This window comes from Dendropsophus ebraccatus, chromosome 2 (assembly GCF_027789765.1).
Source record: "Dendropsophus ebraccatus isolate aDenEbr1 chromosome 2, aDenEbr1.pat, whole genome shotgun sequence".
NCBI classification, from domain to species: domain Eukaryota; kingdom Metazoa; phylum Chordata; class Amphibia; order Anura; family Hylidae; genus Dendropsophus; species Dendropsophus ebraccatus.
Genome location: NC_091455.1, coordinates 46,462,272 through 46,606,450, shown reverse-complemented (window position 1 = coordinate 46,606,450; position 144,179 = coordinate 46,462,272). Strand labels below are relative to the sequence as shown.

At 44.7% G+C, this 144,179-nt stretch overlaps 1 protein-coding gene across 1 annotated transcript; it reads right to left on the bottom strand.

The window, feature by feature from the left end:
- Positions 1 to 29,606: 29,606 nt before the first annotated feature.
- On the bottom strand, positions 29,607 to 131,272 carry JPH1 (junctophilin 1). The gene is made up of 6 exons (XM_069957462.1): positions 130,732 to 131,272; positions 110,451 to 111,204; positions 57,595 to 57,713; positions 43,239 to 43,876; positions 35,500 to 35,596; positions 29,607 to 34,382 (listed from the first exon to the last, which is right to left on the bottom strand). The coding sequence occupies exons 1-5, from the start codon at positions 131,108 to 131,110 to the stop codon at positions 35,516 to 35,518; spliced, it is 1,971 nt and encodes a 656-aa protein (XP_069813563.1). The 5' UTR covers positions 131,111 to 131,272; the 3' UTR covers positions 29,607 to 34,382; positions 35,500 to 35,515.
- Between the last annotated feature and the right edge of the window lie 12,907 nt (positions 131,273 to 144,179).

The window sequence follows — 144,179 nt, the reverse complement described above, 5'->3', positions numbered from 1 at the left end:
GGCCTATTCCACGGCCCCGATGATCGTGAAACAAGAGCTGCAGGGACATCGTTACCGATGTCCTTGCAGCCCTTGCTTCATACATTACCTGTCCGGGCCGCAGGTCTTCTTCTCCCGGTCCTGCAAGCCACAGCAGCTTTGGAGCTTGACTGTTTGAACAGACAGACCGCTGAGCCAATCACTGGCCGTGGCCGTCCTGGCCCAGTGATTGGCTTAGCGGGCTGTCGGTTCAGACAGCCCCGCTCCGAAGCCGATGCTGCCGCGCGGGACCGGGAGAAGAAGACCTGCGGCCCGGACAGGTAATGTATGGTTGTGCTAAAATCATCGGTCGCCGCCGCACACCGTTATTCATCCGTAGCAATGCCTTGGTGGCGAACAACCTGGTCTAAACCTAAATGAACGATCAGCCGATGACACGATCATCGGCTGATCGTTCTCTCTATTCCACGGAGCGTAAATCGGCCGAATCGGGCCGAATGGGACCAATTCGGCCTATTACCGCTCGTGTGGAATAGGCCCCTAAGTTACAAAACCTCACCCAACCTGGAAACAAGAGTGGGCTTTTTTCTTGAAGAAAGTGGCCATGTTTTTGTAGCGCTGGATAACCCCTTTAAGGTGTCCAGATTTTTTTTTTTTTTTTTTAGCAATTTCTTCTACAGTAGTGCTTCTGGGGTGGGTCTACATGAGCTAGGTTACTCTACTGGGCTTGTGTGCCATGACGCTGGCACTAGTTCAGCAGTTGTCCTTCAATGGACTAGTTTAGGTAGGCACTAATAACTGCATACAGCAGGAATACCCTCATCCAGCTGTTTTGGAGATCTGTCCTAGTCACACAGAAGACTGATGGCAGAAAAAGCCCGCCTGGTCCATCTAGTCTGCCTTTTCAGTATTTCCATTCTTATTATCTTAGGATAGATAAATGTTTATCCGAGGCATGTTTAAAGGGGTACTCCGGCGGGGGGGGCTATTATGGGATCTGGCTGGGGAGGAGGTGAGTAGACGTTGTTTCCCTCAGCCACCTCCTCCCCGGCCTCAGTAACAGAGGCGGGATCTGAGCGGACTTGAAACGGATCCCGCCTCTGTCACTGACTGGCTGAGTGTACTTGAGACGTCACGTCTCAAGCCTGCGTCAGACACCAGGAAATGGCCGGGCACTGGGGACCGAAGCGCCACGATACGGGACCCGCCGCTGGAAACGGGGAGGTGAGTATACGTCGTTTCCCTCAGCCACCTCCTTCCCGGCCAGATCCCAAAATAGCCCCCCCGCCGGAGTACCCCTTTAAATTCTGTTATTGTAGATTTACCAACCAAATCTGCTGGAAGTTTGTTCCAAGCATCTACTAATCTTTCAGGTTTTTTTGTGTTGCATCTGACTTTTCCCCAACTAATCTCAGATTATGCCCCTTGTTATGGTGCTCAGTTTTTCCCTCCTGAACCTTATTTAGTCCTTTATCATATTTAAAGCATTTGATCATGACCTTCCTTTGCCTTCTTTATTTTATCAATATCCTTTTGTAGGTGAGGTCTCCAGAACTGTACACAGGGGAGATTTATCAAACATGGTGTGAAGTGAAACTGGCCCCTAGCAACCAATCAGATTCCACCTTTCATTTTCCAACGAGTCTGTGAGGAATGAAAAGTGGAATCTGATTGGTTGCTAGGGGCAACTGGGCCAGTTTCACTTTACACCATGTTTGATACATTTCCCCCAGTATTCCAGATCTGGCCTCACCAGAGCTCTATATAGCGGGATCACAATCTCCCTCTTCCTACTGGTTATACCTCTAGCTATACACCCCAGCATACCATTAGCTTTCCCTACTGCCCATTGACTCATTTTAAGGCTGTCAGAAATCACTACCCCTATATCCTTCTTTTCTGAAGTCTTTACTAGTACAGAATTGCCAATATGATACTCAGATAGAGAATTACCCCCCCCCCCCCACCCAAGTCCACTATTTTACATTTACAAACATAATTCTAGTCATCACAATGTGGCACATGTCAAAGTTGCCTTATACATGCCCAGATTTCCTTTTTTTTCATATTTCCCCGTATTTCTTTCACTTGCAGCTAAATATACCCCACCCATTGAAAGGCGCCATTGTCACTTTTACTCAAACAAGTATCTTTTCCATTTTCATTTCAATGTTGGACGACCCAGAACACATTAAGAAACAATTATTCTTTACAGCCCTTTGTGACCCAAAGCTGATGTGCACTTGTTCAGCAGAAGGAAATCTGTCACTTCAAAGTTCAGCCTCCGGCCATTCTGAGCCTCGTTTATGGAGACATTGTGAAGGCTCCTTATATCACTGCTCGGATGAACCTTGTTGACGTCTTTATGGCATAACAGCTACAGTCCTCAGCACAGTGCCCCTTTGGCCTTGAGCTTGATTTCTATGCCATTGACCCCTTTGTTACACACTAGCCCCCTCCGTGAATCTTCACATGGCACATTACATGCTACAAATACATAACAAGCAGTAATCGTTTCTGTGCATATTATTGCGCATTACAGAATTTATAATAACCACCATTAAACATGTGATCAGCTTGGAAAACCACATCTGGAGCTTCCATAATCCGGCAAAGAAGGTCATTGAGGATATTAACAGTATCCTCCCTTAATGTCCCCAGCCGAACTGTACTGCCTGGGACTGAGAAGTATATCATGATAGCGCTACACATAATAAATTCTGCTTCCCATCACCCTAGGCTAGCCTGAACTCCATCTCCACTTATTTTCCATCTTAAAGGGTTTTTTCCATAATGACAATTTCTACAGGATAGATGATTTTTGTGCATAATGAACGGGACAACTTTTGGCCTCCCCGACCAGGACTATGTGAATGGGTTGACAGGCAAGTACACACACTGACCCTCCATTCAGTCTCTATGGGACTGCTGCTGATACTTGAGGACAATGCTAGGCTAGCTTTGTTATATATATATATATATATATATATATATATATATATATATATATAGTATAGGTCTACTTCACCTTGATTCCATTCAAGCAGGGGACCCCTGTACTTGTAATTGTGGGGGTCCCAGTGGTCACCCATCCTTTAAAGGGGTACGTTTTTGTTTGCTTTCTTCAAATAACTGCTTTCAGCTATACAGATTTGTAAATCACTTTTATTTTAAAATCTCAAGTCTTCCAGTTCTTATCAGCTGCTGTATGTCCTGCAGGAAGTGGTGTATTCTTTCCAGTGCTCTCTGCTACCGTCACCGTCAGGGAACTATCCAGAGCAGGAGAGGTTTTCAATAGGCATTTGCTACTGCTCTGGACAGTTCTTGTCATAGACAGAGGTGGCAGCAGGCAGCACTGTGTCAGACTGGAAAGAATACACCACTTCCTGTAGGACATACAATAGATGATAAGTACTGGAAGTAAATTACAAATCTGGATAATATTTTTTTCCCCCGGATTATCCCTTTGATAATTTCCTACCTAAATATTAAACTATTACTACTCTCTAAATCAATGCAAAGCATCACCTTAGCTGCTTCCACTGACAGCCACCTCTTTTTTTGTCACCATAGTAAACAACTGCGTGCATTACTGAAGAGAAAACACTATGCCTTCCTAGAAATACTTTAAGGGAAAGTTTCTCTATTCCAGTGCTCAAGAACACCCAACCATTCCTGAATCCTGGGTGTATTTACATGTGGTTGACTTTGTTGCAGACATTTCTGCAGTTGTTTCATTCACCTAAATGGAATTTGCAGAAAACCATGTCCTGCTTCCCAAATAACCCAGCCACTGATTTCAGATGTAGAAATTTCTGCAACAAAATCTGCCATGTCTGAATCCACCCTCATAGAGAGAAACTGAAAACTTACTTATAGGTGATTCCTGAGAAATAGAATTAAAGGGGTAGTTCACCAATTTTTTTTTCTTTCAAATCAACTGGTGCCAGGGATTTGTAATTTACTTCTCTTAACAAATCTCAAGTCTTCCAGTACTTATCAGCTGCTGAATGTCCTGCAGGAAGTGGTGTATTCTTTCCACTCTGGAAACCAAGCAAGGTTTTCTATGGGGATTTGCTGCTGCTCTGGACAGTTCCGGACATGGACAGAGGTGGCAGTAGAGAGTACAGTGTAAGACTGGAGAGAATATACCACTTCCTGCAGGACATACAGGAGCTGATAAGTATTGGAAGACTTGAGATTTTTTTTTGTAGAAATATATTACAAATGTCACGATACGGGGATGGGTAAGTATAAATTCTTTATTATGTTCCCTCACCCCCTGCCCGAAGTGGATTTTTAGTTTTTGCTGGGCTTCTCTTTTAACCCCTTAACGACACAGGGCGTATATTTGCGCCCTGTGGTTGCCTCGGGGACTTCAGAGGGGGGGCCATTGTCCCGGAGGAGCGATCCACACATCCTCTGCTGACCGGGGTCTGTGCCGTAATGGCACTGATCCCGGCTCAGCACTCGGTTGTTTTCGGCTGCAGCAATCGAGTGCCGATCTCATTGATCTATGCTGTATCACTATATACTGCATAGATCAATGAGAGATCAGTGTACTTATACTAGAAGTCCCCCAGGGGGGCTTCTAGTATATGAAATAAATAAATAAAGTGTTATTATTGATAAAAAGCCCCCTCCCCTAATAAAAGTTTGAATCACCCCCTTTTCCCATGTAATAAGTAAAAATAAATAAATAAATAAACATGTTTGCTATCGCCGAGTGCGTAATCGCCCGAACTATTTATTAATCACATTCCTGATCTCGCACGGTAAACGGTGTAAGCGTAAAAAATCCCAAAGTGGAAAATTGTGCATTTTTGGTTGCGTCAAATCCAGAAAAATTGTAATAAAAAGTGATCAAAAAGTCGTATATGCGCAATCAAGGTACCGATAGAAAGAACACGTCATCGCGCAAAAAATAACACCTCACACAGCCCCATAGACCAAAGGATAAAAGCGTTATAAGCCTGGGAATAGAGCGATTTTAAGGAACATAGTTATGTTAACAATGGTTTGAATTTTTTACAAGCCATCAGATAAAATAAAAGTTATACATGTTATATACCGTTGTAATCGTAACGACTTGAGGAACATGCATAACAAGTCAGTTTAATCCCAGGGCGAATGGCGTAAAAACAAATACCCCCCAAATAAACAAAATGCGTTTTTTTTTCCAATTTCACTACACATTTATTTTTCTTCTGGTTTTGCAGTGTTTTTTATGAACAAATTCAGCCTGTCACTGCAAAGTACAGTTAGTGGTGCAAAAAATAAGGGCTTATGTGGGTTTCTAGGTGAACGAATGCAAGTGCTATGGCCTTTTAAGCACAAGGAGGAAAAAAAACGGAAGTGCAAAAATCGACATTGGCCCGGTCCTTAAGGGGTTAAAGCAATGAATTGTGCAACCTATGAGAGCTGGCAGTATAGCTGTGCGACGTATGTTTGTTTTATGCTCCATCTGACACAGAGCTTTTATTTTATAAAGAAATGATTGTGCAATGACCATGGCACCTGTTGTTGAAGGCTGAGAGGACACGATTGTGCCAAAGCTTTATCAGTATAAACACAGGCAGGTCACTCAGCGATCTGCAGGTTCCGTTCTACGTCCTATTTTTAAATGCAAACAAAACAAAATCACAAATGTGAAGATCTTGAGGAATGTCCTTGAATACACAAGTGTCCCATATAAATGAATGTCATCAGTGACTTCAGGAAATACAACATCAATAGGGGTCAGAGTGTGGAGATGAAGCAATGAAACTCTAGACAGCAGAATGTTAATTGTTGTTACAGACAGACAAAGGGGGTGCAGCGGAGCAGCTGGCCACCAAAAATACAACCTACATAATAATTACACATACAATATATGTATTCTGCAATCTTTGTTCAACTGTCCACATTTACGTCTGATGCAAAGTGTCTGCTATGTTGTCTTTATTAATCAGACTTTCTTTCTAGTGTATAAGAAGGCTTCCTGCTTCTGCTGTACATACTAGCTGGGGATTCAGCCAACTCCTTTTTCCTTTCACTACACCTTCTTCACTACAACTCTGCCCACTACACCCACAACAGCCCTCACATAATGAGATAGACAGAGTTGGCTGAATTCCTGGCTAGAGTGTACAGCATTAATGAAAAGGAAGAGTTGTAAAATAACTTTATTTTCCACTATCGCAGTGGAAAATAGGTCCCATGTTCTGAATCTCATAAATGTTGACCAACACTGAAATGTTTAACGGATACCAAATTTATTTATATGGCGGCAGCCTGACTCTTAAAGCCTGCCAAAAATGCATCGAGAGGTTACCATACCCATTAGTTTAGTCTACTTTGTATGAACAGCTCAACAGGTATGATAACAAGGCTCTCTTACTGATGGTGTCTGTGCTGGTTGTGCCGCTTCCTGCTACCTCCCAACACCCCCTACACCTCCCTCCATGAAAATCCAAGTTATCAATTTCACTGTGAGAAGGCAAAGGGGCATCATCAGTATCACAACCTTGCCACTTTACAATAGCCCTTATTTGCAAGACTAGATATGTGGCCCACTAGAGGGGTACTTAACACCTAACTGGTTAGACTGTAGAGGGCACTTTTACCCACACTCACCAGCCAAAAGGTGAGGTAGAGGGCTGCTGCACCACCCTATTGCCAGCGTCTCCTGCCACACTCACAATCAGCACTCACATCAAAGTTCTGTACAGAAATGAAACATATTGAACTTTCACTATGATCTTTGGCAAATCTAGTCAAGAGCAAAGCATCTTCTTCGTGCCACGATATATCCAAATTCTGACAAAAATTTTAAACTCTACAGACAAAAATATAATTTCCATCTATATGTGAACTGATATTTTATTCATTAATGTATTTATAGATAAAACTGAGTGACGATGCAAAGCAAAGTGGATTCTGAACAGGTTTTATTTCATATTAGTAATGGGACTGAATCATCGGCTAGAATATTGTAAGAATTACACCAGATGTCTGCTTGTAAAGGAACAGATGCGTAAGTCTCTCTGATAATTTTTCCCCGAGGGACTTGAGCTTAGACCATATGTAGCCAACACAAGGTAGATGCTTCTTTCCTTTTTAATTTGATTAGAAGTGATGACACATAAATCTCTGATGCTTGGTGCATGTACTAAATAGTGCTATATAGAAGCGATAAGAAAATGAGCAATATTAGGAGGGGACATCCTGCACCGCCACCTACACGCTCCATGCAGTATTAGTACTGTTGCCCATGGCTTGGTACTGCTTCTCTCCATGCATACTGCTGCTTAGATCACAGTCAAATGAATTTAGCAAGAACAGATCTACCAAGAGTTCTCTGAGCTGGAAATCCCACTGCCCCCTCTGGAATCAGCCTGAAGCTTCATATTACGCATGGAAAGCAATATTACTGCAGGGCCAGTGCACATAGGGGTTGTTTGTAGATGGCCTAAAATGAGCTCAAGGTGGACAGGAGCCTTCTGTGGAGCAGAATGGCTTGGGAAGCTTCGTTCAGACACCTGTTTTTCCAGGAAAAAAAATCTGCGAAATCTGTTCTAGCAATAAAAAAAAAAAAAAAAAAAAAAAAAAAAAAAAAAAGGATTGCGGCACTCGGTCTTATTTTCTTACTATATTGAAGCATCACAGAGAAACACGTGCTGGGGAAAGAGTAAAAATTCTATAGAGCTTCCCAGTAATGGCCGTTTTGTACGTGCTGCATTTATCTAGGTTTTGTTCTAGAGCCGGAAGAAGTATAGTACGTGCGAAACTGCATTGCATGTATATCTGTGTTCTACTCAATTAAGAAAACTTGATGGAAAAATATATAAAAATCAAATGGTCCTGCAGAGGCTTCGCCGTGCTAAGGCCTAGAACAAAGATGGTGATTGCTTCAAACACAGTTATAGACTGGTCCCTGGACCGAGTAATGAAAACTAAAAGTAAAAATCCTTGATAGTCTTTAAAATGGTCCTCGTAAACTCTTCAACTATTTACATATTAAAATTTCAAATATGAATGAACTTCAGTGATTTGCTGGGTGCAGTTACATTTCCGCTGTCAAGAATTTCTTAGGTAACCACAAAGCAGACAATTATGAAGCATTGGTGCAAACGCACATGCTGGTAAACAGTTAAAATGTGGCTACTTATATTAATATAATTTCGCATTCTTCTACAACCACAGATTTCCAGATAATCTTGGTAACAAAAGGAGCAGGGGTGGCGTTCCATCAGGGTATTAAGGTGATACAGATGATAGAGGATAGGATGGACACATGAGGCTGGATCCTCCAAGCAAGGCCAGCCTTAGGGCCCTATTACATGGTCATTGCCTGATTGTTGTCTTTTGGCAAGTGTAAAAATCATTGGCTGCGTGCTGTGCATCACGCATGTAATAGGTAATACGAACGAGCGATATTTTCACAACCCTTGGTGCATGAGGGTTTAGTCGCGTAAGAGGCTCGGTAATAGCCCTATTTCACAGAACGATTATCGTTCATAGACTTGCTCCAACGACCGCTCGCTAACGAGCGCTTAACAATTTCTTTAGCAAACGATAACACATAATACGTGTGGGAACGTGAACGATATCTGTAGTGTAACGATTTTTTTGTGATCGTTACATGGTCGTTTAAAACGTTCGCCGGGCTGAGCATGTAGGTGGGGAAATGTAGGTAGACATTTCAAGAACGACTGAAAGATTTTTTATTCAACAAAAAGATTAGCGAATTATTGTTGAAAGACCAACGATTTTTTTTTCCACATGTTCAAAAAAAATAGTGAACGACTCAACGACGATTTCGTAGTTGTCGCTCACTCGTTTACAGCTATTCCACAGAACGAATATCGTTAACGAGCGGTCGTTTGAGCGATTTTATGAACGATAATCGTTTAAAAACGTTCCGTTGAATAGGGCCTTAATAAATGGGCACCGATCTAGCAGATTGGCGCTCGTTTACCCTCAACATCGGCTGTGTAATACAGCCCTCAGGCTTTATGCAAAATTGTCCTCTGGTACCTCCCCCCACACTGTCACTGTCACAGCCCTACAGATACACACGGCGTACAGTATCACTGATGCATCCTGCCTAAACAGGTAATACAGTGGTGCCTTGGATTACGAGTATAATTTGTTCCGGGGCCATGCTTGTAATCCAAATCCTCTCTTAAAACAAAGCAACTTTTTCTTTAAGAAATCATTGATATGCAGACAAATGGTTCCACTAACATTTTGCAATCAGTTTGCATCAGTCTGCTCATCAGTTTATGCTCATCCGTTTAATTAATATAGACGGATCCGTTAGAAACAAAGAAAAACGCTAGTGTGGCTGAGCCCTAACCCTGATAACACAGCAGCAGTTTGTAGTTACAGGATGGAGCGCAGATCCCCATAATGCAGTAGTGTAGTGTAGTACAACAGGCTAGAATAGAGAAGCAGGGCTGCTGTCAGAGGTCTGTGTGGTCACATGACAGCAATGGAGAAGGGTGTGTGTTCAGCATGGACCAATCAGGACTGACAGAGACTGCAGGGAGCATGAAGGAATGAGCAGGGCAGATGTGGGCACAGTATAACAGCACTCTCTGTCCGGGGAGAGAGGGGTTACAGCTATGAAGAGATTACCTCCACAGTCCTGTCCACTGATGCAAGCCCCAGCCTGAAGTGGATCTGCTATGATTTGGAAGGTGAGGGAGACTTCCTGGGTTAGAGTACAGTGCTGTAGACCACGCTATGCAGACCATGCCCCTCCCCAACTTGCCCTCCCACCCAGTACCGGGAGCTCGTAAACCAAAGCAATGCTCTTAAACCAAGTCACAATTTTGAAAAACTGTGAGCTCTTAAACCAAGGTACTTCTGTATTAACATTCAGGCACCAGGGAAAACAGGGTTACACTTTCTGTAGACGTGAAATTGATGCCACAATAAGTGTAAACTATCAGCTGCACCAATATTGTATAGAATATATTCTCAAATACAGATAGGTGTGATGTGTCCTACACAGCCAGGCACTGGTATAGAAGTGAATGGGCTCTATTCCTGGAGCCTATATCTGAATTTCCAGCTTTGATGGTGAGCTCATAGAGAGATATCAGCTGGTCCGCAAAAGAAGATGGAACAAATGAAGTATTTCCTTCGTGTGCAGATGTCTTGGTGAGCTTTAAGACTCTACAATATGTGACGGACCCCAAAGTCCCAAATTATTGAAGCCAAAGAACACAAAATAAAGACACAACACACTGTAATCAGATGGCAAATGGTCACAATTTTATTTAAAACCTAATGACACTGAAAACGGCAGACCTCCGACTCACTAAGAGGAGCACCAGCACTCAGGTGAGGAAAAAACCCCTGTGGAGGAAACCTTGAGGGAGCCATGGCTGGAGAGTTGCCCCTCCCCTGGGCTTAGAGGAAAATACAATATAGCATAGTTTAAGAATTTGTACATGTTATCAGTGACATAAGAAAAATAGACTATTAACACACTACACCGGATGTTAGAGAGATCTGGCTGCCATATCAGTCACCTTATTAATGGCTGGGTGGAAGTATCCTCCTTTACAGATCCAGGTCCATCTCTCAAGAATGTGGAGACTTGGTTGAAGGGGTAATCTAAAGCAGACACCCCCTGTTCCCCTGCTAGAACCTCCAAATGACATCAGGTGTAGGAGAGAGTAGTGAAGCTCAAGGTCCTCTGGCTCATCCAAGATGGCGCTGATCCAGGCAGCGGGCCTTTCTTTTATGGAATCTTCCTTATGACATAAGCGATTGTCATCACAGCTCACGGTTGCCATGGTATCTATAGGTGCCCACAGTGAGCAGATGTATTAACCCTTTAATGACTGGGAATGTGCTTTACTACAGATGTCATTAGTCACACTTGTGACCAAGCAGCTTATAGTTCTGGCACTAAGGAAACTAAATAAAAAGCTTAGAGAATACACAGGTAGAAGTAGATGGGATATAGCTGAGACCGGCCCTCTATCCAGCACATACTGTATCTGCTAACCTTTTGGCAAAAGAGAGACACATACGGTCACTTCACTAACACAACCTGCACACGTCCTACAACGGCCTGTAACTGTCAGTGACTGCACTACATACAGCGTCTGTGGTTGTCATGGTGATGCTGCCACAACTAAACATGGCCGCTGTGCAGGACCTTGTGCTGTTAGTGCTGCCCTTACATGAGATGGCGGAAGCATGGCAGATAGATAGATTGGAAAGATTAGATTAATAATTTGATAGTTTAGTTAAGCCCTGCCACTGACAGCATAGAAGGGTAAAGTAGCTCCCAATGTCGCCCCTGTAAGCAGTCTGGCAGCTGGCGCCCTGTGCCTTAGCTTAGTCCGGCCATGCCTCCAAGCATCGAACAAAATCTTACAAATTTTTTTTTTCAATGTGATTATGTGAATCATTTTACTATGCTGTTTTATTGTTGTACAAAATACAAAACCATCAGGTTTATTATAGGATGATATAGGACAGATTTAATGGCATTTGTAACTACTCTATACCATGTTCAACTAATATCATTCATCTTATAAATTGGCACCAATCTAGCAAAACAAATGTCATATTCTGAAATGCTATAATATGTGCCAAAAACGTAACGTTGACCAGTTTCATCCATTTATTGTACACAAAAATAGGGATCCGACGTGGCTTTACAGACTTCTTGTTTCTCTTCAGTCGCTGTGTTTACTGGCTTGATTTAATGTATTCGCATAAGTAATCAGATATTCATAGACAATAATCTCACTTCTCTATCTTATCCTTCATATCATTCATTGGTCGTGTGTGAAGATTGTAAATATGTCACTGCTACTAATCTCGGGGAACTTCAAAAGAGAAGAAATAACAAAAAAAAAAAAAAACAACAACTTTTGGCAGTAACAAAAAAGGCAAAATGTTCACGAGAGATTGAAGGGACATAACAGATGGGTTGTGATTTATCCATATCAGAATAATCCTTTGAGAACAATAAAGCCTGATCATGACACATTTTATTGCATTTATTCTGCAGAATCTACAGATCGTCTTATAAGGAGAGCAGCAACTTACAACCTTCATCCAAAATCCGACAGAGATAGAGGAGCTGCTGCACATCACACCTATGGCTGATACTAATGCTGCTAAGCCTGTTTTAAAAAACCAACTTCAGGATGTTGGAATATGAATTGATCAAGCCATATCGCCCCATGTACCAATGTGCAGGTCTCCTGGTTCACACGGGACCCTACGCTAACTCCACACCGTGTCGGTCAGTGACCGCCACCCACGCAAAGCGTGCACATGCAGGGAAGGGAGGCCATGGAATGGCCCTGCAACCCCCATGTCACAGGACCAGACCCAAAATGCTCCCCCAAAAAGTCCCAGCCAGCACCACCGGTGAGGAAGGCTGCCCCCAAACAACACAACCTGCATCCACCCAAAGGGTAATGCACTATCTTTAAAGAGAACCAATCATCGATGAAAATAAAAAAAATTTTCCCCCTAATTAGATGTATTTACTTATTTTATTAATATTTGTAAATATAATTGATTACTTTTTTGGCCGTGTTTTTAAAATATTTACTTTTTACTTTCCTATCTCGCGCCGGCTCTTTTCAAAAGAGCCGGCGCGAGACAGGAAGCTCCCGTCATGCAAAGCGGCTAGGCCGGGCGCCGCCATCTTGATGACGTCACTTGCGTTCTACCGCTGGAACGCAAGAGACTAAATCAAGATGGCGGCGCCGGTCTTGCTGTAGCGGACCAGAGGATCAGGTAAAGTATAAGATACAGACTGCAAAGGCAGTCTGTATCTTCATTTTGTCTATTTATTAAGATACAGACTGCCTTTGCAGTCTGTATCTTATACTTTACCTGATCCTCTTGTTCGGTGCAGGAAGGCCGCGCGCCGCCATCTTGAATACGTCACTTGCGTTCCAGCGGTGAAACGCAAGTAGCGCAATCAAGATGGCGGCGCCCGCCTTGCTGTAGCGGACCAGAGGATCAGGTAAAGTATAAGATACAGACTGTAAAGGCAGTCTGTATCTTTCTGAAGTCTATTTATGAAGATACAGACTGCATTTGCAGTCTGTATCTTATACTTTACCTTCTCCTTTGTTCCGGTGCAGTAATGCCGGGCGCCGCCATCTTGATGACGTCACGCTGGAACGCACCGCTTGAACGCACGTGACGTCATCAAGATGGCAGCACCGGTCTTGCTCCACCGGAACAAGTGGATTAGGTAAAGTATAAGATACAGCCTGCAAATGCAGTCTGTATCTTCATAAATAGACTTCAGAAAGATACAGACTGCATTTGCAATCTGTATCTTATACTTTACCTGCTCCTTTGTTCCGGTGCATTAATGCCGGCCGCCGCCATCTTGATGACGTCACGTGCGTTCCAGCGGTGCGTTCCAGCGTGACGTCATCAAGACTGCGGCGCCCGGCATTACTGCACAGAGGAAGAGAAATTAGGTAAAGAATAAGATACAGACTGCAAAGGCAGTCTGTATCTTCATAGATAGACTTAGGGAGAGAGAATCTTTGATAATAGGGATAGTAAATTTTAGGTGATTGGTTCTCTTTAAGGGGTTGTCCACCAAAAATCTTTTTATTTTAAATCAGCTGATTTCAGAAAGTTATATAGATTTGTGATTTACTTCTATTTAAAAATCTCAGGTCTTTCCATACCTATCAGCTGCTGTATGTCCTGCAGGAAATGTTTTATTTTCAGTCTGACACAGTGCTCTCTGCTGACATCTCTGGCTAAGAACTGAACAGTGCAGCAGAAAATCCCCATAGAAAACCTCTCCTGTTCTGGACCGTTCCTGTCTCTAACAGAGGTGTCAGACTGCATAGAAAACAACATTTCCTGCAGGACATATAGCAGCTAAGTACTGGAAGACTTGAGATTTTTAACTAAAAGTAAATTACAAATCTATATAACTTTCTGAAACCAATCGATTTTAAATTTTCGCTGGATAACCCCTTTGACAAGGAGCTGAACAACATTCATACCTATGTATAAACTTTAAATCCCTGACTGATGCTTTTTGATAGAAAATGCTGAGTTATTGGAATCTTTGTGAAAAACACGAATTCTGTGTTAAAGACGTACTCCAGCTAATTCTTTTTCTTCCCCATGTAATGCACACTCACCATCACTAGTCCTACAGCATCATCTGTGTTTCATTATTGTGACAGGGTCATGTGATCACTAGCCTGACCCACTAAAAATAACAGCGTTTTATGTGTCAGAGGAAGTGGTCTGTTCTGAATCAGCTGACTTCCTGTAAACTACTGGATGACATTACCTACCAGATCCCTTCTGGTAGCCCATAAATCCATCCTCAACCAACACTATGTATATGCTGCTGCTATCTGTATGGGGTCAGGATATACTGTAGTTATACACCACCCCTGAGGCTGTGTTCACAACTTGCAATTGTTTGCTGCTTTTTTTCTATGTTTTGCAGTGATTTCCCCAAAATTGTGGCAATATGGTAGTGCTTTACATTAATTGTGCTAAATGCTGTAAAATGCAGACATTTTTTCTTATGGTAATATTTCTCCTAAAAACATAGCACCAATTAACTGCTAATTAAAAGTTATGTGTGAAGGAAATTTATTTAGTGGGGAAATATGAGTTAGTATGGCTGACTACCACATGTCTACCACATCAACTGGAACAGGTAAGCAAACACCAGAAGTGATTCTCTAATAATAGTCTATGCTGCACTATATATGCAAAAAAATTAATTAAATATTGCCAGAGTGATTTTTTTTTAATGGCAAACACTTTACTATGAAAGTAGTGAGAGCTAGGGAGGACATACTTCACTGTACATCCTGTACAGCAATCTAGAATAATGCTTGGCTGGCAGAATTCTGAGGGTTGGAGGGTTTCCATTAGAGGGAACAAGCAGGTGTTAAAGTAATTTCTCAGGTATACTATGAGTCTGGGATTAAAGGGATTTTCATTGATGTCTTTTCTCAGGGTAGGCCATAAGTGTCTGATTGGTTTAGGTCCAGCTCCCAGCACCCCCACTGATCAGCTGTTTGCCAGAACCATGATACCCGTACGTACAGTGAACATGGCTAAAAGGAGACAGCTCCATGTGTAGTGTCCCAGAGCAGGTGTGCCACTACGTCCTAGCACCACCTGTTTTCAGGTATTTGTGTTATATGTCCCACTCTGGGCGACATAGGAGACATTTACTACAGAGTATTCGTTTGTTTGTTACCCAGCCAAACTGGACTAATTTAACAAATATTCAAAAAGTTGTGAATAAAAATAATTGCAGAATATTCGCACACTAATTGCAAAAACTGGTTCATAAACGGAACTTAGTCTGCAAAATGAGTGCAAAAAACATATATTTACCCAAAAAATAGGCCAACCCATTAATAAATGTCCCCCCATATTTTAGCCCTAAGGGTATGTGCACACTACGGAATCCCGACGGAACACCCGCGACAGACACCCTTTTTCAATGTACTACATTTATATATATGTATACTTTTTCCACTGTAAAATGTATATTGTATAAATGTATAGTTTGTGGGTTTTTGTTTTCCTGGCTTCTTTTTCTCTTTTATACCTGTATGCTGAAATCTGTAAATAAAAGCAACAGGCTCCGTCTGAGCAGGAACCTAAACTGGAGCGAGGAAAGAATAAGCTGAGACAAGTTAATTAAACAATTCTTCAAAGCGGGGTACAACCTCACACATGACAAAGGACAAACCAATAATTACTATTATTATTTTTGTGCTGAGTAGGCTCCGTCATGCTGTGGCAAATGTACAAAGGCATAGAGCAATTAAATCATGTAAAATTTCTTATCCGTAAGAAAAAAAAGTTTGTGGTTTAATTTCTTAATGTCTAGATTAAATTAGTATTGGTTAGCAAGGCAGGTGTTACAGGGGATGTTCCACAATGACAAGTTATGGCCTATCCTCAGAATAGGGGATAACTGACTGATCGTAGGGGGTCTAGCTGACAGCACGCCCTACGATCTTAAGAAAGTATACTCCTACAAAACCACACGCCTGCCCAGGCTACTACTAGATATCCCACCAAAACAGAGGGCTATAACACTCATATAATTCAAAAATCCAATGTTTTATTAAATAATCCAACAATATATAGCAATTAAAATTATGCACAGAACAAAGTAAAAAATTCTTCACTTAGGATATCACAGCCACATGATGTGTTTACAGGAAGGTATATATTAATCAGGCAGGCATGAAAACCCCAGTGGGTATAACCTATAAAAGACCATGGTATCTATTGCACTGCCCCTGGTTTAAAATAACAACACTTCCTCCTCTATATCCTACAATCCAAAGTACAAGTGTCCAAAATAGAAAAACATAAGCAAGGATTGCAGAGTAATGGCTGGCGGTATTACCTGTGACACTATGTGTAGAAATCACCTCCAACGCACGTTTCGCGTCCTGGCTTGATCACGGAGGCCATCATGTGGCTGTGATTGTTGGATCTTAAGAAAGTAGTCTTAAAAATGGACACCTGAGTCTCCCATCACTTTATTTATTCTCTGTGCCAGAGATAGCTAAGTACAGAGCAATGATGTGAGACTTGGATCCCTGTTCACAAGAGTGCAAAGGATCCCAGCAGTCAGTCCCCTCCTGAGAATAGGGGTAAATTGTAATCATGGGACAACCCCCTTTAAAGGGGTTATTCAATGTTACGAAAACATGGCCCCTTTCTTCCAGAGACGGCATGACTCTGGTCTCCAGTGCCAATGTGATTTGGAATTAAGCTCCATTCACTTCAATAGAACTGAGTTTCAAAGCCTGCACTCAAACTGGAGACAAGAGTCATGCCGTCTCTGGAAGAAAGTGGCCATGTTTTTGTAGCGCTGGATAACCCCTTTAAGCTGATGACAGATATTAGAGTGATTCTGAAAACATGCCCCTTCTCATCTGTCCCCTACACACAGTAGGTAGGTTACAAAAAGTAAGGGCCCGTTAAAAGAAGTATGACTGGAGGATCAGACTACACAAAATTTAAGTGTAGTCTGTCACCATGGAGACACAGATCTAAAATAATAGGAGGCTTCTAATAGGTATCTATCAACTTATATTAATAATCATTTTAGGTAACTTGTAGCAAAAATTACTGGGACATAGAAAGTGTCTCTTTCTCAATCAGAATTCTAAGATCAGGGAACATGTGGTTTGATGCCACTGCCCTCCCACAGGATTTTCAAGATCACCAGATCTGAGAATAGGCAGGGTGGAGGAGGCCTCCTGTGCCTAGATCCTGGACACTCGGTTGTAATTGCTGTAGTCAAACTCCCACAGTAACTGCCAGGACCTGAGGAATCTCTGATCCTGGCAGTTTATCCTGTTACATGCTGTGCTCAAATCCTGGCTGCACCATGTAATGGATCTCATAGATCGGTACTCATCTAAGGAGTCTATTACAAAGCTTAACTAACATTGGCTTGACTGTATCATCTGTGCGGCCTTTTGCTTCCATCATTTGTTGGCTGCATATCCCCTATTACATGGGGCAACGCACAATGATCTTCTAACCTGTCAAAAAGATGAAATCAGCTGATGAACCTGTGTTTGGTATTGTTGAGCGATGTTGGCAAAAGTTCGGGTTTGGCAACGTTTGTCCAAACCCTAACGTTTGGCATTTGACTCCTGGTGTCTGAAGGAGTTAGATGCAACCCTAGGGAGTCCTGGAAAACATTGATGAAGCCATGTTTTCCTGGCAGCCCTAGGGCGGCGTCCAATATCTCCAGATGCCAGATGTCAAATGCATTCGGGTTCGGGTAAATGTTGCAAAAGATGAACTTTCAGCAAGTCGGCTCAACACTAGTGTTTGCTGTTTGGCTGATAATGTCCGTGTGTAATGGGTCCCTAATGCATACTGGCGTGGCCTAAGAATGCATTTATATGATAGATATGTTTTTGGTTGTATTATAGCCCTATAAGACACTGAGAGAAACACAGACAGGGTAGGAGACAAGGTCGGCCGATATTTCGGCCATGCCAGTATAACAAACATGCACATTTCCCCACACAATGACTAAGGCAGAAGACATGGGAGATACGTAAGTGATTGTTGGGAGGAGGGGGATACAATTGTGACCGTACATTGTATCACCTGCTGTAAGCCACAGACTGTACTCACCGTGACGGTAAATGTGAAACGAGGACTGTGCTAGAAACAAGCTCGAAAATTTATAGAAGACTTAAATAGCAGAAAGTGGAATATTACCTCCAAGAGAGTCATATTCACTTGATTAATAACTCTGCCATAGTAAATAGCTCAATGACATTTTATAAAAAGAATTCCCACTGGAGACTGAAGTAAATATTATGTTACAAGGAAAACTATAAAAAGCTTTCATTCTGATGCCAGGAACAGCTTTAAACAGCTTTTGAAAATGAATGAGCTCAGGCTGCGTGAAGATAGGTTTGTGTTTGCTGAGCTGACTCTTACTTCCATGACTGTAATTCTCCCCGACAAATACGACCATTTTCTGGAGTGCTGTAATTTTTCTCATGTTAAATTATACCTTCCTACATTGGCAGAAAACCCAAGTTCAATTACGTAGCACATGTAGCAAAGGCGGATCCGAGCGCGTAAATAAATAAGAGAAGACGTCAGGGCCTGAGATACCACCGTACATAGAGCGGAGTACCATGCACAGCTGGGGAATCGGTGTGACACTATTCTATGCTTGGGCGGATTCCGCGTTGCGCCAAAAGAATTCATTAATTCTTTGGGCGGAATGCGGAATCCGCCTGTGCATAGAATGGTGTCTATGGCAGGAGAGGCGTGCGGCCGTGAACGGGTATGAGCTACGGAATCCAGTGGAAATTTTCCACTCGGGTTCCGTAGTGTGAACCCAGCCTTAGAGTTCATTCACCTATAGTAGATTTATTGCAGAAACTTATGTCACGGTCCAATTGATATGAATTAAGCTTACAGATACCAATGCACATGCCGTAAAGATAAATGGAATGGATATTTCAGTTGCAGAATGAAAGAGGTTATCGGGAATTAGAAAAAAAATTGCTGATTTCTTTCAGAAACAGTGCCACTGTATGAAGCCAAGTTGTAATACCACAAACAACCTGAGGATAGGAGTGGGGCTATTTTTTTTTTCTAATCATGGATAACCCCTTTAATTTTTGTAATAAAATCTGCCCTGTGTGAACTAACCTTTATAGAGTCAAGGTTTATGCATGGAAGCATACAGTTTATGGCTATGTTCACACCTAGTATTTTGTTTGGTGTTTGTAGCCAAAACCAGGAGTGGAACCGACAGAGTAAAACTATAATGGAAGGATGTGCACAGTTTCTGTGTTTTCAACCCATTCCTGGTTTTGGTTGAAAAAAAAATGACCAAAAGACTGATGGAAATACTATGTGTGAACATAGCCTATAGAGGTTGCAAATGTACTGTATATACAGTGACCATTTATGAAGCCTGAAGAGGGTCTGTATACCGGTGTAGAGTGGTGGAGGGACAAGATAACTGAACCTTGAGAAGGCAGAGTAGGCCTGCTCCCCACCTAGGAAGCTTAAAGGGAATCTGCCTGAACCACTAGTCATTGGGGCCATACCCAGCGGCTTCCAAACAGGGAGAGATCTGTTGATTCAGGCGTGTTGGGATGGGAAGAAGTCACAGGGGACAATATGATGACTTGTACATAAAAGTGATGGCAGGTTCTCTCTAAGTTATTTTGTATAAAATGTCTTGATGGTAATTTTAAAGCATCAACTACATGGTATTCTGCAAGTCCCATTCAGGTTAATGGGATAGATGCAGAAAGTTGTGCACCAAACCTGCCCCTAAGCCTGTCCTGATCAGGTTCTGTTCACATAGTCGCTGGGTTTGTAGATTGTAAATCATGAATGCAATAAATAAACTCCGTAGATGCTCTGAATAAGTCTTGTTATCACATGGCTGAAGTTTTTATTCCTAGGGCACAGATCAAACTGAGTGTTCTCCTGAGTCAAACCTTATTGGACGTCATTATAGATTGTCTTATGTGTTTTGAGCTGTGGCGCTCTTACTTGTAGCCAATGGCTATTATCTATGGATTTTATTAGCCTGACATCCAACAAAAAGAAAGTTTTATTCAATGTACAAGAGAGTGCTGGATGTTTTGGATCCAGGCTCTGATTGTAATAAAAAAACAATAAATATAAATATACAGCCATTCAAAAATTGAGGTGCCAAAGTAAGTTCCAATACCCATAGCTAGATCCACCTGGTATGATGAACTATCACAGCATTCTTTTCATGTGTCTCAACCATAAAAAATGCCGTTACCAGTGTTTTTAGTTGTAGTCTCTATTGTCAATGGCCTCTATTCATACACCTTATTATAGATGTCATAGAGGGATAGATCTCGCTTGGGATCCTCCTCCATGTACCAGAACATTCTGTTAAACTTGATGCACCTTTGCGTTACATAGACCAGTAATGGGAAACCTGCAGCCCTCCAGCTGTTGCAAAACTACAATTCCTATTATGCCTGCAAAGCCAAAGCTTTGGCTGTCCAGGCATGATGGGAATTGTAGTTTTGCAACAATGCGAGAGCCGAAGGTTACTATAGAGATGAGTGAACCTCGAGACGGTCATTGCCCTAAGCATCGTTCACACCTAGAGATGAGTGAACCGGGTTCGGGTTCGAGTCCATCCGAACCCGAACTTTCGGCATGTGATTAGCGGTGGCTGCTCAACTTGGATAAAGCTCTAAGGTTGTCTGGAAAACATGGATACATCCAACGACTATATCCATGATTTCCACATAGCCTTAGGGCTTTATCCAACTTCAGCAGCCACCGCTAATCAAATGCCGAAAGTTCGGGTTCGGATGGACTCGAGCATGCTCCAGGTTCGCTCATCTCTATTCACACCCAATCGTGAGGAATTTGATTACCAGTGGCTGGAGAAGTTGGATGCAGCCCTACGGCTGCCTGGAAAACATGGGGCAGCCATAGGTTGTATCTATGTTTTCCAGGACTCAAATGCAGAGTGATCAGGTTCGGAAAACCCAACCTTAACAAAGACATTTATTTAAAGGCCTGGGAATAGATTTCCGAATCCTTCAAGCAGTCTTCAGTGACTTCTCGCCACCAATCTCTCTCTCTATAACTAAACAGGGAGAGATCTATCATACAAGGCCGGTGGTCAGAGAGAGAGAAGCTGCCAGGACCACCTCAGTGACCAGGCTTTATAACTATGATTCTATCGTTTTTCAAAGCAAATCATAAATATCTGTACAGAAGGAGCCTGTCAGTGTTGCACACTGCCCGTAGCTTGAGCAGCAAGAGACTGCTGACAGGTTCCCTTAAAAAAAAAAAAAATTCCACTAATTATTATAACGCCTTTCTGCAATCTACTCCAGAACTCGCTGCCCCCTCACTCCTTCAGTGCAAACCTAGGTGACAGCTGAATGTGATAAAGATCTCTACTTGTCATTGCCGTGTACAATTCCTCGAACAGACGGTGCTAAAAACAAGCCTGGGTTGTATTGCCTTCACTATGGAGATGCAAGTGTTCTTTCTGTCCAGCTCTAGGCTCCAGCAGGATTCCTGGCAGCGATCCTGGCAGGCAATGCTTACTCGCTGACGATACCTCTACCCTCTGCAATCCATCAGCAAGCATTTTTTATCAAGTGAGCTGTAACTATGTCCTGACACTTAGAATCCTTCCACCCGCAGCCAAGGTGGTGTTGTTTGATGGGAGCCAAGGAAAATAATCGTTCAGAGCGTATGAAGATGTAGAATGTTACAAGTCAGAAGGGTCATCGTGTATGTTATACAATGTTTTAGGGAAAAATACTCAAGATTTATTACAATGAGTACAATGCAAAAGTAGCCGAACAACCCTCATAAGCTGAAGGTCTATTGGTTGCTGCGGAAAAATTCTCCAGTATTTCAAGTATTTTAGATGAATCTTTTCAACCGAAATGTGCATGTGTTGTTTTTTTGCTGAACGCAAGACATGTGAGGACCTGTTTATTAGCTAAACATTGTAGGTCCTATGCAGCAGACATCACCTTTAAATAGTCCCTGTCTTTTCAAACAACTTTTCTCCATTTTATGGTCTTACCCAATGATTCCTTCCCCAGAAAAAAACTGCTCTAAAATATTGGTAATTTGGTGTCTCCCTTTTTTTTTTTAAATCTGAAGTTTAGTGCCTGTTGTTAGGGCAAATCTGTCTCTACTAATAACATCAGCAAGACGGAACACAGGTAATGGGAACATGTGCTCTGCACAGAGCAGGGAGAGGGAAAGACAGAGAAATCCTGGGAAGTGTTCTTGTAAGCTGTGAGCCTTTGGAGGTTGTGCAGAGTCCATACAAGGTAAATCAGGGATTCCCTCACATCTCAGCAACAGTGCTTAGTGTAAGGAAAGGTTCATACCATGATTCTGCTGTCCAATGCAACCTATCAGAATTGTCATGGCATAACAGAGAGGAGTACGTGATGTGTTGGGCTGTGATTGACCGAGAATTAGGGGAAGAAGTAACTGTGTGTGTTCCACTGGCATACAGCCCAGTTATGGTCCCGCCACTGAAATGTAGCGAATGAGAAAAAGCTGTGCACCATGGAGAGACTCTTTGGGGATAATGTTTTGTTAAACAATAGGTATACTTTATACATTGGTTTCTTTTATAATTTTGCCCTGATTCTTTAGTGTGCCAACTATGCCTTTAAATTTTTTTGCAACAATGCATTATAGGCAGCAGTGCATTAACAAAAAAAATGACCAAGAATGAGACCATTGAATGAGGAGGAGCTTTGGTTGGGCTAATCTTATCCTCCATAACAGTTTAGATGTCATGCTGCCCTTCTCTCCATCTTGGAGCATTGGTCAAGAAGTTTCAGGTTCAAGGATATCCATTGGATAGATAATCAGTGGGATCTGGGTCTTGGAGAACCCTATACAGTAATGTTATTGGTCCACACGGATGTCATATCCCTTTACGTTTTACATAGAAACAGAGGCTTGATTAATCCATGTTTTTTTTGTTTTTTTTTTACTGAAAACAAGCTGCAAAAAATGCAATTGTGACTGTGTACTAAATAGTGAAAAGCAACACATAGTACAGAAAACTATATTTTTTTTTGCATTCCCACTTAGGATTTTGGAAGGTCTATAAACAGCCCTTGGTTGCTTGGATCCAGATCATAACATATGGCATCACAGAATATGCCAAAGTCTTTCATTTAGACAAGAGCAAACAAGGAAAACACTTCTTAAGGAGGACTTTAATAAATAAGTCACATATCTTCCATATTATAATTTCCAGCATTCTTGTCTGTATATTAGACACAGCAGTGCGCACCTGCATAGTGTGAATAATGGTATTGGAGAGCTTGCTGTTTTTTTTCATTGTGTTATATGTGTGTGTGTGTGTGTGTGTTATATGTGTGTGTGTGTGTGTGGGGGGGGACTATCTATTTACCTTTTAGCTTGTACTCCACCCATCGGTTGTGGGTGTTTAAAACAGAGTTTAGGTGTATTCTTCAATGCCCAGTTGTAGGCCTAATGCTAGCCCAAGAGAGGCCATTGTTCATGTAGGAAGCATCTAAGGTCACCCTAGCGTGGTGAGATGGTACTCTCTATTTGATTGAATGGTTTGCTAAAAAACAAAATTTTTAAAATAAAACATCTAGAGCAGTTTTTTTTATCGTGTGTACGATGGGGGGGGGGGCACACATATATGCTAGGGTGGTGTTTTTGTATCTGATATTTTCAGGGCTGTCCAGCCTTGAATGTGGTGGACATGCAGCCTTTACATCAACCGGAAAGTCCTTGACTGTTTTGCGCTACCTCATGCACTTTTTCCTGGCCCTACCAGGCAGCAAGATTGATGTATTCTGTTGATGTGCATAATAATTGTGCCGTTTTATCCACTGGTGAGTGCCATCACCATTCTTCTTGCTGGATGCAGGCATGCAGCCGCTTCCTTGGATGGAGGTCTTCATGAACTGTCATGTCATGACGTGCTTGTTAAAAAAAAATCAGACCATAAAGAAAACACAGCGATCACAAGTTGGAATGAATCTGGCTCTCAGAGAAACAATTTGACGTTAGGGGGCAGACCAAGTGTCAGTCCATCTTTGTCTTTGCAAGGAGTGACCTCCAGAATCCCCTATAATAACGTCCCAACAAAGCTGTCTTCCATAGATCCCTATAACATTGACCTCTTGAGCACCTGCAGTCAATGGCAGCCACAATGCCTAGTAACAGAGACAGGGGGCCTCCTATAATACCACTGACAACCTCAACCCACAACACTGATAGGAAAAAAAAAATAGCCAAGGGGCAATGGTCTTTAGTTCTTCCTCCCCCACTCATCTTAGTGACTATGTTAATGGTGGAGATAGTTGGAGTAGCCTCAGCACTTGTAAAGTGTACACATAAGGCTAAAGACTGTATCAGATGGCTCAACATGCAGGGTAAGAGCTTGCTTAAAGCCCTTTACACGGCTTGATAATTGTGCAGAAAGGAATGCACGGACATGGTTAGTGATGTCTGTGCGGCCCTTGTTTTAATCATCTTTCATCTGCCCATCACTAGAGATGATCGAACAGCTGAAAATCTTAGGTTCTATAGTACTTGAACCTTCTGCATTTGATTCCCGATGCCTTCCCGACACGTGGGGAAGGAGGAGACAGCCTGGGTACCGCCTGGAATTCGGGGATACAGCCTATTACACAGACAGATTTTATGACATGTTGAAAAGCAATGATCAGCTGACGAGCGTTTTGCTCAATGGCTGATCGCTGTCTCAATTACATGGGGAGATATCTGCCTGATTTGGCAGATAATTGCTCTGTGTATCGGAGATGGCACATGGATCCCGGTAGCGTGGTCCTTTTTTCAAAATGCCACCCGGTTCCTGTGCTTGGCGTAATTTTTTTTCTTGTGCACCAGCCCCGTTATATGCACTGGAGGCGGGCCTGGCACCCCCACTAGCAATATCCCCTCCCCTTGGTGATGCGGCTCTGCTTGACTGTAATGGAGGAACGTCATTACATCTGGGGGCACCAGGCCCGCCTTTAGTGCATAGAACGGGGCTGGTGCACAAGGAGAAAAAGGTGGCGAGTGCGGGAACTGGGAGGCGTTTCGAAAAAAGGACCCTGCCACCGATAACCCTGCTCCAGAAACGCAGTAATCCTAATGGTACATTTACTTTAAGGCTACATGACATTTCCTGATCCTGCAACCAGGAACCACCATGTCCAACCACATTGTTCACATGACTCCATCACTTACACAAGTACACGGGGTCACACTGCAACAGGGAATCGCTGTGTAGCCCTGGCCTAAAGGCCCTATTCCACCAACAGATCTGACGACAGATTATCTGCCAAAGATTTGAAGCCAAACCCAGGAACAGACTATAAACAGAGAACAGGTCATAAAGGAAAGACTGGATTTCTCCTCTTTTCAAATCCACTCCTGGGTTTAGCTCGATTGTGGCAATTTCTCTACTGTAACAAAATGATCACAGGCTTCACAGGGCATAGATAATATAGCCTAATGATTTAATAATGCTGGGACATGAAAAGGTAAAGTAAAGCTACCATTACATCTCCCACCATATAATAAAGTGTTGTAGATAACACTGAACCATTCAGCCACCTGTTACAATGGCAGCCAGAGACTAACGCTATCAGTCTGCATGGGAATGCCTTTCATGTGAAAGAATCAGCCTTGTCCTTGTTGACTTTGCTGCACGCGGCCCACACACTTTTTCATGCCGGCTCACTCTTCCGTGTTTCCAATTTGCTTTTTATAATCATTGATTAGGAAGTAAATGACGACTACAACCATAGTGAAATATCACAGGATGTGTTTCCATTGGTTTTCATTTGCCTGTTCCTGCCCTCTGGTAACTATAATTGATTAGCAATGACTAGGATGGATGATTCCCAGTATACAGCATCACTGTAGAATTTTAATCATTGGACTTATGCAATGAACTACAACTCGGAGACATCATGGTGCAATGTGCATCCAAACACATAGTTGTATGTTTTGAAATCTAGACTGTGTGCACAATGCAGAAATAAGCACAATAACGTTAGGCATAACATGGCTTCTAGATGCTGTAATAGGCATAATAGTGGCATCCGCATCAGGGATTGGTCTAGTCAGAATGGGTCTCCTAGTGCAGTGATTTTCAACTAGTGTGCCGCGACACATGGTCGGGTGTGCCGCGGGGAAAGTTCCCCAAACTATGGTGCCCCTGTGAAACAGAAGAAAACAATGGGGGAGAGAAACCTGGGGATGGGGGAGAAGCAGGGGAGAGAAACATGGGGATGGGGGAGAGAAACAGAGGAGAGAAGCAGGAGGGAGAGAAGTTTGGTGGAGAGAAGTATGGTAGAGAGAAGCACAGGAGAGAAGCAGGGGGGAGAAGTATGGTGGAGAGAAGCAGGGGGGAGAAGCACAGGAGAGAAGCAGGGGGGAGAAGTATGGTGGAGAGAAGCAGGGGGGAGAAGTATGGTGGAGAGAAGCAGGGGGGAGAAGTATGGTGGAGAGAAGCAGGGGGGAGAAGTATGGTGGAGAGAAGCAGGGGGGAGAAGCATGGTGGAGAGAAGCAGGGGGGAGAAGTATGGTGGAGAGAAGCAGGGGGGAGAAGCACAGGAGAGAAGCAGGGGGGAGAAGTATGGTGGAGAGAAGCACAGGAGAGAAGCAGGGGGGAGAAGTATGGTGGAGAGAAGCAGGGGGGAGAAGTATGGTGGAGAGAAGCACAGGAGAGAAGCAGGGGGGAGAAGTATGGTGGAGAGAAGCATGGGGGGTAGAAGAAAACAGGCCCAGGTTTCACACTGAGTGAGTATAAATACATTTAGAATCTATATTATTAACTATATGTATAATATGTCCTGTTTTAGTGTCATTTTGTGCCATTTTGGTTGGTGGTGTGCCCCGGGATTTTTTAAGTATAAAAAGTGTGCCGCGGCTCAAAAAAGGTTGAAAATCACTGTCCTAGTGCATCGCAAGGACAATTTATATCCATAGTCTTGGTCCACGATAATTATCACAGGTCTCAAGTTTGCTTCGTGATCGTGACTCATAATTGTAACTTCTGACACATCTGATCAACATACCAAAACTTAGTAGAAATTACAGTGTCACTTACGTGTTTTTTTTTTTTTTTTGCAGAAACCAATAGTCCAGGCGATTTAAAGAAACTTTGTAATTGGGTTTATTAGGCAAATATGCCATTATCTGCATTCAAAAAGACTTTCCCCAGCCCCCCCATCCCTCCTCTTTCTTTTTCCCTGCTCATTATCAGGAAACCTCGACTTTTTTACATCAGTCGAGCCCTGTGTAACCTATGGAGAGGGGAGGGGGAGGAGGGAGATTAGTCGCCAGCAGAGAGCAAAGAACAAAGGATTACACAGCGGGACCGATGTGAAAGCGGTTTTCAGAGGTCAGAGCTGACTGCAGAGGAGATAGCCCGGTGATGTAACTGTAAATTAACTCTTTTTTGTCTTGTTTTGGTGCCTTATCTCCCTCAACCCCTCCCCTCTCCACAAGAGAATCATGTAGACAGGGGAGAGAGCTATAAACTGCTTTTTCATGATAAAAATGCATTTTTTGGCTAATAAACCCAATTGCAAAGTTTCTTTAAATTATTTTTGCAGAAATCAATAGTACAGGCAATTTTAACGACAGTGACACTTTAAGGTGTTTCCGAAGCAGAATGGACTACATATCAATATGAGTATGTGCACCACCAGTCACTCTGCTCTATAGCGAATTACATCACCGGCTCTATTTTTAGGCCTTGCACTGGGAGCAGATTTGCTCTGACACAAAACACAGTCTGTGCTTATATTAGACAACATGGCTGCTCTGCTCCTGCTTCAGTGATAGACATGGGCTATACAGAGACTTTTGTAGCATAGCTGTCCACGTTTATAGAAGTTATTCAGGTACTTAAAATAGTAAAGGTCTTTCCAGTTCTGTACTTGCCGTTCCCTAGTGACATAAATATAGTATGTGACCACTGCGGCCAATCACAGACAACAACAGTGACGACTACATCACTCCCGAGGACCAATGGAATGGGGTGTAAGGTGGGTCTAAAACTGAATGCTGACCCATTACTCTGGCTTCCTTTCATTGGTTAATAGTGTCGACTAGGCGGGGCTTCACAGCAGTTGGGCCCCATGCCCCAGCTGAGGAAAGAGCCCAACTGTTGTGAAGCCCCACCTAGGTGACACTGTCCCCCAAGAAAATTAAGCGATTTTAGAGCAGAAAGAAGACACAAACAAGTTTTATACAGGTATATATTGAATGTGCAGCAACTAAGCCTGTGGATGGGAGAGACAATATCTGCTGCAGATCCTATACGTGTGAACGCACCCTAAAGAGGACTTATGTCCTCTGAAAAATTTAGCTGGTTGCAACCTATAGTCCTAACTGCACTGTCAAGTGGGCAGCCCCCACCACTCAGTTGTAAATAGGGAGAGTGCTCAGGCTTAGGCCTCATTGAGAGTTAGTAGTGAGTGCACCCTTAACAATCCATGCAATCATTGTATGGGGCGGTTCCAATCAGTGGATGTTTTGTAGGTTTGACGTCACAGGTTTTCTGGTCTTTTTTTTCAGCTCCCACTAATTTAGTAAAATTATTACAGCACATGGCTCCCTTTAAATGGCCGAAAAATCCATAAAATACTTGGGCACTAACTTAACCAAATCAACTAAATCCCTTTTTTCTGCTAATTATACCCCACTTCTTAAAAAAATTAAAAAATCAACTAATTTTCAACTTCCGTTAACCTCATGGATGAGCAAAAAACTATTTAAAGACATACGTTGTCCTTCTAATTCTATACTTGCTACAAACAATCCCCATTTTCCTACCCAACTCCTCCTTTTTATCTATCAGGACACTTTTCTCTGGTTTCTTATGGGCAGGGAAGCGTCCCAGATTACCTCTTAGACTTCTTATTTTAAGACCACAAGAAGGAGGTATGGGTTTACCGAAGCAGATGGCTTTTATTGACTAAATCCCCAAACCAACCTCTACATGCCTCACTAGAAAACCACCTAATGCCAGAAGGGTCAATGGGGCTACTTTGGTCGCTACTCCCAGGTTCAAATATTCCAACCAACTTATGCCCTACTGCTACAGGTACAATAAAAACTTGGCAATTCATGTCCTCCTCTGGTACTCCTAAACTTATTTCACCTAATGCCCCATTACATGGTCTCCCTACATATTCAGGTTTAACCCCTATCCACAGAGATATAAGGGGCGAAATTAAAAATAAAAAAGTCAAGGAGGCCTATAAGCCAGATTTAACAGACCCAATAGAACTACTCCCTTCTTCCTCTAAGTTTAGGTCTCAATTCTTAGCTCAATTGCATATGAGACAGGTATTCCAAACACTCAAGAGAAAACTCCCAGCCATTACTGACCCATCTTGGCTGGATAGGGTATGTTCAAACTACGGAATCGGCAGGGAATTCCAAGAGGGATCCGCACTGCTTAAAGTTCCATCTGTTCCATTGATTTAATGTGATTTCTCAAGCGCAATCCACGATCCGCACAAAGAATTGACTCTAAGAACGCAAGCAGCGAGACATGACAGCAGACGGAGCCTGATAAAGAACATTTTTATTGGATCGAGTGAAGTTCTGAAAACCATAAGTTAAACATTTTCGGTTCAGGATTATAAATAAGGGAACTTGTAAATAAAGATTTTTCTTTTCCACAGCAAGAATCGTTTAAAGAGACAACATTCCATTGGTAAGTACATTGGCAGACCGCTCGCTGTCCAAAACGTAGTGTACAGTATAACAACCCATTATAAATAGCATCTTATGTAAAATACAGCTGTGCACATTTTTAGAAAAATACCCACATTTTCTTTTTCAGCTTTGTTTTTATAAAAGCCTATAAATCGTACATAGAAATGTAGCTGACATGCTTATTAGTGGTTTATTACCCAGTATTATCTTTAAGGGGGAAAAAAAATAAGGGGGGAGGAAACATTTATAACAAACAGGATTTCAGTAAGAAAATGTATAATCCCCATCAAAGAGGCTTCTGAGCTATACAGGAGGCAAAGAAGTTGTCAAATATATATATATACACATACAAAAGTTTAAATAACAATTTAGTGTCTTATTACTCTGTAGCTAAAACTATATAGAACAATGTGTTAATAAATATACATTTTTTAAAATTTCTATCAGTGTTTCTCAATACAGGCAATCATACTAAAGGGGTGGAAAATATAGATAAAAAAATATGCACCCTATCTGTAGATTAGAGGGATAGTCTGTTTTCAGCTAGTATGTTATTCTATGATGTTAAAACCATTAAAGGAGTTATACTAGGGAGCAGAAAGTGTTTTAACCTTTCCCTACTCCCTGACAGCTCAGTTTTTGTCTCAGGGTCATGTTTCTCCCTGCTTAAAGGAGTTAAAAAAAAAAAAAAAACTTTCCAGAAAAAACAGTGCCACTCCTGTCCCCAGGTTGGGTGTGGTATTGCAATTTAGCTCCATTCACTTCAATGCAACTGAGCTGCAAAACCCACACCCAAATTAAGGACAATAATGGTACTGTTTTGAGAATTAAGCAGCCAAGTTTTTAAAGCCTGGATAACCCCTTTAAGGGGGCAGGTACAATGATGTGTACCCGTATGCAGTGAGCACTGGATGTACAATGTTGCCGCAGCCATCGGCCATTGCATGCATGTATTTTTGCCAGCATGTGATGACTGCTGTACAATACCCGCCCCATTGTCTCAGTCTGCCCCCTTCAAGCAGGGAATAAAGTTATTGACCTGAGACAAGATCAAGCCAGTAGTGAGTCACCAGGGAGCGTGGAAAGGCAATACTACTTCTGCTCCTCGAATAACCCCTTTATGAGAGTACATTAGAAACTTATATAACCTTTCCTTACACAATGAATAAAGCTTTACGAGCTGAAACGGCAATACCCCTTTAACACTTCCACCATCCCGTTCTAAAATATTCTAGATTCTTTCATACCATGCTTATATATGACACTTCAAAAGGATAGTTAACACCAGTAATACTCAGCTTTGCATTAAGCCATGCAGACTACTTCAATTTGTTACACATAAACCCAAAGATCAAAAAGTAGGAAACACTCTTCATGAAGATAGATAAACTCTGCATTTTAGATCCAAGCCCTTTTCTTGAATAAGGTTTTATATTTTTAAGAGAAAATATCTTCCTGGCTTTTACAAAAAAAAGAAAAAAAAAAAGAAAAGATCCTCATGAATTAAAAAACAAAACAAAAACAAACATATTTTAATAAACATGCTCTGAAATATAAAAATACTATTTGTGCTGTGTTATCGATTGCACAATATATCAGCAAGTAAAGCCTGGATTTAGGAAATCCATTTAAGACACTAAAGAGGGCATGCTAGCTATAAAATTAACGGAGCATTTATCGCCTATCCTAGGGGAAAACTGCCAGATCAGTGGGGTTTCCATTAATAAGAAAAAGGACCCCGACCTCTTCTTCCCTAAGTGGCAGGACTTTGGGTAGGAGGGGGTTAACTTGAGCAGTGGTTGTGCATGCATCTTGCTGCTCCATTCCCAGTCTATGGCACTGACTAAACAGCCCCGGACAGTGGATAGGTTATAACTGCTTCTGGTTGAACCAACCCTTTAAAGATGAACTCCCATTTCAGGTAAAACTTACACACAGGCAGATCTTACAGCAGTAAACAGTTCATATACGTAATAAACCTTCTGACCCATTGCTTAGATAGATTGGGTGCTCCTTTGTCTTCTTTAGTTTTCATACTGACACGGACGGCAGCTCGACTTGACCTAACCTGTTGACACTGTGGTTATATGAACAAAAGTAGAACCTAAAGTGAGAGGTGTATAGGAAAGCTTGACCCATATCTCTCTTGGTTGCCTCAAAGAGACATTGGTGCCTTATTGCTAGGATAAGTTGTCAATGTCCAATTGGCGGTGGTCCATCTAATGTGACCTCCACTGATTCCTAGGATAACATGGACTTCATCTCGAGCCAATTTGGCCACATAGTTGGTCGTGACTATAATAAGTCAATGGCCAACTTTGAAAGAAAGCCAAATGGAGCCGACAACAGATAAAATGGAACAGTGCTTTGTAGAATGCCAACAATGTCTATCCCGAAAAATTGTACTTCATCATGTCTGTAAAAAATTTAAGCCAAAATTTTACCAAAACTATTGTAATAAATAAAAAAAATCACAAAAGGAGGTAAAGACAAGAATAAGAAGATTTAGGCCTCATGCACACTGCCATTATATGGCGCCCATAGCCTGCTATGGGTCCATTCTGTACCGTATAAAACGTAAGCCGATGCAGGATTACCATCACAATCCTAGAGGAACTGCTGGACACCGAACATTAATAAAGTATATGGTGGATTTACTGCTGTCAGATCTTCCTGCTTGTAAATTGTCTGAAATGAGTGGTACATGTTAAAAAAAAAATTGTCATTTACATCTATTACTAGCATCAGCGACTATAAGCGGCATAAATACAATCTTTTACGATTTATGCCTCAAATAATATTCCCAGTAACGGCAGTGAAGTGTATACTAAACTGCTGGCTAAGCACGTTCACTATTGTTGCTATATAGCATGTGTACTAATACTTGCACCACCTATGCCAGGGGTAGCATTCTCTGCAGATTTGTGCAATATGTTGTGCAATATTACATCCACAAAAATAGCTGTCAACTGAACTCCAACTCAAAAGTACAGTTCAAAATTTATTTTTATTATTATTCTTTTTTTTTTTTTACTTATTTTGTGCCATTAACTGAAGAACAAGATGTGCCCAAATGTATCATTGTGCAATTGTTCTTCTAAGAAAACTGAACATAGATGTGATCTCTTACCTATTTCTGTACATTGCCTAATGTTGTGTAGAGGCTGGAGAGTATACTAGTAGTATATGCCCTCTTTTACATATATAGTAAAAAAAAATCCCTTTCATAAACCAAAAGACTGAAATTTCTAAGTCAAAATAAAATCATCTGAACAGGCATGACTAAGCGAACACACATACCGATCTTCAATAAATTACGTCTTCAGTGTTTGTAGGTATGCGTCCATAGAGAATTATATGTGTGTATTAATAAATTATACCGCAGGATTGTACATGTACAAGTAGTATGTAGGAGCCAGCCTGGTTTCTCTTAAGCTACAAGCATGGAAGCAAATTCATCAACCTGAATTAAACATTGAGAGAAACATCAATAGTCTGTGGCTCCAGGGATTTGTCCAGCCCTTAATTCTGTACATATCCATACATATATTGACAGTGTGCGGTACCATGACGTAGCTTCAGAAAACTAACAAAAGCTAAAATAAAAAAATTGAAATAAAATAAAAAATTGAGAACATTTCATTCTATCAAAGTAAAAAAAATTAAATAAATTAAAGCAGACACACTGTGAAGCACTGTCAGTTGCCAATGCACAGTGGAGGCAGATCCGTTCTATCCTCAACCAATACCCATAGAAAAAGCTCTCTCTCACCCCGAGCGGGTTAAAGTCTAATGAATACTGGTTGCTGCGTCTTCACTGTGCAAAGACAGATGTTATTTTTTATTTATTTTTTTAATAAAATTTGTTATAATTTTTTTTAAAAATAAAAAAAAATGTGAAAAACTGCAATGGATGTAAATTTGCAGATTTTTTTTTTTTTAAATCTTTGAGACGTAATAAGAGGCTTTTGTCCCTGCTTCCCCAGTTACTGGGTTCAGCAATTATGGCTATCCGTACGGTATGCACGATCATCGAGATTAGCCTCCACGCACAAGCAAATGAAATACTATCTTCCACAGCGCTGCAGTAGATGTTAAAAGCAGCAGGTAATGGAATAAGACTGGTGAGTGATGCTGCTAACTATTTCTTCTGAGATAGGAGAAAACTTTGGAACCGCATCCACAGCAACTGAATCCTCTGAGCACATTCCTCTGGCAGTCATTTTTCCTATCTCCTCACTATAAACGTCAGGCGGCAAAATAGTAAGGCAGCTGTTAGCTTCCATCAACGAAAAGTGCTGGTCTGGTGGTGGCCGGTGGCCATCCCCACTGACTAGGCTCTTACAGCAGATTGTGTTTTGCCTTCTGACACGGTGACTGACCTACCTTTCTGTGGAATTCAAGATTGGTACATTTCTACCAAAAGATCAGATAGGCCGCCACAGGCTTTACACACATACACATTTTTTTTTTTAATTTTAGTTTTTTTTTTTCTTAAACTAATCGATCTTCGCTTCCAAAAGTTTAAGCCTTCTCTTTTCCCGTATCATGACAGAATAGGTGCCATAACAACAGCTTATGACACTACTAACGGGAACTGTGTGCCAACATTTCTCTTTATCCAGACGTCACTACGACAAAAAAAAAAAAAAAAAAAAAAAAAAAAAAAGACAAAAATACATTAAATCATGATTGGACATCAGCCTAAAGAACCGATAATTTATTTAAGGGAATCTTTAAAAAATGTTGTCACCCCCTGACCACCTACAGAGTTTGTAGCACCAGGGGATAGATATAATTAAAAGCGTTCAGGACATGCCTTTGTTGTCTATGTCTGTATTTTTGTTTTCCATAAAAACTATTTTAATCGGGCTGTGAATGGTGTCACGGAGGCGGGGCCTATCATACCCTGGCACGATATGTCTCACTGTGCTTTATGCCCCTTCCTTTGCATAACACAGGTCAACAAAAAAAAAAAAATTTACTGGTGTCCAAAATATTTTAATGATTTTGGGGTATTTTTGGGGTGCTGATTCTGAATATGCTATCAGTTTTGCCAGATTGGCTCAAGTTTTTTGTTCATGTCTTGTTCATTTTTGAAGATTACTTTCTAAAACTAGTTAAAATAAACTAAAATCAACATTTACTTTGTAAAATTTATTGTATTCATGACAATAGCAATAAAGTTAATGCGCGTGTAGCAAATTACGTCTTTTTTTTTTTACACATTTCACGAAAATTCTCAAAAACTTGAGCCAATCTGGCAAAACTGATGACATATTCAGAATCAGCACCCCAAAGTTACCCTAAATTCGTTGAAATATCTTTGGCCCCAAAAATGCTGTTGACCTGTGTAATCAGCAGCACACACTATGTATACATGATCACAGTACATTGTAGTGGTGCTAGGGCCCATACTCTGATAAGCCCCGCCTCTTTGACATTGTTCCCAAATAAATGCCTTTTTATCAAAATAAATACACAGACACAAGCAATAAAGACATGTTCTGAATACTTTTGTAGATAACTACCCAGTGGTGCTGCTGCCAGCTCAGTCAGGGGGTGACAGGTTCACTTTAGAAAAAGATTCAGTAGAAAGAGTACTTCCAGTAGCAAGCAGTGGACTTCTGAAATGACTAATGATAATAACAATAAACTATAGAAAAGACATACAATAAGTAGGCTTAACTAAATGCCATGCAATACCTGCACCTATATAAGAAAGTCCATGATGAAGAAAGTTATTACCTGTACCAGAATCCAATCAGGTGAGAAAATGGACAAAAAGAATCGCCAAACCGACGTTTAAAAGCATAACCAGGGCTATCATAATCGAATTGGGCCCCTGCAAGTAAAAGGAGCATTAATAGAGTGAGATTTTGTTCTTGAATGAATGAATGAAAACTAAAATGATCACAAACTACGAGCATCATGAAATCAGAATAGAGACCCAGTCTGCTAGCAGATCACCCCTGGATGCCTGGGAACAGTAACCATAACCATTCATCTTCAGCAGCTTACTGATTCTTTATCTTCCATAGACTTCAAGAGAGTGAACTTTCCCAATGAACATGGCACTAAGCATCCTTCTTTTCAGGAATGTGGAGGTCTCATTAGTTAAAGGGGTTTTCCACTCAAACATTAACTTTTCTTTTGTTGCTGCCCATAGTGAGACTAACATTTGATTCCATACTTGTTATTATCTTTTCAGTCTCCTTACTCCAGTTTTGAGCTGCTGCTTTCTGCTTAAAGGGGTAGTCCACCAAAATTTTTTTTCTTTCAAATCAACTGCTACCTTGAAGTGCCAGAGATTTGTAATTTACTTCTATTAAAAAAATCTCAAGCCTTCCAGTACTTATCAGCTGCTGTATGCCCAACAGGAAGTTGTATTATTTCCAGTCTGGAGAGCAGGAGAGGTTTTCTATGGGGATTTGCTCCTGCTTTGGACAATTCCTGACATGGACACAGGAGGCAACAGAGAGCACTGGGTCAGACAGGAAAGAAAACACCACTTCCTGCTGGACACACAGCAGCTGATAAGTACTGGAAGACTTAAGATTTTTTAATAGAAGTGAATTATAAATCTCTGGCACTTTATGGCACCAGTTGATTTGAAAGAATTTTTTTTTGGGTGGACTACCCCTTTAAGACACAAAAAAAAATGTGTGAACTTTTCTCTCTGTCTCCCCCTTCCTTTCGAAATGGCTGATGTAAACAAGTCCCTATCTGCAAATTTGTAATTCTGGGAAGATTGATCACAGTAAGTTCATAAGCAACTTGAACTCAGCATTACAAAGTTGCAGATAAAGCCTGCCAGGGAATTGTTTACATCAGCCATCTCGGAAAGGAGGGGGGAGGAGGGGGAGACAGAGAAAAGCATACACACAGTTTTTTGTGTCTTCAGCAGAAAGTAGCAGCTCAGAACTGAGAGGAGACTGAATAGATAATAACAAGTATAGAATTAACTGTTATTTTCACCATGGGCAGCAACATATGAAAAGTTACGTGTGAGTGGAATACCCCTTTAAACCCCTAATGATCAGACATTTGTGACAGGAACCCCCATTAATCATTTGGGTGTTGTGAATTTAAAGTGAGCCAAGTTTTCAGCAGTTCTCGAAACTCTTTGCCATAAAAAACCCTTATTTGTACTGAACTGACACGAGATTGGCATCTCTTTACAGAGTTTGCCGGGAAGGGCATCAGAGTCAGACAGCCTGGAGTTTGATAGCAAATATACATTTTATTCAATTACCTCCCATTCCAGGCTCCACAAACACAACCGAAACAAAGGGGTTGGCGGAGCTTTGATTAGATCCCTGGAGAACCATCATTCTGAATCAAGGCAGTATATAACAGAGTCTTATTAGATAGTCAGTAATCTCCTTTAAGACGTGAATAACAAGCAGCTTGCTAACAGTGAAGAAGTAATCACAACTCCCTAGGCTATTACTTCTGTTCTAGTACTATTTATACATTGCCTCCTAACCCTTTATGCCGGCTACAAAATGTACTGTGTAGTTTTCTGCCTGGAAGCTACCTGCCAGCTACAGACAGAGGGGCCAGTCAGTCATCCTGCCGAGCATGCTCAGTCTATAAGCAATTGTCATATCATTAAAGGAAAACTCGTCATCCTCATAGTTCTGCCAGGTCCCATATACATGAGCTGATGTACAATGCCCTTACAGCAAAACCATCCGACTTTCTAAAATATTTAGCTTTTAAAGCAGGACCTGGGTAAAAGATATTTTATGGCGGCTAGTGACATGCTATAGTTATATAAGCATGCGGACTCTTCTTTTACCTGGTGCCTTTATTTTCACAAAGGACACAATGTCAGTAACTCTAAGCCTGAGTGTGAACAATGTCCACCCCGGTGGAGTGTAAAGCGGCCCCAGTACCTTATAGCTGCTGCGCACAGCTTTATGACGCTATGCTCAGAAGTCCCTCGAGGGACGGCAACTTACAAAAAACAAACAAAAAAAACAACTATTTTTATTCATTGGTCTTGGCTCCCAGTAAACAGGCACTGGGGTGGAGCTGTAACGATGCAAAGTCACACTGCTCCACCCTCTTCCCAGCCACTCATGCATGACTGCCATCCTGAGCACAGGCCCTTGCATTAAAGGAGAGGTCCGGCGAATTTTTTTTATTAAAGTATTGTATTGCCCCCCCCCCCCCCCCCCAAAGTTATACAAATCCCCAATATACACTTATTACAGGAAATGCATAAAGTGCTTTTTCCCCTGCACTTACTACTGCATCAAGGCTTCACTTCCGGGATAACATGGTGATGTCACTTCCTGGATAACATGGTGATGTCACTTCCTGGATCACATGGTGATGTCACTTCCTGGATCACATGGTGATGTCACTTCCTGGATCACATGGTGATGTCACGACCCGACACCCAGAGCTGTGCGGCCTGTGGCTGCTGGAGAGGATGATGGCAGAGGGATGCGCAGTGTCCCTCCAGTGCCCTGTGTCAATCAGTTTCCCCCTCCCATTATCCTGTCCAGCAGCCACAGCCCGCACAGCTCTGGGAGTTGGGTCGTGACATCACCATTTTATCCAGGAAGTGAAGTCTTGATGCAGTAGTAAGTGCAGGGAAAAAGCACTTTATGCATTTCCTTGATAATAGGTGTATATTGGGGATTTGTATAACTTTTGGGGGGCAATACAATTAGGGCTGGGCGGTATATCGTGAAAATACCGATACCGTTTCTGGCGTCGGTTAACCGACCTCAACTTTGCCAGGACGGTATCTGCGGTATTTCACAGTTTTGGGTGCTTTATGTGCAGAGACGCAGGACGTGGTTGCAGCGGAAGAGAGGAGTCTTATCCCAGGCCCGAGACAGGAGGGGGATCACTGAGCTCCGACACTACAGCCCAGGGATCTGGCTGATCTCTCTCAGGACCCCCCAAGAGGCAGACACTGAGCCCCGCAGCCTCGGGGTGTCCTGCTCTCCCCTACCCGGGCAGCGCGCGCAGCACAGACCGGACAGCTTCTGCTGTGGTGACCGCTCTGCCCTTCCCCCTCCAGTCACTGCCGGGCCGTCCATTCAAACAGGGCAATTGCCGCGCAGAGCAGTGACCTGGATCCAGAGCGGTTCCCAGGCTCCAGTCACACGCTGCCACAGATATCCCCCTCCGTGTAACAGCAGCAGCGTTCAGGAGGTAACCTACTACTGTGTGCTTCTGCCTCACACAGCCCTCCCCCGTAACTGGCCGGCACCGGTCTCCAGGAGATAACACACTGCAGCCGCAGCATTGTAGCTCCTCCCGTTGTGTGCTGTCCAGAGAAAGAGATAGTGTCTGACTAGTGGCAGCTACTGCACGGAGGAGCCGCTTACTCCTCTCTGCTGCTCCAGATCTTATCACTGACAGGCAGAGGCTAAAGGAGAAAGTGGTTTCCCCATGTACACACAGGCTGTCTGTACCTGGAATAGCAGAGCTGTCACACAGGAGGAAGGGGGACAGGTCCCTATACACACAGGGGGAAGGGGGACAGGTCCCTATACACACAGGAGGAAGGGGGACAGGTCCCTATACACACAGGAGGAAGGGGGACAGGTCCCTATACACACAGGAGGAAGGGGGACAGGTCCCTATACACACAGGAGGAAGGGGGACAGGTCCCTATACACACACGAGGAAGGAGGACAGGTCCATATATATATATATATATATATATATATATATATATATATATAGCGACCTGTCCCCCTCTGTGTGTGTGTATATATAGCAGCCTGTCCCTCTTCCTCCTGTGTGTGTGTGTGTATATATATATATATATATATATATATATATATATATATATATATATATATATATATATATATATATATAGGGACCCTCCTGTGTGTATATACAGAGACCTGCCCCCCTCCTGTGTGTGTGTGTATATATATAGAGATCTGTCCCCCTCCTGTGTGTATGTAGCTGTATAACTCTGCTGAGACCCCCTAATAAGGACAAATAATAATAATAATAATAATAATAATAATAATGATGATAATAGACTAAATTCACTGCCTTGAGTTGCTGCTCAGTGAGTTCCATTTTTTTTTTACCTTAAGTGGGTGTGGCTTGCAAAGGGGCGTGTCATATTTATCGTCCAATTATCGTTACCGCAACTACATGTGGGATAAACCGCGATATTGATTTAGGCCAATATCGCCCAGCCCTAAATACAATACTTTAATAAAAAATTTTGCTGGACTTCTTTAAGTTCCCAGTGCTTAAGCTGCTAATCCAGTGTGAGGGGCCAGCAAGAGAGTGCTGCAGCTTAGCCTCAATGCCTAGTTACCGGGAACAACTAGGCAGTGGACTGGCTGGTGTGCATATCTATCAATCATATCTCTATCCATCTACTATATATGTCAGTCTGACCACTGCTTCTAGGGCAGAGCTGTGGTTGGTAACCTAGACAAAGAGCTGTTAACAATGAGAAGGAAGCAAGTTTAATAAATGAATGTATTTAAAAATATTTAAAGCGAATGTACATCTTTTTGAGTATTTTACCTTACCGGACCGGCGCGGGGATGCCAGTGGCATTGTCCTTTTTTTGTAAGGTGCCAGTCTATTCCAGAGCATGGAGCAGGCCCACCGGCCCCCAGTGTGACGATCTCCCATCACCTCTATGATTTGGCTCCATTGGTTCCAATGTAGCCACGTCACAGAGGGGAAATCGTCACAGTGACGATCGGCGCGCCTGCTCCCAGTGCTCCATGCCGGGCTGGTGCTTGGGAATAGACCTACGCATATGGGAACCGAACGACAGTTAAAAAAATGGACCACACCAGCACCGATCCATTAAAGGGGTTGGCCACTTTATAGTAAAATTGCTCAGTGTACAGTATTAGTAACTGTACTCACTGTATATACTGACAGCAGCTCCCTGTGTACCTCATAGAGCTAAAATCAGGCTCCCCTGCTCCAGCTGTGCTGCCCTGCTCTGTGGTGTTTCTTTCTATAAGATGGTTGACATGGAGGAGCATGTGACCATGCCCCGCCCCACAGTGTCCACCACTGAGCCTGTATATGTCTACGGAGGACACAGTGGACAGGGCATGGTCACATGCTCCTCCATGTCAGCCATTTTATGGACAAACAAAACAGAGCAGCCCAGCCTGGATAAAGGGAGTCTGATTTTAGCTAAATGAGGTACACAGGGAGCTGCTGTCAGTATATACAGTGAGTACACTTACTAATAAAGTGAGTACACACTAATACTGTACACTGAACAAATTTACAACCCCCTTAAGGTAAAAAACCCAAAGCTATATACCTGAGGGTACATTCTCTTTAACTTGCTGATGCCTTCAAGTTTTGAATTGTGTTTTAAATTGTGTTACTTGAACTGGGAATACCCCATTAATGTATATACTTTCTTTATGGTTACAGCTGGGAAGGGAATACATTTTTGCCCGGAGCGCTGATTTCATTTTTGAGCCCAGAAAAGTTTTTACACAAACATGGCAGAAACTTCAGATCCTAGTTCATCATGGAATTGATATATAACACTATCCAAAACGTGTTGGCATCTATGTCAATTTTACTGTCATGTTCGTGTGAAGTTTTGAAACCAGTCGGACGTTTTTTTTTCCCCAGAATGCTGGAATCCTCTCCGTGGAATCAGTTTCCTTCTCTGCATTAACCTTCCTCAAGACATATATAATGGCTAGCGATCTGACCCATGGCTAAAATAAAGAGCTCTACCTTGCACCATATTAGCATCCGAGGAGACATCCTGCTGGTCCATAAAAAATAATGGTCTGAACTGGTGTTATTCAAAAGAAGTTGAAGAAGTCTTCATACATTTATGGCATACTATATTATGAATGTAGGTGGTGGGAAAAACTATTTAGATTACCTTCACGTCCTGTTGCCTTATGGCTCAGTTATGAGTATATTCCATATGTTCCTCTGCAGGAACGTTCAGTGGTTCGCTCTAATAGACATCCTAACATACAGTGGTGGATCTCCATGACGGATATAAAGTCCTTACATGGCTCCTCGCTTTGGATTAGCAGATGAAATCTCTTGCCAGTGTTAGAGTGTCAATCGGTGCTTAAAAAGGAACGTGTGCTTTCACATAGTGTTTTCACAGCCTAAGTAAAACGGATGTTAAATATATCCGCATAACTTACAGCTTTTATACATTTGCACTGGAGCTGCCAAACGCAAGATAATCTACATAAAGCGAACACCTACCATGGGGACTGCACAGGTGGGGCACCAAAATAGCTCCAGCCCAAATGATACCTGGAAAATCTATACACAGCAGCTGGTTTATACTTTGTCTCATACAGCCCAAGCACTCAATTAGGCTGGGTTCACACTACGCTTTTTTTCATCCGTTTTTTTTTTTTTTACAAAAACGGATGAAAAAAATGAATTGCATTGTGTGCATCCCTTTTGATCCGCTTTTCCTTTGACTTCCATTATAAAAAAACGATCAAAACGGATCAGTTCTTTTTTAAACGTACACAAAAACGCAGTCAACCTTATTTTTCTGTCCGTTAAAAAAAAAGGGATCCGTTTTCTTTATAATGAAAGAAAAACGGATCAAAACAGATGCACACAATGCACGGATGAAAAAAACTAATTGCCAAAACGTAGTGTGAACCCAGCCTAAACTAGCCTTAAACTATGGGAGAATATGTACAAGATAAGAAATCTTGTGATAAAATGGACATAGTCCTTTGTGTTACATCTAGAAATACAGACTATTAGTCCCTTCCCACTGTGCCATTTTTCATTTTTGTAAAGTTTTTTTAAAGGGGTACTCCAGCAAAAAACAACAACAACAAAAAAACTTTCATATCAACTGGTCCAGAGATTTGTAATTTACTTTTATTTAAAAATCTCCAATCTTCAAGTATTTATCAGCTGCGGTATGTCCTGCAAAAAGTAGGGTATTCTTTCCAGTCTGGAGAGTAGGAGAGATTTTCTATTGGGATTTGCTACTGCTCTGGACAGAGGTGGCAGCAGAGAGCACAGTGTCAGATTGGAGAGAATACACCACTTCCTGCAGGACATAAAGCAGCTGATAAATATTGAAAGACTGGAGATTTTTAAAAAGAAGTATATTAAACATCTCAGGCACTTTCTGGCACCAGTTTATTCGAAAGAAATTCTTTTTTCGCTGGCGTACCCCTTAAATATAGGGGCCATGTTATAGGGCATGCTGACACATTATATGAGCCCCAGCACTGGAGTCATACCAATATAAACTAAAGCCAAAAGCCACATGTAGTTTGTTTGTATATGACTGCAGGCATCAGGTATCACTAAATGTAGGGACTCCATACGACAAGACTGCACTACAAGGAAACAGACACCGACCACACCATACCATGTACTCCTCTTATGTAGAAGAACTGTAACTGGAAGGATAATGCTGAACAAGTCAAAACTAAGACTTAGTGAAAATCGAAAAATCTAAGTTAGAAGCTAATAAACTATTAGGCAACACTTACTGAATGAATTTCATTTTCGATAGGTGATACTGAATCATTATTGGTCTGATTCTTTGGTGCCACGAGTTTGGGCTTAAGTTTTGGCTCAGGTGTGCTTTCTTTGGCTTCTGGCTTTGCTAGTGGCTTTTTAGGGCTTTGCTTTTGGGGCGGTGGCACATTCACTGGTGGCGGTAGCTTTTTTGGGTTGGAGTTTTCTTTTATAGCTAAATGCAATGATGGGTTGACCGTTCCATAGTAGCTATGGAAATCAGCGCTGCGAAGTTCCCCATTACCAGTGCTGCTTGGGTTATGGCCAAATGAAGCCTTTGGTGATTGTTTGGCAACGGCCTCCTCTTTTACAGGAGCTTTCGTAGGCAACGGTTTCAAGGAAGCAACAGGTAGATTTTCGGTGGATACACTTTTTCTTTCAAGATTGGGGGGAGCTACTGGGACAGTGGTAGAATTTTTCCTCTGCGTATCCTGTGACTGCTGAGGCTGCTGAGGTTTCCTCCGTTTTTCCTCTGGCGTTCTTGGAGGAGTTGTTCCTTTCCTATAAAAATGTGGCGACTCTTTTGGAGATGGTGGCTTTTTGGGCTTTTCCTCTATGTTCTCTTTCACTTCAACCACTTCTTGAAACTTTTGCCTGACGTAATCTGGCCCTGAAATTATTAAAACAAAATGAATTTAAAACCACGTGAATGTCATCTATTTGCTGAAATACCAAACTTTAAGACAAAGGTGATGCTGATTCTAATAAAAAAAAAATAAAAATAGAGGCTTGCAATGTGATCACCGTTACCAGGCTTCATAGCAGGCGTTTTTTTCTTGTAATAAGCAATCTGATTAAGTCTGGTAATGCTGGTCACATGACAAATCCCAGAAAGTCATTTTAGAGAAAATTGCAGAGCCCACATAATCAATGTGTGAACACAACCTAAGAAAATATAAACACCTGATCTGCAATTGCGTATTGTGGATGATTTATTAAAGGGAAACTCCCTATTGTTCATGGTGTTGCAGGCCAGGAGGATCCCTTTATTGTACGGTTCCCTCATGGTTGTGGATATTTTAATTGTTTTTAACAGTTTATAGGGATTATGTTTTGTTCCTATGCCATTATATAGACTATTTTTGTTTTGGATTATGTAATAAAATTGTTTCATACTTTTGTATCCTTAGCTTGGAGTGCTCCTTTTTTTGTAACATACCTCTGTCTCTTTTTTGTTGGTTCATTAAAGGGGAACTCCAGTATTTTTTTTTTTTCTTTCAAATCAACTGGTATCAGATAGTGTCAGATACACAAGAATATACATTTGTGGGCTAATATTTAAGTGGATACACATCTTTTATTTAGCAGGAATTTATAAAAATCTGTGAAAAAAAAAGTGAATCTGTCTCCAGCAAAGCATTTTCTCATTGGTCAAACAGACCCAATAAGAGTTATCAGATTAGGCTGGGTTCACACTACGTTTTTGCAATCTATTTTTCTCATCCGTTTTTTGCAAAAAAAAGATTTAAAAAAAATGGATGGAAAAAATGGATGCATGTGTGTGCATCCGTTTTGATCCATTTTTCCATTGGAATCCATTAAAAAAACAAAACGGATCTGTTTTTTTTTAAGTACAAAAAAAAAAACGTAGTCAACCTAATTTTTGTGTCCGTTAAAAAACCTGAATCCGTTTTTTTAATAATGGAATTCAATGGAAAAAGGGATCCCACAAAAGGGATGAAAAAAACTGATTGCAAAAACGTAGTGTGAACCCAGCCTTACAGAATCTATTGCATTCATGAAAACAGCCCCCCCCTCACCCACCTCTCCTAGTAGTGACTGACAGGTCGCTGTGTGTGTGGATCCTGCTGTCAGTGCCTACTTAGGGGGCAGGAGAGGTAGGGGTATGGTGGGCGCACTCCTCATGAATACACCAGTACTGGTATACCATTATATAGTATCATAATCACCAAGGCCTTGGCATGGTTTATATGTAAGACCCTTTTCTTATTCTTGGCTTTTATGCCTTCTCCCCTTGAAAAAAAATAGAATTTTATTCTATGTAGAGAGCTGCCCCTTCTCACCCCCTCTAGAAGAGCACAGGTTAATACTGTAAGAGGGTACGGCTGTACACAGGCTGATGATATACTCTCAGCAGTAAAATTACACAGCAATTCAGAGCTAAAGCAGCTGGGAAATACAATGCTCTGCGCCTGTCCCCAGAGCCCTAGACCTCAATTTACAATAGTCTACAATTTGCTTATGGAGTGCATTTCAGGCTATAGTAAAACGATATGTAGCCGGGTGACAGGGTGCAGGAAGGCGAAGCCTGGGTAATTTGCTCGGTCTCGCTGCAAACAAACATGAGGGATTGTATTAGGCAATTGGAGATCATGGTCCGCCATGCCAAATTACTATCTACAATATAAAACCTGAAAACACTAATAATTCTACACATGTAAATAATGGAATTCCTGTAACAGCCTCATTTTAGGATTTCACCAGGATTAAGGAGCGGATTCCACATCTATATCCTGCCAAAATCTGCCAACATTTCCCAGCAATGTATGTGAATGGGATATTATACAGTAATTCAATTATGATGCATTGCTGCGGATCATATACTGAAAAGCTGAGGATTAGCGTCACTGAATTACAGTACAGTAAACCTGATTGTGGATGCACTGGCCAGTCTGTGGAGGAAATCATATGTTGGGCCTATTACATAGACATAAGGCAATATAAGATTGTTAGTCAATAATTGCCCTGTCTTTTTTTAAACTTAAAGTGTCACTGTCATTTATTTTATTTTATTTTTTTTGCAGAAATCAATAGTCCAGGCGATGTTAAGAAACTTACGCAAATATGCCATTATCTGCTTTCAAAAAGACTTCCCAGGACCCCCCCCCCTCCCTCCTCTCTCTCCTTCACTGCTCATTATCAGGAAATCTGGGGGGGGGGGGGGGGGGGGGGTGGGACTTCAAATTGCTTTTTCATGATAAAAATGCATTTTTTTCGGCTAATAAACCCAATTACAAAGTTTCTTGAAATCGCCTGTACTATTAATTTCTGCAAAAAAAGAAAAAATGTCTTAAATGCCTTAAAGAAGCACTGAGGGAAATGGCCGCCCTGTTCCCTTTCTTACTGGGTGGCTCCAATTCCTAGATATGAAACCGGTTCTGGTTCCCACTTTTCTCAACTCATTAGACAATTCACAAAGTACTTACTGGTCGAAGCGGAAGTCAGTTTCTTAAAAGGGTCGTTTGCCAACATTTTTCTTTCAAATCAACTGGTGCCATAAAGTGTCAGATATTTGTAATTTACTTCTATTAAAAAATCTCAAATCTTCCAGTACTTATCAGCTACTATATGTCCTGCAGGAAGTGATGTATTCATTCCAGTCTGGGAAGCAGGAGACGTTTTCAATGGAAATTTGCTGCTGCTCTGGTTAGTTCCTGTCTTGGACAGAGGTGGCAGCAGAGAGCACCGTGTCAGACTGGAGAGAATACACCACTTCCTGCAGGACATACAGCAGCTGATAAGTGCTGAAAGACTCAAGATTTTTTTTTAAATAGAAGTAATAAATCTCTGGTACTTTCTTGCACCAGTAGATTTGAAAGAAAAAACCCCTTTAACTCAAGATACTAAATCGCCTGGTCAGTTGGGCAGCGTGGACTAGAGACAACTTCATGTTTGTGAAAATAAAATTACATGGTAAGAAAGGAACATGGAGGCAAAACAGTAGCTGGCTGCTAAAGCAAGCGGTACACAGAGTTGCCAGAAGTCCTATAGATCTGCATTGCAAGTGCATTGCAGTGTGGCCCTTTAAATTAATAACTGTCGGCTGCTCATCCTTTATATACACAGGGTAATATGTGACTGATGAGGATAATTTAAATGACGGCATAAAAGATCCAATCATTTGCTTGTTGGTCAGCTGATCGCTGGCCCTTTTACAACGCTATTGGGTATTAACATTGACTTCTATCTTACAAAAACAAACAAACAGGATATATCTGCCATGTATGTGTAAATTTGTAAATTACTTCTATTTAAAAACAAAAAACTTAAGCCTTCCAGTAGGTATAAGCTGCTGTATGTCCTGCAGGAAGTGGTGTTTTATTTCCAGTCTAACACAGTGCTCTCTCTGTCCATGAAAGGAACTGTCTAGAATAGAAGTTTTCTATGGGGATTTGCTACTGCTCTGGACAGTTCCTGTCTTGGACAGAGGTGGCAGCAGAGAGCACTGTGTCAGACTGGAAAGAATACACCACTTCCTGCAGGACATACAGCAGCTGATAAGTACTGAAAGACTTGAAATTTTAAACGAAAGTAAATTACAAATCTGTATAACTTTTTGACATAAGTTTATATGAAAATATTTTCCCCCTCCGGAGTACTCCTTTAACCTATACTGTGTAAATTAAATTGCAGACTTTGGAGGTTGCACCAGAGATTGGCTTCTGGTCCTTCAGATGGACTCTTTAATGACCAGATGACCTTACACTGATGTAGTTTACCTATGATGCCATAACCAACAGTACCGGGACCGAAGCCTATAAAAACTGTGCGCAGGGCACCGAGAAATACAATGAAAACTGATTTTTTTTTTATCTAACAAGCGGCTGGAAGCAAACAGCTCTTAATTATTGAAAGTAAATGATCTTTTCTTCCCGTTGGTATAATTTCCATTAGGTTTATGATAATGCTTATCATTAGCATTTCTTAAGATGCCAATTTCTTCCATCCCGCACACTCCTCCACGTATATGCCTTTAGAGATCTCCTGGTAACAATGACTATTCTGAGAACATTTATCTTCCCTGATCATTACGCTCTGCACCAGCAGTCACGCAGTAGGAGCGTGTCATTTATTTGTAATATAAAGACGGCTCAACCACGCAATCTATGGAATTATGTGCTGAGCGGAAGCTCGCCAAACATGTATGTCGTGTCCAGGGCTGGAGGCCATAGGACAAAACATAGGGGGAGTGCCTCTTTACTTTTTAGGTGATTATTAAGACTTTAAATGGGTACTCTTTAAAGTCTTAATCTACTTTTATTAATAATAGTTTACTTCTATTTAAAAATCTCAGGTCTTATCAGCTGCTGTATGTCCTGCGGGAAGTGGTGTATTCTTTCCAGTCTGGTACGGTGCTCTCTGCTGCCACCTCTGTCCTTGTAAGGAACTGTCCAGAGCAGCATCATATCCCCATAGAAAACCTTTTCCTTCTCTGGACAGTTCCTGTCACGGACAGAGGTGGCACCAGACAGTAACATTCTGTCACCAGTTGATCTGAAAGGTTTTTTTTAGCCGGAGTACCCCTTTAATAGGTTATAAAAGAGAAAAAAATGAAGCCTTGGAGTAATACACACAGAAACAAAGAACACAGGGCTCTGCAGGTGGCTGGTTCTATCCAAACTTTATAAGCACCAACTAAGGACATCTTCCAGCTGCAAGATTCTAAGTTCATATAGAGGAGTGTATGATTTATATTGTTCTTTTCCACATGTGACAACTACCACAGGAATGCTGGGAGGTGTCACAGCTGGCAAATACTAGAAAGCGGTCAGAACGTCAGCATGTAAGTGTGCATAGCCAGCGTACCAGTGCAGAAATCAGAACCCTCCTACAATGGGCAGGCGAACATTAGGACTGGACCAAGGAACCATAGAAGGCGGCGGCCTGGTCTGATGAGCTGTATTTTGTTATATATCATGTGAATGTGTGTGTGCATGTCCCCCAGTGGAAGAAAAGGCAACAGATTGCGCTATAAGGCAGCAAGGTGGGGAGAAAACATCTGTTTTGGTATTCATAAGGCTGTTACTTTAACATGTACCATGTAGATAAATGTTATTGCAAACCAAGTACACCTCATCACGGCAGTGATACTCACCTGCCTGAGTACCTGGAGCTCACTGTTTCTTGGTCCCGTTTCAACATACATGTAATGCTACTTGGGTGATCACTGTGACTGTGGAGGTGACCTGCCTTACACACTAAATGGCTTGTATCAAGGCGACCTTGGCACTGGTGGCATGGCATTAGAGAGGAATCAGGCAGGTGAGTACTAAAAAAAATAGTTTGATGTCAACCTCTTTAAAGATTATGGACACCATCTAAGATTATGATCAATTCATGGCTGCACTATAAAGCTGTCCCCCCTGTTTGTATCCATAAGTGGCAATAGTTGTGGATGCTTATCTCCCAGATACAGTAGAAACTGTGGTATCTAGGTAGCTGGTGTCACCACATCTAGAAATGAATGAATTAAAAAGATAACATTATTTACCCTGCATTCTGAGCGCTGTAAATGAACAAAAATTTGTAATGACACAACTTCTGTTATACTCACCTGCACTGCTCCCATGCCATTCCAATGGAGAGCGATCCTGCAGCATGAAACTTCTTATGCTGCATTTACACGGAACGATAATTCGCACGATTTCGAAGTAACAATTTTTTTTTTATAACGATCAGCGTAAGGACGGAACAATATATCGTACGGAAAAATCGTTTTGCGATTGCTTCAGCCTATCTCACACATAGGTAAAATCGGTCAACGACTGTTTACACGGAACGATCTGTGAATTTTTTGCGAACGATGAACGACGATTTAAGAACATGTTCAAAGATCAAAATGAACGATTTCTCGCTTGTCGTTTGATCATTCGATGAGATTACACGTACGATTATCGTTCATATTTGATCGTTATAGTGCAAATTCAAACGATAATCGTTCCGTGTAAACGCAGCATTAGTCTTGACACAAAGAAGTCTCCCCTCAACCAGTCCCTGGCCTCAGCTGAGTGGGAACTTAACTATGTCAAGACCAGGAATAGCTGCATAGCGGGACCACACCCCGTCAGAGTGGTGGCAGGAGAGGTGAGTACACATTGGGGGAGATTTATCAAACATGGTGTAAAGTAGAATTGGCTCAGTTGCCCCTAAAAATAATCAGATTCCACTTTTCATTCCTCACAGACTCATTGAAAAAAAGGTGGAATCTGATTGGTTGCTATTTTCACTTTACACCATGTTTTTACCATAGCCTCAGCCCATTGCAAAACCAAATCTATTTGCTTGACAACCCCTGCTGCTACATATTATAGGGTTTGCACAGCATAAGAACAACAGAAACAGCGCCACACCTGTCTATGGTTTTGTCTGGTGTAGCTCAACTCCGTTAAATGGAATAGGGCTGAACCGTAATACCACATACAACCTGTGTACAAGTGTGGTGCTGTTTCTGGAAGAAGGAAGATTTTTCCAGTCTTGTGCAGCCCCTGTGTAAACTTGTGTAAGGAACACAAGTTTTTTATTTTCAATGCCATGAAGGTGAAAGCTGATCATCCATAAATTTCTGTTCCTACAAACTCATTCCTCGCAGCTATAATAGCATGTCAGGGCTTTAATCTGCACTTAATGTAATTGAATGGCTCATAAAAGTGAATTGCAGAAGACAATACAGGGAATGAGGGTATTAGCATTAATCTCTACTTCTTGATAATAATTACATTTCGGCAACAACAAAAAAGTATCAGAACAATAGAAAATATGGCAGGAAAAATAATAGGAGGAAAAAAACCCATAGGTTATACAGATAAACTTTCTTGTGGAGATTAGAGATAAAGGAATCTCACGCATGATTGGATTCGCATTTACATCATCAGTCTCAGAAGGGAGGAGGGGGAGATGGAGAGAAAAGCTTACACACAGATTTTTGTGTCTTTAGCAGAAAGCAGCAGCTCAGAACTTGGGGAAGGAGACTAAATAGATATTAACAAGTATGGAAGGAACTGTTAGTCTCACCATGGGCAGCAACATATCAAAAGTTATGTTTGAGCAGAATACCCCTTTAAGTCAGTGTCTCACTCAAACTAGAGGTATTAAAAAATGACTAGGGATGTATGCCAAACAAGAAGATGATATTACCCATCCGTAGACAGCTGTTTCAGGGTTATTGCCCCTTGTCAATAGAGAGCAAGGTGTTGGCTGGTCACATCTTAGTGGCCTTGCTGTAAGCAGGGACAGCCAAAAAGTTCAACAGCTGGTCAAAGTAGAGGAATTCTGTTCACATTTGCAGAACCGCAAATGTATACCCATCTTTGACCGGCACTACGGATGTGCATCCACAACTGTCCGCAATGCACGGCCCCATTCACAAGTGATAAATCATCCGCACTAGGACCAGACAGCATTTTTTGCACAGACTCCTAACAACTATGGGTATGTGAACGGGGCCATAAAAACCGAATAGGCCCATAATCTGTCCAGATAGAAAAGGCAGATGTGTGAACATACCCCTGTGACCCAAAAATGGCACTAACAGGTAAACACTTATAGGCCAGGTTCACACAGTGTATGACAGCAGCCTTTCTGTGACAGGGTAATGTCGCAGAACAGCCGCTGTCTGTGCGGGCACTTTTGGGTGTGCCCACATTCCAAATCACCATAGCAGACAATGTAAGGTGCGGCCGAAGCCGCACTTTACATTGTCTGCACTGTCAGTTTTGTGCGCCCGCTATTCAATGAATACTGGCTGCACAAAACTGACACGTCAGTTTTCTATCCGGCCGGAGTGTTTACAGAGTGTGTACACTCTTGCCAAAATTCCATAGGACACAATGTTATTTGAATTTTTAATAAATAGCGTCCGGTGTTGCAACGGACATAATTTATTGAAAATTTACGTTGTGTGAACTTGGCCATAAACTGTAACATACCGACCGCATAGTCCTGATCCAAAGAAAAGCCTCTGTATAACTGATATCAATTTCCAAGTGCCCACAGCGATATGTCGCACAGCGCTATCTTACAAGCCGTTTAGCCATGCATGAATTCCTCGCCGTGACCTTACAGACTGTCACATTCTATTAACGGTTATTAATAAAATCTTCACACAATATCATATTCAATACCCTTCTGTACTCTCCGGCCCTGCGTATAGCATTAAAGCCTATTATGGTAAGCATGGCTTGTTTCAGTGACACCTAGTACACTGGAGGCCTGTGTGTGTGGTGAACGAGGCTTTTATATCCCGCACAGACCACAGCAATTTTCTCGATAAGAGACATATTATCCGGATAACAAAGATTCTTTGTTGGGTGATATCAGCCATGATGGAGATGAGAGGTCTCTAATCCATGTAATAATCTGAAGCATTAAAAACAACGAAGACGACAAAGCTGATAAACCGCAGAATATTACACCGCTCTGATTTTATCTGGGGAATAATTGATTCTTTTCAGAAGTAAGAAGAGAGGATTATGCAGATGGCCGGGACATAAGATAATGGAGGCAGATCATTTATCCATTTCATAGCCAGTGTATTATGGGGAAACAAATGATGATCTATAACAGGGATGGGGATCCTTCAGCCCTCCAGCTGTTGCAAAACTACAATTCCCATCATGCCTGGACAGCCAAAGCCTTAGCTTCGGATCGCATTAGGATCAGTTTCTTCTTTGATTTATGTAGATGTGCACAGGTCTATATGGATGCAATCCCTTCCGAGCGCAGTGTTTCCCATCCTGTGCCTTTCTATCTGTTGGCGAACTGCAACTCCCAGTATTCCTCCAGCTGTGAGCACATAATGGGAGCTATACTTCTGCACAGGTTGCGGAATGGTGCAGCCAGAGTCCTGTAACATAACTGATGTATCCTGACACACAGATACAAAGCAAACATCTGGGCATCCTGCAAAGCGAGTAAATACAGTAATGTAGTGTGCACGCTGCACAGAGGAGGAGGGGGAGTCATTCCTATGGGAAAACCCAGGTCACAGCAGCTGGATGTGTAATGTACATAGGTGTGAGGACACTAACATCATCCTGCAATGCTAACAAGCTGGAACATTGTGAGAGATCCCTAACACATCCCCAATCACAGCACTAGAGAAATATTTAAACTTAGGGTTCACTAAAATCCGTGATTAAGGGGTTGGCCACTTTATAGTAAAATAGTTCAGTGTACAGTATTAGTAAGTGTACTCACTGTATATACTGACAGCAGCTCCCTGTGTACCTCATAGAGCTAACATCAGACTCCCCTCCTCCAGGCTGTGCTGTCCTGCTCTGTGGTGATTCTGAACATAATATGGCCAACATGGAGGAGCATGTGACCATGCTCCACCCCCCCGTGTTCTCCATTAGCAAATACAGGCTCTGTAATGGACACTGGGGCGGGGCATGGTCACATGCTTCGACATGTCGGCCATCTTATGGACAGAATCACCACAGAGCAGGGTAGCCTGGAGGAGGGGAGCCTGATTTTAGCTCTCTGAAGTACACAGGGAGCTGGCTGTCAGTTAGGGCAGTGAGTACACTGACTATTTGAACTATAAAGTGGCAAACCCCTTTAAGTTAAGTTACTATATGGATATGAAAGCACAAGCCATGGCACTGAGACAGCAACAAACAAGTGCAGAACCACAGTGATTTTCATCTGAAAGCTGGTATATGGACTGGGAATCAAAATGCAGACATTTCTTTCTTTTTGGTGCCTAATATCATGGTAAGTGAGTGTAATGGATTAAAACATTTCTGTAGAATGGCAGAATTAGCATTCGCACATTCAGTAATTTTGGTATGTGCAGTGATGATGTGGGAATTCAGAACTACCACTGTGTCAGTACAGTAGCACAAAGATTTAAACATTTTGGGAGCTCCCATGAATGAGGAGGACGGGGGCTCCAAATTCCCTTCGGTAGCACATCGTCCTTGTTTATGAACTGTACATGGAACGTGTAAATGCTCCCTAAGAGTGTATTCACACTAAGTAATTCTACACAGATTTCTCCCTCAAAATTCACCTGCTATACTCATAATTGTGCGCTGTACCTGGACTCGCCAAAAGCTGCAACTCCAGGTCCTGCCTGCCACGGCTGGTAGTGTGGGATGATAGAGTGCAGTGTCCCAGAACAGCCCTCTTATCCTCACACTTTTACTATGACCGATTATGTTCTGGAAAGCTATGGTCCACTGCAAACTGCGGGTATTGTGTCGCCCCCCTGCAGTATTCAGGTCTGCTATTCCATTCATTTTCTTGTATGTATATTTTGGTATCAGTGCCTAATGGTCTTATGTTGCCCCCCAGTGTTCAAGTATGGTACTTCTCATGTATATTTCACTGTATATGCCTAATAGTGTGATGATGCAATGGCTGGATGTCACGTGACTGTGCCCTGCTTGCATGGTAACTCCAATGGTCATCGAGCTTTGGCTGGGGTTTACCATGTGACTTCCTGTTCTACCTCAGTCTATCTCCTGCCCCAGAGGGGATAGGGTGTGTTGCTCTGCTGTTCCTGTTCAGTCGAGTCTTGTCCTCCACCTTCAGGAGACAAGTTCTGTGTCTGTCCTCTCTCCCTGCTAAGAGAGAGGCCTGCGTGTGCTCTGCTGCTCCAGTCCACTGGCTGTGTTCCTGTCTCAAGTCTCAAGATTCTCATCTGGGTGTCGATTCTTCAGTCATTCTTCAGTTCCTCTCATCATCATCTTCTCTAATCAACAGCAAGTATCTCATTCAAGTCTCACTCCACCCAGCATCTCAACTTCAGTTTCACTACTACTCTCATCATTCAGCACGCTACTCTCACAGCCTATTGCAGCATCACCCATTACTCTGCTTTATTCAAGTTTGCCTTATACCCGGTTGCATCCGGAGAGACTGTTGCTACTAGTTACCACCGTTACAATAAATATACAACTACCGTTGTTTCTGAACCTTGGCATTGGTGTGATAAATAGTGCCCTGACTAAGGACAACGAGGAATCGCATGCCTGGTATTCCCGCATGGTCAGGAGCCCGGTTTCCAGCTGTATCACCCTCGTGCCTACACCGTGACAACCCTATACCCTACAGCTGCCCCGGTTCCTGCCTGTTAGCACCATCTACACTGCGGAGTGGCCCCTAGGGGCCAGGGCATCGCAAGAGCATCTTGACAGAGACTGGCAAGGAATAAGAAAGGGCTGTGATAAGTGATGAGGATTTTATCTCATTAAAAAAAAAGTTGGTAAAGTTGGTAAAATCAGATGTACGTGTCCCCAGCAAGCAGGACATCCGTCTTGTTCGCACTACACAGACCTCAATGAAGCGAACAAGTGAGATTTGATTGGCTATCGAGAAGAGACTGTGTCTTGGGATCGCAGTGGGTCTCTGGGTAATTATTTAGGCCCAAACTTACCCATCAGCCAAAAGTGTTCAGCTGATGGCTATTTTTTTTAGTTTCCCTATACACACAAATGCCCCATACACATGCATTTTCGGAACAGTCAAATATTCCTGTGTTCTCTATGGAGATGGGAGGGGTAAGCCACAGTCAGACTGCTCTGGAGGTGGTTTACACCTCCAAGAACAAAAGGTTGGCAGCAAAAATCTACCAGGCCTGACATCATCTGTTGGTGGAGTTAGTAGGCCCTTTATACGCTGCCACTGGCGGCTTTGGCCATATTGAGTATATGTGTATGGGCATCCTTACTGAGGAGAAGTTAGGTCGGACGAGACATGTAGAGCAGTCATCAGACTACATGAGGCTGCACACAGGGGCTTCTTCACCTGCTATATCCCGCTCAGGCACTCATTCTCATGCCTGCCAAAGCTTTCTATTTATAGCTGATCACAATGTACCAATTAATAGTCTCATTGAATGTGAAAGAGACAATGGCAACAATGATTGTATTTAGAAATGCGCAACATGTAGTGAACCACAAAGAACACTCTGATCGGCTATGTGCACTGGGGAATAGGCTCACAAAATCTACCATCTAAAAGACTATTTTGAAAGTTGTGATGCTTTCCGTATCTTTCTTATTTAGGGATTTACATGGGATCTGTGAGACTATGAGCACAATTATGGAGTAATGATAATGTTGGCCATTTACACTGAATGTGTTTTGGTCCCTCCTGTCTCTCTTCTAATCGTGGATGTTGGAGTAAAGGAGGATCAGGCAGCTGGATTTCAAAAAGCTCAATCTGTTTGTTCTGTTCTCTGGGAGATAAGCCACTACCAGAGGTGTTCCAACTGAGGACACATGCATGTTTGGGCAGGTGAAGCAAACATACGTATGTGGAAAACATGGATACTTCCTATGGCATCAGGTTATGTTCCTGGCAGAGAAGTGCTGGCACATGCAGGATAAGGCCCCCTTTTCACTTCAGAAAAATGTATCTGGATTATCAAGAAATCTGGATAGTTTTTCTGACCCTTTCGGGGTTTTTCCTGAAGGATGTTTGTAACGAAAAATTGGCCCAAAAATTATAGGACACGTCCTATAATTGTCTGGATGAGCATCTGAAAGCTGTCTGGAATTTCGAATGCTTTGCTTGGCAGTCTGGGCCAGCGCCAGGACCCTCGCAAGTGCCGCCGTGTGCTGATGCTGGCCCTTTAACTGTATGCGCTCCTAATCAGGGGTGCATACAACTAAAGGGTGCCTTCACACCTACCGGATCCACAGCGGATCTCACTTCTGCGGATTCGTAGCGAGATCAGCTGCGCATCCGGTACCATTGACCCCCTATGATAGCACATACTCGCAGCGGGATTGACATCCCGCTGTCAGTATGTGCTTTAACCCCCCGCTTCCCGCAGCCCTGCCGCCCGAATCTACCATCCTTGGCCGCATCAGTCCATAATTGGCCGCATTAGCCCATCCCCGGCCGCATCCAGCAGCCCGCCGCCGTCTGCATCCCCCATCCACGGCTGCATCCCCCATCCCCGGCCGCATCCTCCCATCCCCGGCCGCATCCCGCCGCCGAGAGCATACAGTACCTGCTCTGCGGTGCGGCTGCAGTGAGGCTCCTGGCTCTGGTCCCGCTCAGCTGATCTGAGCGGGACTGGAGCCGGCAGCCTCACCGCCGAGCAGGTACTGTATGCTCTTGGCGGCGGGCTGCGGGAATCGGCCGGGGGTGGGGGGATGTGCCGGGGATCGGAGATGCGGGCGGCGGCGGGCTGAAGGATGTGGCCAGGGATGGGGGGGATGCGTCGGGGATAGACTGATGCGGCAGGGGATGGTAGATTCGGGCTGCGGGGCTGCAGGGGGGTTAAAGCACATACTGACAGCGGGATGTCAATCCCGCTGCGAGTATGTGCTATCATAGGGGGTCAATGGTACCGGATCCGCAGCGGTTCTCGCTTTGAATCCGCAGAAGTGAGATCCGCTGTGGATTCGGTAGGTGTGAAGGCACCCAAAGGAGAAGTCTGTTCAGATCCATTTCTTTTAACAAGTCAGAGCTGCTGTCACTGGGCATAAGACAACAAACAGAGTCACTGGCATAAGACAAGAGTACTGGGCAATGGAGTTTTCCAGCCTGATGCAATTGTTGCCACCAAGGATGAGGTAAAGCTATGTTACATAACATCAAAGTAACTGGAACCAGAATGGTTTTACCCACCGGGTTGATGGAAGCTTGGTGAGAGTTCTCTAGCCACGGCCCTGGCAATGTCCGATTCCTGACGTGCGGCTTGGCTCGCCTGGTCGGCAGCGTCCCCCTTTGCCCGAGCATGTGCTGTCCTACAATAGAGGGGAAACTTTATTAACATGCGTTGAGAAGTACCAATAGATAGCCTAAGAAAACACAACCCCTTTGGTATAACCGTGTATGTAAATCTATGGTGTATTCTGATATCTTACTGACTGTAAAGTAAATTGCAAAAAAATAGAAAATGTTTGAAAAGCACTCATGCCACCGTGACCCTACACTGTAACATACTCTTAATGGACACTGGAGTCTTTTAGTAAGGTAGTGTTGGATGTACCATTTATTGCTCCTATACGGCACCCTGAGGGTTACACACTCTCATACGCCTTTCTTCATTTCAGCAGCTTCACCAGGTGTCAGAGGAAAACAAACACTTTGCTCAGAGACAACAAGGGCCAGATGTCACCAGTGTGAACAAGAACAAACACCACGTAACACTGTACACATGAGGATCCTGGGCCGAGGGCTCACACGTGTCACTGGGCATTCTCATATACATGGCTAGTCACAGAATCAGACAACAGGAAGAACCACAGGGACAGAACAAGGACAGAAGTGCGTGTACGTCCCTCTCATCTGGAATAAAGGATGATAAGGAAACGTGTCATAAAAGTTATTTATGGGAAAATCCCCTTAAGAAGGGTCCGATAAGTAAGTATCATGACCAGGATACTTTCCATGTACAGTCCTGGCGTTTACTGCCTGCGTGTTCACATGGAGATTGTTCACACTGCGCGGAAATCTTACAATCCACATACCATACACCTGAATAGGGTTTCTGCAACCAAGATGATGCGTTTTGATCACTTTTTTTTTTTTTATAATGGACGTCCATGATAAAACGGATGCACACAAATGCATCTGTTTTTTGCAAAAATGGAGTGAAAAAAAAAAAAAAAAAAAGTGGCGTGAACCTAGCCTTAGGGCCCTATTCCAAGGGACGATTATCGTTCGCATAATCGTTAACGATAAACAATCCAAATGACCGCTATTGCAAAAGACCTGAAATCGTTCACCCATTTACATGGAACGATAATCGTTACTTATGTTCTTGCGGTCGTCTTGTCGTCGCTATTGCGTTTGTCACTACTGCGAACGACCGAACGACATCTTATTCAATGCGAATGATTTGCGAACGAGCAATGTTAAAAATAGGTCCAGGTCTTATTAAACGATCAACGATTTCTCGTTCGGTCGTTAATCGTTAACTGCTATTCAAATGAACGATTATCGCTTAGATTCGAACAATTTTACGATAATCTGAACGATAATCGTCCGGTGGAATAGGGCCCTTAGTGAAGGTATATCCAGCTCTCACCCTCATTGTCAGGAGCTTCCGGTGCTTATTTATATTGAGTAAGTGGCATGTTACTTATTTCTGGTGAAAACTACAAGGATTATCACCACCGAATGTCAATGGGGCTATTTCTGGAAGCAGCATGTTATAGAGCAGGAGGGGCTATGCAGATTGATACGTGGGAAATGTTCCAGGAGAATTTGTCATTTATTCATGTAAATCTGTGCTCATTCTGGGCCACGTAGTCAGGTGGGTGGTGCTAAGCAGTGATTGACAGTTCTCTTTATATGCCCACATACACACACACTATATTATATATATATATATATATATATATATATATATATATATATATATATATATATATATAAATATATATAAAATGGAACAGGTGTAGACGGCACTGTGTGGCAAATAGCTCCGGTGGGTGCACGGCCCTCAGGAGTTAGACCCAAACTCCTTGGAAATCCAGACAATAGGTAGGAAGGCGGCACTCCAAAAATAGTGAAAAAACAGTGGTTTTATTCACCCATAATGTGCAATACAACGTTTCAGTTTCTCGATGAAACCTTTTTCAAGCAACACATACACATGTGAAGGAAGGGGCTGGTATTTAAAGTCCATAAGCTCAGCCCATAATCAGTGACATCATAATTACATAATTATATAAACAATCCGCAAAACTATATATTACAGTGTACATAACCCCATTGCAAACATAGTATAGTGTGAAGTGATAGTGACTAACACTAAAAAATAACGTCCGATCCTCTAGAGATGCAGCAGCGTCCATGTAATTCAGAACGTATCTGGCTCATATATACAAAAGGGTTAATGGAAGGAGGTTGTCCCTCACCCGGTAACTTGAATAAACCGCTACTCCTCCACGTGTAGTTCCAGCTTGTAAACAAAGGCTCTGCTCATGCTCGGAGGGGTGCGCTCAAGGACTCGTCAGGAAGGGCGTCATAGCTCCCAATCGGCATCACCGAACCGCGCGTGCGCTTTCCAAACGGAGCGACAGCCGTCACTACCAATAGATGTTCGGGGATTGCGCATGTGCTGTGCATGCCAGGTCTCTATCGGGGCCATCTTGGTTGAGGTCATTGTGTCCCTTAGAGAAAATTCCGTCAAGGGCAACATCCTTGAAGTGGAGTGGAAACGTCCCATACAGGTCCCCGCCCTCTGTGGGTGTCGCACTCAGGACCTCCGGACTGGTTGATCCCTGATCCATCCGAATGTCACGGTTACTTGGATCAGGATCTTCCATACTCCACATAGATAGGACGGCATGCCCAATGTACAATGTGAACACTGACCAGAACCGCGGTGGATCAACCAGTCCGGAGGTCCTGAGTGCGACACCCACAGAGGGCGGGGACCTGTATGGGACGTTTCCACTCCACTTCAAGGATGTTGCCCTTGACGGAATTTTCTCTAAGGGACACAATGACCTCAACCAAGATGGCCCCGATAGAGACCTGGCATGCACAGCGCATGCGCAATCCCCGAACATCTATTGGTAGTGACGGCTGTCGCTCCGTTTGGAAAGCGCACGCGCGGTTCGGTGATGCCGATTGGGAGCTATGACGCCCTTTCTGACGAGTCCTTGAGCGCACCCCTCCGAGCATGAGCAGAGCCTTTGTTTACAAGCTGGAACTACACGTGGAGGAGTAGCGGTTTATTCAAGTTACCGGGTGAGGGACAACCTCCTTCCATTAACCCTTTTGTATATATGAGCCAGATACGTTCTGAATTACATGGACGCTGCTGCATCTCTAGAGGATCGGACGTTATTTTTTAGTGTTAGTCACTATCACTTCACACTATACTATGTTTGCAATGGGGTTATGTACACTGTAATATATAGTTTTGCGGATTGTTTATATAATTATGTAATTATGATGTCACTGATTATGGGCTGAGCTTATGGACTTTAAATACCAGCCCCTTCCTTCACATGTGTATGTGTTGCTTGAAAAAGGTTTCATCGAGAAACTGAAACGTTGTATTGCACATTATGGGTGAATAAAACCACTGTTTTTTCACTATTTTTGGAGTGCCGCCTTCCTACCTATTGTCTATATATATATATATATATATATATTAGACTTAGGTTAACTTAAGCAAGAAACTATGGCACACAGTTATATCTCCCATCCCCCGCTATGACAGGATATAGCATACAAGATCACGATCATCATCCGAAGTTTTTTTTTCAACTTTCGCAGTATTCAGCCACATATATTGCTACTATTTTCCCCCAGATATTAAAGGGGTACTCCATTTTTTTTCTTTTAAATCAACTAGTTTCAGAAAGTTATACTAATTTGTAAATTACTTCTATTTAAAAATCTCCAGTCTTTCGGTACTTATAAGCTGCTGTATGTCCTGCAGGAAGTGGGGGATTATTTCCAGCGCTCTCTGCTGCCACCTGTGTCTGAGACCGGAACTGTGCAAAGCAGCAGCAAATCCACATTGAAAACCTCTCCTTCTCTGGACAGTTCCTGACATGGATAGAGGTGACAGCAGAGAGCACTGTGTCAGGGTATGTGCACACTGAGGATTACAGACGGAACATTCGTCCGTGTCATAGACTCGTCCGTGTCATTCTTTGGACGGAGGAAGGAATCCGCCCGTGCATAGAATGGAGTCTATGACACGGGCGGAGACGCGCGCGCCCGCTGCACTCCACAAGCGGGCGCGAGCTGATGATTACACAGCGGATGTTCCGTCTGTAATCCTCAGTGTGCACATACCCTCAGACTGGAAAAAATACACCACTTCCTACAGGACATACAGCAGCTGATAAGTATGGGAACACTTGAGATTTTTTAATAGAAGCAATTTACAAATCTATATAACTTTCTGAACCCAGTTGACTTAAAGGGAACCATTCACCCCCTGGCCCCAGGCAGAAACTGACATACAGTGACATAAAGGTCAATATACTTACCACATCGCTCCCGATCCTGTCCCGAATCCCGTTGTTGACACAGAGAAATCGGCGATTCTTCTTCTCGCGCCCATTATGGTAATGAGCGCCGCCGGGTCCGAAGTCCAGCCTTCTCCCCGCCTCCGACACTTGATTGACGCCGGGTCCTCTTCCTCCTCGTCTTCTTTCTTCTCGCCGGATCCCGCGCAGGCGCCGTGACAGTCGTTTTCGGCGCATGCGCAGTTCACAATTGAAGCCGCTCCACAGCTTCACTGTTTACTGCGCGTGCGCCGATTGCCTCGGACACGTATCCTGTTAACCGCGCAGGCGCAGAGAGGTGATGAGACCATCGCAACGGCGCCTGCGCGGGAATTCGTCAGAAGACTGTAGACTGAAGACGTCAATCAAGTTCCAGGAGGCGTGGATGGGCGGCGACGAGAATAGGACCTCATGAATAAGTTGGACTCGTCCGTCGTTTCCTATGGACGTTGGACTCATCTCAGCTCATTACCATAATGGGCGGGAGAAGAAGAATCGGCGATTTCTCCGTGTCAACAACGGGATCCGTGACGGGACCGGGAGCGATGTGGTAAGTATATTGACCTTTATGTCACTGTATGTCAGTTTCTGCCGGGGGCCACGGGGTGAATGGTTCCCTTTAAAGAAAGATTTTTGCTGGAGTACCCCTTTAATTACATTACTGTTAATAGAAAAAACTGAACCATTTCAATGACGTAAATTGACATATTGGTTGCTTTCTGCATGATAACTAGCCTGTTTGAGCTGGAAAACAATCTGGGCTTCTTGGAATCTTCTTTGACAGTGAACAGCTGACATCTCAGCTTTTTTGATGTATAACCTGCTCGCTGACAGTACACAATGGGAAGAGTACACGCTGCCACATGCTCACTTAGAACAATTAAAGGGACAGGCGACGTAATATTCCATCAGCCAACATTTCCCAATAAACTCATAATATTGTTGTTATATGTGTGACTATGCGGGCAATACTATATACTACATATTGTATGGGCTGACTTCTATGTCCTAAAACATGGCATCCAGCAACATAGGTTTAGTAAACCTCATAGCATGATGTACTAAAAGGCATTAGACTAACAGAGATATATATATCTGTAATCTCTCTATTGGCCTAATTTACGCTCTTTGTACACCAGTGACCACCACTTTATGGGGTATGTCAACCATTAAACATCTCATTATGGTTGATATATAAGCCACCCAGAAAGTACCGATCCCAAGTTAAAGCCTAGATTATACTTCAGAGCTGCATTTTTAATTCTGTAGTAATATCTTAGCTATTACTATAAGCCGTAGCCTGGAACCTCTCCCTATTACTATAAGCCGTAGCCTGGAACCTCTCCCTATTACTATAAGCTGTAGCCTGGAACCTTTTCCTATTACTATAAGCCGTAGCCTGGAACCACTCCCTATTACTATATTACTATAAGCCGTAGCCTGGAACCTCTCCCTATTACTATAAGTTGTAGCCTGGAACCTCTCCCTATTACTATATTACTATAAGCCGTAGGCTGGAATCTCTTCCTATTACTATAAGCCATAGCCTGGAACCTCTCCCTATTACTATAAGCCGTAGCCTGGAACCTCTCCCTATTACTATAAGCTGTAGCCTGGAACCTTTTCCTATTACTATATTACTATAAGCCGTAGCCTGGAACCACTCCCTATTACTATATTACTATAAGCCGTAGCCTGGAACCACTCCCTATTACTATATTACTATAAGCCGTAGCCTGGAACCTCTCCCTATTACTATAAGCCGTGACCTGGACAGCGTGGGAGCGGAGGAAAGGTGAGTGGGATGTTTATTTTTTTCATTTGGGGCAGACACTGGGGGTTAACTAGGCCACCAGGGACATGACTGGGGGGGGGGGGGGGGTTAACTAGGCTACCAGGGACATGACTGGGGGGGGGGGGGGGGTTAACTAGGCTACCAGGGACATGACTGGGGGGGGGGGGTTAACTAGGCTACCAGGGACATGACTGGGGGGGGGGGGGGGTTAACTAGGCAACCAGGGACATGACTGGGGGGGGGGGGGGTTAACTAGGCTACCAGGGACATGACTGGGGGGTTAACTAGGCCACAAGGGAAATGACTGGGGGGTTAACTAGGCCACCAGGGACATGACTGGGGGGGTTAACTAGGCTACCAGGGACATGACTGGGGGGGGGGGTTAAGAAGGCCACCAGGGACATGACTGGGGGGGGGTTAACTAGGCTACCAGGGACATGACCGGGGGGGGGGGGGGGGGTTAACTAGGCTACCAGGGACATGACTGGGGGGGGGGGGGGGTTAACTAGGCTACCAGGGACATGACTGGGGGGGGGGTTAACTAGGCTACCAGGGACATGACTGGGGGGGGGGGGGTTAACTAGGCTACCAGGGACATGACTGGGGGGTTAACTAGGCCACAAGGGACATGACTGGGGGGTTAACTAGGCCACCAGGGACATGACTGGGGGGTTAACTAGGCCACCAGGGACATGACTGGGGGGTTAACTAGGCCACAAGGGACATGACTGGGGGGTTAACTAGGCTACCAGGGACATGACTGGGGGGGGGGGGGGGGGGGGTTAACTAGGCTACCAGGGACATGACGGGGGGGGGGGGGGGGTTAACTAGGCTACCAGGGACATGACTGGGGGGTTAACTAGGCTACCAGGGACATGACTGGGGGGTTAACTAGGCCACCAGGGACATGACTGAGGAGTTAACTAGGCCACCAGGGACATGACTGGGGGGGGGGTTAACTAGGCCACCAGGGACATGACTGGGGGGGGGGGGGTTAACTAGGCTACCAGGGACATGACTGGGGGGTTAACTAGGCCACAAGGGACATGACTGGGGGGTTAACTAGGCCACAAGGGACATGACTGGGGGGTTAACTAGGCCACCAGGGACATGACTGGGGGGTTAACTAGGCCACAAGGGACATGACTGGGGGGTTAACTAGGCTACCAGGGACATGACTGGGGGGGGGGGGGTTAACTAGGCTACCAGGGACATGACTGGGGGGGGGGGGGTTAACTAGGCTACCAGGGACATGACTGGGGGCTTAACTAGGCTACCAGGGACATGACTGGGGGCTTAACTAGGCCACCAGGGACATGACTGAGGAGTTAACTAGGCCACCAGGGACATGACTGGGGGGGGGGGGTTAACTAGGCCACCAGGGACATGACTGAGGAGTTAACTAGGCCACCAGGGACATGGCTGGGGGGTTAACTAGGCTACCAGGGGCATCACTAAGGATTCAAATCAGGTACAAGGGGCATCACAGAGGGTTAACTACAATAGCAGGGGCATTAGGGGAACAATACTTTGCCTTGTTCGGGTGCTGCAAACCCCCGCTACTAACTGCCGCGCACGGTATAACATTGAGTGCGGCCCTCGAATGATTTTATTAAGGCCCGACCGGCCCTCGACATGGAAAAGGTTCCCCACCCCTGCTATAAACCATTGCCTGGAACCTCTCCCTATTACTATAAGCCATAGCCTGGAACCTCTCCCTATTACTATATTACTATAAGCCATAGCCTGGAACCCTTCCCTATTAAAAAATGTAGCCTGGATATTTCACTGTCTGGCAGCTGCGGAGCACTCTCTTGGAAGTGTAGTAAAATAGATATACTATTCACCAGTTTACCCGTTTCATATACAGACTTGTAAATGCTGCCAGAAGCAGGAGTCATTGGGGCAGTCCCTGGTGGCTTCACCCCGCCCCATTGGCCCTGATTGATGAATTGCTCCTTGTCTGGCTCCAGGAAGAGATTTATCAATCAAGGCTGGTCGGGCACTGAGAAGCCACCAGGTTAAGGCAGTACGAAAATGACAACAGGTTACCTTTAAGGGTGACTGTCCAATAAAAATCCTACCTATTACAGCACCATGTAAATCCACTTCTATGACATACAAATAATTTTCAATGTCAATCTATGACTATTAGTTGCTACACAGCAGCTGACCTATAGGCTACAATGGAGGAGCAGCCAAACACATGCCAACGTCCATCATGCACCATGCTATGTGTTGGCTGTTGTAGTATATAGCACTAGAGGAGTAGTTTTCTGCAGCGATGAACCACATGTCCATCTGACAGACAATTCTGGGTCAGATGTTTCTAAACCATATATACCCTTGAAGGAATTACAGTGAAGTATTGAAGGTTTGGACTATTCCTGGTACATTTATATGTACTGGGTTTACAGCGGATTTCACGCAAGTGGTATAGCAACAAATAGTGGAAATCACATCATTTGTTCGGGATTGTAAGGTGTACTCCAAAGGCACGACATGAAGCTGAAAGCTACGGACGTGGCTGTGACATTTATGCCCGTACCCTGCAGCTACGACTTGTCCAGTATAAAAATAGTGCGGAATGAAATCCTTACAACAAATGGCAGTGGGTAGGACACATAGCAAGAAGGACAGAGAACAGATGGCCGGGCACAGAGAAGCAGTGGTTGTGAGAGACTGAGAAACACTAGGGACACCGCCAAAATCTAATCAGCAGGCTCAAGAGGGAAATAGCTTTACTCCGCTGCTGACAGCGATTTACAGGCATGAGCCCCGGCGAACGAAAAAGAGCAAGACTGCAAGAGCTGGAATATATGACCAGGGTCTAGGCTTCCTACACACATTCTCTGGAGGATACCGCGTATCTAAGCTTGCATCCTAATCTATCTATTCTTAAAGGGTTTATCCAGCACTACAAAAACATGGCCACTTTCTTCCAGAGACAGCCCCACTCTTGTCTCCAGCTTGGGCGGGGTTTTGCTGCTCAGTTCCATTGAAGTGAATGGAGCTTAATTGCAAACCGCACCTGAACTGGAGACAAGAGTCGTGTTGTCTCTGAAAGAAAGTGGCCATGTTTTTGTAGCACTGGATAACCCCTTTAAAGGGGGACAGTAAAATTCACATTGCTAACTGATCTACGGGCATCATGTTATAAAGCAGGAGGAGTTTAACAGATTGATATATCATTATAAAAAAAAAATCTGCTAAGCAGTCCAGTGGGCGGTCCTACAGTAACTGTACGAGTGAGCACAACAGAATAACTGTCACTGATTAGGACCGCCCACCGGACTCCTATAATTGATTAGAGATTTGTGTGTGTAAATTGAAAGTTCTATGGAATTTTTCCTTATAAACCTACATATCAATGAGCTCAGCGAGCCCTGCTCTGTAACATTATCCTGGCAGATGTCACCTAACTTAAAGGGCAAAATTATAAATTTCATGCATGAATCTGTATATTGCCTATACAGATCTGGGAGGAGGTGGGTGACAATGTTGGATGTGGGAGGGGGGGGGAGGGGCTGGTGTTAACGCCCAGCTATCTGCAGCAGTGCTGGAGGAAAGGTATTGACATATATTGATAACCTGACACTACCAATCCCCCTGGGAGGATAGCTGACGTCAAACATAATCATTACTATTACCAAAGAGGAAGAGACGTCAATACAGATCCCATGCAAATTCCATGTAGATAGTAGATAGAGAGTTATAATAGACAGAGAAGGACTCCAGATCGTGACCACACCAAAGCTGGAATTATGTAAATTATGGTTAAAGTCATTGTATAACAATATCCTAATGTAACTCTGCCTACAGTATATTTATGTACTTGTTACTTATAAACAAGTTGAAAAAAAAAATTATGGTTGAAATGTATAGGGATGGACTGCCGATGCATGGTGGATGCACGATGTGCCAAATACAGTACATTGAGAGGCTTGGACTAAACTTGTGACCTCAAAATATAAACCGCAATATGTTCATGGTGTTTCTTTAAAGTGGCAGCACGCTATGGCTTTGGTGGTTTTTCGTTTATTTTTTTCTTCTCTTAGACTTTTATAGCTGGAAACATGCTAAAGATTTTCCCCCAATTGTTCAACAGAAATCACATGACTTATAACAAAAACAAACAAACAAAAAAACCCATGGGGAAAAAATATCAAATATATAAAAATATATAAAAATATCAAATAAAAAAACGTTTATACTAGTACACAGTACAGGTGTTTTTTGTTTTTTTTTTAGGCCATGCATTTGTATCTGTAAGAAGCCTAATGAAAAGGTTGGCACATTTCGTTTTTTTGCACCCATTCCTGGTTTTGGCTAATACTGACCAAAATTCTAGATGTGGATCCAGCCTATGGTGACTATGGTTTTAAATTTGGACTTGAATTTCCATGCTGTTTTTTTTTTTTTTTTTTTTTTTACAATTTTTGTTCACTAATCTGAAGGGAAAATCCCCCGTGTGTAAACCTACTAATATCAGACTGGCACAACACTTGTAAATTTCAATATTTACAGCTGTGACGCTTTTTAAGGTCTCCTTTCCTGACCCAATTTACACACATTGTTACTTGAGAGGTTTCAAGCAGACATCACAAGGATCTGAATGGTACACTGACTTCTTGTTCCAGCATTAACCCCGTGTGTGCTCTCCCTCTTAACATGCATCAAGTTGGCATCGGCTTCTACTTCACAACCAAGACCAGGGAGTGTTACCAGCGTGCCTGCACAAATGGCCGCTCGTCTGTTAACCACCACACACGTAGAGAAGTTTGCATAGGTGCGGGCGGCGTACGGCCTGCACGCTTATACACATATATGAAATTAGAATAAAGATCATGCTTCGCTCGTAGCAATTCTGTTGATGTGGAAAACCAGGTTATAGCAGATGAGATGGAAAGAACGATCTCCATAGCAACCATGCAGCTCTTTAAAATGGAGGGGGGAGGGCGGCTCATCTTTTGCTGGAGGCCCCAGTAAACAATTTTAAGTCAGATTTCTAAAGCTCAAGGGTATTGGGATGACAGTGAATGTAAACCTTCAGATGACCATAGCCGGGGTATACATAGATGGCGACCATATACAATTGCATCATATACTGGCGTCCTACCGTGAGGGGCATGGGACCAGGATGCCGATTATATGCAAATAATATTTATAGAAACAATGGAGCAAATGAAGCCTCCGATATGGATGTGGTTTACAGGAACATGCATTACAGCTCCAGAGAATATTTACACCTTTGCCACCAATGCTCCAATGCAAATGTATTGCTTCAAAACTTTTTCACATCAGTGTAACAGTTCCTAGCGCACACCATGCTAAAAAATACATATCCCTTAATGCCCCAAAGGCTTCTTCAGATCCGTGTGAACTTGGCCTCTCTAGCTTCCCCCCTGACCCAACACTGAGGATACAGTCACAAGTACTTAAAGGGGGTTTGCAGCTCAGTTCCATAGAAGTGAAAGGAGCTGAATTGTAATCCCACACAGCCTGAGGACAGGGGCAGTGCTGTTTTTGCAAGAAAGTAGCTGTCCCTTTAATCCGCTGCACAATTTATCAATATAAATACAATATGCAACACGAAATCTGCAGCGCATTAAGTGTAAATATACCACGAAGATACACTGGAGGTGTGAGACCGGCTATATGAAGCACTTGATGTCACAGGAAAACAAGGTGGGTTCGGAATCTCAGCGGATTTCTGGCTGAGAGTTTGCAACGAAATCCACTGCAATTTCCCTCCTGCTGCGGGTATGCAAACACTGGTCCCCTTAACCCCCCGTGGACTGGTGCTTACATTACCCAGTCCGCGCTCAGGCTTGTTCTGAGGCTCCCAGCGTCTGGACATCATGCTCAGTGATTGGCTGAGCGGGACATCAGGATGCTGGGAGTCACAAGAGGAGGCTGGAGCACGGACCGGGTAATGTAAGCAACAATCCCAGGGGGTTAAAGAAGCAGTTCACTTTTTATTTTTTTCGCCCCCCCGGGTAGCCGCTGTCATGTATACTTACAGAAGATGATCGGTGTCCCGTTCCCGTCGGTCAGTTCCGTCCCGCGGTGCCGTTCACATCGGGCGCGCGCTCACTTCCGCCGGCTGCTGCGAGTCCTCTTCTTTGCCCAGTGATTATACGCCGGAAGTCACTCGCTTCCATGCATTCTCTATGGAAGCGCGTGACTTCCGGCGTTCAAATGACAAGGGAGAGAAGAGGAGTCACAGCGCCGGCGGAAGTGAGCGCGCGCCCGATGTGAACGGCACCGCGGGACGGAACTGACCGACGGGAACGGGACACCGATCATCTTCTGTAAGTATACTTGACAGCGGCTACCCGGGGGGAAGAAAAAAATAAAAAGTGAACTGCTTCTTTAAGGGGGGCAGTGTTCACATACTCGCAGTGGGATGACAATTCCGCTGCGAGTAGGTAATCCTATTTAGAATAGCAGTAGCTTTCAGTAATGCTCTGGCAGCCTGTCCTGCTCCCTCCACTCCTCCTCCTGGCAGTCTGCATTCTCACCCTGCTCCCTCCACTACTCCTCCTGGCAGTTTGCATCCTCACCCTGCTCCATCCACTTCTCCTCCTAGCAGTCTGCATTCTCACCCTGCTCCATCCCCTCCTCCTCCTGGCAGCCTGCATCCTCACCCAGCTCCCTCCACTCCTCCTCCTAGTAGTCTGTATCCTCACCCTGCTCCCTCCACTCCTCCTCCTGGCAGTCTGCATCTTCACCCAGCTTCATCCACTCCTCCTCCTAGTAGTCTGCATCCTCACCCTGATCCCTCCACCACTCCTCCTGGCAGTCTGCATCCTCACCCTGATCCCTCCACCACTCCTCCTGGCAGTCTGCATTCTCACCCTACTCCATCCACTTCTCCTCCTAGCAGTCTGCATTCTCACCCTGCTCCCTCCACTCCTCCTCCTGGCAGTCTGCATTCTCACCCTGCTCCCTCCACTCCTCCTCCTGGCAGTCTGCATCCTCACCCTGCTCCATCCACTCCTCCTCCTGGCAGTCTGCATCCTCACCCTGCTCCATCCCCTCCTCCTCCTGGCAGTCTGCATCCTCACCCTGCTCCATCCCCTCCTCCTCCTGGCAGTCTGCATCCTCACCCAGCTCCATCCACTCCTCCTCCTAGTAGTCTGCATCCTCACCCTGCTCCCTCCACTCCTCCTCCTGGCAGTCTGCATCCTCACCCTGCTCCCTCCACTCCTTCTCCTAGTAGTCTGCATTCTCACCTTGCTCCCTCCACTCCTCCTCCTGGCAGTCTGCATCCTCACCCTGATCCCTCCACCACTCCTCCTGGCAGTCTGCATCCTCACCCTGCTCCCTCCACTCCTCCATCTGGCAGTCTGCATCCTCACCCTGCTCCCTCCACTCCTTCTCCTAGTAGTCTGCATTCTCACCTTGCTCCCTCCACTCCTCCTCCTGGCAGTCTGCATCCTCACCCAGCTCCATCCACTCCTCCTCCTAGTAGTCTGCATCCTCACCCTGATCCCTCCACTCCTCCTCCTGGCAGTCTGCATCCTCACCCTGCTCCCTCCACTCTTCCTCCTGGCAGTCTGCATCCTCACCCTGCTCCCTCCACTCCTTCTCCTAGTAGTCTGCATCCTCACCCTGCTCCCTCCACTCCTCCTCCTGGCAGTCTGCATCCTCACCCTGCTCCCTCCACTCCTCCTCCTGGCAGTCTGCATCCTCACCCTGCTCCCTCCACTCCTCCTCCTAGTAGTCTGCATCCTCACCCTGATCCCTCCACTCCTACTCCTGGCAGTCTGCATCCTCACCCTGCTCCCTCCACTCCTCCTCCTGGCAGTCTGCATCCTCACCCTGCTCCCTCCACTCCTTCTCCTAGTAGTCTGCATCCTCACCCTGCTCCCTCCACTCCTCCTCCTGGCAGTCTGCATCCTCACCCTGCTCCCTCCACTCCTTCTCCTAGTAGTCTGCATCCTCACCTTGCTCCCTCCACTCCTCCTCCTGGCAGTCTGCATTCTCACCCTGCTCCCTTCACTCCTCCTCCTGGCAGTCTGCATCCACACCCTGCTCCCTCCACTCCTCCTCCTGGCAGTCTGCATCCTCAACCTGCTCCCTCCACTCCTTCTCCTAGTAGTCTGCATCCTCACCTTGCTCCCTCCACTCCTCCTCCTGGCAGTCTGCATTCTCACCCTGCTCCCTCCACTCCTTCTCCTAGTAGTCTGCATCCTCACCCTGCTCCCTCCACTCCTCCTCCTGGCAGTCTGCATCCTCACCCTGCTCCCTCCACTCCTCCTCCTGGCAGTCTGCATCCTCACCCTGCTCCCTCCACTCCTCCTCCTAGTAGTCTGCATCCTCACCCTGATCCCTCCACTCCTCCTCCTGGCAGTCTGCATCCTCACCCTGCTCCCTCCACTCCTTCTCCTAGTAGTCTGCATCCTCACCCTGCTCCCTCCACTCCTCCTCCTGGCAGTCTGCATCCTCACCCTGCTCCCTCCACTCCTTCTCCTAGTAGTCTGCATCCTCACCTTGCTCCCTCCACTCCTCCTCCTGGCAGTCTGCATTCTCACCCTGCTCCCTTCACTCCTCCTCCTGGCAGTCTGCATCCACACCCTGCTCCCTCCACTCCTCCTCCTGGCAGTCTGCATCCTCACCCTGCTCCATCCACTCCTCCTCCTGGCAGTCTGCATCCTCACCCTGCTCCATCCCCTCCTCCTCCTGGCAGTCTGCATCCTCACCCTGCTCCCTCCACTCCTTCTCCTAGTAGTCTGCATTCTCACCTTGCTCCCTCCATTATTCCTTCTAACAGTCTGCAGAAGGCCTAACCCTTTACCCATGAGTACCAAAAATGCAGTTTCACTCCTCAAAAAAGGGCAACATTACTCAGTATGGGTTCATATCAAGTATTCTGATCAGCATTTGTATCCAAAACCAGGAGTGGAACAATCACAAAGGAAAAACTACAATGAAAAGACTTTCACCTTGTTCTGTGTCATTTCTTGTTTTGGCTAAAAATAGCGTCCAAAATGCAAAGTGTGAACCCAGCCTACGAGTGCCCTGCACTTGTGATAGACCTATTCCAGCTCCCACCTACATGTGTTTTCAATTTAGTCCATTTCCAGCAGGAATAACAGAGCAGGCCCCTGGTAATGGAGGTAATTGGTATAACCTTGTCATTTTCCTGTCGGATTAGGTTAAAGTCACAGCCACCAGTACTATCTGCAACAACAGCGGTCTATAGGACAGGATACACCGATATAAAGGAGATAAAAAAAGACAGAATAGTCACAACGCCCTGTGAATCCAGATCACCATTTATTCCTGTTCTATCCAATTACTGGACTGCTAATGGCAAGTGTAGTGATCCCTGGGGGGCCATTGTTATGTCAGGGATGTTACATAACCGACTCGACTAGTTGTGGTACTGTTCTGTGGTGCGCTTGACATGCTCACAGGCAATACTCCCACTATACATGGATGATATGACCTGGGGATTGACTAGGTGACCTGCATGCCTGTGTTTTACTGGTTAAGAACTAAACATTATCTGGATTGTTGCAAAATTCTAGATAAACTTGCAGGGTGTCAAGCTATATATTTTTGCAAATATATTCATGAAGCAAACTTTCTTCCTCCTCCATAGATAAATATGTACACTATAACTATATATACACCACCCAGACCGTTGCATTTAGAACAGAGTGGTGGTCGCTACTCTAGACAATGAGTTGTCAACAATTGGAGGGTAAGAGCAGCATATCAGGAGGAGATAAGTTTCCTAAATAGAGCTTGACGCCCTACAAGTAACTATATTAGTAAAGATAAGAATACCCCTTTAAGCTATGCTCAAACAATGTGAAAGAACAGCCATTGTTGGTGATTCAAACAACAGTTATTCTTGTCATAAAATAATGCACTGCACTAAATACTATGAGAATAGCGCCCGTTTTTCACACGCTGTATTAAACAATGGTTGATGTTCACTACAGCCACACAAATAATTGACTTGTGCCACTAGTGCACAAACAACGGCCGTTTTTTGTTCTGGTTATACTGACAGCCGTACATTGTACAAAGTTCTATGATCAATTGGATTGCAGGTACACCAAAATGTGCCCACAATTCAAATAGAAATAAAATGATGTTCCTGCAGCCCATATGTAAAACAGCGGCCGTTGTTTTAACTGTGTGAAAACATAGCCTTGAGTTTAAACCAACACACTGGTTTGGCTTAAAGGTAACCTGTCATGGTAAACATGTTCACATTGTAGGCATCATATTATAAAACAGAAGGATCTGCCAGAATGATAGAGATTTGTGGAAAATAATTCAGTATTAGGGTCAGTTCAGACGTACAGACTCGCAGCGTAAATCTCGCTGCGAGTCTGTCAGGTCCTGGCAGTTCACTGTCACAACATACTCGCAGCGATCGGAACGACCGCTGCGTGGATTTAATTCTGCCGGTCCCTTAACCCCTTCGGCTCCCCCTGCTGCCGCCGCCTGCTGTGTCTGTATACATTACCTGTCCTCGCTGCACGGGGTCCCGGCGTACTGCTCTCCCGCCTGGTCAATCAGTGTGTTCCGACCGCTGTGAGTATGTTGTGACAGTGAACCGCCAGGATCTGACAGACTCGCAGCCAGATTTATGCTGCGAGTCTGTACGTAGGTACGTAGTCTGTACGGTAGGTGTGAAGGCACCCTTAGGCTATATTCGCACCTCGTTGAAATGACGGCCATTTTTATTGGACGGCCATAATTTAACAAAACAATTATAATAAGTTGTTATAAAATAACGACTGTTATTTGTCGCTAAATGGTAGCCGTCCAATAAAAACAGTCCTCAATTTGATGGCGTGTGAACTTAGCCTAAGGGGCAGTTCACACAAAGCAAAAGCTGCGGAATTCCACATCGGAGTCCCGTCTGAATCAGCATTCCGTAGTGCCTCTATGGGGGGGCTTGCGTGCCTCCACTTCCTTCGATCTCTGCTCAAAGAATTGACAATTATTTGAGTGGAGATCGATTGAAGAGGAAGCGTGGGAGCCCTCCCATAGAGATAGACAGGATTCCGCCACTTTTGCTCCGTGTGAACTGGCCCTTACTTGTATTTTATGCATTAAAACACCTGCTTAGGAGTCCAGTGGGCAGTCTTAGTCATACTGGAAAGCCTGTCAGTCACTGACTAACACTGGACACACTAAACTGAGAATGGAATGGAATAGACCAGGATTTTCAATGAATTAAATGTCATAAGATCCTATACCTTCTAAGAGCAGAAAGATTCTTGTAATATATGCATCTAACATATACATTTGCTTTTATAAGAAAAAAATACGGCCAAAATTTCTGTATTTACTTCCTATTTCTGTCATTTCCATGGCTACGTTTGATAAAATAAAAAAACAACGCTACTTTCTCCGGAAAAACAGTGCCACCCTTCTCCTTAGTTTATGTGCGGTATTACAACTTGTCACCACATTAATGGAAATGAGCTGCAGTACCACAAAGAAACTGAGGACAAAAGTGGGGCTATTCCTGAAAGGAAGCAGCTGTGTTTTTTTTTTTTTTTTACTCAAGACCGGACGGCCCCTTTATATGATGTAACACACGTGTATTAGAAGGATGCAGATCCTTTTATTATACAATGATGAATCTTTCCTTACTCATGACTGGACACCCCCTTAACATGATGAATACAATGGGAACGTTTCCTTGTAGACACCTTGTCATTCCACCTGTCTTCTCTGTGCACCTGTCCATTGAGGATCACTAATCCTTAGGACTGGCACAGACCTGCAGTAGGGAACAGGTTTTCGGGAAGGTGTGTGAGTCACTGTCTGTGCCGCACTTTTCCTCCTTTCCTTTGAGCACTAAGCACAGGCCGAGTCTTTGATGTGGGAGAGGGGACAGTAGAGTATAAAGGAGAAGGAATTAACGTCCATTTCCCACGGCTTGCTGAATCTGATGATCACGCGTCATATTACCGGGCGCTGAGGAGAGATGTGAGGATCAAAACAATCTTTTGGAACAGTTGTCTGAAAATCTGCCTCCTCAGAAACAACCCACAGAGTAGTAAGGAGGCGACGTCTTCCACACGGTGCATAGAAGATCTGCGGAAATTTGTTCCTCTCAGGAATACGCTGCCTTTTATAGAACAGCACAATGTTATACACTCACCGGCCACTTTATTAGGTACACCATGCTAGTAACGGGTTGGACCCCCTTTTGTCTTCAGAACTGCCACAATTCTTCGTGGCATAGATACAACAAGGTGCTGGAAGCTTCCTCAGAGATTTTGGTCCATATTGACATGATGGCATCACACAGTTGCCGCAGATTTGTCGGCTGCACATCCATGATGTGAATCTCCAGTTCCACCACATCCCAAAGATGCTCTATTGGATTGAGATCTGGTGACTGTGGAGGCCATTTGAGTACAGTGAACTCATTGTCATCTTCAAGAAACCAGTCTGAGATGATTCTAGCTTTATGACATGGCGCATTATCCTGCTGAAAGTAGTCATCAGATGTTGGGTACATTGTGGTCATAAAGGGATGGACATGGTCAGCAACAATACTCCGGTAGGCTGTGGCGTTGCAACGATGCTCAATTGGTACCAAGGGGCCCAAAGAGTGCCAAGAAAATATTCCCCACACCATGACACCACCACCACCAGCCTGAACCGTTGATACAAGGCAGGATGGATCCATGCTTTCATGTTGTTGACGCCAAATTCTGACCCTACCATCCGAATGTCGCAGCAGAAATCGAGACTCATCAGACCAGGCAATGTTTTTCCAATCTTCTACTGTCCAATTTCGATGAGCTTGTGCAAATTGTAGCCTCAGTTTCCTGTTCTTAGCTGAAAGGAGTGGCACCCGGTGTGGTCTTCTGCTGCTGTAGCCCATCTGCCTCAAAGTTGGACGTACTGTGCGTTCAGAGATGCTCTTCTGCCTACCTTGGTTGTAACGGTTGGCTATTTGAGTCACTGTTGCCTTTCTATCAGCTCGAACCAGTCTGCCCATTCTCCTCTGACCTCTGGCATCAACAAGGCATTTCCGCCCACAGAACTGCCGCTCACTGGATGTTTTTTCTTTTTCGGACCATTCTCTGTGAACCCTAGAGATGGTTGTGCGTGAAAATACCAGTAGATCAGCAGTTTCTGAAATACTCAGACCAGCCCTTCTGGCCCCAACAACCATGCCACGTTCAAAGGCACTCAAATCACCTTTCTTCCCCATACTAATGCTCGGTTTGAACTGCAGGAGATTGTCTTGACCATGTCTACATGCCTAAATGCACTGAGTTGCCGCCATGTGATTGGCTGATTAGAAATTAAGTGGTAACGTGCAGTTGGACAGGTGTACCTAATAAAGTGGCCGGTGAGTGTAGTTTCAGTAAGGCTATGGTCACTTTACTGCCGTTGATTTATAATGGTGGCCATAAATAACAATCACGATCATTACTAACAATTATGTTTTTTTAGGTACTTTTCCTTATAAATGTCTCTATATATTGTAAAATGTGTACATTCAGTACATCAGTCGTGCATTACATGGTATCTAGTACCCCCTCTCCCTTGAGATAATATATTTATGAACCTCCAGATTTAAGTAAAACTTAAGATTTTTTAAATAATTAAAAGGTTATATACTTGATGATTCCCTTAAAGGAGAAGTCCGGTGAAAATTTTTATTTAAAGGGGTAGTGCGGCGCTCAGAAATTATTCACAGAATAACACACATTACAAAGTTATACAACTTTGTAATGTATGTTATGTCTGTGAATCGCCCCGTTCCCCGTGTCCCCCCACCCCCACCTGTGTACCCGGAAGTGTGGTGCATTATACATTACCTGATCCGTGTCGAGGGCCGTCCACCATCTTGTGCCAAACGTCATCTTCGGACGGACGGCCGAGTCGCTGCTGCCCGTCCCCCCTCCGCCGCGTCACAACTGTGCTCAGCTGCGATTGGCTGAGCACAGTTATGCTCAGCCAATCGCGGCTGAGCATCGGATGACGCTGCAGAGGGCGGACGGCATTCGGAACAGTCGGAGCTGTTCGCCGTCCGCCCGAAGAAGACGTCACTGAATGAAGATAGAAGACTGGTGACATGGTGGCACGTGACAGGTGAGTATAGCGCACCACACTTCCGGGTACACGGGTGGGACACGGGGAAGGGGGCCATTCACAGACATAACATACATTACAAAGTTGTATAACTTTGTAATGTGTGTTATTCTGTGAATAATTTCTGAGCGCCGCACTACCCCTTTAAGTATTGTATTGCCCCCCAAAAGTTATACAAATCACCAATATACAATAAAATGGTGATGTCACTTCCTGGATAACATGGTGATGTCACTTCCTGGATAACATGGTGATGTCACGACCCGACTCCCAGAGCTGTGCGGGCTGTGGCTGCTGGAGAGAATGATGGCAGAGGGATGCTCAGTGTCCCTCCAGTGCCCTGTGTCCCTCAGTGTCCCCCTGCCATCATGCTCTCCAGCAGCCACAGCCCGCACAGCTCTGGGAGTCGGGTCGTGACATCACCAATTTATCCAGGAAGTGAAGCCTTGATGCAGTAGTAAATGCAGGGAAAAAAGCACTTTATAAGCATTTCCTGTAGTAAGTGTATATTGGTGACTTGTATAACTTTTGGGGGGCAATACTATACTTTAATAAAATTTTTTGCCAGACTTCTCCTTTAAAAGGGTACCAGGAAAACAGGTGTTCAAAAGTCTTCCAGTACTTATCAGCTGCTGTATGTCCTGCAGGAAGTGGTGTATTCTTTCCAGTCTGACGAAGTGCTCTCTGCTGCCACCTCTGTCTGTGTCATGAATTGTCCAGAGCAGTAGCAAATCCCTGTAGAAAACCTCTCCTGCTCAGAGAGAGACAGATGTGGCAGCAGAGAGCACTGTGTCAGACTGGAAAGGCTACACCACTTCCTGCAGGACATACAGCAGCTGATACTTTATTTTTAAGCAGAAATAATTTAGGGTCCATTTACATAGAAAGATTATCTGATAGATTTGAAGCCAAAGCCAGGAATTGATTTGAAAAGAGGAGAAATCTCAGGCTTTCCTTTATGACCTGACCTGTGTTTATAGTCTGTTCCTGGCTTTGGCTTCAAATCTTTGTCAGATAATCTGTCAGATAATCTTTCTGTGTAATGGACCAGCAATTTCTCTGTGGCGGGACTGTCAGGAGGGGGTAAGTATGTGAAGATCACCCTGGGTCCGGGGGTGACAAGTTCCCTTTAGGCCCTGCGTACAAATATGACGGTCTTCATTATGATCCACACCTCGTTTTAGAGACTGCAACTAAACTGCACAATGTAATCACTGTTTTATTGTGTTTCCTTGTTGACATAATTAGAATCTAATGGTGGTTTTACACGGAACGATTTATCGTTCGAAATTGCACGATAACGGTCGAATTCGAACGATAATCGTACGTGTAAACGCAGCGAAAGATCAAGCGACGAGCGAGAAATCGTTCATTTTGATCTTTCAACATGTTCTCAAATCGTCGTTGATCGTTCGCAAAAAAATTCGCAGATCGTTCCATGTAAACATTCTTACAACTATTTTACCTATGTGTGAGATAGGCTTAAGCGATCGCAAAACGATTTTTCCGTACTATGTATCGTTCCGTGTAAACGCTGATCGTAATGAAAAAAAAGATTGTTCATTCTAAATCGTAAATCGTGTGATCGGGCGAATTATCGCTCCGTGTAAAAGTACCATTACTGATTATGTGGGATCTGCAATTTTTGTCTAAATAGACTGTCTGGGCTTTACCATGTGATCAGCATTACCAGGCTATATCAGATCATTTACGCCAAGAAAAACGCCTGTGATGAAGCCTGGTAATGCTGAACACATGATAAAGCCCAGACAGTCAATTTAGACAAAAATTGCAGATCCCACATAATCATTTAGCTTGCTTTGGCTGTCCCAGGCATGATGGGAATTGTAGTTTTGCAACAGCTGGAGGGCCGCGAGTTTGAGACCCATGATTTAGACTCTATGTCAACAAGGAAACATAACAAAACTGCAGTTCAGCAGAAGCAATGACGGTGCGGTCAAGATCTGCATGTAGATCTACACAGAAAACACCCGACCAACTGTGGAATTAATAGCTGAAATGCGCCATTAGTACAGCAAATACATTTATCACTACTGGCATGATGCAGTTACATCCCGCCATGCAACAAAATACAAGAACAGCAGTTGTGCCATAGCTTTTTGGGTTTTGCTTTTACAATTTTAACTATACAATATAAGGCTGGGGCTACACAACAATTCCAAGTCGCACACCTATAAACCACCACCATGTCATACTGCCTGGTCATGTGACTCCTTTACGTATACAAGTGAATAGGGTCGTGCTTCAGCCTACAAACTGCTTTGACCACAACCTGCGACCTATAAATGTGCTGCATAGTGCAGGAAAGGGTTAAAGTGTATGTTCCCCATTGAACATTATTTACTTTACTGATCCTGAATTACAGCCTGCATTATATTCCAGAGCTGCGTTCACATTTTCGCTGGCTTTAGGGCTGAACTGTTCCACCACTACTACATGCTGACTTGTTCTGATCACATACATACTGCCTATACACCCGGCAATGTACAATATCCTGAAAACATCTCACTACATTATAGGAGCTGACCACCAATGGCAGAATTGTGAACACAGCTCTGGGATATTCTAGAAGGCTGTAACTCTGTTTCAGTACAAGATATGCAATATATATATTGGGACAGCTTATGGGCAAGTTCAGTTATACACAATGCAAGAACCCTAGGCCATTGAGTCCCTAGCTAAACGTCTACGGTGTCCCTCACTATGAGACTCTGGGCCTGCAACCCAGTGACTTACGATTCATACCATAACCATATACCTCATATACAGTGGATCTCTCAGGTGACGATCAATGACTCTGGCTAGCTGAACATGAGTGTAGACACAGAGTGGAATCTGAGCCTTCTTTCCCCCAACTGAAAAAAACAGGCCCCTTTTACAGGTTCAGATTTAGCCTAATTGTTGGTGTACACATCCTGGTTGCCTGAAATATGACACGTTTACTTTATATAAACAATGTTAACAGCTTCTCATACACAGTACGGTGCCTGGCTGTACAGTTTTGCATAGTAAACAGTAGGAGTTTTGCATCACAGAAGCCATATTGCATATAGAGACCCTAAAGACAGAGCATGTACCCGTCCTATGCCCCCCAACCATTTTCAAGTCCTGCATATCTGCTCGACAGCACCTGAAAACACTGATACTAGACAATAACTGGTGCAGGAGACTTGGGTAGTCACCTGCCAATCAACAAAAGCAATAAGACGTACAGAGGCTGTGTTTTTTTTGGTGTGCAATCAATAGTCCAGGCGATTTTAAGAAACTTTGCAACTGGGTTTATTAGGCAAATCTGCCATTATCTGCATTCAAAATGCTTTCATGATAAAAATGCATTTTTTCGGCTAATAAACCCAATTATAAAGTTTCTTAAAATCACCTGTACTATTGATTTCTGCAAAAATGTAAACGACAGTGACACTTAAAACACTTATGCATTTCTTCTAAGGCTACATTCAGACGTTCAGTAGTTTTTTAGGACAGTATATCATGTCTGCACTTTTTTGCATTGTGGACAATTCATCCATAAAAATTACAGATCCGCTAAAATTACGGATGCTCCCATAGGATTCTACTGGACAAAGTGCACAGCGATTAAGGGCCGGACTAGGTCTTGTCAGTAATTTTTTGCAGAGCCAATTTTTGTGGACACCCCACCTGAAATAAATCAACCCTTAGGTTGTCCATAATTGCGGCTCTTGTGAATGTAGCCCTAGGCTGGGCTCACAGTGCGTTTTATTTTTTATTTTTATGTGCAAAAAAACGGATGCATTTGCATCCGTTTTGATTTCCATTATATAAAAATAAAATAAAAAAAAAAAAGGATCAAAATGTATTTTTTTTTTAACACGGTCGACCAAATTTTTGTGTACGCTAAAAAAAAGGATGCGTTTTGATTAGAGATGAGCGAACCGGGTTCGGGTTCGAGTCGATTAGAACCCGAACGTTCGGTATTTGATTAGCTGGGGCTGCTGAACTTGGATAAAGCTCTAAGGTTGTCTGGAAAACATGGATACAGCCAATGACTATATCCATGATTTCCACATAGCCTTAGGGCTTTATCCAACTTCAGCAGCCACTGCTAATCAAATGACAAAAGTTTGGGTTCGGATGGACTCGAGCATGCTCCAGGTTCCCTCATCTCTAGTTTTGATCCCTCTTTTTTTATAATGGAAGTGAGTGAAAAAAACAGATCAAAACAGATGCACACAAATGCATGTTTTTTTACAAAAAAAATGGACTGCTAAAACGCAGTGCGACACCAGCCTTAGTTAGGATGGAACCAGCATCTAATATTGCATAAAATAAGTCTATGTATCTTGTTATTTCATGATGTAGTAAGCACACTGAGAATGTAAGCTAAAAGATCACAACTGAGAAGCAGGCTCGGATACATGTGGATACAACAGATTACAGCGCACACACATCTTTATCTACTACGCCCAAACAGCAACAGTTTATGCTTGACGGTAAAAAAAGATAACCGAGAAGACATCAATAAGCGTGAACTGCACATACACTAGGGATATCCAATGAGAAAACACTATTCCTCATCTAGTACTGGTGCTCCATCCAACATCGGCAAAGTTTGTGGAATAGCCCTTAAAGGGAACCATTCACCCCGTGGCCCCCGTTAGAAACAGACAAACAGTTACATAAAGGTCAATATACTTACCATATCGCTCCCGGTCCCGTCCCGGATCTCGTTGTTGACACGGAGAAATCGCCGATTCTTCTTCTCGCGCCCATTATGGTAATGAGCGCCACCGGCCCGAAGTCCAGCCTTCTCCCCGCCTCCGACACTTGATTGACGCCGGGTCTTCTTCCTCCTCGTCTTCTTTCTTCTCGCCGGATCCCGCGCAGGCGCCGTGACGGTCGTTTTCGGCGCATGCGCAGTTCACAATTGAAGCCGCTCCACAGCTTCAATGTTTACTGCGATTGTCAGAGCTGAAGTGACGTGTTGGACTTCGCGCATGCGCGGTACACAGGAACGTCACAAGCACGTATCCTGTTTACCGCGCAGGCGCAGAAGAGATGACGAGACCTTCGCAACGGCGCCTGCGCGGGAATTCGTGAGGAGACTGAAGACTGAAGACGTCAATCAAGTTCCAGGAGGCGTGGATGGGCGGCAACGAGAAGAGGACCTCATGAATAAGTTGGACTCGTCCGTCGTTTCCTATGGACGTTGGACTCATCTCAGCTCATTACCATAATGGGCGGGAGAAGAAGAATCAGCGATTTCTCCGTGTCAACAACGAGATCCGGGACGGGACCGGGAGCGATATGGTAAGTATATTGACCTTTATGTAACTGTTTGTCTGTTTCTAACGGGGGCCACGGGGTGAATGGTTCCCTTTAATGCCTTATAATCCATCTTATTTCCTGAGTGGAAATCCATAAATAAATGAACGTACTGTAAAGTGTGAAAAGTATGTATACACGTGTGACTGCGGCTCTGACGTGACCTCAGAAGCTCCTGTACCGCACAGTAACTAGATAACCCTTTCAGAAGGCACTTGAGCTGGATGCTACATATATATGGGAGGATTTACCATATTAATAGTCAGGAAAGAAATCTGCTCCCGCTTTAATACATACAGGAGAACTCACATTTAGCCTAAGCGTATAGCTGCAAATGTTATGGAGAGGATGTAGTAGGGTAATAGACTCTGAGGACTTGGAGAAGTAGTAAGTAAAGTAAACTTAGACAAAGTTGCAGGCCAACCCTGACATTTACTGAAAAAAACATCTACAGTTGGGAAGGTTTTACCTTCTCATCAGATAGAACCTTTTCATATAAAAAACAAACTTACTTAACCCCTTCAGGACTGGCTTTAAGCACATGATGCTATAACTTATACTAGAAGTTCTGAGAATCTTTATTTATATTTTATATATTTGTGTTCCCTTTTTTTTTTTTTTTTACTGTCCCACATTGGAGACTTCACTGTACGATTGCCTGATGAAAGGCATAATACATTTCAATGCTGATCTGCACTGCCCCGTATTATGCCTACCATAGGGCAGAGCCTGATCAGCTTCTGTAGGCCTCCGGTTGTCATAGCTACCATCAGAGCTGTGTGATCACTTAACAAAGTCTCCATGGTGAACGGAGGGAGATTTCTCCCTCTGTTCTTACCTATAGATGCTGTGCTTGCACTGACTATAGGGTTAACTGTCAGTATCCAAGTGAGTCTCTGGTCCCGGTGGTTGCAGTGGGGGCCCAGCTATCACTGACTGTGGGGCCCTGATGCAAATGACATGGGAACCATGGGAACCATACCAGCAAGCATGTTTAATTTAAATTAGACAGCCAGCACGTGATTATGCGCTAAAAAACGTAAAAGGGGTTATCCAGGCTTAGGAAAACATAGCCACTTTCTACCAGAAACAGCACCACACTTGTCCTCAGTTTGGGTATGGGTTTTGCAGCTCAGTTCCATTGACATGAATAAAACTGAATTGTAATACCACACACAACCTAAGGACAAGAGTGGTGATGTTTTTGCAAGAAAGTATGTGTGAACAGATTTCCTGCTTCCCTCTTTTCTACAGAGATTCTGTTTTCTTCATGTTTGGCCATGGGCGAGGTGTGGCTAACTGGTAGCATGAACGTTGGTGCAGTAACTGGTCACTGTGGAGAAAAGGAAATGCAGCACCGCTCATGGAACACAGGGTGCCTCAGCACATGCGCTGTAGGCGGGCCCTGCTTTCAGTCATTTATGTGGATAAATGCTGTAATGCACCTCTATAGACACCCCTAATGTGTACTCCTTAGTACTCTAATGGTGCGTTTACAGAGATTTATCTGACCAATTTTGGAAGCCAAAGCCAGGAATGGATTTAAAAAGAGGAGAAATCTCAGTCTTTCCTTTATGGCCTGTTCTCTGTTTATAAATCTGTCTGTGTAAACGCAGCATAACTGGTGCATTATAGTAGTTAGAAGCGTACATCAGGTGTGTATAGAGGTTTCATAAGATATATGGGGACCAGCAGGCCAGTTTTAGCATATATTATGGCAAGCTAAATATAATCACACTGTAGGCCAGAGTTTAAAGGGGTTATCCAGCGCTACAAAAACATGGCCACTTTCCCCCTGATGTTGTCTCCAGTTTGGGTGGGGTTTTGAAACTCAGTTCCATTGAAGTAAATAGAGATTAATTGCAAACTGCACCTGAACTGGAGACAACAGTAGGGGGAAAAGTGGCCATGTTTTTGGAGCACTGGATAACCCCTTTAACACCTCTGATCTAAGGTGTATGAGCACCTTAAAGGGGTACTCTGGCGGGAGGGGGGGGGGGGGAAGCATTTTTTTCCTGGGACCGGGGATGAGGTGGCTGAGGGAAACGACGTCCACTCACCTCCCCGGTTCCAGCGGTGAGTCCCGCATTGCGGTGCTACGGTCCCAAGTAGCTTCCTGGTGTCTGACGCAGCCCGAGACAGTCAGTGACGGAGGCGGGATCCGTCTCAAGTCCGCTCAGATCCCGCCTCTGTCACTGACTGGCTAAGCGGACCTGAGACGTATCGTCTCGGGCCTGCGTCAGACACCAGGAAGCGGCCGGGAACTGGGGACCGGAGCGCCGCGATGCGGGACCTGCCGCTGGAACCGGGGAGGTGAGTGGACGTCGTTTCCCTCAGCCACCTCATCCCCAGTCCCAGGAAAAAAATGCCCCCCCCCGCCAGTGTACCCCTTTAAAGGGGTTGTTTAGTGCTACAAAAACATGGCCACTTCAGAGACAACACGACTCTTGTCTCCAGTTCAGGTGCGGTTTGCAATAAAGCTCCATTCACTTAAAAAAAAACTGAGCAGAAAAACCCCACCCAAGCTGGAGACAAGAGTGAGGCTGTCTCTAAAAGAAAGTGGCCATGTTTTTGTAGCACTGGATAACCCCTTTAACACCAGGCAGAAAACAACCAAGAGATGATGCCCAGACCATTCTGGCTACATGCCTTCTTTTAACGGCAAGTGAGAACCTGTATGAGGAATGAGGCCCAAGAACCATATAAAGAAGGTGGGTGCAAAGAACAGCCAAATATTCCTAGGGAGTCCTGAAAAACATGGATACAACCAGAGGCCAGAGGCTGTATACATGTTATCCAGGACTCCCTAGGGTTGCATCCAACTACTTCAGCCACCGGTATTCAAATGTTGAATGATCGGATATGAGCTTGCTGGAGTTGTCCTCATCTCTATTTGAGACCTTGCTTTGATGTTCTATACGTAGATACCTCCATAGCAGGAAGAGAAGGCTACATATATGAAGTGAAATAAGGAGCTCCATGTCCCCTCGGTGTGCAGTCAGCAGTTCTAGGCTATAGACATGAGTGCAGTCAGTGCAGCTGATGGGAGGGCGTCATCTGTTAGAGGACGATCCGCTGTCAGATGTGGACAGGCTCCGCTCCCATATGGCCTGATTTATAAAGACATCCCTGCTGACAAGACAAACCACCGAGCGCTCATTCTCTTCTCAGACCCACGCTTCTCAGAGTCTCATTACAACTGAGCGGAGCAAAAAAAATAAAAAATCTATTTCATTCTGCCAGCAAAAAAGTATCATCTCCTAATATAAAGGCTTCTCCATTATTAAGAAAGAAAGTGCACATATCTAACAACGGGGTTCCATCTTCATGCTCAATATCAGTTTTTATTGCTGTCATCTTTTAGTGGATTAGAATACGATATCAACACTGTCATATCTGCAAATAACATCCATTACCAATTAATAACAAAACTAGAAAAAAATTTAGTGTACGATTACTCTGAATGTGAACGAGAACATCCACCTACTTAAAGGGAAGCTGTATATGATGCGCAGAGCTGCAGTCATGTGTAGAGAGCAAATAGGCAGATTAATTACACCCATCTTAGGGCTATGGTCACACGTCTTTTCAGCTCCGTTTAAAATTACGTCCGTTATTTTGAGTCTAAAATAACGGACGTCATTTAGCTGTCTAGACTCCCCTTAGAGCAATGACTGGTGTTTGTACATTATACTAGTTTGGTTACTAATTGGACTTTGGATGCGGCTTAATTGAAAAGTCCAATGAATTTAATAGTAAAAACGGAGAAAGAACGGTGACAAAAGAAAAACTGTGTGAACTAATAAAAAACGTCCACTGTTTGCAAAAGACGTCGGAAAATAATTGTCATGATCATTATTTTGACGTCTGCGGCAATAAAGTCTGTTATTCAATACATTGTGTGCAATGGATGTCCGTCTTTCCATTGACTGCTATGCATTGCAGTCACTTAAATTGCGGCAATAACGGACGTTTTTTATAATTGCAAACGCGGACGCCTTTTCTCTTTTTTTGACATCAGCCTGTAGCTGATGTTGTTTGAAAAGTTATAAAATCATGTTTTCCTTAACCTCTTAAGGACCCATGACGTACCGGCACGTCATGGATCACTGTCACTTAAGGACCCATGACGTACCGGTACGTCAGCCCTTTAAACGGGCGCCGCGGCCGGCCGGGTCCCGATCGGGGGAGATAGCCTGCTATAATACATAGCAGGCCATCTCTCCCTGTCGGCATGGAGGGTTGTTAACCCCCCCCATGCCGACGATCGCCGCTATTGGCTGATAAGCCCATAGCGGCGATCGGAACCTTTCCGGGCCATCGGTGGCCCGATGACCCGGAAAAAAATGGCGGTCGGTGCTGTCCGAGGACGGCACCGACCGCCATTACTGTAAAAAGTAATGGTGGTCACGGTACCACCGTCCCGATCGCCGTGAACGGCCGGCCAGCCGGCCGGCCGTTCACGGCGATCAAAGTCCCCACAAGTAATAAATACCTGCTCCGGACCCCTCAGCTAGGTAGCTGAGGGGTCCGGAGCAGGTATTTGTACATTACTCACCTGTCCCGGGGTCCTGATCGGCGTCTTCCGGGTTCCCGGCGTCCTCTCCATCTTGTCGGGACTTCGGCTTCTTCCGTGAGTCCCGATCGGCTTCTTCCGGCTCCAGCGTCGTCTTTTTTCGTCTTTTTCCGGCTCCAGCGTCGTCTATTTTCGGATCTTGCGCTCTGCTGCCCCCTAGCGGCTGATAAGTGTAATACACGTATCAGCCACTACAGGGATGTTCAGAATGTAGTAAAAAAAAAAAAAATTTTTCCCAATTTTTTTTTTTTCTATTTTCCGCACCCTATCGCCGCTGAGTGTTGATCAGCATCGCACGAAAGTGCGCTGCTAATCAGCAACTCCTCCGTTTTGGCGTAGGGTGGTTTTTTTTTATATCCTACTGCCACGGTCTGCTGATAAGTGCCGAACATAAGTGCGGCATTTGTCAGCAACACCATTTTTGGCGTAGGTTTTTTTTGTATACTTACTGTAAAAAACACGTAAAAAACCACTACATTACACCACACTACATTGAATAAAGTTTTACACTACACCACTACATACCCCATATACCAATCCCCATATAAAGATGGCCCCCAGGGTGTTTTCGGTATCGGACGCATACGTTATTATTGCCTCCGACACCGAAACAGCCAGTGAGGATGAATGGGGGGTCCTTTGTTCCTCCATTCATCCTCATCCTCCTCATCATCCAGTGACGTGTCTGGGAGTAGCGTAGCGTACGCTGCCCCCCAGACACGTCTTTTCTGCCAGTACCGTCCCAATAAGAGATGACGGTATGGCGTGAAATTCTACACACTCTGTGACAGTACCTCAGGGTACACTTACAGACTTAGGGTACGTGCACACTGCGGAATGGCGAAGGATAACCCTTCGTGCATTCCGCAGCTGGCACCCGCCGGCGGACTGATGCAGGGGCGCGTGTCTCCACCCGTGTCATAGACTCTATCCTATGCACGGGCGGATTCCATCATCCGTCATTCCATCAACACGTTGGACGCAGAGCGGAATCCGCCCGTGCATAGAATGGAGTCTACGACACGGACGGAGACGTGCGCCTGCATCAGTCCGCCAGCGGGTGCCAACTGCAGAATGCACAAAGGGTTATCTGTCGCAATTCCGCAGTGTGCACGTACCCTTAGAGTGTATGTAGGAAGGGACACTCGAATCCAGCCCCCAGATGCCCACTCCCCCCCCCCCCCCCATCCTCGGAGTTAGTGGGGAGATCGTCCGGGAACTGATCTTCCCACTGCTGGATAAAGGTCACCACCTGTATGGGGATAACTTTTATACCAGCACCCCCTCTTCTGGTCCCTCGCTGCCTGAGCTACTGTAGCTTGCGGCACGATCCGAACATATCAGAAGTAGTAATAGAGCCCTAATATTTAGCAGCCATGGAGCGGACCCAGTGCTTCTGGATATGAAGGACCCCGTATCGCACCAGGACAACATTCTCCAGGTGACGTCCCCCACACTGGAGAAAGGGAGACCCCAGAAGAAGTGCAGAGTGTGGCGTAACAGGGGGATCAGGAAGGACAACATTTTCCAGTGTGACACCTGTCCTGATCCCCCCGGCCTCTGCATACTGGATCGCTCCAAGGCGCACCACACGTCACTGGGGTTCTACATTATCTAAATTCTGTCCCTTATTCCTATTTCAGGGGTCACGTTAATCCAGGGATTATTCTGATCGCCATTATGGAGTCGGGAAGGAATTTTTCCCCTGTGATGAGGCTACTGTCGTCTGCCTCACGAGGGTTTTTTGCCTTCCTCTGGATCAACACAGGTTAAATTTGATGGACACCTGTCATTTTCAACCTTATAAACTAATAATTGCCCTAATACCCCCAAATAAATTAGAATTGTCCCTTTTTCCCCAGCTAAGTAGGTATGGCCGCCATTCCCATTAGAGGATGCCATGATGCAATTACAAAGCCTCTGTGCGGCCAGGACAGTAGAAACCCCCCACAAGTGACCCCATTCTGGAAACTACACACCATAAGGAATCTAACAAGTTGGGCAGCGGGGATATGGCCCCCTGGTGACGGCCACATTTGGGACGTGAAAATGAAAAAAATGGTATTTTTTATTTTCACGGCACATGTTCTACACATGTGCCCATCACTAGTGGGGTCCATATGCTCACTGCACCCCTTGTTAGATTCCTTATGGGGTGTAGTTTCCAGAATTGGGTCACTTGTGGGGGGTTTCTACTGTTCTGGCAGCACAGGAGCTTTGTAATTGCGACATGGCCTCCATCCCCCATTCCAGCCTCTAAATGGCGCTCTGTCCTTTTAGTGACTTGCCCTGTGCCCATATGGCAAATTATGTCCACATGTGGGGTATTTTCGTACTCAGGGGAAACTACCCTACACGTTTTGTGTTCATTTTCTTTTTTAACCCCTTGTGGAAATGGAAAAAAATCAAGGCTAGACCAACATTTAGTGTAATTTTTTTTTTAATTTTTACTCTAAATCATTGATCTTGTCTTGATTTTTTCATTTTCACAAGGGGTTAAAAGATAAAAAAAAACACAATGTGTAGAGCAATTTCCCCTGAGTACGGAAATACCCCACATGTGGACATAAAGCGCCATGCGGGTGCAGGGTAAGCCTCCAAAGGGAAGGTGCGCCATTTGGTTTTTGAAGGCTGGATTTGGATGGAATGGATTTCGAGGGGCCATGTTGCATTCAAAAGGCCTCTGTGTTGCCAAGACAGTTAAACCCCCCACAAGTGACCCTATTATGGAAACTACACCCCTCAAGGAATGTAACAAGGGGTGTAGTGAGCATATGGACCCCACTGGTGACGGGCACAAATGTGGAACAATGTGGCGTGAAAATGAAATATTAAATTTTTTACACTATAATGTTGGTCTAGCCTTGAATTTATCATTTTCACAAGGGGTTAAAAGAGAAAAAAACACACAAAATGTGTAGAGCAATTTCCCCCGAGTCCGTAAATACCCCACATGTGGACATAAAGCGCCATGTGGGCGCAGGGCAAGCCTCCGAAGGGAAGGAGCGCCATTTGGATTTTAGAGGTTGGATTTGGCTAGAATGGATGATGAACGCCATGTCGCATTTACAGAGCCCTCGTGCTGCCAAAACACTGGAAACCCCCCACAAGTGACCCCATTCTGGAAACTGCACCCCTCAAGGAATCTAACAAGGGGTGCAGTGAGGATATGGACCCCTTGATGACGGGCACATTTGTGCCATGAAAGTGAAAAAATGAAAATTTTCACTTTCACGTCACATTTTTCCACATTTGTGCCCGTCATCAGTGGGGTCCATATGCTCACTGCACCCCTTGTTAGATTCCTTGAGGGGTGTAGTTTCCAGAATGGGGTCACTTGTGGGGGGTTTCCAGTGTCTTGGCAGCACGAGGGCTCTGTAAATGCGACATGGCCCTTGAAATCCATTCCAGTGAAATCCAGCTTCCAAAAGCCAATTGGCGCTCCTTCCCTTTGGAGGCTCGTCCTGCGCCCGCTTGGCACTTTATGTCCACATGTGGGGTATTTCCGTACTCGGGAGAAACTGCGCTACATGTTTTGTGTTTTTTTTTTCCTTTTATCCCTTTGTGAAAATGAAAAATTGAAGGCTAGAACAACATTTTAGTGTAAAAAATACTTTAGTCTTTTTTCAAGCCATATTGTTTGGAAAATCTGTGAAGCACCTGTGGGGTCCAGATGCTCACCGCACCCCTTGTTACATTCCTTGAGGGGTGCAGTTTTCTAAATGGTGTCCCTTTAGGGGTGTTTTTTAGGTTTTGGCACCCCAGAGCCTCTGCCAACCTGAAGTGGTACAGTCAAAAATGACCAAAAATAACGGAGCCATTGAAATTCACTAGGCGCTCCCTTATATCTGAGGCTTGTGGTTGTGTCAAATAGCGCAATAGGGCCACATATGGGGTATTTCTATAAACTGCAGAAACGGGGCAATCAATATTGGGGTGCATTTCTCTGGTAATAGGTTTATAATTATGAAAAATATTGGATTACAATAAAATCTCTGCACAGAAAATTAAAATTTTCAAATTTCTTACACACTTAGCTTTTATTTCTGTGACTCCCCTAAAGGGTTAAAAAACTTTCTGGATGTGCTTTTGCAGAGTTTAGGGGGTGCAGTTTCTGAAATGGGGTGCTTCGTGGGGCTTTCTAACACACAGTCCCCTCAAATACACTTTAAACCTGAACAGTTCCCTAAAAATATCTGATTTTGAAATTTTACAGAAAATTTGGAAATTTGCTGCTAATGTTTTAAGCTTCCTATTGTCTAAAAAAAATGAAAGATAGTTTAATAAATGCCGCCAACATAAAGTAGACATGTTGCTAATGCTATTTAATATATAATTTATGTGGTATAACCATTTTCTGTATAAGCAGAAAAGTTTTAAAGTTGGAAAAATGCATTTTTTCACAATTTTTCACGCTATTTTGGGTTTTTTCATAAAGATTCGTTATAAGTATCGACTCCAATTTACAAGAAATGTGAAGTACAATATGTCACGAGAAAACAATCTCAGAATCAGCCGGATAGGTAAAAGCATCCCGAAGTTATTAATGAATAAAGTGACACTGGTCAAATTCATAAAATTTGCTCCGGTCCTTAAGGCCATTTCAGGCCCGGTCCTTAAGGGGTTAAAAGCACAAAAACAAACAATGTTTTATGTAATAGAGCACTGGTGTTAAACTCACAGCCCTCCAGCTGTTGCAAAACTACAATTCCCATCATGCCTGGACAGCCAAAGCTTTAGCTAAGGGGTGAGTACGCAAAAGGACAAATATTTTGAAAGAACTGAATATGTCATATTATAAGTTACTGTACAGTATAGCAATCAGCATGTGGTGTATAATGTATAGGAAATGCATAAGAATGAAAAAACAGCAGCAGTTTATAGATAAAGGAAGGAGATGCAGATCCCCACAATGCAATAGTGTAGTACAACAGGCTGGAATAAAGAAGCAGGGCTACTGTCAGAGGTCTGTGTGGTCACATGACAGCAATGGGGAAAGGGGTGTGTTCAGCATGGACCAATCAGGAAGTAAGAATCACAGAGCTGTGCAGAAGGACAGTGACAAACATTTCAATACAGCAGTGTGAATGGCTGAGATTAAGTGCAGGCACATTATAGCAGCAGTGTGTATAGCTGAGTGTGAGTGCAGACACATTATAGCAGCAGTGTGTATAGCGAAGTGTAATTGCAGGCACATTATAGCAGCAGTGTGTATAGCTGGGTGTAAGTGCGGGCACATTATAGCCGCTGTAGTGTGTATAGCTGAGTGTAAGTGCGGCACATTATAGCAGGAATGGAGAGGATGGGAAAGACAAGGACTGACAAGAGACTGCAGGGAGCATGAAGTAGCAAGGAAGTGTATCTGCCATGATTTTGAAGGTGAGGGAGACTTCATGGGTCAGGGTACAGAGCTGTAGACCACCTATGTAGACCATGCCCCCTACTTTAGCACCCACCCAGTATAGGAAGCTCTTAAACCAAAGCAATGCTCTTTCACCAAGTTACAATTTTGAAAAACTTTGAGTTCTTCTTGCAAAATGCTCTTAAACCAAGTTACCACTGTATTCTGTATTACTATGTATTGCTTGTAGATATCATAGACCAACAATGGGATGCAGAAGAGCCAGCTCCACTTGACACTGGAGGAGTTTTAGTCTATTGTTAAGGGTCTGTTCACATGTACAGACTCGCTGCGTATTTATCGCTGTGAGTTTCTCGCACATAAATCCACAGTGATACTGATTGCTATCAAGTCAATGTATGTGTATTCTCACTGTGTCTTTGGTGCAATTTTTACATGCGCGTTTTCATTTTCACATGATTTTCACAGGCAAGTTCAACACCACAAAAAACGCAGCTACTTTCATGCGAGTTTGATGCGAGTTTTACGCAGCGCGTCTGTACGTGTGAACAGACCTTTAGAAGTACAGCACTTAGTCATGTGATTGAGGAAAAAATGTCCTGTCAAGTAGTAGTTGCTGCCACATACTCCACATAATTTTCATAGTAAATAGAAGACATTTATTGCCACCTAGACTATGTTACAGGAGCAGGTAACTTGTAGTAATCTATAGAGGATCTACCTACCCACTGTCCTAAAAGTTTCTCCCTGAACATGCAGATCAGAGAGGGGTGGGGGAGGGAGCATGCATGCTGCGCCTCAGCCCAGCTTCTATGACACTTGAGCTTGGAAGAAAAACATGATTTTATAACTTTTTAAACAGTCATTACTTTAGAGCCAGGTATCATTAGTTTTATCTCCCTATAAGCCACCTCACTAAGTCTGCTGCTCAGAGAATAGAAAAAAATACATATTCTGTGTAAAAAGAAAAAAAAAAAAAGTTTTCTTCCAATGCAGGTGGCTATAATGGAAAAAAATAAGTTTTCAATGCGCATTAGCAATCCCTAATTATCATCGCTCAATCACTAGTAATAGTCTTTATAATATTGTACAGGGAATATAGTCTTAGTCATGTGTGACCTTTAAATTCCTATTTGTTATGCAAGTATGTAGGTAGTAACCCAAGTACAAAATGAGTAAGAAGAAGAGGAGAATTCCTTTCACTTAGCACAGGAATCAGCAAAAGCTTATTGCCAGGCTGGTGTAATCTAGTGGTCCCAGCTAGGGATGGTCCGAACCCGCCGAGGTTCGGGTTCAGATAAACCCGAACGCTCGGCATCGGATTCCCGCTGCCTGGCCGCTCCATGCAGCGGGCGGATACAGCGGGAGGATCGCCTGGAAAACTGGGATACAGCCTATGGCTATGGCTGTATCCCATTTTTCCAGGCGGTCCTCCTGCTGGATCCGCCCGCTGCACGGAGCGGGCAGACAGCGGGAATCATTACCGAGGCTTTGGGTTCGTACGAACCTGAACCGAACCCGGACCATCCCTAGTCCCAGTGATAAATGTCTGATGGCCGGATTATCCAATCTGTCCAGACCCAGACTGCAATGGACTAAATTACACGATTTGCAGATATCAGATAGTCTTATGCTGCGCTTACACGGAACAATTATCGTTTGAATTTTCGCAATATCGCATTTGAGCGATAATCGTCTCGTGTAAACACAGCGAACAATCACACGGCGAGCGAGAAATCGCTCATTGTGATCTTTCAACATGTTCTCAAATCGTCATTGGTCGTTCGCTAAAAATTTGCAGATCGCTTCGTCTAAACAGTCTTTCAAAGATTCACCCTATGTGTGGGATGGGCTTAAGCGATCTTAAAAATGATCGCAATAGCGATTTTTCTTACGAATTTTCTAACAATTTATTTGTCTAAACGCTGAGCGGAAAATGGCCTTACAATACACAGTTGGATGCAGCCTTAGGAAGTGCGGGAAAACATGGATACAACCTATGGCCGTATCCATTTTTCCAGCATCAAACTTCGTCAGCCTTCAGTATTCAAGTGCAGAGGAAGTGGACTTAAGCATGAGTTAAGTCTCTAGTTAAAGGGGTTATCCAGTGCCACAAAAACATGGCCACTTTCTTTCAGAGAAGACACGACTCTTGTCTCCAGTTAAGGTGCGGTTTGCAATAAGCTCCATTCACTTCAATGGAACTGAGCAGCAAAACCCCGCCCAAGCTGGAGACAAGAGTGGGGCTGTCTCTGGAAGAAAGTGGCCATGTTTTTGTAGCGCTGGATAATCCCTTTAAGACTTATTGCAAATATTTTTTTGTAAAATAAAAAATAAATAAAAAATTGGGTACAAATGTAGACATAGCAGACATCCCCTTTGATAAGAAACCCAAAATCATCTGTGTAAAGCTCAAGGCAGGAATACACGTCCCCTGTAGCAACCCCTGTACTATGACATGGCGGCCACAAGAGCTCTCTGCACTGGCTCACACTGGGAAGTCATGAGCTGGACCCCCACTATGGTGTCTGTCCATCTATCCAGTATCTATAAGATCCACTGATGACTTCCAGCAATTTGTAATTCCAAAACTATATTTTGCATGGATTGGTTATTGCTGCCTCCATTTATAAGCCGTTACAGCAGATCCGTGTGTGGCCGGTCTGATGTGGACCACATTATGGTAAAGCCAAATAACAGCTCTGCTATATAGCATCAAACAGCTCATGATTAAAACAAAAAAAGCTAAATCAATTTACTCTGCGGAGTTGAAAATCTATCCATTTTCTGATGGGTGCGCTGAGAACAAGCAAGTCTAAGCAAAGCTACGGTGAAAATCAATGCGATTTATTTAGACTGCGGCTCCACTGTCAATGTTAAACCCAGCGTGATGGGGAGTTGTACACACAGCTGTATGACTACATACGGTGAAGCCTTCTCCAGGAGGTGGGCCGCCAGCTGCTAAACACAGAAGTCTACCAGGCACAGACAGTGCTTTATAAAGTTCACCAAAAATGGCGCTACTGGCAGCCATATTATCCACATGGGAAAACAGAATGGCAGTACAAAGAAACTGTTACCCAATGAGGACACTCCTAGAGACTTTTATCCATTCCAGAATTCAATTTATTGCAATTTCATAGATGTAAAAAAAATGCAACGTTTCAACCCATGGAGAAGTGTTTAGGTTTAGGTCAAGCTTGATACGGATCCACACACTTTCCTATAGGTCGAAATGTTGCACACTGTAAATATATGGAATTATCCAAGTCTGTTTTATGGGAAAACATGAAACTTGTCAAATTCTGTCAAATAAATGGATACTAAGTGAAAACCCGACGGCCCCTACTGAAGTCAACGGGATCTCTAGGGATCTGTTGGTGGGTCTATTATCCAATCCTTAAAAAGAGGTATTCTGGTGAATTTTTTTCAAGTCAACCGACGGCAGAAATTTATACAGATTTGTAATTTACATCTTTTTAAAAATCTCAAGTCTTCAAGTACTTATCAGCTGCTGTATGCCCTACAGGAAGTGATATATTCTTTCCAGTCTGACACAGTGCTCTCTGCTGCTAACTCTGTCACAGGAACTGTCCAGAGCAGGAGATGTTTTCTATGGGGATTATAGGGATAATTCATGTCACACACAGAGGTGGCAGCAAAGCGCACTGTGTCAGACTGGAAAGAATACACCACTTCCTGCAGGACATACAGCAGCTAATAAGTATTGGCATACTGAAGATTTTTAAGTAAATTACAGATCTGTAGAACTTCCTAACCCCTGTTTATTTGAAAGAAAAACATTTTCACCGGAGTACCCCTTTTAATGGAATTAATGGAATCTGAAACAGACTCCTCAAACGGAGCTCAGACGCTAATGTAAACCCAGCCTAAGTACTTGGGAACAAACCGCAAATCGGAGATAAATCTGAAACATAACACACTATACTGCTTGCCACAATATAGAGCCAAACCTTTGAAGGCCGTACTACGCCATTCTGGGTGCCTGGAAAAGCTGGTTCCAGTCCTGTGAAACTGGGTAGAGTTTCCTAGGACTGGATGCAGCTTTTCCAGGCCCAGACTTTTTTCTGGTTTTATTAATTTTAATTAAGAATTTTATAATACAAAAAAAAAAAAGAAAGAAAGAAAATAAGCCGATTGCTGAGCTAACAAAACGCATTGCTTTATAACTGTGAATTCGTTCATCTTTAGATATAAGCACTTCGGACATAACCCGGCTGATCCACAGCTCTTTCCCAGTTGCGGTCAGTGCAGGGGACCAGTCCTGAAGCTCATATGACCCAACAAAGCCTTATCTGACTGTATTTTATCCTACAGGGAGTATGCTACAGTATCTGCCACATCATACTAAACAATACTGACAGCAGTCCGCAGTGTGAAAAAAGGTTTTGTGAACTAAACAATCCACACAAACAATACCTCAAGTCCATAGTTGTTCCTGTACTAAGCTTTTTGCATTGCTTGGAGCAGAAAAAAAAAAGAAGTATACAACACACGATAAAGATGACATCTGCTGCCTGACCCCACCATGTCCATTATCCCAGGGCAGACAGTAATAACCATCTTCTATATCTCCCATGTAACATTTGTTGTGTCGCAGCATCTAATCTACCAGGACACAGGAATCCTCACCCTGAATGATCCGAGCCAACTGTTCACAATACAGGCTTATAGCCATCTCCTGCCAGCCAGGGAAACACTCAGGTCTAATCCCGGCTGCTGCGGCAACAACTGCATCACATCAGGCATATTTACATCCAGCCGCTGATCTGTCACTTACAGGAGGTCGCTGGAGGCTATGCTTTTATTATAGGAAAGACTGGAATCGGTACAGACCTTTATAATGCATAGTGTATAGTGCAAGGACAAGCACAAACAGACTACAGGGTATGAATGAGATGGACTACCATACCTGGAAATACGTCGGAGTTATGTAAGGCCTACACACATAACTTTGCTCATTCTTTACATATCAAAAGCTTCAAAAGGAATTTGAATGCAAATAAGAACTTGACTAGGGAGTACAGACAAAAGGCAGACACTGCCACCTAATAAGTGCTGATCATTTGCTGAGCCGTCACTATCTCGCGGCTGGGCTGGACGTACGATCTCTAGGTCGTCCGAGCTGCACTTCACCTGTTTACATGGGGCAATGTGAGGCCAATAATGATAATGCTTTTAACTAACATATTTTCCGGCCTATAAGAAGATTTTTTTAACCCTGAAAAATCGGGGTTAAAGTCGAGGGTCGTCTCATACGCCGGGTATGATCACCCTATATGGTGGTGGCTCAAAAATGGCCCCATCCCCACCGTATGGGGCAACCACTACAAGAAAAACCCAAACATTTAACTCACTTAACTCATTTAACTCAGGGCCTGTTCCCAGTCTCCATGCGCTGCCCTTACAGTTCCCGGCGCAGGCAGTGTGACGTACACTACCTGGGCCGGAGATCACCAACCTCTCCTGGGCAGCCGAGCATCACATTGGAGAGGCTCGGAGATGCTCGGCTGCCGTGAGAGCTTCGGGAGAATGGGAGAGGCTTAGGGAACTTCCAGCACCTCTCTCATTCTCCCGAAGCTCTCCCGGCAGCCAAGCGATTATCTCCGGTGCAGGTAGTTTACGTCACACTGCCTGCGCCGGCAACGGGCCCTAGGTGAGTTAAATATTTGTTTTTTTTAATTAAGCTGCAGTCAACCCCTGCCTGACCGCAGCAGGGCTGCGGTCAGCCAGGGGTTAACATTTTCCGGTGTATAAGGTGAACCCCTGCTTAAAAGTCAGGGGTTGTCTTATACGCTGGAAAATACGGTATTTTCGTGGGTCTGTATCTTGCCATTGCGGTGAGCTGTTGCATTTTTTTGTGTGTTTGCAATTTCAGCCATAGCAACGTGCTCCTGCCTAGTGTGAATGGTGTTCTAGGAGAGCTGACTAAATTTGTCTTTTTTTTCTGTGTTTCAGATGGGGAGAGTGGCTGCCTCTACTTGGTCGTGTACTCCACCCATCCCACCCAGGTGGTGTAATTACTTGTGCCGGTATAAGAAGGATCCTGCATGCCCAGAGCATAGGCGTATTACATGCCACGGAGAGGCCATAGTACAGTGTAGGGTCTACTCCGGCATGAGGCCACCTTATCATTAGTGGGGTGGTTTACAATGTTTGCAAATGGTAACCAAGAGCCCCATTATTTTTGTGGAAGTTAATTTTAGCGGTTGGGGGGGGGGGCTGTTTTTAACTATTTTCATGTCTGTAGTCGGTCTGTATCTTGCCATTGCGGTGAGCTGTTGCATTTTTTTGTGTATAATGATAATAATGACTTGCACCAATCCCATGGACAAAGCACTGGAATACTCCCCAGGCTTTGCCCGTGGGATTGGTACAAGTGGTCATATTGGACCCCTGACTAGCTGATGGCCCTTTCATGGACCCCCGACTAGCTGATGGCCCTTTCATGGACCCCCGACTAGCTGATGGCCCTTTCATGGACCCCCGACTAGCTGATGGCCCTTTCATGGTGCTCTTACACAGTGCCGTACTGCATCAAAAATATATGCGCTTTTTACACAACAGGGGAACTACAATTTACAAGAGAAGTAGAAGAAACATCTGCCCTTTATGTTACGTAATTTATTATGGGCTACACCTGAAAACTGCATTGTGTAATGGTGCGTTTACACAGACAGATTTATATGACAGATTTTGGAAGACAAAGCCAGGAATGGATTTGAAAAGAGGAGAAATCTCAGTCTTCCCTTTATGACCTGTTCTCTGTTTATAGTCTTTTCCTGGCTTTGGCTTCAAAAATCTGTCAAATAAGTCTGTCTGTGTAAACACACCATAAGAGCAAATTTGGCTGTCAGTAAGTGCAGCCTGTGCCGAGTCAGCTTTTATGATGCAATACTGCACTGTGTATATGGGGGAAAATAGCTAATTCTTGACTACATATGGCCCATTTCCCGCACCTATACATTTACTCTGCAGGAATTCAAAGATCTGCTTAATAAATGTATTAGTGTGGCAAATGGCCCAAACATCCGTACCCTACAGACTGGTGAAAGAAGCCGAAAATGCACACGAGAAAGAACAAGGCTAGAGTCCATTTGTTCCCTAGCTGACCACAGGAATAATTGATGAGATTCCCCCAATTACCATTGCTCAGCTCCTATCCGTCAGTCAGGTTATTGCTCTGAACAGCACTAACCATACAGGTCATTACACGGAAACGGGGAATAATCAAAATCCTGGATAGGTCAGTCACATCTACAGGAACAGATGGAGCAAGCAGAATGTGAGTATACCGGCCTGTAGATAGGCCAAAGATAGACAGATAGATTCCCTATCATTAAAGCTCTCAGGCCTCAGGAACCATATTTATATCTCTATAGCAAGAAACTTGGGCAGTAGACTAAAGTCAGTCAGTTCATGCACATTGTACCCATTCATTCTGGGACAGTCTCCTTCTATTCTAAACAGCAATGGGTGTCCCGTGATCTGGACCCCCACCCCATTTAGCCTATTATCCCTTTACCTATGGATAGGAGACAGGAAAGGAATCTACCCTTAATGTGCCTGTAGCCATGTTATACCCACACACCTTCTGACGTCATACAGAAGAACACCGCATATATTTCTGTGCAATTCCAAAGGAATCCAACAGTTAACAGACCTGAGGCATGCTGAACCGAGAGCTGTCACTCAAATATGGGGATGCACAATGTGACCCAAGAAGGGACACTGGACCAAGAGACGGCACACTGGGGGCGCAGATACCTCAGACTCCCACGCGGTCACAAAGGGATTGGTATCATCCACAAATGCGTAAAGGGATATTTATTTGCTTATAAAACAACGCTTTTTGGCCCTCCACATCCTAGGGGGCCTTTTTCACTTGATACCAATCCCTTTGTGACCGCGTGGGAGTCTGAGGTATCTGCGCCCCCAGTGTGCCGTCTCTTGGTCCAGTGTCCCTTCTTGGGTCACATTGTGCATCTTAGCTAGTCCCCTGGTCTGGGGTCCCCCGGCCAGAGCAGCGACATCTCTTCTTCCAATACGCTAAATAGAGTTGTGCCTAACATATAGCACAACTCAATCAGGTGAGCCTCTTCCTTTTCTCTCCTAATTGAAGTCCTGCTTGTCTGATAATATTACACCAGGAGGCGCCCCTGTCCTTCTTTTTCTTCCAAATATGGGGATAATACTGCGCTGTATAATGCATCAGACAGAGTGCCTACAGCTCCATTATACTGTACAGTCACAGTACAGTCCTACTCTACTAATTTTCACAGTATACAGTACAGTCCTCCTATTACGCTGTACAGTCCACAGTAGAGTCCTAATATTATTCACAGTCCGCAGTACAGTCCTATTATTACAGTCCACAGTACAGTCCTCCTATTATTCACAGTCCACAGTACAGTCCTCCTATTACTCACAGTACGCAGTACAGTCCTCCTATTACTCACAGTATGCAGTACAGTCCTCCTATTATTTACAGTCCGCAGTACAGTCCTAATATTACGGTCCACAGTACAGTCCTCTTATTACTCAGTCTGCTCTACAGTCCTATTATTCAGAGACCAAAGTACCATCCTTCTATTATTTACAGTCCACAACACAGTCCTATTACTCATAGTCCGCGGTACTGTCCTATTATTTACAGTCCATAGTAGCGTCCTCCTATTATTTACAGTCCACAGTACTGTTTTATTATTTACAGTCCACAGTACAGTCCTCCTATTACTCACAGTCCACAGTACAGTCCTATTATTCACAGTCCACAGTACAGTCCTCCTATTACTCACAGTACGCAGTACAGTCCTCCTATTATTTACAGTCCGCAGTACAGTCGTATTATTACGGTCCACAGTACAGTCCTCCTATTATTCACAGTCCACAGTACAGTCCTCCTATTACTCACAGTACGCAGTACAGTCCTCCTATTATTTACAGTCCGCAGTACAGTCCTATTATTACGGTCCACAGTACAGTCCTCCTATTATTCACAGTCCACAGTACAGTCCTCCTATTATTCACAGTCCACAGTACAGTCCTCCTATTACTCACAGTACGCAGTACAGTCCTCCTATTTACAGTCCGCAGTACAGTCCTAATATTACGGTCCACAGTACAGTCCTAATATTATTTACAGTCCACAGTACAGTCCTCCTATTACTCACAGTCTGCTCTACAGTCCTATTATTCACAGACCAAAGTACCGTCCTTCAATTATTTACAGTCCACAACACAGTCCTATTACTCACAGTCCGCGGTACAGTCCTCCTATTACTCACAGTCCACAGTACAGTCCTATTATTTACAGTCCACAGTACCGTCCTATTATTTACAGTCTACAGTACAGTCCTCCTATTACTGACAGTCTGCTGTACAGTCCTCCTATTATTAATAGCTTTAAACAGAACTTGTCCTTAGGACAGGATCAGGATATCTGTCCACATGAATGAGGATATATATAATCCTGAACACCGAGTTATAATTGGAAGGACTCTGAGGAGCGGTAAGAGGCCATCCCTATATGATCACCATGACAGCGGGGAGAAACATTCCAGAATTTGTGTCTCCATGTAAAGGACGGCCCTTATATGGGGATTCCAGGAGGAACAATGCAGGATAGTGCACGGCCGCAGGAATCCACCACTGCTCAGTGCAGCCTGGGTCACATCTCTTACCTATGTACAGAGGCTTTCTGTGCAGTATCTTATAGGATTTCTATATATAGTGTTATGTGCATTCCCATAGAAGCATTGCCATGATAATCTCCATGCATAAATTCTTTAGGAAAATAAAGCAAAAACGTGTGAATTTATGAGACGGCTTTATATCTGTGAATACACACGACAGGCAGTGCACAGGGAACCCTGCCGCCTCCATACTGTATATCACCCACTGTCATATTGTTCTATCATCTCCAGCGTATACAGAGGTAATCTCACAGGAATGTCTGCAGCAATACAGTACAAGGATGCTCATCTTTTATCTATAGGAAGCTGCTGACCCCCGCATTGACGGATTCTGCTTCTCATTACAGGCACAGATACTGCAGACCAGTATAAGCGGTCACCTATCTACTCGCAGTACTGAGCTAATAACCTGTCACCAGATATGGAAATTCTTTACTACTTCGGCTCTGTTCACACCACATTTGGAGCTGTATTTGGTGTATACACCAGGTAAAGATCACACGTGTCCATAGGCATCCATTCACCAACCAAGGCCAAATAATGTTCTTTTGGCCTCCAGTGGGTCAGTATGTTATTGCTGTATCTTATTTTGTTTTATGGAATAGTGCAGTAGACTAAACTATTCCTTAAAGGAGAAGTGTGGCGAAAATTTTTATTACAAAATTGTATTGCCCCCCCAAAAGTTATACAAATCCCCAATATACACTTATTACTGGAAATGCTTATAAAAAGTGTTTTTCTTCCCTGCACTTACTACTGCATCATGGCTTCACTTGCTGGATAACATGGTGATGTCTCTTCCTGAATAAAATGGTGATGTCACTTCCTGGATAAAATGGTGATGTCACGACCCGACTCCCAGAGCTGTGCGGGCTGTGGCTGCTGGAGAGGATGATGGCAGAGGGATACTCTGTGTCCCTCCAGTGCCCTGTGTCCCTCAGTGTCCCCCTGCCATCATCCTCTCCAGCAGCCACAGCCCGCACAGCTCTGGGAGTCGGGTCGTGACATCACCATTTTATCCAGGAACTGAAGTCTTGATACAGTAGTAAGTGCAGGGGGAAAAAAAAAACACTGAGTATTTCCCGTAATAAGTTTATATTGGTAATTTGTATTACTTTTGGGGGGGGGGGGGGGGGGGCAATACAAAACTTTAATAATTTTTAAATATATCATTTTATAACTATAAAAAATTTTCGCCAGACTTCTCCTTTAAGATTTACAGTATAAGGGGTGATTTGCTGTGGACCCATTGAAGTCTATGGGTGGCAAATTCTACAGTGGACATCCTGCAGCATATCCATGGTGGACTCGCCCCGTTTAAATGTATCCTTAGGGTAGGTTCACACCAAATCGCAGCAGATTTTATGCTTCGAACCCACAGCAGCTTTGATCTGAATAACTGAACTCAGCATCAAATCTGTGCAATCAAATCTGCTGCAGATCCTGTACATGTGAATGCACCCTTAGGCTATGTTTATACACAGTATGAGACCGGCCTTCCGTGACCCGGCTGGGATAATCTTTAGGCAGTACCGGCCATAGGATCTTTAGGGCTGCAGAGTTCTGATGCAGGGGCATCCGTGTGCGCGCACATCAGAACTCCCCACATCACACTATGGAGCGTGCGGCTGGAGCCGCTCGCTCCATAGTGTGCACTGACAGGGGTTATGCGGCCGCTATTCACTAAATAGAGGCCGCAGAAAACGGGCATGTCAGTTTTCTACGGCGCCGCGAGAGATCCCGGCCGGAGCGTATACTATGTGTATACGCTCTGGCCAGGATTCCATAGAGTCCAGGTAACGTATATTTTTGTATTAATCATAAATTTCCCCCATTGTTCTATGCTGACATCTCTGACCTAGACAGGAACTGTCCAGAGCAGGAGAGGTTTTCTATGGGGATATGCTACTGCTCTGGACAGTTCCTTCCTCGGACGGAGATGTCAGCAGAGAACAACGTGTCAGGCTGAAAAGAAAACTTCACTTCCTGCAGGGCATACAGCAGCTGATAAGTATGGGAAGACTTTAGAGTTTTAAATAGAAGTAAATTACAAATGTATATAACTTTTCAACCCCTTAGCGACCCATGACGTATCTGACACGTCATGGTGCCGCGGGGGGAGTTCAGAGAGGGGTCCCGCCGGGGAGCGCCTCTTTTAGCCGACACAGGTCCCGTTACCTTGACGGCTAAGGCTTTGACCCGCACGTCCCTGGTGTCTTAGTGGGTCGGATCTCCCCCCCGCAATGTGATCATGGAAAGGAGATCCGTCCTTCTGCCCGTGCCGGGCCTCAGCTTCGCAATGACGCTGATCCCGGCTCGGCAATACATTGCACTGGCCTGCAGCAGGCCAAAGCAATGTATCACTGATCTTTGCTGCGTATATACACAGCATTGATCTCTATGAGAGATCAGTGCTGTGTATATACAAGTCCCCCAGGGGGACTTCTAGTTAATGTAAAAAAAAAAAAAAGTAAAAGTTTTTTATATTAATAAAAAGCCCCCTCCCCTAATAAAAGTCCAAATTACCCCCCTTTTCCCATTTTCTAAATATATTTATTTGTTTATTTATTTAAACATATTTGGTATCGCCGCGCGCGTAATCGACCGAACTATTAAATTATCACATTCTGGATCTCGCATGGTAAACTGCGTCAGCGCAAAAAAATTCCAAAAAAGGGTAAAATTACGCATTTTTGGTCACATCAAATCCTGAAAAAATGTAATAAAAAGCGATCAAAAAGTCGCATATGCGCAGTCAAGGTACCAATAGAAAGAACACATCATGTCGCAAAAAATGACACCTCACACAGCCCCATAGACCAAAGGATAAAAGCGCTATAAGCCTGGGAATGGAGCGATTTTAAGGAACATGTATTTGTTAACAATGGTTTGAATTTTTTAAAAGCCATCACATAAAATAAAAGTTATACTGTACATGTTACATATCGCTGTAATCGTAACGACTTGAGGAACATGCGTAACAAGTCAGTTTTACCCCAGGGTGAACGGCGTAAACTCGAAACTCCCTGAAATGAAAACAAATTCCTTTTTTTTTTTTTTTCAATTTGACAGTGCAAATGATTTTTTTCCGGTGTCGCAGCATATTTTATGGGAAAATAAAGTCTGTCATTGCAAAGTACAATTGGTGTCGCAAGAAATAAGGGCTCATGTGGGTCTCTAGGCGAAAAAATGCAAGTGCTATGGCCTTTTAAACAAAGTGGAAAAAGCAAGGCGCAAAAGTGAAAGTTGGCTTTGACGTTAAGGGGTTAAACCAGTAGATTTAACAGAAAGACATTCACTGGATAACCCCTTTAAGGCTATGCCCACACAAAGTATTTTAGGATCCAAAACATGTGCCTTGAGTGTCCAAGCTTTTATTGCTTTTTTGTAAACTTTTTATGGACATATCTATTATATTTTTAAGCTATTTTTCGCGTTATTTTATGTCCATCAGGGCTTTGCTTGAAATTTTTAAAGCACTTTGATGCATAAAAAGTTGCACAAAAACTAACATTTTTTTTCAAAAGAAAATGCACCAAACCAGGTACCACAAATTTATTTTTACAGCCATAAATTTTACATGCATGTTAACTGTGGGCGTTTTCCTGCTGAATTCAATGCAATCAAAGAAGGAAAAAAAGGGACATAAAATGGACCTTTTTGATGCTAAAATGCTAATACAAAATAGATTACTAGTAAGATAGTACGTGGGACTGTATACCAACAATGGGAGTCTATCCAGTGATGTATCGCACCTATACAGTAGAATGAAACGTGGCCATACACTACTACTGAACAATCGTTTGGCTTTCAGTTAACCGTAGGCCTGCTGCCCATCCTCCCCATTCACAGGTATATTCAGCACCGCCTAGTGCTCCTGTATTGTCCTGTAGGGATGGTCCGAACAGAGTTCGGTTCGGGTTCATACGAACCCGAACCCTCGGTAATGATTCCCGCTGTCTGCCCGCTCCGTGGAGCAGGCAAATCCAGCGGGAGGACCGCCTGGAAAACTGGGATACAGCCATAGCCATAGGCTGTATCCCAGTTTTCCAGGTGTTACTCCCGCTGTATTCGCCCGCTCCATGGAGCGGGCAGACAGCGGGAATCTGCTGCCGAGCGTTCGGGTTCATACGAACCCGAACCTCAGCAGGTTCGGACCATCCCTAGTCCCATACACCTTATACTGATGGCCGAAACTGCCACGAATGGCTGGTATAGCTGACGATGGTGTAACATGTATGGGGAGCTTAAAGGTCCTCATATACTGTAGACTACTGTCAGTTGTACCAGCGGCTAGTGGTAAGTTTGGCTTTCAATCTAAGGTGTATGGGGCTGTCTAGAAAAACCACCGGCAGATAACGTTGTGATTTTCCATCACACCCGACGCCTATGGTGGTGGAGAGATAAACCTCAGAAAGAGCACTCTCGCTGCAGCTTATCCCTCCACTTCCCATAGAAAACACAGAAACGGTTGGCCATGCTGAACATTTGTGTGTATGTGAAGGACAGGCGGCAGGCGGAAGATATATTGTTTGGCCATCAGTTATTGAAGGTGTATGGCCACCTTCAGTCTACCATCAGAGATATCAGAGGTAGGACTTCTAGACGTATATATTGGGTATATATACCTCAGCCTGCAAACATGAGTGTATTGTATATAAAACGGAAATAACAAGATAGTATTCACACAAAGAAGCACAAACACCAAGACTGGGCGTTCTTATGATTGTTGTACCTCTTGTGACTGTTCCATGTAGTAGCCCAGATTGCGTAACCTGATGCTTTCCAGCCACCTAATGGCATGCAGTGAAGAGGCTGCCTATCTTCGGTCTGACACCGCTTGATGTGCTCCACTGTCAATGTTACGAGTCACAGACTCCGATAACTATGCGCACTATATCCAGCCATGGTTACCATCCTATTTTTAGAGCGTCTCCAAGTTAGAATAGCGTGCATATAGACGAATGTATAGTCCTGTCTTCTAGTAGATGAAGAATGGTTCACTGCAGGGCACCACCTGCCAGCCGCTCTCCCTTACTTTGTATTCTAAACTTATTTACCTACTGCAATCATTTGGAGGGTTCAGTGGTAACAGCGGCCCTTTAACACCCTTTATAGTCCTGACATGTCAATCTTTGGCCCGCGGTGCCATTATTTTTGGCCCGCCATGTAATTCAAAGTTTGAATTACATCTGGCCTGCCAACATCGCATTAGATTATAATATGGGTGGTCCGGACAGCCGCTCGGCCCGCCCAAATTATAATGTTGTAGGCCACAGGCAGATTTTAGCCTGCGGCCTAGGAATATTTGAGCGGTGCCACGACATCATCGCACACGTCCTGCACTGGGCCGGGGGGCTGTATCCACACGTCCTGCGTATGGGGGGCTGTATCCAGGGCTAGGGTGGGTGACTACTGGGGAGGGATAGCTATTATATGAGCCTACAGGGGAGGGATGGCTACTATATAAGAGACTATAGTTGAGGGCTGGCTACTATATAAGGCTACAGAGGAGGGCTGGCTACTATATAAGGCTACAGGGGAGGGCTGGCTACTATATGAAACTACAGGGGAGGGCTGGCTACTATATGAAACTACAGGGGAGGGCTGGCTACTATATGAGACCATGGGAGGGCTGGCTACTATATGAGACCATGGGGCAGGGCTGGCTACTATATGAGACTACCACATAGACCACACCGCCTCAGCGGCCATTTGTATGGGCCAACCTAGGGGGGTTGGGGCCTAGACTTTAAGGCTGGTCGGTTCCAATGGCCATCAAGGGGTGGGGCCTATGCCCCGATGATGTCATGGGTGCGCGGGTCAACGATGCTGTTGTGGGCAGGGCTACGTGGCGCTTTGGGCGTGAAGCCCCGCCCAGATAGCACAATCCGCAGATAAAAGATCACTTTTACTGGAACAAGCACCATGATGTATGATATAAATAAGGTATGAAAACTGCTAAATTTACCCTTTACACCTATGTAGAGAAGTCATAATGCAAAAACAGTGTCACTTTAAGGTCCTCCACTGCGGAATAGCTATATAAAAATCTCCCTGTATAAATTATCTATAAATTAAACTTATAGGGGTAGATTTATGAAAGGGTGTAAATATACACCTGGTGCAAACTGCCCACAGCAGCCAATCACAGCTCAGCTTTCAGCTCTGGTAGAATAAAAGCTGAGCTGTGATTGGTTGCTGTGGGCAGTTTGCGCCAGGTGTATATTTATACCCTTTTATAAATCTCCCCCATAATGTACTGAGAGCTGTACACTAGTTATGGCTGGATAGTCATGGGGGTGGTGCCACTGGATACTCATGTGCTCCAGTCTCCAGAACTTCCTTTTGAGGCTTGATTGACACCCCCGTCTCTCTTTGTCCTCTATGTGACTATCGGCCTTCTTACATACTCACATATACATATTGCTTTCTTCTTCTCCCAGGATATGCATGGTGGAGCCCCCCTCAAGCCCGGCTCCGGGATAGAGCAGCATAAACCCTGATGCATTGAGCATGTCAAGCATGTAAAAGGTGACAGTGCATCTGTGAGTATTGGAGGAGGCTAGTAGTTACATAGAGTGGCCGGGGGATATCACTCAAGCTTGCATGCATGACTTCTATCTACACAGAGGCACCACCCCCCATGTATCTTCAAAGGCAATTGGCATATTCGATGTTATACATTATAAATGCATTTTATAATTATTTCTGAAGTGGACAAATTTATGCGGAGGAATCTTCATAAAGCTGGCTTGATAATGCCATAGTGTTGGTTATGGATCAAGGTTCCCCAACATACATACTGGTGGTATAGTATATAAACTGGTATTCCCAACTCAATATACTATCCCCTATCCGCAGTAGAAGTCCAACCACTGGGATTCCCATTGATCAATAGGAATGAATGAAGCAAACCACCCCCCCCCCCCCCCACAGGCAATGAATGGAGCCCACACTCATAGACCACGAGGACTAGAACCTCGCCCATCCCCCACCCTGCGATAATGAATGGAGCACCCCCCCCCACACACACACACACACAATAGACAATGAAGAGAGCACACCCTCCGAAGACCACAAATGGAGCACACACCCGTAGATCACAAATGAAGCACAGGCTGCACATGCAAGGTGCGTTCTATTTGTTCCTAGGGACATTTCATCTTTGTTCGGCAGATTGGTGCGGTTCTAGTGGTCAGATCCCTATCAATCAGCATGTCATCCCCTATCCTATAAATAAAGGAAAACTTGATGATATGGGATTACCAATTTACAGAACATTTTTCCACTATAATAATGCAAGCTACAAAAGGCTCCATCCACATCTTGCTAAGAACATGCATTGTTGGTGTGCAAAATAGCTACTCCAATGTAGATCACAATGTGCCCCTTGACTTTTATGGTCATTTGTAGTAACTTTCAATATGTCAGCAGACATTGCAAAAATTACCAATCACTCCTGAGACCCACTGCAAACCCGATACAGATTTGTTTGATTACAGTCATTACAGTCTATGAAGTCATATGATGACATTGCTAAGGATGTTCTAGTAGATAGGAAGAAAGCTTCCAGTAAGAAGAAGCCAGGCTATTTACTTAGGAAGTCTGGATACCTTCTCCAGCGACCTACCTGGAAGCGGCTATCTCCACCTTAGTCCTGGCTACAGCTGCGGCTCTCTGTGCTCCCTCCACCGCACGGTCTACTTTCTCCTTCGTTTTGGTGTTCTTTATGGGTATAAGTTGCTTTCTTATTCCACGGACTAAAACATTGTTTTTGTACTTCCCTTCTTCTTTTGTGCCATCCGGAAATATGGTACATCCATATCCGTGCCTTCTATTGTTCAGCCATTCTCCCTCGTATTTCATCCCGTTTGAGCGCTCACTTACTCCAAACCCGGTGCGTTTATCGTTCTTCCATTCTCCCATGTAGGTTTCTGTGGTGGTGGCATCGACATGATCTTCTACAGGACAGTAATCGGAGTCAAGATCCCCAAAGCTAATGGTAGAGTTGGCATCGCTCGAGCTTATTCTACTCATAGCTGCGTCGCTTCTCACAGAGCTGCGCTTGCTAGATATAGAGATCTTGGACTCAGATTTTTTAAGCTTAATGCTACCCAGAAGTGACCCTCTCCTGAACAAACCTTTCTTCTTGCCAGTCATAAGCTCAGAGTCACTGTGAAAATTCAACACAAAACCTCCACGTGTCCCGGCTGGGCTGTCTGCTCCTATGTCATGTAGTACGGTGCCATTGCTCTGTTCACTCCGTAGTGAAGAAAGAGAGGTTCTCAGTGGTGACCGGATTACTGTAGCCATGCCATAGGGAACACTCTGCCGAACGCCATATCCGTGCCTCATTCCTCCCATCCATTGTCCCTGGTATGTACCTGCACAAAAAATAAAAAGTTGTAATATAAAAGCGACATAAAAATGCTAAGTATCACTGAATAATAATGCAAATTCATCTGATTAACCAAACAAGAATAAACTTTAGTAGTCTTCTCATACACAATAGATGTTGCACCAATCTGGTGGAAACCAGCAGAAACAGATGGCTTTAGGGCCCTTTTACACAGAAAGATTATCTGACAGATTATGTGCCAAAGATTTGAAGCCAAAGCCAGGAATGGATTTGAAAAGAGGAGAAATCTCAGGCTTTCCTTTATGACCTGATCTCTGTTTATAGTCTGTTTCTGGTTTTGGCTTCAAATCTTTGGCAGATAATCTGTCAGATAATCTTTCTGTGTAAAAGGGCCCTTAATCTATTGCCAGCACAAGATTTACGCAAGGGTGGGCAAAGTCCAGATGCCAAGTTCACTGGCGCTTCTATAGTATGAGGCAGGGATGTGGAAACTTTGGCCCTCCAGCCGTTGCAAAACTACAATTACCATTATGCCTGGACAGCAAAAGATTTAGCTGGGATTGTAGTTTCACAACAGCTGGAGGGTCAAAGGTTCCACATCCCTGGTATAAGAGCTGTTCACACTACGAATAAGAATCCTGCCTTCTATCTTTTTGAATGGGAGGGCTTGACATTGACATTTCAATTCTTTGAGGGAAGAGGTGCGGAAGTGTGTGAGACCTCCAATTCAAAAAGATAGAAGGCAGGATTCAGAGCCAAGTCCATACGGGGGGAATCGAAACCAATTCTGTAGTGCGAACGGGCCCTAAAGGTTGCACACAGGACCTGATGCCCTTCTGCTTTGACACCAATATTATATATCGTATATATCGTACATACAGGATCCTACTGCAGATTTAGGATCTGGCTCAAAAGCCAACTTGGATGTAATTCTCCTTTACTACTGTTCTTCCCATTTCAGGGGTTAATATTTTTCCTCCAATAGTCAATGACATAAGATAATGCTATTACAGACAGGAAGCTCTTCTGCTTATTGAATCTACAGCTAAATAGCATTTGAATAAATTTTCCAAAAAAACAAATGACTGCGCATTCTTTTAAGATCTCCGAATCCTCTATAGAAAAGCCGGCACTTCCCTTCACCCGTGCAGCAGCCCCTTACATCCTGGAGAGCAGGTCTATCCTTATGTCATTTTCCTGTTTATCTAGCAATCCATCTTAACCCTCTTGTCTTATCACGTATAAGCTAAACTTCCTTTGTTGAGGTTCTGACCCCTCTGAAGAGCTTTACATGTGTTTCCACAAGTGCTAAAATATCCGGACAAGTAATGTATCAATTCTCTGCAATTTGTTGTGAAATGGTGCACTGATGCTGAGGAAAATAAAAACAGTCCTATACATTGAGCGGCAAGCCGATAATAAGTGTAATGGAACGAGGAACCCCAAAACTCTAAAGTAGGTTCACTGTAAAAACCGGTGTGATATAAGTAAAATCTGGGCCAATAAGAAAAACCTTGACCTCAATGAAAAGTTTGCCCACTCTATACAGTGATCAGCCACCGCACTGTATGTCCCACTGCTGTTAGGCTCCTAAACTGTTCCCCTGTAGTTAGGCCTCCATACTGTATACCTCCCTCCTCTGTAGTTCTTCCCCCATACTGTATACATCCCCCTTTACAGTAAGCCCACCCCCATATTCTATAGATCCCCCTCTGCCATAAGCTCCCCCCTACTGTATAGATCCCCTTTACATTAAGCCCCCCATACATACTGTATAGATCCCCCCTCTGCAGTAAGGTTCCCCATACTGTATTTATCACCTATTTACAGTAAGCACCCTCATACTGTATACCTCTCTCCCCCTTCTGTAGTTCTTCCCCTGTACTGTATACATCCCCTTTACAGTAAGCTCACCCCCATACTGTATAGATCCCCGTTCGGCTGTAAACTCCCCCATACTGTATACATCCCCTTTACAGTAAGCCCCCATACTGTATACATCTGCCCTCTGCAGTAAGCTCCCTAATAATGTATACCTCCCTCCAACTTATGTAGTTTTCCTCCATGCTGTATAAATCCCCCTTCTGCAGTAAGGCTCCCCAAACTGTATACATCCCCCCTCTGCAGGTACTCCCTATACTATATTACTCCCTTCCCCCTCTGTAGTTGGCCCACATACCCTCCCACATATGATGCTTCACACCCAGTGTCAGGGATCTGGTCAGCTAACTGTAACTAGGGTTTATTTTTGCAGTAGGGCTTAGGGCCCGTTCACCAGGCAATTCCGAGTGGAACGCACGCCGGGTTCGTTTACAGGATATCAGTGAAACAAAAAATTTCCAGGTTTCCATAGTAGATCGCTCCCACCCGCAGGTAAAGGCAATAAGATCTGGACTGAGAGGAGACGACTTGCTCAAAAGAAGATCCATTGTCTTATAATGATCTCAACTAATGCTGCGCTTACACAAAACGATAATTGGCCCGATTGGTACGATTAACGATGTCGGAGTAACGATTTTTTTTCATAACGGTCAGCGTTTAGAGGGTACGATATATCGTACGGAAATTCGTTTTGTGATCGCTTAAGTCTATCTCACACGACTGTTTACACTGAACGATCTGCGAATTTTTTGCGAACGATGGACGATTTTAGAACATGTTGTAAGATCAAAATGAACAATTTCTCGTTCGTTGTTTGATCGTTCGCAGCGTTTACACGTATGATTATCGTTCGAATTCGATCGTTATCGTGCGAATTCGCACGATAATCATTCCGTGTAAACGCAGCATTAGACGATGATGGATTCATGTAAGTATTTAAGGGGAAAGAATTGTCTGGTTGTAAAATGCTGGGAATTTAAAACACACGTTACAGACCACATGCAGGTACCAGGTAAGAGAGGAAACATTTTACAGGGTAATTCAGTGTCACTTTACTATGCAAATACCAGCATGGTGATGTTACAATATGGGCTTCTCTGGTGCAGGCTGCCATTCCATCCCGCAGGCAACATTTCAACAAAAGCCATATTTACCCTCATAGGGTTAAAAAGAGCCGTTTGTGAGGGTAAAAAACTGCACACTCATCATTCATATTGATCCAGGTCCTGAACCAGACACGTCCATCATGGTGTGTAATAACCTCTCCCTCCTGTACCTGGGCTGGGCTCAAGAAAAAATTATATATATATATTATATATATATATCTCCTATTATATGGATCTGCTTATATCCTGCTCTTCAAGAAAGGAAAAGTGGGCATAACCTCTACACCCCAGAGATGCTCATAGCCAGGGGCGTAACTAGAAATGGCTGGGCCCCATAGCAAACTTTTGATTGGGCCCCCCCCTCCCCCCCGGTGCTGCAAATGATGATGGCTCAGGGGGCCCAGTGTATTGCAGGAGCAGGCCATGGGGCCCCCTGATGCGGCGGGCCCCATAGCAGCCGCTATGGCTGCTATAGTGGTAGTTACGCCCCTGCCCATAGCCCTCAATGTGGCAGGAATGGTGTTGTGTGGAGCACTGCAGATCCTTCAAAGCTTTTCCTTCCACATGGATAGTCATGTAACCCCTCCTTGACTGACCTACAGGGCCCTATAAATCACTCTTGGAGGTGAGGGCAGGTGAGGAGGCTTACCAGGCTGAGCAGCTGGGCTTCGCCTTCTTGACAATTAGTTTTATACCCAATGGCTCTTTTGGAAAAGGGAAACTCTGGTGAAATTTTATTTCTTTCAAATCAACTGGTGTCAGAAAGTTATATAGATTTGCAATTTACTTTTATTTAAAAAATAACAAGTATTCCAATACTTATTAGCTGATGTATGTCTTGTATTCTTTCCAGTCTGACACAGTGCTCTCTGCTGCCGCCTCTGTCCATGACAGGAACTGTCCAGAGCAGTAGAAGTTTTTTATGGGGATTTGCTACTGCTCTGGACAGTTCCTGTCATGGACAGAGGTGGCAGCAGAGAGCACTGTGTTAGGCTGGAAAGAATATACCACTTCCTGCAGGACATACAGCAACTGAAAAGCAATGGAATACTTGAGATTTTTAAATAGAAGTAAATTACAAATCTATATAACTTCAAGAAACCAGTTAATTTAAAGGAGACCTGTCAACCCCTGTGCTGGGGTGAAGGTCGCCCGACCCCCCCATGGAGCCCCTTATACTTACCCCTTCTCTCCAAGTCCCGCTACCGAGATATCAGCGTCGGAAGCCCGGCGTGCGCACTGCTGAGATGAGTCTGACGCCCATAGAGAATGACGGATCCAGTCATTCTCTATGGGCGCGGACTCATCTCAGCAGCGCACACGGCTTCCGACGCTGATATCTCAGTGGTGGGACCGGTTCCAGGAGCGGGACTTGGAGAGAAGGGGTAAGTAAAAGGGGCTCAAGGGGGGGGGGGGGGGGGGCTTGGGGAGTTCCCACCAGAGAACTCTTTCAAATACAGCTGAATGAGAATGAGGAACATGAAGAATTAGGCAGTGCATGTCCATGTTATGGAAGGGGGAATTCCCTTTTGGCTAATTTTTTACAATTTTTGCCTGCATACAGACATTTTTATTGTGTTAATAAAAATACAACATTACTGCAAAGTGGTAATAAAGCTTCAGGCCTTGTTCCCACACAGTTGTTTTTTTTTTTTTTTTTTGTTTGTTTCTCATTTGAAAAACACTTTTTTCTATTGAATCCCATAGGAAAAGAAATGTTTGTTCTCGGAAACACACACATGTACACATTTAATTTATGGCCATAAAACCAGGCCCTATTTTCATCTATTTATGGTTAGAAAAGTCTGTGACTGGATTTTTGGGGTGATCAGACATCTCCCATGAGGTTTTCTTCTCACCACAGAATATACTACTCCATATATATATGCAGGATAGTTATAAGTGCACTTTTCTGGTGTATTAGGAGCAGATTTGGGGATGGACAGATTCTTTGCCTTCATTATACAACAGATGCCGGTTAATTCTAAAATTCTACATTTACAAATGACACTTGAAGACTCTTCGTATGTTTGGATTTTTACCAAATGAGGAGAGAGCTATCCCCATAGAAACCTTTCTCCATGATCACACGGATAGCGATGCAGCAATCTGCCCACACACATCAATCTTATCCAAGAACTGGAGTGTGCGCTCATCGCAAATATGTTCGATGAATAACAGGTTTCAGGCATGAGTGGCAGGAGACAAATGCCCTGGCCCCCCAGCCTGTACGGCAGGTGTTTCGTTTATATATAGTGCTAATTCTTGATGTCATCTTGGCTCGCAGTTCATTATCCACCATTCTACCATTAGCTTACGTTGTATTTCAGCTCCTGCACGGCTCATTGAATTCATAAAAGTTTATTATGTCTTGCTGAGACTCTGTCCCAGAACTGAGATCTTAGGGCCCGCCGCTTTACAGTCACATTGCGTCTATTTACACACCCACTCCCTTACCGCCGCTATGTGTTGTTACACACATCAGAGGAGACAAATGAGTGCACAGTAAAAGTTATGGATTCGCAGCTAACAAATACTCTGAGGTGTTCACCTTTGATATTTTTTTTCCATAACATTTTTTTAAATTAATGTTCATTATTAGGTCTTTTTTTTAGCCGTTTGACGGTCATCTTTTTGTACGGCTGTCATTTTGAGGTCAAATAACATCTGTTATCATGGACATTATTTGGCCTCAAAATGAGGTACGTCCGAAAAAAGACGTTGTGTGATTCTAGCCAATGTCATTAATTTGCGACCATGGTCAGATGGGATGGTAAGGAGCACTTGGCTATAGTCAGGAGCACTGCCCTGCTCCCATAGCGCCGATCCGCCCCCAGCCAGCCTTCCCCTTTTATTGATTATCAATGGCGCTGGATCGCCGCTATGGGGGCTGGGCAGTGCTACTAATGGTCTTGCCGAACCAAGTGCATGGGAACAGCACTGAGGCAAAAGGTAAGAGACATACTTTTTTCTGAGCCTCCTGTGCAATAAGGATATATCAGCCAGTTAGAATCTTCTAACCTGTCGATAGTTCCCCTTTAAAGCGACTATGTACTCAGAATCTGACCCCCCAAACCACTTGAACCTTCGGATAGCTGCTTTTAATCCAAGATCTGTCCTGCGGTCCGTTTGGCAGGTAATGCAATTATTGTCCTAAAAAATTACTTTTAAAATTGCAAACCCGTGCTCTACGGGCGTATCTGTGCCCTAACTTTGCACCACCCCCTCCGTTCCCCCCCCCCCCTCCTCATCATTAGGAATGCTCCAGGCAGATTGCTTCCTATTCACCACCTGTGTTACCACAGCACATGGGCTGGATCATTAAAGGGGTACTCCGGCGGTAATAAAAAAACAAAACTCAATCATAGTTGTCATCTGTCTCAATTTGAATTTCCTGCTGTTTGCAGGTCCCTGAACCTCCAGTTGGTGTCTTTATTTTTTCTCTACTTCCTGGTTTAGGCTTTCCCATTATGCACTTTGTCTCCTGTGAAGTCTAACTGACTCTGTAAAACTGTTAAATGCTTACATCTTGTTCAGCCAATCAGAGCCAGAGCAAACTGAGTCATCTGGCTTAGACCTGCCTCCCTCTTGAGGATGTCATTATCACAAAATGGCTGCCACAGAAAAGCATGGGGTCAACAGTCATTAGGTAAGAATGATTTTACTTTACTTCCTGGTGGGGGGTTGAGGGGGGAAAAGATAGGGAAGGGGGCAGATAGGTGATTGAAGCATATTACAAAGTTATATAACTTTGTAAAGTGTTTCAATTACTGAGGAAAAGTTTTTCGCTGGAGTACCCCTTTAAGACACATGTGCAATGTTCAAACAGGAGTAAATGTTCCAGTGGCATTCCGAATAATGAAGAGGGGGACGGAGGGGGTGGTAAAAAGTTAGGGCACAGATACGCCTGTAGGGCACGGGTCTGCAATTTTAAAAGTAATTTTTTTATGACAATAACTGCATCATCTGCTGAACGGACCGCAGGACAGATCTTGGATTAAAAGCAGCTATCCGAAGGTACAAGTGGTTTGGGGGGGTCAGATTGTGGTTACAGAGTCGCTTTAAGGTCCCATTAACATGACAAAAATTGTCGCATTAATTCCATTCCAAAAAAAAGCATCCCAATATCTTAAAGGGGATTTACTCACATTTTCACCTGGATGCTCAAAGCGGCATGAAAGTGAAATCCCTATCAAAAATCCAAGTATGCCTCAGATTTCTGCTGATTCCAGAGTGATTTCTGCTGATTGTTCTGTTGAGTATCAGAAGCAGGCCCACCAGAAGTTACACACACACTACAACATGACAATTGCTTTATAGCGAATGTACCAGCCATATTCCTCATCATTAGAAGTGATGCTGCCACATGAAACAACATGGCCAGTGATAGAAGCATCATGAAGGCCTTGTCATCACTTTAGCCAGCTGTATGGGTGAAACAAGGAGGAAAACCAGGGAGTTTACTTATTTTAACAGAGTGTTCCACAATAACGTATATGTCCTGCCTGGTATTTATGGCGGACCTGACGTGGACCAGACAGCATTTTTTCTTAACATTTCTGGAGTCCAAAGTAAATAAAAAATGGGTTTTTTTTAATACTTAATACAACCCATCAAAGAATATATATACATATATATATATATATATATATATAGATAGATATAGTCTGTCCAGTTGCCGTATTCGTTGTAAGCTTGGCACTGTAAAAAAATGAATTGTCTTTTTTTATGCCATGTCTATGTAATCACATGACTTGTCCCCATTATATCTGTGTGCGCAAGAATAGAATGCGCTGAGCTGGGATACTGTACATCCTGCATTATGTTACATGACCATACGGATGTAACGCTCACTACTGCGGTGTCTACAGAAATGTAAAGTTCATTTTTTTTTAAATAGGTATGGTTATTTACCTGAAATTACCTGAGGTTATCAACCTGAAATTACCATTTTATTACAGTAAAGGCGTTATTACTAGTCATTACATATGAGACATTTAGGAAGTTGTAGTCGTGGTCGGAGTGTGGAGGAGGGGTTAAATAAACTCCACAATGGTATCAAGTAAAAACTAAAAAATTTCAACTTCAAGAACTACATCTGTTGCTTAATGTAAATATTTATGGATAACCATCAAGTACCAACATACTTTGCTATTATTAGCACTTAACCCCTTCTTCTCTAAAGATAGCAGCCTCACGATCAGCTGACAGCTGCCTATCTGGCTCCTGAAGCCTCAGAGAACAGCTGTTCACCGGGGGAAACTTTGTTCATCCATATGACATAGGAAATGGCAAACTATGTAATACACAGATGGTCCAGCTCCGTCATTGTTATCCTTGAACTTTTTCATACTAGGGTGACTCAAGTAAGGAGGCATCTCTATAATGTTTACATGCCCTAATATCACATAGATTATATTTTTACCAATCAATCTCTTACTATACTTAAGCAAGTTCTCACTCTGTATAGGAATGTACTAGTGACTGGTTATAACTTCTGCTAAGAGAAACTTCTCAGTCGTATTGATGCCTTATTGATAGCAGAACTATTGGAACTATTGCAACATGCAAATACATATGATTCCTACTCTGAATGGTCCCCAGTTATAAGCGGTGTACCCCAAGGGTCAGTACTGGGCCCCCTTCTGTTTAACTTAATAAATGTAAAGGAACTAATAACCCGCATGCATCATATGTCCTGGGGGGAGTTACACTGGGGGGGTTGCTGGAAGAGAAGGATCTGGGTGTACTTGTAGATAATAGACTACAGAACAGCACACAATGTCAGTCAGCTGCTTCTAAGGCCAGCAGGATATTGTCATGTATATACCAGGCCTGGACTCTTGGGACAGGGATCAAATATTACCGCTTTATAAAGCTGTGGTGCGGCCTCATCTGGAGTATGCTGCTCAGATTCATAGAAAGGATGTCATAGAGATGGACAAAGGTGGCAACTAAACTAATAAGGGGAATGGAGCATCTTAGTTATGAGGAGAGATATTGAGGAGTTAAAGGGGTTATCCAGTGCTACAAAAACATGACCACTTTCTTTCAGAGACAACACGACTCTTGTCTCCAGTTCAGGTGCGGTTTGCAATTAAACTTTATTCACTTCAATGGAACTGAGCAGCAAAACCCCGGCCAAGCTGGAGACAAGAGCGGGGCTGTCTGTGGAAGAAAGTGGCCATGTTTTTGTAGCGCTGGATAGCCCCTTTAAATTTGTTTAGTCTCGAGAAGAGACGTTTAAGGGAAGATATGATTAATTTATTTAAATATATAAATGGCCCCTACAAGAAATATGAGGAAAAGATGTTCCAGGTAAAACCCCCTCAAAGGACAAGAGGGCACTGCCTCCGCCTGGAGAAAAAAAGGTTAAATCTCCGTAGGAGACAAGCCTTCTTTACCATGAGAACTGTGGGGGAGATTTATCAAACATGGTGTGAAGTGAAACTGGCTCAGTTACCCCTAGCAACCAATCAGAATCCACCTTTCATTTTCCAAAGAGTCTGTGAGGAATGAAAAGTGGAATCTGATTGGTTGCTAGGGGCAACTGGGCCAGTTTCACTTTACTCCATGTTTGATAAATCTCCACCAGTGAGTCCAATGCAGGGCTTCAAAACAGAGGCTTAGACAAGTTTTTAGAACAAATGCATATGTGTAGAATCTATACATCATCCATCCCCTCCTTGTATATCCCCCTTCCCTGTATCCACACCATCCTTGTATATCCCCCTTCCCTGTATCCATCCCCTCCTTGTATATCCCCCTTCCCTGTATCCACACCATCCTTGTATATCCTCCTTCCCTTCATCCATCCCCTCCTTGTATATCCTCCTTCCCTTCATCCACACCATCCTTGTATATCCCCCTTCCCTGCATTCATCCCCTCCTTGTATATCCCCCTTCCCTGTATCCATCCCCTCCTTGTATATCCCCCTTCCCTGTATCCATCCCCTCCTTGTATATCCCCCTTCCCTGCATCCATCCCCTCCTTGTATATCCTCCTTCCCTTCATCCATCCCCTCCTTGTATATCCCCCTTCCCTGCATCCATCCCCTCCTTTTATATCCTCTTTCCCTTCATCCACCCCCTCCTTGTATATCCCCCTTCCCTGTATCCATCCCCTCCTTGTATATCCCCCTTCCCTGTATCCATCCCCTCCTTGTATATCCCCCTTCCCTGCATCCATCCCTTCCTTGTATATCCCCCTTCCCTGTATCCATCTGCTCCTTGTATATCCCCCTTCCCTGTATCCATCCCCTCCTTGTATATCCCCCTTCCCTGTATCCATCCCCTCCTTGTATATCCCCCTTCCCTGCATCCATCCCCTCCTTGTATATCCTCCTTCCCTGCATCCATCCCCTCCTTGTATATCCTCCTTCCCTTCATCCACCCCCTCCTTGTATATCCCCCTTCCTTCCCTTCATCCATCCCCTCCTTGTATATCCCCCTTCCCTTCATCCATCCCCTCCTTGTATATCCCCCTTCCCTGCATCCATCCCCTCCTTGTATATCCCCCTTCCCTGCATCCATCCCCTCCTTGTATCTTCCCCTTCCCTGCATCCATCCCCTCCTTGTATATCCTCCTTCCCTTCATCCACACCATCCTTGTATATCCCCCGTCCCTGCATCCATCCCCTCCTTGTATATCACCCCTCCCTGCATCCATCCCCTCCTTGTATATCCCCCTTCCCTGCATCCATCCCCTCCTTGTATATCCCCCTTCCCTGTATCCATCCCCTCCTTGTATATCCCCCTTCCCTGTATCCATCCCCTCCTTGTATATCCCCCTTCCCTGTATCCATCCCCTCCTTGTATATCCTCCTTCCCTGCATCCATCCCCTCCTTGTATATCCCCCTTCCCTGTATCCATCCTCTCCTTGTATATCCCCTTTCCCTGCTTCCATCCCCTCCTTGTATACCCCCCTTCCCTGCATCCACCTCCTCCTTGTATACCCGCCTTCCCTGCATCCATCCCCTCCTTGTATATCCCCTTTCCCTGTATCCATCCCCTCCTTCCCTGCATCCATCCCCTCCTTGTATATCACCCCTCCCTGCATCCATCCCCTCCTTGTATATCCCCCTTCCCTGCATCCATCCCCTCCTTGTATATCCCCCTTCCCTGCATCTATCCCCTCCTTGTATATCCCCCTTCCCTGCATCCATCCCCTCCTTGTATATCCCCCTTCCCTTTATCCATCCCCTCCTTGTATATCCCCCTTCCCTGTATACAGGCTGGGGGGGGGGGGGTCAGGGGAGAGGCTGGGGACCGCGGGAGAGGCTGGGGGGCAGGGGGAGAGGCTGAGGGTTAGGTGGAGAGGCTGAGGGGGCAGGGGAGAGGCTGGGGCCAGGGGAGACGCTGGGGGGCAGGGGAGAGGCTGAGGGTTAGGGGGAGAGGCAGGTGAGAGGCTGGGGGGGCAGGGGAGAGGCTGGGGGCAGGGGAGAGGCTGGGGGGGCAGGGGAGAGGCTGAGAATGCAGGGAGGAGAGGCTGGGGGGTAGGGGGAGAGGCTGAGGGATCAGGGGAGAGGCTGGGGGGCAGGGGAGAGGCAGGGGGGGCAGGGGAGAGGCAGGGGGGCAGGGGAGAGGCTGGGGGGCAGGGGGGAGAGGCTGGGGGGCAGGGGAGAGGCTGAGAATGCAGGGGGGAGAGGCTGGGGGGGCAGGGGAGAGGCTGAGAATGCAGGGGGGAGAGGCTGGGGGGGCAGGGGAGAGGCTGAGAATGCAGGGGGGAGAGGCTGGGGGGGCAGGGGAGAGGCTGAGAATGCAGGGGGGAGAGGCTGGGGGGGCAGGGGAGAGGCTGAGAATGCAGGGGGGAGAGGCTGGGGTCAGGGGAGACGCTGGGGGGCAGGGGAGAGGCTGAGGGTTAGGGGGAGAGGCTGTGGGGCAGGGGAGAGGCTGTGGGGCAGGGGAGAGGCTGAGGGTTAGGGAGAGAGGCTGGGGGGGCAGGGGAGAGGCAGGGGGGACAGGGGAGAGGCTGGGGGGAGGGGAGAGGCTGAGGCTGGGGGTAGGGGGAGAGGCTGAGGCTGGGGGTTGGGGGAGAGGCTGAGGCTGGGGGTAGGGGGAGAGGCTGAGGCTGGGGGAGAGGCTGAGGCTGGGGGGCAGGGGAGAGGCTGAGGCTGGGGGTAGGGGGAGAGGCTGGGGGGCAGGGGAGAGGTTGAGGCTGGGGGGCAGGGGAGAGGTTGAGGCTGGGGGTAGGGGGAGAGGCTGAGGCTGGGGGTTGGGGGAGAGGCTGAGGCTGGGGGTAGGGGGAGAGGCTGAGGCTGGGGGGCAGGGGAGAGGCTGAGGCTGGGGGTAGGGGGAGAGGCTGAGGCTGGGGGGCAGGGGAGAGGCTGAGGCTGGGGGTAGGGGGAGAGGCTGAGGCTGGGGGGCAGGGTAGAGGCTGGGGCAGGGGAGAGGCTGGGGGGCAGGGGAGAGGCTGAGGCTGGGGGGCAGGGGAGAGGCTGAGGCTGGGGGGCAGGGGAGAGGCTGAGGCAGGGGAGAGGCTTGGGCAGGGGAGAGGCTGAGGCTGGAGGGCAGGGGAGAGGCTAAGGCTGGGGGGCAGGGGAGAGGCTGAGGCTGGGGGGCAGGGGAGAGGCTGAGGCTGGGGGGCAGGGGAGAGGCTGAGGCTGGGGGGCAGGGGAGAGGCTGAGGCTGGGGGGCAGGGGAGAGGCTGAGGCTGGGGGGCAGGGGAGAGGCTGAGGCTGGGGGGCAGGGGAGAGGCTGAGGCTGGGGGGCAGGGGAGAGGCTGGGGGGCAGGGGAGAGGCTGGGGGGCAGGGGAGAGGCTGGGGGGCAGGGGAGAGGCTGAGGCTGGGGGTAGGGGGAGAGGCTGAGGCTGGGGGGCAGGGGAGAGGCTGGGGGGCAGGGGAGAGGCGCAGGGGAGAGGCTGGGGGGCAGAGGAGAGGCTGAGGCTGGGGGGGCAGGGGAGAGGCTGAGGCTGGGGGGGCAGGGGAGAGGCTGAGGATGCAGGGGGGCCGGGGGCGGGCAGAGGGGAGAAGGATGGGCAGGCAGGCTGGTTCCCTCCCCCCATGCAGCGCCGGGGTCCGAGGTCCGGGGTGCAGGGCAGGTGTTGAGCTTCCGGCACACACAGTGTGACAGAGGCCGGAAGCTCCCAGCTGCAGCCCCGCGGTCCCGGATCTTCTCTCCTGTTCGGCGATGACGTCACATCACTGTGTGTGCCGGAAGCTCAACACCTGCCCCGGACCCCGGCGCTGCATGGGGGGAGGGAACCAGCCTGCCTGCCCATCCTTCTCCCGGCCGCTCCGTCACCCCCCCCCCCCCCCCTCCCGGCGCGGACTAGGCACCTGTAGGCCGGTGCCTACGGAGTTTTTTTTTTTTTTTAATAATAAAAAAAGGGGTTCCCTGTGGGGGCCGCCCCCCCGCAGGGCGCCGCCCTAGGCACCGGACCACGGGTGCCTAGTGTCAAATACGGCCCTGCATACAGCCTATGACTATGGCTGTATCCCAGTTTTCCAGGCGGTCCTCCGGTTGTATCCGCCTGCTGCACGGAGCGGGCAGAGAGCGGGAATCATTGCCGAGAGTTCAGGTTCGTCCGAACCCAAACCTCGGCGGGTTCAGACCATCCCTACAAAGAAGTCACCAAAAGTTCACAGGGGATTTTCTCTTATTTGTTCCTCTGCAGCAGGGTATATGTTTGGAGGTTCTGCTCTTCCAGAATAAGAATACGTTCACACATGCAAATTTGCTGCAGATATTCAGAAAATGTTTGATTTTGCACCAAAAGAATCAGTTGCAGAAAATCTTCAGGTGTGAATGTACCCATATCGTTCATCGTGCACAAATACTGAAGAGCAGGAGCGCTATGTGATACACACTGGGGACAGGTTTGACTGGCATTGTCTGTTACATGGTACTTGATGGGGATTGCTGCAAGCTACTGAGCAATGTTACATTGGCAGTGATCCCATCAGATTGACGTTCTTATGATTCATATAATTATAAGGACAGCTGTATAAGTCTGTGTCTGGAGATACTATATATATATATATATTAGTCTAATAATGTGACACTTGTTTCTGGCACAGAACTATCAGACATTTGTATATCACAGGACCAGATAAAGAATTACACAGAACTGATTATAAACATTCTCATAAGGACCACAGGGATACTCTATAGAAAGAAATAGTTTTAAAATCAGCTGGTGTCAGGCAGTGATACAGATTTGTAAATTACTTCTATTTAAAAAATATCAAGCCTTCCAGTACTTATCAGCTGCTGTATGTCCCGCAGGAAGTGGTGTATTCTTTGTAGTCTGACACCGTGCTCTCTGCTGCCACCTCTGTCCATGTCAGGAACTGTCCAAAACAGGTTTTCTTTGCTACTGCTCTGGACAGTACCGGACACAAACAGAGGTGGCAGCAGAGAGCACTGTGTCAGACTAGAAAGAATACAGCACTTTTTGCAGGACATACAGCAGCTGATAAGTACTGGAAGGCTTGAGATTTTTTTTTTATATAGAAGTCATTTACAAATCTGACACCAGCTGATTTAAAAATCCTTTTTTTTTTCCCAGAGTACCCCAGGGTAATAAAGGGGCATTCCCAGCTAATACCCACACCATAAGCTGTACATGCCTGACAGATGTGGGTATTGCCCCTTATGGCTGACTGTGGTGGGCAGAAATATAGAAAACCGCATAGCAAGCTATTTTGCACAGTTTACATAACTACTATACAGGTCAAAGGGGGTCAATGGGGAAAATACATGGGAATACGCCTTTAACATCTTCCGAAGGCTCCATTTACACAGAAAGATTATCTGCCAAAGATTTGAAGCCAAAGCCAGGAACATACTATAGACAGGGATAAGGTCATAAAGGAAAGCCTGAGATGTCTCCTCTTTTCACATTCCTGGCTTTGGCTTCAAATCTTTGGCAGATAATCTTTCTGTGTAAATGGACCCTAAAGGTTCACTACAGCCCGTAGCTCTATTCATTCTCTATGGAGCAACTGAAGAGGGATGAAGGCTTCATATACCCCAGACCCTATACAGTCTATCACAATATCTGGTATAATACACATAACGTAGACGCTGTTCCCAGCGACCCCCCCATAGACGTCTACCCCCCAGATCCGCACACACTATACATCTTCAGCTGAGCGTTCCCATAAGCAGAAAGCGCTGCCCTCAGCTGTGCCGCGTCTACAGAAACATGATCACTAGCCACCTGCTCCCCCGAAAAAGTCCACAAAGAATTCAAGTTTATTCTAGAAATTAACCCCCTCCCTGCCAGCTGGCAAGCGATACAATGGAGAGGGCACACTCTACCCAGGAGAACATGACTGGCGTACCATCTAAAAAAATCATTTTTTTTTACACACAGTAGCAAACAGGTGGACATGCTGGAACTTGTAGTTCCATAACAACTGGCAATGTTCTAGTTCGGCATGTACGGAGGCAAGAAATAAACTCCATGACAGGTGGCAGCTTTACTTGGACGTCTGATGTGCGAGCGTTTGCCATCAGCTCCATCTACCGAGGAGTTGTAGTCCTGAAACAGCTTGAAAGCTACAAGTTAAAAATCTCTGTTCTACAAAATCTGATGCTCTGCAACTACAAATCCCAGCATTCCCACACATCCAATGGTGGTCCAGGCATGCTGGGAGTTGTAGTTTTAAACAGCTGGATAGCCATGGGTTGGAGACCACTGACCTGCAGAGTTGCGAATGGACACTTTTAAAAGCCCTGTTCACATGATGCATACGGTAAACCAGAAAAGTCAGTAAATATTAGATCAGCCTGCACTGGACCACACTGGTACATATAACCACATCCATACCGCCCTGGTACATATAACCACATCCATACCACCCTGGTACATATAACCACATCCATACCACCCTGGTACATATAACCACATCCATACCACCCTGGTACATATACCGCATCCATACCACCCTGGTACATATAACCACATCCATACCACCCTGGTACATATAACCACATCCATACCACCCTGGTACATATACCGCATCCATACCACCCTGGTACATATAACCACATCCGTACCGCCCTGGTACATATAACCACATCCATACCACCCTGGTACATATAACCACATCCATACCACCCTGGTACATATAACCACATCCATACCACCCTGGTACATATACCGCATCCATACCACCCTGGTACATATACCACATCCATACCACCCTGGTACATATAACCACATCCATACCACCCTGGTACATATAACCACATCCATACCACCCTGGTACATATAACCACATCCATACCACCCTGGTACATATAACCACATCCATACCACCCTGGTACATATAACCACATCCATACCACCCTGGTACATATAACCACATCCATACCACCCTGGTACATATACCGCATCCATACCACCCTGGTACATATAACCACATCCATACCACCCTGGTACATATACCACATCCATACCACCCTGGTACATATAACCACATCCATACCACCCTGGTACATATAACCACATCCATACCACCCTGGTACATATACCGCATCCATACCACCCTGGTACATATAACCACATCCATACCACCCTGGTACATATAACCACATCCATACCACCCTGGTACATATACCGCATCCATACCACCCTGGTACATATAACCACATCCATACCACCCTGGTACATATAACCACATCCATACCGCCCTGGTACATATAACCACATCCATACCACCCTGGTACATATAACCACATCCATACCACCCTGGTACATATAACCACATCCATACCACCCTGGTACATATACCGCATCCATACCACCCTGGTACATATACCACATCCATACCACCCTGGTACATATAACCACATCCATACCACCCTGGTACATATAACCACATCCATACCACCCTGGTACATATAACCACATCCATACCACCCTGGTACATATAACCACATCCATACCACCCTGGTACATATAACCACATCCATACCACCCTGGTACATATAACCACATCCATACCACCCTGGTACATATACCGCATCCATACCACCCTGGTACATATACCACATCCATACCACCCTGGTACATATAACCACATCCATACCACCCTGGTACATATAACCACATCCATACCACCCTGGTACATATAACCACATCCATACCACCCTGGTACATATAACCACATCCATACCACCCTGGTACATATAACCACATCCATACCACCCTGGTACATATACCGCATCCATACCACCCTGGTACATATAACCACATCCATACCACCCTGGTACATATAACCACATCCATACCACCCTGGTACATATAACCGCATCCATACCACCCTGGTACATATAACCACATCCATACCACCCTGGTACATATAACCGCATCCATACCACCCTGGTACATATACCACATCCATACCACCCTGGTACATATACCGCATCCATACCACCCTGGTACATATAACCGCATCCATACCACCCTGGTACATATAACCACATCCATACCACCCTGGTACATATACCACATCCATACCACCCTGGTACATATAACCGCATCCATACCACCCTGGTACATATAACCGCATCGATACATGCCATATCTGAGAGATTATTCAGGATTGTAATAACTTCTTTAAGAAACAGCGCCACTCTTGCCCTCAGTTTGTGTACAGTATTGCAGCTCTGTTTCACTGAAGAAAATGGAGAGACGTTGTAATACCACAAGCAACTCGAGGACAGGTGTGGCGCTGCCTAGATCACACCCTTTAGGGCATGTTCACACATAGATGAGAAAACCTGCAGCATGTGAAGGTAAACTAACAACGGCAGATGGCATCGCTGGCATAGATGTCATGGTGCCTGCTGGGTGCTTTAGGATGTGTTCATATGGTCAGGTTTTTTATTGGATAAATAAACACAAGACAAGGCTCAGTCCTTCCTTTATATGCATCCTCCATTTATGTTGCATTGTATTCTGTGCACCCCATCTCAGGGCATGCTGGCATCCGTAGTTTCATAACAGATCAAACAATAGCAACTACCCATGCAAGACTGGGTGGCACTGGTCACTGGGATGTCCTGTGGATCTTCTACAAACCAGTTATGCCATACCTATGCCCATAGTTACATTAGGTGCAAAAAATATAAGGGGGCAGCACCAACGTGGCACACACCGGCAAGACGCTTCACTGGTTCTGCTGAAAATACAACCTGGCAATAAAGGGTACAGCATGCATGTGCCACCCTGCTCAGTCCTGTGGGTAAGATGATGCCATCCTGTTCCATACCTTATGGAGCTGGTACACCAACATGGCAAATACTTTGCCGTAAAACGTTTTGGTGGATGCAACCTGGCAATAAAGGGCACATCCATCCCTGAGACACCCTGCACTGTTCTGTGGGTGCTTATAATATAGTTATAAACAAGTTATGCCATGCCTATGCCACCCATGCCCACTGAAGTTAGTTACACTGAGTAAAAAAAATGCATTGGGGTGGTTGGTACAACATAGCACACTCCAGTACGATGATCACTTGCTGTGAATGCAGCTTGGCAATGAAGGGCACAGCATTTATATACCACGCAGCACAGCTCTGTGCTCACCTGACAGGGCACAGCCTGTATATACCCCTACCCGGCACAGCCTGTATATACCCCTACCCTGCACAGCCTGTATATAGCCCTACCCGGCACAGCCTGTATATACCCCTACCCGGCACAGCCTGCATATACCCCTACCCGGCACAGCCTGTATATATCCCTACCCTGAACAGCCTGTATATACCCCTACCCTGCACAGCCTGTATATACCCCTACCCTGCACAGCATGTATATATCCCTACCCTGCACAGCATGTATATATCCCTACCCTGCACAGCATGTATATATCCCTACCCTGCACAGCATGTATATATCCCTACCCTGCACAGCATGTATATATCCCTACCCTGCACAGCATGTATATATCCCTACCCTGCACAGCATGTATATATCCCTACCCTGCACAGCATGTATATACCCCTACCCTGCACAGCATGTATATATCCCTACCCTGCACAGCATGTATATATCCCTACCCTGCACAGCATGTATATATCCCTACCCTGCACAGCATGTATATATCCCTACCCTGCACAGCATGTATATATCTCTACCCTGCACAGCCTGTATATACCTCCTGCACAGCCTGTATATACCTCCTGCACAGCATGTATATACCCCCCTGCACAGCATGTATATACCCCCCTGCACAGCCTGTATATACCCCCCTGCACAGCCTGTATATATCCCTACCCTGCACAGCATGTATATACCCCCCTGCACAGCCTGTATATACCTCCTGCACAGCCTGTATATACCTCCTGCACAGCCTGTATATACCTCCTGCACAGCATGTATATACCTCCTGCACAGCATGTATATACCCCCCTGCACAGCCTGTATATACCCCCCTGCACAGCATGTATATACCCCCCTGCACAGCCTGTATATACCCCCTGCACAGCATGTATATACCTCCTGCACAGCATGTATATACCCCCTGCACAGCCCTGTGCCCACCTGCTGAGCCCCCCAGTAACTTGCAGACAGTGCTGTGGGCACGGCGGGCACTTGGCGGCACTTACCTCCGTCTCCGTACGTCTCGATGCCGTAGCCGTCCTGCAGCCCGTTGCTCCAGGTGCCCTCGTACCTGGCCGGGGTGCAGAGACTCTGGCGGACCCCGTAGCGCCCCTTGAAGCCATGGGACCACTCTCCCCGGTACATCCACCTGCCCTTGGTCTCCACTCCCAGCCCATGCCTCTTGCCCTGAGCCCAGTAGCCCAGGTAGGTGTTGCCGCTGGGCCAGGTGTACACCCCGACTACCTCGAAGCCGTGGGACCAGGAGCCCGCGTACTCCCCCTGCCCCTTGGGCCCCGTGCAGATGCCGTGCCCGTGCGCCTTGCCGTCCTCCCAGCCGCCGCAGTAGGTGCCGCCATCGTCGAAGTCAAAACGTCCGCCCGTCATTCAGGGGAGCTGAGGAGAGCGGGAGCTAGTGACTGTGTCCCGGCGGCGGCATGCACCCTCTCCTGTGCCCTACAGCCCGCTCCGGGCGCGGCATCTACACCCCCTGCATCCCACTCACAGCTGCCAACACCCGGCCAATCCCCAGCCGAGCCCGCCGGCATCATCTGCCGCTAACCCCGCCTCAGCCCCCTGCACTCCTCCGCCTCCTCAGCCTCACCAGCCGGTCCGAAACCGGGAGGAGAGGCGCCCCCTGCCCGCGGGGGAGAGACACACACCCCAGACCAGCACTGTACCCATAACTGCCCTCATGACTGGCATCCACACTGTACCCATATACCAGCACTGCCCACATGACTGTACTGTACCCATATACCAGAACTGCCCTCATGGCTGACACTGTACCCATATACCAGCACTGCCCTCATGACTGACACTGTACCCATATACCATTCTGCCCTCATGACTGTACTGTACCCATATACCAGAACTGCCCTCATGACTGACACTGTACCCATATACCATTCTGCCCTCATGACTGTACTGTACCCATATACCAGCACTGCCCTATGACTGTACTGTACCCATATACCAGCACTGCCCTATGACTGACACTGTACCCATATACCAGCACTGCCCACATGACTGTACTGTACCCATATACCAGAACTGCCCTCATGACTGACACTGTACCCATATACCATTCTGCCCTCATGACTGTACTGTACCCATATACCAGCACTGCCCTATGACTGTACTGTACCCATATACCAGCACTGCCCTATGACTGACACTGTACCCATATACCAGCACTGCCCTCATGACTGACACTGTACCCATATACCAGCACTGCCCTATGACTGACACTGTACCCATATACCAGAACTGCTCTCATGACTGACACTGTACCCATATACCAGCACTGCCCTATGACTGACACTGTACCCATATACCATTCTGCCCTCATGACTGGTACTGTACCCATATACCAGCACTGCCCTATGACTGGTACTGTACCCATATACCAGCACTGCCCTATGACTGACACTGTACCCATATACCAGCACTGCCCTATGACTGACACTGTACCCATATACCATTCTGCCCTCATGACTGGCACTGTACCCATATACCAGCACTGCCCTATGACTGGCACTGTACCCATATACCAGCACTGCCCTATGACTGACACTGTACCCATATACCATTCTGCCCTCATGGCTGACACTGTACCCATATACCAGCACTGCCCTCATGACTGACACTGTACCCATATACCAGCACTGCCCTATGACTGGTACTGTACCCATATACCAGCACTGCCCTATGACTGACACTGTACCCATATACCAGCACTGCCCTCATGGCTGACACTGTACCCATATACCAGCACTGCCCTATGACTGACACTGTACCCATATACCAGCACTGCCCTCATGACTGACACTGTACCCATATACCAGCACTGCTCTATGGCTGACACTGTACCCATATACCAGCACTGCTCTCATGACTGGCATCCACACTGTACCCATATACCAGCACTGCCCTCATGACTGACACTGTACCCATATACCAGCACTGCTCTATAGCTGACACTGTACCCATATACCAGCACTGCTCTATGGCTGACACTGTACCCATATACCAGCACTGCTCTCATGGCTGACACTGTACCCATATACCAGTACTGCTCTATGGCTGACACTGTACCCATATACCAGCACTGCTCTCATGACTGACACTGTACCCATATACCAGCACTGCCCTCATGACTGACACTGTACCCATATACCAGCACTGCTCTCATGACTGACACTGTACCCATATACCAGCACTGCCCTCATGACTGGCACTGTACCCATATACCATTCTGCCCTCATGACTGGTACTGTACCCATATACCAGCACTGCCCACATGACGGGCACTGTACCCATATACCAGCACTGCTCTATGGCTGACACTGTACCCATATACCAGCACTGCCCTATGACTGGTACTGTACCCATATACCAGCACTGCCCTATGACTGACACTGTACCCATATACCAGCACTGCCCTATGACTGACACTGTACCCATATACCATTCTGCCCTCATGGCTGACACTGTACCCATATACCAGCACTGCCCTCATGACTGGTACTGTACCCATATACCAGCACTGCCCACATGACTGGCACTGTACCCATATACCAGCACTGCCCTATGACTGGTACTGTACCCATATACCAGCACTGCCCTATGACTGACACTGTACCCATATACCAGCACTGCCCTCATGACTGACACTGTACCCATATACCAGCACTGCTCTATAGCTGACACTGTACCCATATACCAGCACTGCTCTATGACTGACACTGTACCCATATACCAGCACTGCCCTATGACTGGTACTGTACCCATATACCAGCACTGCCCTATGACTGACACTGTACCCATATACCAGCACTGCCCTCATGACTGACACTGTACCCATATACCAGCACTGCTCTATAGCTGACACTGTACCCATATACCAGCACTGCCCTATGACTGACACTGTACCCATATACCAGCACTGCCCTCATGACTGACACTGTACCCATATACCAGCACTGCTCTATGGCTGACACTGTACCCATATACCAGCACTGCTCTCATGACTGGCATCCACACTGTACCCATATACCAGCACTGCCCTCATGACTGACACTGTACCCATATACCAGCACTGCTCTATAGCTGACACTGTACCCATATACCAGCACTGCTCTATGGCTGACACTGTACCCATATACCAGCACTGCTCTCATGGCTGACACTGTACCCATATACCAGTACTGCTCTATGGCTGACACTGTACCCATATACCAGCACTGCTCTCATGACTGACACTGTACCCATATACCAGCACTGCCCTCATGACTGACACTGTACCCATATACCAGCACTGCTCTCATGACTGACACTGTACCCATATACCAGCACTGCCCTCATGACTGGCACTGTACCCATATACCATTCTGCCCTCATGACTGGTACTGTACCCATATACCAGCACTGCCCACATGACGGGCACTGTACCCATATACCAGCACTGCTCTATGGCTGACACTGTACCCATATACCAGCACTGCCCTATGACTGGTACTGTACCCATATACCAGCACTGCCCTATGACTGACACTGTACCCATATACCAGCACTGCCCTATGACTGACACTGTACCCATATACCATTCTGCCCTCATGGCTGACACTGTACCCATATACCAGCACTGCCCTCATGACTGACACTGTACCCATATACCAGCACTGCCCTATGACTGGTACTGTACCCATATACCAGCACTGCCCTATGACTGACACTGTACCCATATACCAGCACTGCCCTATGACTGACACTGTACCCATATACCAGCACTGCCCTCATGACTGGCACTGTACCCATATACCATTCTGCCCTCATGACTGGTACTGTACCCATATACCAGCACTGCCCACATGACTGGCACTGTACCCATATACCATCACTGCCCTATGGCTGACACTGTACCCATATACCAGCACTGCCCTATGACTGGTACTGTACCCATATACCAGCACTGCCCTATGACTGACACTGTACCCATATACGAGCACTGCCCTATGACTGACACTGTACACATATACCATTCTGCCCTCATGACTGGCACTGTACCCATATACCAGCACTGCCCTCATGACTGGCACTGTACCCATATACCAGCACTGCCCACATGACTGGCACTGCACCCATACACCAGCACTGCCCTTTTTTTTTTTTTTTTTTTTTTTACTCGACCTTCAGTCATAGATAGTAAAGATAGAACAATGTGATCATGAAAAACTATTTATTTAAAAAAAAGTCCATCTATAAAAGTAGTAAATTGTAAAACAATATAGGGAGCATAGCAATACAATCATTTTAAGTATATGATAGGCTAATGGTGCATTTACACGGAATGGTTATCGTTAGATTTTTCGCAATAACGCTCACATTTGAGCGATAATCGTTCCATGTTAACACAGTGAACGATCAAGCGACAAGCGAGAAATCGCTCATTGTGATCTTTCAACATGTTCTCAAATTGTTGTTGGTCGTTCGCAAAAAATTCGCAGATGGTTCAGTGTAAACAGTCTTTCAAAGATTTACCTTAATGTGTGAGATGAGCCTAAAGGGGACCTGTCACCCCGTCTTCCGGGGTGAAGCCCGCCCGACCTCCCAGTGGAGCCCCTTATACTTACCCCTTCCTCGAAGTTCTGGACCCCGTCCAGCCGCCGAGAAATCCCGTCGGAAGCCGTTTTCGCGCTCACCAGAGATGAGTCCGATGCCCATAGAGAATGACTGACTGAGAATGACGGGGTCTGGGACCAGGACTTTGAGGGGGGGGATAAGTATAAGGGGCTCCACCGGGGTGTCGGGCAGGCTTCACCCCGGCAACCGGGGTGACAGATCCCCTTTAAGCGATCTTTAAAATGATCGCAATAACGATTTTTCAAACTATTTTTCTAACGATTTATTCGTCTAAACTGATTGTTATAAAAAAAAACAAATCATTGCTTCAAATTTCAATTTTCAGTGCCAGTCTGAAATGACCGCTATGGCGAGCGACCTGAAATTGTCCACCCAATTACACCGAACGATGATCGTGACTTATGATCGTTCTTGCAGTCGTTCTGTCGTCGTTCTGTCGTCGCTACTGCGAACGACCAAACAACGTTTTATTACATGTGAACGATTTGCAAACGATCAACGATAGAAATAAGTCCAAATTCTATCAAACGACCAACGATTACTCGTTCGTTTAATCGTTGTCTGTTATTACACTAAACGATTAGTGTTCAAATCTGAACGATCTAACGTTTTTTCGAACGATAATCGGCCCACGTAATAGGGCCCCAGTGTAGCTAAACCACCTGCCCCATCCATATACCCCAGGTATCTATAATACATAAGGGGAAGGAACAGGAAAGGCTAGGTGCACACCTCCGCTGGGATTCTGGAAGTTCTATTTATTTTGCAGGATCTGAGTGGATAAAAAAAAAATCCTCCATGCAGCATTTTTTTGCCTGCTCGAATCCTGCAAAATAAATAGACAACAGATGAAAACCTGACGGACCCCATGAAAGTTTAAGGGGTACTCTGGTGACAATCTTTTTTTTCCAAATCAGCTGGTTTCAGAAAGTGATATAGATTTGTTGTTTACTTCTGTCTGAAAATCTCTAGTTTTCCTATACTTATCAGCTGCTATATGTCCTGCAGGAAGTGGTGTATTTTTTTCAGTCTGACACACTACTCTCTGCTGCCACCTCTGTCCATGTCAGGAACTGTCTAGAGTAGTAGCAAATCCCCATAGAAAACCTGTAAGTCTCTGGACAGTTCCTGACACAGACAGAGGTGGCAGCAGAGAGCACTGTGTCAGACTGAAAAGAAAACACCACTTCCTGCACCACATACAGCAGCTGATAAGTATGGAAATATGAGATTTCTAAATAGAAGTAAATTACAAATCTATATAACTTTCTAACAGAAGTTGATTTGACAGAAAATATTTTTGCTGGGCAACCCCTTTAACGGGATCTCCTGGGTATCTGTGTTTGTCTGTTAGTTTCTGTTCTTTAATAGACTGTCCGACTGTGTGGAGAAGACTTCGAGCAGAGCCCCAGCAGAAGAGTGAAACCTTCTCATGGGAAGTACGCTATTGCATGGATAAGGCTGGGTAAACACTGCGTCTTTGCAGTCCGTTTACGGATCCATTTTTAAATGGTTACTTTTAAAGCGACTTTGTTCCCACAATCTGACCCCCCCCCCCCAAAACCGCTTGTACCTTCGGATAGCTGCTTTTAATCCATAATCTGTCCTGGGGTCCGTTCGGCAGGTGATGCAGTTACTGTCCTAAAAAACAACTTTTAAACTTGCAGCCCTGTGTCAAATTGGTGTGGCCTAGAGTGTGTGCTCCCTAGGCCTGCACCGCTCCTCCGTTCCTCCTCCCCACCCCGTTCATCATTAGGAATGCCCCTGGGTAGGATTTTTCCTATTCCTCACTTGTCTGCACAGGTGCCTTAACGATCCAACCCATGTGCAGTGTTCACACAGGTGATGAATGGCAGAAATTGTTCAATGGGCATTGCTAATGATAAAGAGGGCAGGGGGGAGGGATGGCTGGGCAGTGCAATCTTAGGACATGAGTACTCTAGGCCAGGCCAATGTGACACAGGGCTGCAAGTTTAAAAGTTGTTTTTTTAGGACCTATTGGCTATGTTCACACATCGTTTTTTTTAGTAAAGAACGGACGCTGATTGCAATTGCCTCAGCATCCGTTCTTTACTGCAGGGGCGGCATTGCATTGAAGTCAATACAATGCCGCCCGCTGTGTTCATACATCGGTATTCTAACGCCCGATCTTTAGAACGGGCGTTAGAATAATGTGCCTGTCAATTATTTCCGGACGCTGTCCACTATTTTGTGTAAAAACTAAATAAAAAAAATTAATCAGTTTTTTTTTAAATAAATAATGTAAGTCAATGGAAAAACGGATCCAAACACACACACACAATTGCATCTATTTTTGTATCTATTTTTTCCATAAAAAGCGCAGTGTGAGCCCAGCCTAACCTAGACCTTCCATTACAGTGTGAATAGACAAACAGACGTACCCCAGAGGCTCCTGATGGCGATCCACCCAGGGTTCCCAACTATCCATAAATTACAGGACATTGTGTAAAATATCTGGGATTTTCTTCTAGTGTCTATGAGAACAATCCATGTGTAGGTCCTGGTGATGGGACTACTATTATAGTAAATTCTGCTAAAGATTTTATATCAATATAGGATTTCTGAGTAAGTTGTCCAAGAAAAAGAAAAATTAAGAATTTGGCATCCCTGAAAACTCATGGGGCTCATACACCCACATTGAGCCATAGGACACTGTTGTATGGACTATTTTTTCATGGATTTCTTATTCTTATCTACAGAGATTTATTTCCCGCTCTGATATAGCATCATTTCACTCTAGTGGCACTCTTTGCACTTTATTCATCTTTTCATCTGCATATATTGCCCTTAAAGAATACGTGTCATTTCCAGAGATCTTTTAAAAACCTTCCTGGTTGGGTATATTAACCCTTTCAGAGTGGTGACAAGGTTTTATTGCTCTCCTATTGGGCTCCTAAGAGTCATACCCATAGTGCACAGCTACTTCTCATTCCCTTTATTTCCAGGGGCAGGACCAGAGCTGGGGTGTTTGTGAGTGCAGTGGTGTATACACAGAGGGGATTTATCATGCTGTGCGGGTGGTGCAGATGGCAAAAACTTGCACATTTTTAGTGCAAATGCCTGTTTTGGCTAGATTCACACATACTGTATCCTCTGCAGATACCTTCCCTGTCGCGACACGTTAGCGGAGGAGTGATCCCAGCATCTTTACCCGGGCCGGGGTCTGCGCCGTAATGGCTTCTAGTTAGTGTGTAAAAATATAAAATTAATTAATTTTATTAATAAAAAAATCCCCTCCCATAATAAAAGTTTGAATCACCCCCCTTTCCCCATTTTATAAATAAAAATAAATAAACAAACATATTTGGTGTCGACACGTGAGTAATCACCCGAACTATGAATTTATTTCATTCCTGATCTTGCACGGTAAACGGCGTAAGCGCCAAAAAATTCCAAAGTGCACAATTGTGCATTTTTGGTCGCATCAAATCCAGAAAAATTGTAATAAGCGATCAAAAAGTCGTACATACACAAACAAGGTACCGATAGAAAGTACAGATCATGGCGCAGAAAATGACACCTTACACAGCCCCATAGACCAAAGCATAAAAGCGCTATAGGCATGGTAATAGATTGATTTTAGGGAATGCTTATTTTCTAATAAAGGTTTTAATTTTTTAAACATGTTACATATCGTTGTAATTCTAACAACTTGAGGAACATGTATAACAAGTCAGTTGTACCCTAGTGCAAATGGCGTAAACACAAAACCTCCCCAAAATAAAAAAATGCGTTTTGCTGCATACTTTATGCAAAAATTCAGCCTATCATTGCAAAGTACAATTAGTGGCGCAAAAAAATAAGGGCTCATGCGGGTCTGTAGGTAAAAAAATGCAAGTGCTATGGCCTTTTAAACACGAGGAGGAAAAACAAAAGTGCAAAAATGAAAATTAACCTGGTCCAGAAGGGGTTAAAGAACAAGTGCCATGAAAAACTTTTCCCCAGTAATTGAAGCACATTACAAAGTTATATAACTCTGTAATATGCTTCAATCACCTATCTGCCTCCCTCCCTCCCCTGTCTTTTCCCCCCTCCACCCCCCACCAGGAAGTGTCCTAACTCACACAGACCTGATTACTGTCGTCACCGTCACCAAGCTCTTCTCTCAGCTCCTTGTCATGTTACAGCAGCCCCCCCCCTCCCCTGCCTTGTCAGGTGACTCAGCTTGCTCAGCTCCCATTGGCTGAACAACTGCAAGCCATCCTTTGGACTGGGGAGGGGGGGGGGGGGGCTGCTGTAACAGGACCTAGAGCAGCCCTCCTGCTGATGACTCATCCTCACAAGAAGGAGCTGCCTGGTGACGGTGACGGCAGTAATCAGGTCTGTGTGAGTTAGGACACTTCCTGGTGGGGGTTGGAGGGGGGAAAAGTCAGGGAAGGGAGGCAGATAGGTGATTGAAGCATATTACAGAGTTATATAACTTTGTAATGTGCTTCGATTACTGGGAAAAAGTTTTTCATGGCACTTGTCCTTCAAGGAGAGCTCATCATAAAGACGTGTGGAGACTTAAGGCCCTATTCCACGGAACGATTATCGTCCGTATTCGGCCAATATCGGCCGCTACGGACAATAATCATCCCGTGGAATAGAGTGCAACGATCAGCCGACATCGTTCATGTCGGCTGATTGTTGCAGTTGCTTGTTTTTCAACATGTTGAAAAACAAGCGACTGATATAGCAGCGATCTGCTGCTGTCGCTCTGTTCAATAGGAGCATCGGCAGCAGACGCTGCTATATCCTAGGGGCTGCCCAGACGATCAGCGATCACCCGGACAGCCCCCCCACACCTCCCCGCCGCCCCTCCCACACTCACCCGCTCGCTGCAGCCTCGATGAATAGCGGCGGCAGCGAGCGGGGAACAAGGAATAGGGCCTTTACAGACCATTGCTGCTCCACTAAGAATTCTGTGAAGAAAGGATATGCAAAATAGCTCTCACTCCTCTTGAGCAAAGAGATGTCCCTTCAAGTCAAGTCTCGCTCAATCAAGGAGCCTTAGAACATTGACTGGTAATTTTATGCCAAGCCAACACCCTGCTTTGCACTGACGAGGGGCAAAACCACCCTAACAGCTGATGGGAAATCCCCTATTTTGTCATCCCCTTTTGCATTCTGAATTTTGTGTACAGCTGTAAAGGGTAAATTTAGCAGTTTTCATACCTTATTTTATGTCATAAGTCATGGTGCTTGTTGTGATCTTTTATCAACTGCAGATTGTGCTGAGTGGGCGGGGCTTCACGGCAACAGTGCCACTTAGCCCCGCCCACAGCCCTGCCGCTGGCCCGTCCCTCTGTGACGTCATCGAAACATAGGCCTAGACCTTTAGGCCAGCCTGTTCCAATGGTTGGTGAGGGGGCAGGGCCTACGTGTCTATGATGTAATGGAGGGGTGGGGCCAATGGTGGCTCTGTGGGTGGGGCTAAGTGGCGCTGTAGCCGTGAACCCCAGCCCACTTAGCATAATCCGCAGATGATAAAAGATCACTTTTTACTTGAACAAGTACCATAATATAAAATAAGGTATGAAAACTGCTAAATTTACCTTTTACACCTGTGTAGAGAAGTCAGAATGCATAAAGGGGGTGACAGTGTCACTTTAAGCTTGGCATAAAATCCCCAGTCAATTTTCCAAGGCTCCTTAACCCTTAGACGACCCAGGGCGTATAGTTACGCCATGGAAGTCTGTCCCCAGACGACCTAGGGCGTAACTGTACGCCCTGGGTGTTTCTCCGGCTATGAAGCGTGCTCCGGAGCGGAGCGCGCTTCATAGCAGGTGGGGGGCAGCTGCAATTAGCAGCCGGGACCTCACCGGTAATGACACGCTGCAGCGATCGCGCTGCCGCGTGTCATTAACTCCTTAAACGCCGCCATTGGCTGTATCCCAGTTTTCCAGGCGTTCCTTAGGAGGTATCCACCCGCTGCACGGAGCGAGCAGACAGCGGGAATCCGACGCCGATCGTTCTGGTTCTCACGAACCAGAAATCCGAAAAGGCCGCTTTATCTCTAATAAAAAGTTGTTGGTCTCTCTAATATACTGTGCTAATATTTTTACCTTTAGTTTTTGTTACTTATGCTGCTGTTTCAGTTTCCTGTCATTAGGTGTTGGGGTCCCATCTAATTTTGCAATGGGTCTCTCTGATATATAAGTCATGCATATATGAAACTATGACTTCTATTTTCCTGTGTCTGGGTAAGTGATAGATGTGGCCGCTCATCACCCTTCTGGACATATAACGTGTTAGGATACATGATCGATGCTGGTGCCATCATCTGGTTCCACTAATGTCCCTACACTACAAGCAGTATCATATTTGGTGCTTGTGTTTCCGTTATAGATTACAAATATATTTCTTTCCATGACTTCTATGTTGGCTACTAGACAATCATTAGATTTTTATTAAAATGTTGTAGCCATATGACTTCTAAGACCCAATGATCATGGATGCAGATGTGAGAGCTATAGCCTGAAGCTAATGAATATTAATAATGATGCACTTGTGAATCTGGGCATCACATATAAGCACAAATCTCCACTGCTCTGCTAGTAGTATCCTTAAAGGGCAATTCCTTTTTGTTTGTTTTTTTTTGTTTACAACAAATACAACAAACATTAACAATCTTTTATGTTCTTGGAATTTTCATTCATTTTTAGCTTGTTTTAAGTTGTAACTGGCGTCCTTTATTACACCTGCACTACACTTTGTGAAGGCTCTTGCACAGTACTATATTAGGGTTTACTACAATCTTCCACTTGTATGGTTACTTGTCTTACCTGTAACTTATAATTTATAATATGGCAACCATAACTTACAGAAATCCACCACCACCATGACTTCTTCCATCTATGTCTCATCTCTGCAGTGTTTGAAGCCAAGATATCTTCAGTCCTCACATTTGAAGCAGATCCTCATCCTCTAAACAAGAGACGGGGAACCATCTTCTCTTTGGCTGTCCAGGCATGATGGGAAATGTAGTTTTGCAATAGCTGGAGGGCCGAAGGTTCCCTATCCCTGCTCTAAACTAAGGAAAGCTCCTCCTAGTGTCACATATGCCACCCTGGGAATACCGCCAAACACCACAACACTTACATATAATACCGACACTAACTGCACCCTCTGAATACCGCAAAACTTTATACCTCCCTAGTATAATTCTGCAACAGACTGCACTCTCTGAATATATAATACAGCTAAACATGGAAATAAAGTATAATACACATTATAGGCAGTATGTTGGCTAGTATGTAGGTTAGTGCTGTTAGTGGTCAGCACTGGGTTCAAATCTATGTAAAGTGCTGTGGAATAAGTTGGCACCATACAAATAAAAAATAATGTAGTGGGTCCCCCTTAGGACCCCTTCACACTGAGTAATACTAGCGGAATTTCAAGCGGAGCATTAAATAGGATGCCTCATTAAGTCCGCAACGTGGGCTCCGCTTGAAATTCTGCCAGAATTACTCAGTGTGAACGGACCTTTAATGAGCTATAATGCATATCCCTTACTACACTGTGGCCCCTTAATGCATTTTGCACCCCCTGTTATTGAAACATAATACACTATTACCCCAGTAAGGGGTGACCCTGCTCTTCTGCTGCCACCAATAGCTGCATGCAACAGTGCCAGCGATAATTCGGTAGCAGTGCTTGTGTGGCCCTGCAATTTCCAACACAACCATTAGTGGCAGCAGAGAGGCTGTGTCACTCTTACTGATGCTGTGTAATATAAGGCTAGGTTCACACACAGTAAAATAAAAGAGAAATATGACCGTAAATTTGAGAGGAAATAAAACAATGTGTAAACAGAGGAAAAAACAAATAAACCAAAAAATGTCTGTATTATGCAAAACAGGTCATTAATAATGAGCATATTCATTATTTGGGTGGCTGTAATCAATTACGTACAGTATTCTCTAAAATGTATGGACTACTGGCCAATTTTCTGTTAACTTCAATAGAGCGCATTATTATATTGAAAAATACAGCCGTATTTTACTTTTAATTTACCGAGTGTGAACATGTCCTGTATGAAGTGGTATATTCTTCCAGTCTAACGCCTCTTTCCATGACAAAAACTGTCCTACTCTGGAAAGTTCCTGACATGGACAGAGGTGACAGCAGAGAGCACTGTGTCAGAATGGAAAGAATACACCACTTCCTACAGGACATACAGATTTTTAAATAGAAGTATCCCTACCCTATGCCCCAAATGTGGTGTGAATAAAGCCTCATACTATCTCTTATATTTTGAATGTGTAAGAGTTTCCATATTTAGCTGGAATTGGTATGCATAGGAGGAAAATGCTGAATTTATGTGGCATGAATTATTTATATTGTCCTCTAATAAGGATATATGATTTGATGCAAAAAAATATATTTATATACCTTATTTGGGACGTTCTTTCATCTTTCCTATAAGTATTCATGCTACATTATTAAAATGATAGCAATCCCTTTTTGTAGTCCTTGTAAGAAGCATCCCCACAGAGATGATAGCTGCCTTTATTTCCTCATCAAACACACAACATACACTGAATATTGTCTAAGATTACCTTTAGCCTAAATTACTACATTAAATTACATTACATTATACTCTGGGGAAAAAAATCCATGAAAAATCTCATTTCAGTGTATTGATTCATTTGCGTTAAAACACACACAAGTTGCCCTTCAAGAGAGTATCTGCTTAGAATGGACAGTGTATGAGACTGACCTCATGCTGTATACCTACCACATATTATCCACCTCCACCTATACCTATAATGCAGCAAAAGCTGTGTGCACATACAGTAGACCACAG

Bases quoted from the DNA above. Each gene is read 5' to 3' on its own strand.
- JPH1 (XM_069957462.1), bottom strand. From the start codon at position 131,110: ATGACGGGCGGACGTTTTGACTTCGACGATGGCGGCACCTACTGCGGC. The intron at 111,205-130,731 runs GTAAGTGCCGCC...TTTTTTGTGCAG, and splicing joins CGAGACGTACGGAGACGGAG to GTACATACCAGGGACAATGG. The intron at 43,877-57,594 runs GTGGGTAAAACC...TAATAATTTCAG, and splicing joins ACCAAGCTTCCATCAACCCG to GGCCAGATTACGTCAGGCAA.